Source organism: Papaver somniferum, chromosome 10 (genome assembly GCF_003573695.1).
Source record: "Papaver somniferum cultivar HN1 chromosome 10, ASM357369v1, whole genome shotgun sequence".
NCBI lineage: Eukaryota > Viridiplantae > Streptophyta > Magnoliopsida > Ranunculales > Papaveraceae > Papaver > Papaver somniferum.
This window is the reverse complement of record NC_039367.1, coordinates 157,760,714-157,904,892: the sequence shown is the minus strand read 5'-3', so window position 1 is coordinate 157,904,892 and position 144,179 is coordinate 157,760,714. Positions and strand designations below refer to the sequence as shown.

The 144,179-nt window shown below is 38.2% G+C and overlaps 7 protein-coding genes and 3 pseudogenes across 10 annotated transcripts; 3 read left to right on the top strand and 7 right to left on the bottom strand.

Moving 5' to 3' along the window:
- Positions 1-3,080: 3,080 nt before the first annotated feature.
- Positions 3,081-3,784, bottom strand: LOC113316679 (annotated as a pseudogene).
- Positions 3,785-32,942: 29,158 nt separating this feature from the next.
- On the bottom strand, positions 32,943-40,046 carry LOC113318115 (26S proteasome non-ATPase regulatory subunit 10-like). 4 transcript variants are annotated; one of them, XM_026566239.1, is made up of 12 exons: positions 39,860-40,046; positions 39,684-39,758; positions 39,398-39,596; positions 39,097-39,228; positions 38,428-38,567; positions 37,944-38,039; positions 36,520-36,645; positions 35,607-35,759; positions 34,696-34,797; positions 33,765-33,935; positions 33,437-33,516; positions 32,943-33,254 (listed from the first exon to the last, which is right to left on the bottom strand). In XM_026566239.1, the coding sequence occupies exons 4-12, from the start codon at positions 39,200-39,202 to the stop codon at positions 33,227-33,229; spliced, it is 1,002 nt and encodes a 333-aa protein (XP_026422024.1). In that variant the 5' UTR covers positions 39,203-39,228; positions 39,398-39,596; positions 39,684-39,758; positions 39,860-40,046; the 3' UTR covers positions 32,943-33,226. The 4 variants fall into 4 exon arrangements, with proteins under 4 accessions (XP_026422024.1, XP_026422022.1, XP_026422023.1 ...); XM_026566237.1 differs by having other exon boundaries at positions 39,420-39,596; XM_026566238.1 differs by having other exon boundaries at positions 39,420-39,596; positions 39,684-39,752.
- A 3,490-nt stretch (positions 40,047-43,536) lies between these two features.
- Positions 43,537-44,310, top strand: LOC113316678. Its single transcript, XM_026564828.1, has one exon. The coding sequence runs from the start codon at positions 43,537-43,539 to the stop codon at positions 44,308-44,310; it is 774 nt and encodes a 257-aa protein (XP_026420613.1).
- A 6,708-nt stretch (positions 44,311-51,018) lies between these two features.
- Positions 51,019-52,580, bottom strand: LOC113318116 (peroxidase 27-like). The gene is made up of 4 exons (XM_026566241.1): positions 52,271-52,580; positions 51,957-52,145; positions 51,700-51,865; positions 51,019-51,581 (listed from the first exon to the last, which is right to left on the bottom strand). The coding sequence occupies exons 1-4, from the start codon at positions 52,481-52,483 to the stop codon at positions 51,175-51,177; spliced, it is 975 nt and encodes a 324-aa protein (XP_026422026.1). The 5' UTR covers positions 52,484-52,580; the 3' UTR covers positions 51,019-51,174.
- Positions 52,581-72,966: 20,386 nt separating this feature from the next.
- On the top strand, positions 72,967-74,788 carry LOC113316677 (annotated as a pseudogene).
- An 18,460-nt stretch (positions 74,789-93,248) lies between these two features.
- Positions 93,249-94,133, bottom strand: LOC113318117 (cysteine-rich repeat secretory protein 38-like). Its single transcript, XM_026566242.1, has one exon. It carries the CDS (start codon positions 94,082-94,084, stop codon positions 93,314-93,316), a length of 771 nt encoding a protein of 256 aa, XP_026422027.1. The 5' UTR covers positions 94,085-94,133; the 3' UTR covers positions 93,249-93,313.
- Positions 94,134-106,717: 12,584 nt separating this feature from the next.
- LOC113318800 (fatty-acid-binding protein 3, chloroplastic-like) lies at positions 106,718-108,164 on the top strand. Its single transcript, XM_026567049.1, has 5 exons — positions 106,718-107,017; positions 107,101-107,205; positions 107,287-107,442; positions 107,542-107,756; positions 107,879-108,164. The coding sequence occupies exons 1-5, from the start codon at positions 106,804-106,806 to the stop codon at positions 108,035-108,037; spliced, it is 849 nt and encodes a 282-aa protein (XP_026422834.1). The 5' UTR covers positions 106,718-106,803; the 3' UTR covers positions 108,038-108,164.
- A 20,482-nt stretch (positions 108,165-128,646) lies between these two features.
- On the bottom strand, positions 128,647-129,452 carry LOC113317253 (annotated as a pseudogene).
- Positions 129,453-130,643: 1,191 nt separating this feature from the next.
- Positions 130,644-134,229, bottom strand: LOC113315169 (glyoxylate/succinic semialdehyde reductase 2, chloroplastic-like). The gene is made up of 12 exons (XM_026563470.1): positions 133,958-134,229; positions 133,219-133,297; positions 133,021-133,086; positions 132,796-132,871; positions 132,654-132,709; positions 132,378-132,462; positions 132,179-132,239; positions 131,946-131,998; positions 131,753-131,823; positions 131,560-131,632; positions 131,364-131,468; positions 130,644-131,093 (listed from the first exon to the last, which is right to left on the bottom strand). The coding sequence occupies exons 1-12, from the start codon at positions 134,160-134,162 to the stop codon at positions 130,926-130,928; spliced, it is 1,098 nt and encodes a 365-aa protein (XP_026419255.1). The 5' UTR covers positions 134,163-134,229; the 3' UTR covers positions 130,644-130,925.
- Positions 134,230-142,083: 7,854 nt separating this feature from the next.
- Positions 142,084-143,055, bottom strand: LOC113316901 (glutaredoxin-C6-like). Its single transcript, XM_026565056.1, has one exon. It carries the CDS (start codon positions 142,938-142,940, stop codon positions 142,497-142,499), a length of 444 nt encoding a protein of 147 aa, XP_026420841.1. The 5' UTR covers positions 142,941-143,055; the 3' UTR covers positions 142,084-142,496.
- Positions 143,056-144,179: the final 1,124 nt, after the last annotated feature.

Here is a 144,179-nt window from a genome sequence, read left to right as displayed (position 1 = left end):
AACTCATTTTCTATTCTTATTCTCTTTTCTTTTTTCTTCTTTTTCGTTCTTCTTTTCTGCTCTTCTTCAGTTGAAAATCGAGAGGTCAAATTGAGGTATGGCTTGAAGAAATTTATATTGTGAGGATGTATAAAAGAAGCAGGAGTTGGTGTTTCTGCTAATTATGAAGAATAGGATTGAGTCCTGTTATGAATCGAGAACTAGGGTTTTGTCAGTGAATCTGTAATAGAGTTAGAAATTGAGAAATTAAAGTGGGTTTGGTGAACAAAATATGATGAGGAAGAATTAGTGATTGATGTGTGATTTTTAATGAAGATTAGAGAAGCTAAGGTTTCTGTTCTTTCCCAATATAGATACTAGGGTTCTTGGATGTAATTGAATCAAATGACTGAAACTGAAATTGAGGTTTTAGGGGAAAGATTAGAGATGGGAATGTTTGATTTGAAAAATTTGAGGCCTTGGTGGTGGTAGAGGCATAGGAGGCAGCAAAGAAGGAGGTCGTGGTGGAGGTGGAATGAAAGGTGGTAGTAAAGTGATTGAGTACAGAGTATAGAATCCTTTTAGATCAAAGCTTGCTGCTGTTGTACTTGGTGGTGTTGAAATTTTTTGGATTGTAAGTATTATTTGTGTATCATGTTTGGGATTTCAGTTTGTGTTTTTACTTTTTTTTTCTTTGTCATTGTTTTAGCATAATGGTGTTTGATTTGCAATTGCAGGTATCGCCTGAGTTAGACCTAGAGGTGGTGGTAATGGAGAAGGAGGAGGTAGATGGGGTGCTGGTGGTGGTAGTAGTGGTGGAGGTTGCAGCCACAACTACAGATGAGAGATTGCAAGCAGTGTTAATGTCCATAAGGTTAGTCATCCATTTCTTATTAGATTTTGTTATTTTCGATCAATTGAATATAGAGAATTTGATTACAATTTTGAAGGTTTCAGGACAATCAAATTGAACTAAAGAACTTCTAAAGAATCAAAGTAGAAGATGTCATGTACAAATCCGAAAAGGAAGGGTCTGGTAAATATGATTAATCTCTGAAAGCTAAAGTACTGTCAAGAGTGAAGACTATGAAAGAGTGAATTGTGAGCTGATGGATTTGATTTTTCTATTGTAGATGAGGAATTGCAAGAACGGTGTTGATATTCATGGGATTCTGAAGCGGTTTGGTTGAGATGGTGGTACTGAGATAGCAAGATAGGTTTGATTGAAGCAGTTCTATGTGTGATGTTTTTGTGTAGGGTCTGTATCTGGACAACCTTTATGTTGTTTCTCCTTGCAATATTCAATGCTCGTACTATTATCACTATATTTACAAGGATTGCTGGGGAGATTTTCGGGATGTTGATCACTGTTCTTTTCATCCAGAGGCCATTAAAGTAGAAGACTAATAGTAGTTCCCTTTTGTCAAATAAAACATATGGAGATTTTAATGAACAAAATTTGTTAACTTTTTTGCTTCTATTGCAGGGGAAGATTTGTTGTTGATGTTCTGTTCATGGTACTTCTGGTGATGAAGAAATGGATGACATGATGGGTGCTGGTTGTGTATGTTGTAGGCTTTTGCTTTGAGGTTATTGCACTGAATTGCTGAGAGCTTCGCACAGGTGGAATGGCTGAATAAGTTGCATCTAGAGACTCACAACAGAGCAGATGATGGCGTGATGGGCAGCTGAGGATTGTTGGTGCTGATTCTGCAGTAGCTAGGATTGTTGGGTATCTTTGCAACCTAAACTTTGACATCAAAACCAGATCTAGAAAATACGGTATCAGGTCGCAACAATATGAATCTGAGTGAGTTTCAGAAGAAGCATGATGTATCCTTCAAAGCTTTAAGTATTTGGTAAGAAGAAGCATGATATAGCCTTCAAATTTAAAGTATGTTCAAGAGCTTGTAATTTGTTTTTTTTTTTAAGAAATGAGATTGTATTTTTATTTTATTTTTGTAAAATGAGATTGTAATTTTCCTGATTAACAATTGATGTTGTAAATTGAATTTAATGATAATAAATTAAATTAATTTTGCATTTAGTTTGTTGTGTATTTGCTTTTTGTGTTAATTATGATTTAATTGTTTATTCAGCCGAGTCAAAATTGGTCGGAAGCCTTTAAACGAACCGGAGCAACTAACTTTAGACAAACTCAAAAGTTATAACAACTAATTTCAGACAAGTTGAAAGTTTGTACCGACTAAAATCTTGTACATCCAATAGCCTTGAGCAACTTATTATTAGTCAGTTAAGTTGCTCTAAACCTTTTTCAACGTAACATATTACTCGCTAAGATGGTTGAAATAAATTTAGAGCAACTCACTCTAGGATAATTGGAATAAACTGAAAGCAAGCATATTAGTTAATCGCTGATGGTAGTTGAAACATTCTTAGAGCGAGTGCCTAGATGCTCTAGACCTATAGAGATCCCACCTTTTGCAACTCAAGAGCGAGAGCCAAATTAGGTTGCTCTAAGGGTTAGTGCGACTTAATATGGGCTTTTGCAACCAAAACTGCATGGTTGCTTAATCCAGTTTTTCTTGTAGTCATGTATATAAAGTAGCTCTTCTAGAATCCTGGTGGAAGAACCTCATTTTTCTGCCTAATTAAACATAAGAACCTCATGTATATAAAGTAGCTCTTCTTGAATCTCTTGATGTACACACTACTAGAAGAACCTTTAAAATGTTAAACAGCGGTCTGCATTCTTGCCATAGACCCTCACTGTACATCTAAAAAAAAACGCAACAAACATTCATTCAAATCCTTAATAGATTCGTAATATATGTGCCAAGAGTTACAAGCAAACCTGGAATGTAGTTTTCAATAGTGGAAACAGTCTAAATTCGTAATATACGTGCCAAGAGTTACAAGCAAACCTGGAATGTAGTTTTCAATAGTGGAAACATTCTAAAAGAGCTATTATAGTGAATTGTACCCTTAATACTGGGTGAATCATTCCACCATTGCTTCTATTAAGAACTTATTATAGTGATTATTAATAAGAATACATATACAAATACAAATTCATATGTTGAGTTAACTTTTTTTTTTCGTAAATGTGGCTCAAGGTGTGACAATCTGTATGTTATGTTTTAAGGCTTGAAGAAAGGGTACAATTCATATCTAATATTGCAGCTTCCACCAAGAATTCTGCCACCTCTTTTACCGTCACAACAACTTGGTAATTTGCTCACTGCATCATCCAAGCACTTCTTGCAGTTACTAGATGACAAATCTCGGCTACATTGAGCTAACCCATACAACTTCTCATCAGAATATCCTCCCAAGGCCATTTCTCCGGTTGCGAACAGCTTCATCCCAGCAACTACAGCCTTTTCTGATAAATCTGTAATTAACTCTCTTGTTTTCTTATTAAAAACATTAGGATCGTTTACGTTGTTCACATTATTTAAGTAAACTTGGTGACTGTAATCAATCTTACCAAAGAATTTCTCATTCGAGTACTTAACTGTGCAGTTATCATACCATATGACAGCGCCTTTGCTGTAAGTGCAATGTGTACGAATCTTACTTCTTGCACTAACTAAACATATAAAACAATGATAATCACTCATGTCTCCTCGGCAAAGGGCGATTCCATAGACACGATCTTCAGCTTGGCCTCTAGAGCCTAGTTCAAAGCCTGTAGGAGGGTCGATACTGACAAGGAAGTGAGCAAAGCTTGCAAATTTGTACCATATAAACTGGAATAATTTTGTTCGCCGAAACAGAAATGGGAAAGCGGTTCGACTGGTTCAATTATTTTGATCTGGCTAAAGACAGTGTGGGCTGACATAATGAACATGAACAGATAATAGAGTGGGATCAACTTCATTATGAGATATTCCTATGATTCTAATTTGCAATGCTAATAGGTTTCAAGTGTTGCTTCACTTGGGAGTAATGATCTCTTTATATAGCTGCAAGTAGAGTACATATGGCGCTGACTTTATCCGTTTGCGACAAAATTTATGCATGATTTTCTTTTTGAGTGAGTAATCAATCATTTGTTGCGGATTGATCAATTAGACCATGCAACATTGATATCACCTACGAATTTGTCACTTATTAAAATCCAAATAGTTTAAGCTCAAGAAATGCCCGATAGTTTATCCCTTTGTTGGTGTTTCTTTCTGTGTGAACCTAGTACTTGGATCAGGCTCTCTCTGTCATTAAAAAAACGAAAATTCTTATTAATTGGTAGTATATGCTTCAAATTACAAGCAGCCAAAGAAAGGATTTTTCATTACCTGAAACAGTCTAGGCTGGGTAAACAGTCTAGGATCATATTCAACATTTTCTATTTAACTACAAGCTATAGGGTATTATTGTGGATTATTCCTTTGTTTGCTAGAGCAAGTAACTATAGTGTCCCTTTGTTTGCTAGAGCTAGTTAAATGTCAAATGAGCCCTAAATAAAGGCATATGACCATAACCAGGCCATATATATATATTTTTTGTGGCAGATCTATGCGTTGGGGTTAATAAACTGCATCCTCACTATGTATGCAAGTTTTATCTTTTCTCTCTCTTCTCTGCAAATCAGAGAATGTAAGAAACTCAGATTTATTTTTCATTAATGAAGAGATGATGTTCAATGTTACTATGGTATCAGAGCTAGGCTTGTTTCCAAGGGATACCATCAACAGTTTGGAATTGATTTTGCAGAGACCTTTAGCCCTGTAGCTAAACCTACCACCATCAGACTTATTTTATCTCTGCTGTTAATTTTAATTGGCCTATCTCTCAGCTTGATATGTCCAATGCCTTCCTTCATGGAAATTTGGAGGAACCAGTCTACATGGAACAACCACCTGGTTTTAAGGATGAAGAGCATCCTCACTATGTACGCAAGTTACACAAATCCATTTATGGACTGAAACAAGCTCCTAGAGCTTGGTATGCAAAGTTATCAAATATTCTTCTTTCCTTGGGATTTGTCTCTTCATTTGCTGGTACTTCCTTATTTGTTCAGAAAGTGGGTAGAAGAATTACTATAGCACTTGTCTATGTTGATGACATTTTGGTTACTGGAAATGATAATGCTCATATTTCTGCATTTATTTCTGAATTAAACACTCACTTTATTTTCAAAGATCTTGGATCTTCTTGGTATTGAAATACAGAGGAGTTCAACTGGTATTTTCCTTTCTCAGTCCAAGTATATTCTTGATCTTCTCAAAAGGACAAACATGGTTGGTTGCCCTGCACTTCTCCTGCAGCTGCCAATGCTCAACTTACTTCTGAAGGGCCCTTATTACCTGATCCTTCTATATACAGATCTCTTGTTGGTGCTCTTCACTATTTAACTTGGAGCAGACCTGAAATTTCCTTTGCAGTTCAACAAGTTTGTCAATTTATGTCTCAACCAACTACTTTTCATCTTGAAGCTGCTCATAGAATTGTCAGATACCTAAAGGGCACTATTGATCTTGGTATTTTTTTCACAAAAGGCCCTATGACACTTCATGGTTACTCAGATGCTGACTGGGATGGAGCTGTATCTGACAGTAGATCTATTGGGGGTTTCTGCATTTATTTTGGCTCAAATCCAATTTTTTGGTCAGCCAAGAAACAAGCTACTGTTTCTAGATCTTCTACAGAATCAGAGTATAGAGCCTTGGCAATTGCTGCTGCAGAATCAGTTTGGATTTTTCAGTTGTTAAAAGATCTGCACTTTTCTCTCACTGCACCTCCCAGGCTTGGTTGTGACAATGTCAGTGCTATTTTTCTTGCCTCTAATCCAGTGATGAACACAAGAATGAAAAGTTTAAGGATTGATTTTCATTATGTCAGAGAACTTGTCAAACTCAAGACTTTACAGGTTTACTATGTAGCTACATTGGGTCAAACAACTGACATTTTTACCAAGGGTTTCCATGGTCCAAGGTTCAAAATTCTAAGATCCAAGTTGAAGGTTTCATCTCCACTAACGTTACACTTGAGGGGGGTAATGGCATATCTACTATGACATCAGAAGACTCTACACAAGAGTGTGCAAAGCCTGACAATTCAAATGATGGTGGTAATGAGTAACTCACTCAGGGTGCTTCAAAACAAATTCAGCTTGTGTGAAACACTTGTGGTGGCATCTTTAAAGTTTAAATATATGTCTTTGTTAGTTGTATTGTGTAACTTTAATTTGAATTTTAGTTTTTCAGTTTTATCTTTTCTCTCTCATCTCTGCAAATCAGAGAATGTAAGAAACTCAGATTTATTTTTCATTATTGAAGAGCTGATGTTCAATGTTACTATGGAGCCAGGTTTGTAGGAATGGGTGAGAAAAAAGCTTGTAGCTGGGAAGGCTGCAAAATGGGCTTACAAAGGTTAGTGTAGATGTGGAAAATCCTACAACTACATCCAAAGAAACACATACACACACCTAATGAAGTGAACAAGCAAGAGAGGCACAAGAACACAAGAGATACGTGGTTCGGTATGATTACCTACGTCCACGGGGGTAAGGGATGATCTTTATTACTTGATTAAAGGTTACAAAGGATGTCTCTTCTTACAAGCTCACAAGTCTCACTCTCAAGCTCTTGGTATTCTCTCTTCCATCACTAATTACTTGTCCCTCAACTCTCTACATAGCCCTCTATTTATAGCCGTAAGTGATGATACACTCAAGTTACCGTGTAAATTATGGTGCATATTTCTTGATGTCCTTCTCGACTTAGGAATAGAGTTTGGCCCGAGATTCTGGGTCGAGCCTAGAATACCTTCTCCTGATGTTCCTTTGCCCGATATCGTCTACTTAATGAATGCTGCTGATGTCTCCCTTGATATATTTAGCTGAGTCTCACTTTGACCAGATTCTTCTTATCTCTTCCACTACTTCGTCAGTGCATTTATTGCTCTTGTACTCGATGTCCGCGAAAAAGCGGGGGTCTAACAACACCACCCAATATTTCGCTTAGTAATCTGTATGGACTAACTCCGAAATACTTTGGTAGAGAATCAACTAGACAGTCAGAATCAATCTAGATTAAAGTATCTCAAGGAGTTAATATCTTTCTCTTGATTTGATTTTTACTCAAGATAAAAACAATAGCGAGTCTTTATCAAATACAAGGAATAACTTGGACGGTACCAAAGACCAATATCCAAGGATCAATCAATATCAATCAACTACCAAAGGTTAGATTTACAATTGATGATCTTAACGCACAACCTGTATTATTTCAATTATATAAAAAATATAATGCGGAAAAGAAATAACACAGAAACCAGAAGTTTTGTTAACGAGGAAACCGCAAATGCATAAAAACCCGGGACTTAGTCCAGATTGAATACACACTGTATTAATCCGCTACAGACACTAGCCTACTACAAGCTAACTTCGGACTGGACTATAGTTGAACCCCAATCAGTCTCCCACCGATTCAATGTATAGTTGTACTCCTACACCTCTGATCCCAGCAGGATACTGTGCACTTGATTCCCTTAGCTGATCTCACGCACAACCAAGAGTTGTTGCAACCCAAAATCGCAGACTTGATAATAAACAAATCTGTCTCACACACAAAAGTCTATCAAAGGATAAATCTGTCTCCCACAAAAAACCCTAGGTTTTTATTCCGTCTTAAGATATAAAATCAAGGTGAACGGGAACCAATTGATAATCCAGTCTTATATTCCCAAAGAACATCCTAGATTAATCAATCACCTCTCAGCAATCCTTCTTGACTATACAAGCGGTTTGTCGAGGAATCACAAACAGTGAGACGAAGATGTTTGTGACTTCTTTATCTTGCCTATCGGAGAACTCTCACGATCTCAAGCCAATCAATAGATTGTACTCGTACGATAGAATATGCAAGATCAGATCACACAACTATGATAAAAGTAGTATCGTTCTGGCTTCACAATCCCAATGAAGTCTTTAAGTCGTTAACCTGGTTTTAGAGAAGAAAACCAAAGGTTAAAGGAGAATCGACTCTAGCGAGCGCACTAGTATCACACAGACGTGTGGGGATTAGTTTTTCACAATGCTAGATGTCTCCTTTATATAGCCTTCAAATCAGGGTTTTGCCTTAGTTACAAAGCAATCCATATTCACCGTTAGATGAAAACCTGATTTAGATTCAAGCAAATATTTTCACCGTTAGATGAAAACCTGATTTAGATTCAAGCAAATATTTCTCAACCGTTATATAGAAAACTTAGCTTGTCACACACACTAGGGTAGACGTTTACTGGGTTTGTGAAAACCATGCCCAAACGTGTACGTGTATGTTGGTTCAACATAGTAACCCAAAAAGTTAACCATATGAGAAATTCATATCAACCTAGTTCTTATTCACCATAACTAGTTCAATTTACTCAAATGAACTAGTAAGAGAGTTGTTCAATTGCTATGAGATCTTATGTAACTACACAAGACACAATTGAAACAAAGATGATTCGATTCGATTGAATCGGCTCATGAACTTTATAGCCATGGTTTGCATAAAGCATTCCTTAGTAATTTAAGTTTCATGTTCAGAGCACATCTTTAGATCATAACCACTTAATCTCACAAACAAGTTCGCGGACTTAAGGCAACCGACAGAGTTTTCCAAACTCAGCAGAAAATCTCGGCAAAGAGACTTCCGCCAGTTCGCGGACTTGAACTTCACGAACGAATTTGGAATCCCAGAAGAAATTCTCGGTACAAGAACTTCCGACAGTTCGCGGACTGAGTTCGCAAACTGGGTTCGCGGACTTTGAAAAGCCAATTCCTCTCAATCAACAAAGTTCGAAAACTTCGGATTAAGGAATACATGGTTATGTAATCTAAACTCTCATTCCAATCATTGAGACATTCTCAGAGGATGTTATATAGCCGTTATTCACAGACTGTTTCTCGTCAGAGCAATTCTCAAAGTAATTGAAACTTTTCATGACTTTCGTCACTAGGTTAAGATAAACTTGATCAAAGCAAAACTGTTTACAAACACACGGTTTCGAGAAAAAGATAAGTAGTGAATAGTCAGCTCGACATGTCAAATGTGTATGATCCAGTATATATAGCATACGACTTTTTGTCTCATAAGAAGTAGGAGATAGAATAGATAGACTTTTGAGTGATAGATAAGTTCAAGTCTCCACATACATTTTTGTTTATGAAGTTCCACGGTTCCCTGAGTAGATCTTCGTCGTTGTATGATGAATCACCTTGAAGTCCTTGAGCTCAACTACACTTTTCTATCCTAGTCTGAGACTTAGCTATAATAGACTAGAAATCAAGACTAATAGTTTTGATCACTAACATTGACAAACATGCTTGATATTGCAACGCATGCGAGGTCGACCGAGCTATGCTCTAACAATCTCCCCCTTTGTCAATTTTAGTGACAAAACTATTAATACATATGGAATACAAAAAATATAAACTTTAGTGGCTCATATTCCATAGTCTAATCTTCAACGTTCCTTGAAATCTTCGTCCTTCCAAGTACTCCAATGATCCCAAAGGTTGTAAGTTTAGCACCACCGTTGTTGAAGATCCGTATCTATAACAATGAGAGAAATCGAGATTCTCGATCATTATTATTCAGTGTCATAGTATCATTATGTAACATCAAATTCCAATTGCATCACGACTTTAACAACAATACTATGGTGATATATATCACTCCCCCTTAGTCAATACTCCATCTCGATCATGGAAACCGCTCCTCCTTACACAATGATCCGAAAACCATATGTATTTATAGTGTGAACTACATTATTTCTCCCCCTTTTTGTCAATAAAATTGGCAAAGGTAAAAGAACGGGATCATAATGAAATTTCCACAAGAGATATTTCATAGACTAAAAGAAAAAATACATACCAACTTAATTTAGATGCAATCACAAAGCCGAAGCTAAATGCATTCATCAAGGAGTTTTAAGATACAAGATAACCCCTATAAAATTCCACAGTCGCACACCCCGCAAGATATTACCATTAAGCACAAGTTCAAAAGAACCCTCCCCCATTTGATGTCATTCCCGAAAGAACAACAAGAGCGAACTTAATTTCGAAAGAAAAGAAGGATTTTTTTTAATTGAACACCAAAAACCATAGGAAACTGATTTTCAATATCCAAAACTCAATCAAATTAATCACAAGTGAACCCATGATTAATTTAATTGGAATACGCAACTAAATCTAACCACAAAGGTGATGAATTTAATTGATTGTGCTCAACATAAGTAAACTTACGGAGCTACGACTAAGATAACCACACGGAGATGACTACCTTAATCGTTCAAATACTCAACATAAGGAAAACCTTACGGAATATACGACTACATCAACCAATATAACATGATTAGTATAGCCGTTCATATACTCAACACAAGAACTTGTGGAATATATGAAAAACTCAACCAGATTAATTACACGAGAACCTATAATTGATCTAATTGGAATACACAACCAAACTAATTACCGAAGCAATCAATTTAATTGTCAAAAGATGTTGCTCGACAAAAGAAGACTTTCTGAGCAAATAACTAAATAACCAATCCAGATGATTAATTTAGTTCAAGAATACTCAACATATAACATCTCATGGAACAACCAACAAGGCCAATATTAATCGACATAGTTGTAAGGTGCTCAACATAAGATACACAATGGAGCCTTCACGGTAAAACATAGCAAAACGGATCGATGAAGATCAATACCGTGTATAACATACAAGGATCTATTCTATTTTCCATCACTATTTGCATAACGACATAATAGACTTTATCCTTGTCAAACAAAAGATTTCATCCTATTTTCCATCAAATAAATGACTGCATAGGCATAAATTTTGTAATTGTCAAAAGTCCATTCGTCCTTTCATAAATACGAATATCAATTTATGAACGACTTTACTTTTGACACAATATGGGACCTCCAAGTTCACGGACGCAAACAATACATATCCCATAAAAATATTTCAATACTTCAAAATAGATTAATACTGCAATATCATCCTCCAAATATTTTTAGAATTTAAAAAAAATAAACCTAAAAAATAGCATAAGAAGATGAAAACAAAAATAGGTATGTGCGGTCACAATCTTCGCTATTTAAAGCTCTAGTTATTCTTCCATCTAATCCAAAAAGAAGACATACTAGGCAACAAAATTACAAGCTAGAGAGAATCAGACTCCATCGTTTTCTTGACAGCGAATAGGGATATGGGCAGTACAGGATCCTCACAAGACATGGAGTCTTCGGGCTTGTGAACGCCAGCCTTATCTGCTTCATCAGAGAGATGATTCTCTTTACGAAGATCATTGATTTGAGATTTTATGAGACCAAGGCCAGACACAACCTTTTCCAACTCAGTTTTCACCTTATCAAGACCTTTTAAAGTATCAACAAGCTGTTGTTTTGCTTCTCCAAAGTACTTAAGAAAGTCATGAACGACTTCAGCAGAGATCATATCATCCTTCTCAACATCTTCATGAGAATAAGAAAAGAAGCATGAAGCATTGGGATGATCTTCATATACAAGTGTTCTCTTCCTCCTGGAATCAACCTCAACACTTTTGTCAAGAAATCCTTTTCCGGAACCACCATAGCAAGAAGAGGAGGAAGACATTCTCTGAAAATCCAAAAACCACCAGAGATACACGTACGTGACTTATAACCCTAAGAGGTTGGATATTTTATCCTTGGGGACAACAATTTAGGGTTTCAAATAAACTGCTGACTCGGGCCAGAACGGAATCCGTTCGAGTACAACAAATACCCAAGAAATAAAGTCCTTCAAACATCTAAAAACAAATTTTAAGACAATATGCAACAAAATCTTTTGACTTAACCAATACTTGTTATTGGCGGATCTGTCAACATAAGTTTTGCTATGGACGATAAGAAAATAACCTAACTTATCAGATGCAAGCAACAAGTATACCTGTTTAACACAAACTTACTCAACAAGGTTTTTTATGAGTAAGCTCTAAACCTTGTGATTAATTAACACAAGTACGAGCCATAGGATCATTAAGAGTTTTGTGTTTTTGGTTAAGTTTGTTTTTCCTCTTAGTCTTAGAGAGAGATCTTGTCTGACATGAGAAATTATCATAAAATTTACTATTATCTAAATAAGAGACATAGTTAGAATTCTTACCAGAAGTGTCTTGACATGAGGAAGAAGATAATTTGTTGACAAGCTCTTTGTATCTTACAATTCTCTCTTTAATATCCTCTCTTATCTTATCAATTTTCCTTTCTTCTAGAATGATCTTCTCAACAGGAACAATGTTGCATTTAGAGACAAAGCGTTGAACTTCCTTAAGACGATGTTTATTAAGACGTCTATTTTGACTTTGAACATTGGAGGAACTCACTGTACTGACTTTACTGGTTGCATACACAGGATAGGTAAGAAAACCAATTGGTTCAATCATACGGATATCAGTCACACCTTTGAGAATCAAATCTAGGGTGTGTTGAAGTTGAACTAAGGAGTCTTTATTCAACTTGGAGTTTCTCTTCTGTCTAACATAACACTTGGTCTCACAGACAAGACATACCTTTTGATCATAGGAATGATTGGAGGATTTAGTCTTAATATTACTGTCAAAAGAGTTGTCTCTTTTACAGAATGTCCCAAGTTCATGATTGGAAGAAACATTAGGAATATCTGTATTTAGTTCTGAATGTAAAGCATCAGAAGTTCTTGGTACATTAGATTGCTTTGAACATCCTGGAACGGATATTTTACTCAAGCGGCGTTCAATATCCAAGGCATCCTTTTCGAGGCTGGCCTCAAAAGTCAAGCATGAAGACTGATCTTCAGCGTTTCCATGGAATTTGCAATCTCTTTAAATACCAAGAAGAGCATTGATATGGTGTTTTAACTGATTCATTCTAACAACTTGAATTCTAACAAGATTTAGAATCAATTTACTCTCTTCAGCTGTTTCCCATTCATTAGAAGAGAAGGTCTCTTTCGAAGGGTAATCATGAACACTCATACCATTATTTGTCTGTCTCGTCGAACCACAAGGTTTCTCTATATTCGAGATTGAACTTTTCTCTTTAATAGATTTAGACGAGAGAGAATCTTTATTACTGGTGACGCGTTTATCAGAGATAATACTCTTGTCCATAGAGTCAGATCGCTACAAACACAGACTGATGAGGTCTTTAATGTATTTGCCTACTCTGATACCAATTGAAAAAAGAGGGGGTCTAACAACACCACCCAATATTTCGCTTAGCAATCTGTATGGACTAACTACGAAATACTTTGCCAGAGAATCAACTAGATAGTCAGACTCAATCTAGATTAAAGTATCTCAAGGAGTTAATATCTCTCTCTTGATTTGATTTTTACTCAAGCTAAAAACAATAGCGAGTCTTTATCAAATACAAGGAATAACTTGGACGGTACCAAAGACCAATATCCAAGGATCAATCAATATCAATCAACAACCAAAGGTTGGATTTCCAATTGATGATCTTAACGGACAACCTGTATTATTTCAATTATCTAAAAAATATAATGCGAAAAAAAAAATAACACAGACACCAGAAGTTTTGTTAACGAGGAAACCGCAAATGCATAAAAACCCCGGGACCTAGTCCAGATTGAATACACACTGTATTAAGCCGCTACAGATACTAGCCTACTACAACCTAACTTCGAACTGGACTATAGTTAACCCCAATCAGTCTCCCACCGATTCAAGGTACAGTTGTACTCCTACGCCTCTGATCCCAACAGGATATTGCGCACTTGATTCCCTTAGCTGATCTCACCCACAACCAAGAGTTGCTGCAACCCAAAATCGCAGACTTGATAATAAACAAATCTGTCTCACACAGAAAAGTCTATCAAAGGATAAATCTGTCTCCCACAGAAAAACCCTAGGTTTTTGTTCCGTCTTAAGATATAAAATCAAGGTGAACATGAACCAATTGATAATCCGGTCTTATATTCCCGAAGAATAACCTAGATTAATCAATCACCTCTCAACAATCCTTCTTGACTACACAAGCGGTTTTTCGAGGAATCACAAACTGTGAGAAAAATATGTTTGTGACTTCTTTATCTTTCCCATCGGAGAACTCACACGATCTCAAGCCAATCGATAGATTGTACTCATACGATAGAAGATGCAAGATCAGATCACACAACTACGATAAAAGTAGTATCAGTCTGGCTTCACAATCCCAATGAAGTATTTAAGTCGTTAACCTGGTTTTAGAGAAGAAAACCAAAGGTTAAAGGAGAATCGACTCTAGAGAGCGCACTAGTATCACACAGACGTGTGGGGATTAGTTTTGCACAATGCTAGATGTCTCCTTTATATAGCCTTCAAATCAGGGATTAGTTTTGCACACTTGGGTAGACGATTACTGGGTTTGTGAAAACCATGCCCAAATGTGTACGTGTATGTTGGTTCAACATAGTAACCCAAAAGGTTAACCATATGAGTAATTCATATTAACCTAGTTCTTATTCACCATAACTATTTCAATTGACTCAAATGAACGAGTTAGAGAGTTGTTAAATTGCTATGAGATATTATGTAACTACACAAGACACAATTGAAACAAAGATGATTCGATTGAATCGTCTCATGAACATTATAGCCACGGTTTGCATAAAGCATTCCTTAGTAATTTAAGTTTCATGTTCAGAGCACATCTTTAGATCATAACCACTTAAGCTCGCAAACAAGTTCCCGGACTTAAGGTAACCGACAGAGTTTTCCAAACTCAGCAGAAAATCTCGGCAAAGAGACTTCCGCCAGTTCGCGGACTTGAACTTCACGAACGAATTTGGAATCCCAACAAAAATTCTCGGTACAAGAAATTCCGACAGTTCGCGGACTGAGTTCGCAAACTGGGTTCGCGAACTTGGCAAAGCCAATTCCTCCAGTTTATCTCAATCAACAAAGTTCGAAAACTTCAGATTAAGGAATACATGGTTATGTAATCTAAACTCTCATTCCAATCATTGAGACATTCTCATAGGACGTTATATAGCCGTTATTCACAGACTGTTTCACGTCACAGCAATTCTCAAAGTAATTGAAACTTTTCATGACTTTCGTCACTAGGTGAAGATAAACTTGATCAAAGAGAAACGCTTTACCAACACACGATTTCGAGAAAAAGATAAGTAGTGAATAGTCAGCTCGAAATGTCAAATGTGTATGATCCAGTCTATATAGCATACGACTTTTTATCTCATAAGAAGTAGGAGATAGATTAGATAGACTTTTGAGTGATAGATAAGTTCTAGTCTCCACATACCTTTTTGTTGATGAAGTTCCACGGTTCCTTGAGTAGATCTTCGTCATTGTATGACGAAGCGCCATGAAATCCTTGAGCTCAAGTACAGTTTTCTATCCTAGTACGAGACTTAGCTATAATAGACTAGAAATCAAGACTAATAGTTTTGATCACTAACATTGACAAACATGCTTGATATAGCAACGCATGCGAGGTCGACCGAGCTTTGCTCTAACAGGCCGTCTCTTCAGTCACCTCCGAACTTTACACGTATTGTCTTCACGGGTTCCTTTGGTATCTCTTTTCTCGCTCCAAGGCCAAGTAAGGTGATTTGGTGCTTCGCGGTTCATCTGTTATCGATGTTTCATTACCTAGGATTGTCCAACCTGGATTTGTGGATTATTTACACCTACATTTATGCCCCTTCTTTTACTCTTGTGACCGACACGAGGGGAAGAAACTGCTTCGTCTTTCACGTCTGCTCCCATGTCGCGTTTCATGCCATGTTGTTCCCCACTATCGTCGTCTTTGTGACCTGTTTGACCTTCTCCATCGGTAACCAATGCTGAGGGTATAAATCCGTCCCTTAAACCCTTAGTCCTTCACTTTACCTTATTCATAGAACCACATTTTCTTTCTTCCCTCAACTGCAGCTCCATTGTTTCTTTATTTTCTGATTTCCATGAGAAACTGAATCATCCTTCGTTCATCTCGCGACTCCCCTTATTGCTGCTGCTGTGTCTTCGCTGATTGTCTTCATATTTTTCAGTCCAAGTTTTGTTGTTTCTGCTCTTCAAAGGCTTCTTCAACCCCTTCCATGACAGAAAAGAGGTGTATGAGTTATACCTTTTCTGATGACGATGACGCTCCTCTTGATTCTTTGTTTCTTATTGACAGTCCTTCTAATCATGATTCCCATGCCCTTAATTCTATCCTCTCTGATGGTTCTCCTTCATTTTTATGTAGGAATGACAAGAAACTTGCAAAGGACTTGACTGATGATCAGTTCATCAAGCAGCTGAAGAATGATTTTGATCTTCACGGTTATGACATCAGGCTCTTGTCGGGCCAAAAAGGCGTTCTGAAGAAAAGTGATGTTATGAATTTCCCTCACTGGGCCGAGGCGACCGTCATCACCAAAGGTCAATTGGAGCTCGGGCTACGCTTCCCTCTATACAACCCTAGTCGTCCGTTTATGTATGAGGCTCTTTCGAAGCTTCGTCCTCATCGTGCCTTAGCTCAGTGGAATGTCAATACTTTCCGCCTTATAAACGAGTGGGAGAGACGAAGCCGGGGTGAGTGTACTCCTACCGCCTAGTCAACCTATGATCCGTCTGCTGCAGGCGACTATACTCCCGCCAGTTTTGCTACCAATTACCGGAGTGGGACTTCCACTAATGGTGACCTCGCCGGTTTTGATGCTAGTCCTCACCGTAATAAGACTATCCCTGAGGGTTTAAAGAAGCTTCTTTTGGACGAGGACCCTGAGGGTAAGACGACTAACAAGCATGCCTTGGGACCGAGTTCCACTTGTTATTCACGGTCCTCTTCTTAATGGAAAGTATCCTTCTTCGGCCGAGTCCTACCCGTTCTGGGTAATCAATATTGATCGAGTAATTTGCCTTGTCTGTTTTGACTTTTTCGGCCCGAGTATCCCGATGGGCTATGTTTTGATTCATTGTTGTTTTGCAGTCTCAATCTCAAAGTAGTCAATTTAAGGCTTCGGTTTCCAAGAAGAGGGATAGGGGTCCTAGAACAGGAGTCGAGGGAGAGACATAGAAGGTAACAAATATACTTCTCTACCTACAGTACATGTACTTTCCCCTATTTGTTTCCTTGAATGGATCCAACGATGACTCATGTGCAGAAATCGAAAGCTGATCAGGGAGATGTGGAGAGTACTTCAGCGAATGAGGGTGAGGACCCCGACGAGCGGCTTCCCTTGTCTCATTTTCTGAGGAAGTTGTCTCAGAAATCTTCTGATGTTTCTTCTACCGTTGTAGGTGGAAATCCTAGTGGAAGGGGAAAAGAATCAAAAGGTGATGAATGTGCCCCAGGGGAAGTTATGCCCCAGCAATCTGCTGGTAGGAGTGTCACCCTCGCCGATGGTGTTGTGTTCCTTGTTTCTGATGGTGAGGATGATAAATATCTTTTTGAAGAGGAGAACAATACTGGTGGTGTGGGCGAAAAAGAGTATCCGACGCTGGAAGAAGAGTCTGGTGTCGGTGAATAAAATCTTTTTCCTGAGGGCGTGTTGTTGGAAAATGTGTCTCCTGTTATTTCTGCCCCGAGCTCGGGTGGGACTACCTTCTTTACTGTCTCGGGTCCGATGTGCAATTCTCTAGGGGCTCTTACTTCTCCCAATTTTGCCTCTTTGTCTGATGATCAGATGATCAGTGCTGCATCTTTTTACTCTGCCGGTCTGAAGGGCACTTTTGATCAGATGGTGAGTTGTGTTTCTTTATTCGTACATTTATAACGTGGGGTGGTTGATAACGCTCATAATGTCTTCGGCGAAGGGAGCGGGAAGAGAAGGAGAGTCTTCTTCTTCAATTAAAGCAAGAGAAGGATCGAGCCCGAGAGTTAGAGAAACGATTGGCCGAGACTCAAGATATTTGTTCAAAACTTAGGTAGCTATGATTGATTCCGTAGTGCCAATATCCTGAACTTAGTACTATCTTGTTACCCGATATGTCTAGTATAGATGTCGATGCAGCTTCTGAATATCGTTTGTTAAAGAGAAAACTGGATATATGAGCTGAGCCATGTTGAGAATCTCCGCCAAAGAATCGTTAACAAGGATGAAAAAATTGATCGTGAAGAAGCCGAACTTGAGGAGATCCGAGATAAACTATACCGCTATGAGACCTTTGAATATGTGCCCGAGGAGTTAGATAATATGCGGGCGAGTCTTTCCCGAGCCCAAGGTATTGCCGCCGATAGGGCTATGTTGGTCGATAACTTGGAAGGCCAGTGTGAACGTTTAAGGCGTCAGAACATGGACTTGCATGCTGGTCGTCAGCGCATTCTAGAGGAAAAACACGTTGCTGATAGGTCCAATCAAGAGTTACAAGGGCGACTTCAAAACTTTATCCAAGTATCCGAGGAGTTAGAATGGGTTCGGGCTCAGTTGTTGGGTCTGCAGATGGCACATGATCGACAAAAGGCCTATTGGAATGATGATAAAAAATATTGCCCCACAAACGAGTTTAATGAACAACGTTATCATGAGTTAACTTCCAAGATTTCATCTCTTGAGTGTAGTCTGCTTAAGTCTGAGGAAACCATTAAAGTAGTTTTTCCCTTGCTTGAAGGTGTTGTAGCCCTCATGATGTTGTTCTTGCTCATGTTTTAATGTTATGATGCTGGTGCCCCTGTTACTAATCATCTTTTCTCATTTGCAGTTGAACAAGGAAAAGTGAAGTCGTTAGAGGAAGAAGCTGCTCGGCTAAAGGCGAGGGAGACCCAACTACTCGGGCAGGTAGCCATTGCCGAGGCTGCATCGTTTCAATTGACTCATGATCTTGCGGCCGAGAAAGAGAATTCAACACCGAGCTTATCGCCAAGGTCAAAGATGGTGTGAAGGCGGTCATGGATAAGAAGCGAGCCGATGCTGCTGCTAAGAAAGCTGGTTCGGGATTAGTTCCGCCAAAGGCCTAAGTAGATCTTTTGTAGTGCTGCGCCACTATTATGCTCCTTATGTCGGGCTGTAAATCTTTTGAACATCCTTATTTTTTCTAACATCTTCTTTCAAGGGGTGATGCGTCGCCAACCGGTTTGTTTGATCAGTTTCTGACATGTTTATGCTTGTTGCTACAATTATCTTTCGTTTTTTTGTTATGATATGTCGACGTTTTCCTGCATGACAATGGTTTTAACTAGTTAGTATAAAGTTTATTTCTGTCGAGCACTCTCAACAGGGAGGGTCATCGGGCCCAATGCAATGTCCCGATTGAGGTATCTCATCACCGTCATTTTGATCTAGTGGTAGGGTATTCGGTCATTCCTAGGTTTTATTGGCTCGATATCCCAAGATGTTATCAATTAACTAGCTTGGTCAAAAGATTTTCGGACGCTTGAGATGGGAGCAATGTTGTATGCTCGACTATCGGGTATTCGAGCCCCGATAATCGTCCACTGGTTTCCAACCACCAGGGCCCTTAGACTACCTTGGCACTTGCACACTGTCACTGCCCCGAGTTCGAATAGCCCGTCGAGTGTAAGACACCTCGGCACTTGCATACTGTCGTCGCCCCGAGTATGAATGTCCATTCGAGTGTAAGTCACCTCGGCATTCGCACACTGCCGTCGCCCCGAGTACGAATGACCATTAGACGCAATTGTTATATTCCCTACCCCACGTGGATTTTTAAGGAAATAAATGACAAAATATCATACCTTCTTATGCACCTCTCATGGTGATATAGCTTCAGATGTTGAGTGTTCCAAGGTCTCGGTTCGTGTGTTCCGTCTGGTTTCAATATCTTATACGCCCCTTCGCCGACTTTCTCCACTATAGTGTAGGGTCCGCCCCATCTTTCCGCCAGTTTCCCACCCTTCTTGTCACGTTCGTAACTGGGTAGCTCCTTCAATACCAATTGTCTAGGTTGAAATTCTCTCGGTCGAACTCGTCTGTTGTACTCGCGTTGTAATCTCCTTTGGTAGTTCTCCATTTTTTGTAGGGCCATTTCTCTAGTTTCTTCTAAATCATCGAGCTTAGCCAAAATGAGGTCTGCCGAGATGTTCCTTCTCCATGCCTCGGTCCTTGTAGTGGGTATCATTGCCTCAGTTGGCAGAATGGATTCAGTCCCATATGTTAGCATGAAAGATAATAATCCGGTTGCGTCTCTACGGGTGGTTCTATATGCCCATAGGACATTGTATATCTCCTCGCACCACTCGCCATATTCTCCATGGTTTTGTTTGTAATCTCAGCTTGCCCATTATTTGTTGGTAAATAGGCGTAGCCTTGCTTTTGCGGATGTTATAGTTGTTAAATAACAGGTCAATGTTCTTTCCTTGGAGTTTTTGTCCATTTTCCGAGATAATTGCCGCCGGCACGCCAAAACGAAAGATAATGTGCTCCCAGATGAAACGAAAGACGTCTTTATCTAGAATGTGCCTTAGTGGTGCCTCTTCCACCCATTTGGTGAAGTAGTCAGTAGCCACGATCAAGTATTTTCTCTGCCCCGACCCGACGTATAAGGGCCCCACGATATCGATCCCCCACTTAGCAAAGGCTCATGGGCTGATTACTGAGTTCAAAGTTACTGCAGGTGCATGTATCTTTTTTCCAAATTTTTGACATTCATCGCAGATTAATGCCATGTGTTTTGCGTCGTCATTCATGTATGGCCAGAAATATCCAATGGTCTTAGCTCGGGCTGCCAGGCTTCGACCCGAGTTGTGATTGCCCGCAGCCCCATAATGAAATTCATTCAAGATTGAGTGTCCTTCTTCTTTTCTTAGGCACCTCAATAGTGGTCCTAGGTAGGATTTCCTATACAGAACGCCGTCTCGTAATTCGTATGCGGCCACTTTGCTTTTAGTTTTATTGATCTCGGGTCGTCCCTTGGGTAATTCTCCCGTCTCCAAATATTGGTGAATGGGTTTGCGCCAATCGCCGTTCTCGTATTTATTAGCTGTAGTTACCGCTACGTATGCTTTTGTGTCTACTGGCTCAAGGACAGATGGCATCATGATTCTCATGACTCTGATTCCTTCAATGCTTGAGTCTGTTAGCATGGAGGCGATATACGCCAGTGCATCTGAATGTCGATTGTCTTTCCTAAAAATATGTCGGAATTTGATGTTTGGTATCTGGCCGATATAGAATTGGGCGATCTCCCAATACTTCTGCAATACTGGATCATGTATAGCATACTTCCCAGTGATCTTCCTAATGACTAGATGGTAGTCGCTGGTCAGTCTTACGTCGTGGATCCCTATTTCCACTATCATTCGTAAAACATGTATCACGGCCTCGTACTCGGTGACATTGTTTGTTGCCTTAAACTCTAGACTGAAAGAATGAACCATCTTCTTCCCCTTTGGTGTTGTGAAGACTATCCCTAGGCCTGACCCATATTTTTTGGACGACCCGTCGCCGAAGACTTCCCATCGCATCGGGCTGCAAGTTTCAAGGTGGTCGGAGGGGTCTTCTCGGTCTTCTTCCATTCCCTGGATATCTTCAACTCCTTCCTCATAGTCTAAAGGGAAATCTTCCAGGAAGTCGTCCACTGACTGTGCCTTTACTGCTGTTCTCATCTCATAGAAGATATCGAACTGCTTGATTTGAGCACTCCATTTAGAAATCGTCCTGACCTCGCTGCATTGTCGATCACTGACTCTATGGAAGACTTCGTAAGCACTCGAATTCTGTGGGTCTGGAAGTATGTTCGAAGTTTTTGTGTTGCAAATACCAAGGATAGTATTAACTGCTCAATTCCAGTATAATTTTTATCTGCCGGGTTCATGGTTTTCCTTATGAAGTACACAGGCTTCTCCTCGGTCCCCAAACTCTTGACTAAAACTGCGCTTATGGCATAACCTGTTGCCCCGAGATATAGGGTAAGCATTTCATCGGGCTCGGGTCTTTGAAAAACTGGTAGGCTTGCGAGATGTTGCTTAATCTTTTGGAAGGCATCCTCACATTCCTCGCTCCATTTGATTTTTTCTCCTTTCTTTAACGTCCCGAAGAAATCTTTACATTTATCTGAGGATCGTGAGATGAATCGCCCTAGTGCCGCCAAGTTTCCGTTTAGCCGTTGTACATCTTTGATCGTCACCGGGGACTAATCTTCTCTGGATCGGCTTCTATACCTTTATCAGTGATTATGTATCCCAGAAACTTACTCGAGGTAACCCAAAAGGTGCATTTGGATGGGTTTACTCGCATCTTATATTTTCTCATGGTTCGAAATATTTTCCTAAGATCATCAATATGATTATCTTCCACCTTGCTTTTTACTAACATATCGTCCACATACACTTCAATAGTGTCGTGTATTTTGTCCTCAAAAATGTCCTCCACCAACCTTTGATAAGTGGCACCGGCGTTCCTCAATCCGAGCGGAATTTTTGTGTAGCAATATAGCCCTCTAGGTGTGAAGAAAGACGTATGTTCTTGATCCTCGGGAGCTAGGGGAATTTGATTATATCCCGAATACCCGTCCATCAGTGTTATCGCCTTGTACCCAACTCTGGACTCTACCAATTGATCAATGCTGGGGAGGGGAAAACTATCCTTCGGGAAGGCCTTATTCAAGTCGCTGAAGTCGATACATATTCTGACCCCTCAATTCCTTTTAGGGACTACCACCATATTAGATATATACTGGGGGTATTGAGCCTTCCGAATGATCCCCGCTATCTGTAGCTTTTTTAACTCGGCCTCTACCGCTGCCTGCAACTCGGGTGCAATCCTCCGTATTTTTTGTCGGATCGGTTTGAATTTAGGATCTATTCTTAAGTGGTGTGAGCATACTTCTGTATCGATTCCCTCCGTATCATGCATCTGCCAGGCGAACACATCCAGGTGTTCCTTTAACAAGGTTATTAGTTGTTCTGTTTGTTCGTCTGATAGTAAGGTTCCAATTTTTACTATCTTAGGTTCCTCCCCGGTCCCTAAGTTGATTTATCGGGTAGCCTCTAAGGCCGAGAAGTTAGGCTTTGATTCCTCGACCGACGTTGCCTCCTTTGATTGCTACAAAATTTCTTGCTCGCCTATTTCGTAGGCCGCAATAGCTTGTGAGAGTACCTTCTATAAATCTTCCGCTGCTTTAGCCTCCTTAGCTTTGTTCTTTTCTCGACGCTGTCTTGACCACCTTTCCTCATTTTGTTGAATATCCAGCTGCATACATTTTCTTGTAGCATGTGGATCGCCTAGTACCTCCACAACCTCTCGTTAAGATGGGAACCTTAATTTCTGATGGTATGCCGATGCCACACCTTTGATACCCGCGATCTAAGGTCTGCCAAGGATATCATCATAGGGCGATATGGCATCCACTACACAAAAGGTGGTAAGTGTGTCCAAGTATCCCTGTCCGTCCGATACTCTGAGAGTGACCTCCCCCTTTGGCACGAACATTGTACCGTAGATCCGATAAGTTGAAGGGATCAAAACGTCATCTGATAACTCCATCCTATTGAACATGTCGTAAAATAGGACCTCGACTGAGCTCCCACTATCCATCAGTATCCTTTTCACCCCCCACTCCTCGATGAGTAAGGTAACTACTAAGGGATCTCCATGTGCTTGGCCATTCGATTGGACGTCCTTTGCTGAGAAGGTGATCGACTGCATCATCCATGGTTCCATAGGCAAAGTTTTAGCTACACAAAGGATCTCTTTTCCCGCCCGATCCCTCTTGCAGATTCTAGAAGTGATACTGCCCCCTAAGTCGAATATTTGGGTCGCGGAGTGTGAAATTGTGTTGCAGGTGAACTGAGTTCCTCGGTCGATCCTCACTTGATGCACGGGAGCATTGGGCTGTTGGGTCGATGTCGGCGCTGTCTTAATAAAATGTCGTAAGTAGCCATATCGGATTAAATGTTGAACAATGTCTTTTACCTCTCGGCAGTTGTTAGTCGAGTGGCCTCGGTACTGGTGGTAACGACAAAACTCGGGATGGTTTCTTGTCTCGTCAAACTGGATTCCCCTTGTCTTTGGGTATCTGATGTCGTTTCGCTTTTCTACTTCCTTGAATATTTCCTCTAATAGTGCATTCAGAGGTTTCTTTCCTTTCTCAACCCATTCCTTCTTGCCCGAGCCATGTTGTGGTGCCATCGGCCTTTTCTCTGATCGTTTTGGGTCTTCTCGAGGAACAGGTTCCACCGACGCACTGGATTCTTGTACTCCTCTATCCTGCACTCCCTCTTGTATCTCCCCTAAGACGATGTAATGCTATTGCATCTTCCTCATCTCCCTTAATTAATGTATACGGTTTCTCAGTATACATAGATATCCAAATAGGGTCGGATTTTCCTAATGAATTTTCGAATCCGAAAATCTGTTGGTCGATTGGTACTTTTCCGATATCGGTGCACAGCTTCCTCCATCTGTCCATTAGAGATCTTAAAGGTTCCCTGAACCTTCGTGCCAGTGTGAACAGTTTGTTCACCCTTGGGCGAGAAATGTTGTTATGCATGTATGTTTCGAGAAATGTTTCCACTAGGACGCCATAATTTCCAATGGACTCATCGGGCAAAGTGTAGAACCAGTTCTTAGCCTCGCCTTCTAGGCTTTCTGGGAAAAACTTACACATAACCACGTCATAGTCCTTCCATTGTAGTAGGTACATGCTGTAATCTTGATGTGCTCTCCTGCGTCGCCGGTGCCGTCAAACCTGGATGGAAAGGATGGAAGTGTACATTTTGGGGGTAACGTTGCTCGTTCAAAGGAGTCTTTTGTGCTTCGCTAATCACCTCTGCCAACTTGTCGTCCTCGCCGTCTCCCGCCAATTTCTTAACCATCTCCTCAAGTTGCTTGAGCTTAGCCTCCGTCGCCGCCTCAGATCTCCCATTATGCACTTCTTCGTCGGTCGAAGAATTCTCGGGTGGACCATACGCTCTTCTCATTCGGTTGGGGTCGGGTGCACGTCCTCGGGCCAAAGGCGGTGTTTGAGTTCGTCCTGATCGGGTGTGGCTGCTGGAAGCTCCTCGGATCGATGACCCTTGTGACCCAGATCTCTGATTTCGAAGTTGATAGTTTTCATGCTCCAACGCCAGGTTCCTTCTCTGTAATTCCCTCATCATATCCTCCTGTCTCCTCTGATTGTCCAGAATTGCCAGCAGTGTCGGGTCGGTGCTCTCGTGACTGGAATGACCATTTCCTTGGTTCCCTACCATATTGGGTGGTGGAACTGGTGGTACCACAGGAGGAGCTACGGGGGAATCGTTTGCAATTGGTGGGATGTCTCGGGTGGTGTTACCCAATTCTAGGTGCACTTGCCTAAGCCTCTCGCCTTCTTGTTCCAAATCCCTCTGATAATCTGCACGTTGCCGAGCTTGTCTACGGTCCTATCGCATTATTCGTGCTTCCTCGTCTTCCTCTGTGTCCGATGCAGTCATTCCGTATATCATCTCCCCTCGTATCATTTGACTCGGGTCAATTATTAGTTCTCTCGGGGTGAGTTCATCGTCTTGGACTAAGTCGACTTCCTCATTAACAGTTGTCATGCCTCCACCCGGTGCCCGGGACTCTCCTTGTTGATGTTGTCGACTGTTTTTGTCGAGAGTCCGTTACTCCCTCCTTCTCGCTAGTTCCTGTTACAGTTCGATTCCTCAGAATCCTGCCCGCCCGGAAGTACTTTCCATCGGCTCAGGTCTGATTGATACTCTTCAACTCGCCCTTCCCTACCTACGTTAGAAAAATAGACAACGCCTCACTTTGGACTGTTTTTGAAAAAGTTAAGGATGAAGTACAACAACTCTGAATTTCAGAAAAAGAAAAAGTTCAACCATGTACGATTCCTTTTTGCTTCATCTTGCTGAACTCAGCAAAAAATGTCGTTTTGACAAATAAGACAATCTTTGGAAATGTTGTTTTGTTATGTCTCTTTCGGTACTTTTATTATGCATTAGTCATCGTTTGTCCTAACATTCTTTATGCCAGAAATCATTAATTATTCGTATGTTCGGTCGGAAAATTTCTTTCTTGACTAAGATTTGTGGTGACGACCTCCGTCAATCGATCTGTCGGTGTCTCAACAACAGAAGTTGTCCAAACGAGTTTTCTCTTCCTTTTGGCTTTGTGATGATGTTGTAGGGCTCTTGTGACAGGGTTAAGATGAGACTATTGTCAAAGTACTCATCGCACCCTTTCTAGCCATAGCTTTTGGAAAACCCTAACTCAACGATTTCGAGCTGATTTTACCACTGCTACTGTTGTGATTAAGTTACCCACGACCAGCGAGGTGGTGTTTTTTCTATCTTCTACCAAACATAAAAGAGAATTTTTTTGGGATTTTCAAATCCTTCTGATCACTCGTTTCAGTCACAAAAGAAAATACAACCGATCAAAACTTAAACCTGACTTCTTAATGAGAACTATTTCAAGGGTTTTGACGTAAAGAGAAAGTTTTCAAAAACATACCTCACAAGCTTGTTTTATAAGAGAATCTTGTAAGATAAAGAAAATTTTGATTAATATGCAACGAGAATATTGTTTTACAAGAGCATAACAACTCTGACTGTTGACACGAGTCTAAATCAGAACTTTGCAAACTCGACGAAAGTTAAATGAAAATGAAAGTAACACACCGAGTTTCAAAAAGGAAAGAAAGACAAGAAAAAAGCTTTTAAAGACTCATCTATCAACTCATATTTCTCAACCATAAGAGTCTTTCACTTAGCGTCAACTAACATCAAAAGATGTATTTAGGAGGTTGTGAATCTCTCTTTGATGGCTTTGATGCAAGTATAAAAAGAAACACATACACACACACCTAATGAAGTAAATAAGCAAGAGAGGCACAAGAACACAATATATACGTGGTTCGGTATGATTACCTACGTCCACGGGGGTAAGGGATGATCTTTTTTACTTGATTCAAGGTTACAAAGGATGTCTCTTCTTACAAGATCACAAGTCTCACTCTCAAGATCTTGGTATTCTCTCTTCCCTCACTGATTACCTGTCCCTCAACTCTCTACATAGCCCTTTATTTAAAGTCGTAAGTGATGATACACTCAAGTTACAGTGTAAATTATGGTGCATCTTTCTTGATGTCCTTCTCGAGTGAGGAATAGAGTTTGGCCCGAGATTCTGGGATGAGCCTAGAATACCTTCTCCTGATGTTCCTTTGCCCGATATCGTCTACTTAATGAATGTTTTCGATGTTCCCTTGATATATTTAGCTGAGTCTCACTTTGACCAGATTCTTCTTATCTCTTCAACTACTTCGTCAATGCATTTATTGCTCTTGTACTCGATGGTCGTCTCTTCAGTCACCTCCGACCTTTACACGTATTGTCTTCACGGGTTCCTTTGGTATCTCTTTTCTCGCGCCAAGGCCAAGTAAGGTGATTTGGTGCTTCGCGGTTCATATGTTATCGATGCTTCATTACCTAGGATTGTCCCACCTGGATTTGTGGATTATTTAAACCTACAGTAAGAATTAGTCTTGGGTACCGGGTGGGTGGCTATTGCACACTCTTGCTATGGGCTGGCTCCCATAAATGCACACGCATGCAAAATTCAACTATAGTGCAACACACTCACAAGGGAAACTTTGTTGTACGTAAGAAGGAGATCGACATGGATTACAATATGAAGTGATTCTACTCTTTTGTTATAGTTTGCAAGTTTGCACCCTTACTTTCAATGGGAAATTCAGGATGAGTTATGTTTGATTTCGTTTGTTTCCATAATCCTAGTTGGTTTAGAGTTTATCAGTTCCTTGTTAGTTTCGAAGTTTAATTAATTTTGAGCCTATATATATAAAGAACCGATCACAGCCCTATAACCACCACAAACAATCTGCTATTAAATTGTACTTTCCGTCCCAAATCCAACTAGCTAGCCAACTCTCTCACGCTCTTGTTAATTATTATTTTTTCATCAAAACCATGAAGTTTCCACAGGTAATCCTGATCACCTTATCCTTATTACATCTTGTTGCATTACTAGTTGTTGAATCCTCTTCTTCGTCGGATAATAATTTGGTCAGTAACATAACAAGAGGATCATCTCTATCTTCTAATGACACTAATCCATATTGGCTTTCTCCTTCAGGCAACCTCGCTTTTGGCTTTTACCTGTTACCATGCACACGTTCTTCTTCACCCAATTGTCCTGATCGATATGTTGGGAAAATTGGCACCCTGAGCGCAGCGGAAATCAGGATCACAAAGGGCAATTGGTTATATGAACCAAATATGGAAGAAATAATAAGAAAGGGACAGAAGATAAAGAAGCACACAACCACAACACAGATATATGTGGTTCACCTTTACAGGCTACATCCACGGCCAACACCACCAGAAAAACTTCCATTAAATCAAAGATCATTACATGCTCTTTCCGCAACCCAAGACAAGAACAAAAGAGTTAACAAGACATACACGAGAACACCAACGAAGAAACCATAGAAATCAATTCTCTAACCATTCTTAGAACCAGCCTCATGTCTTCTCTTCTACATCGTCTTCACAGTTGCTAGTAACAGAGGAGAATCATGGAAAACACTAGAAACTTGGTTTAGGGAAAAGATATCTCTATATACCCTTAGAATTACTTTGAAGCTCAGACCTGAACTTCCGTCTTCATAGAACCATCTCTTTGACCAAAACACCATGACATTGCTGGAAGTCTTCAAACCATCTTCTTCATGAAGAACACTTGTGAAACTGGCCACGTTTCACAAACACCATGAAAATATTCTACCACCATCAACGAATCCTTGCACAGACTCCACCATTGATCAACAAGAGAACCATCCATAAGAATCACCATTAGCTCCACCTAACCAGTAAGCTAACAGCATATTAATCACTAATCCAGAAAGGAAGAATCAGCTTCAATATCATAATCCAGAACATGTCATGATTACCGTGTATCTGAAAAAAACCATCATACATCTCCACTAGGATTAACATGCTTAATTCTTTGAACGATTCCCAAATCCATCACCAATCTGACATACTTTTTACCACCATCACACCTAACATACTCGCTTAGAATATATACCGTGTGAATGCCCATATATTACCGTGGTACATGCTTCCGATATCGGGCACATCCTTGATATTACGTGCAAGCCATCAATAATACTTTAACATAGACTTAAGAACATAAATCTATAACATCTCGTGCATAGATTTGAAAAATTGCTGGTCCTTTTTCTACATGAGACTTCACAGACCCATCCTTTCTTTAAACTCTGTAACCCATTCTTTATAGTGTATGATTACTAACACTCTTCAAGAAGTATATATGTATTCCACCTCATTCAGTCTTATTATGCATCCCATACTACATCATAAAACAAAACAAAGAACATACACTTCTACCAAGTTGAACCTCCCCGATTTGTAAAATCACATCACAAACCCATCTTTGTGTAAACACCGTTGAAAAATTATCTTCAAAAAATATTTCTCCACCTGAAAAATAAACTATCGTCCAATTCCAGGTTCAATCACACCAGCCCATCCTTGGCTCTGATACCAATTGTTGGGAAAATTGGCACCCTGAGCGCAGCGGAAATCAGGATCACAAAGGGCAATTGGTGATATGAACCAAACATGGAAGAAATAATAAGAGAGGGAAAGAAGATAAATAAGCACATAACCACAACACAAGATATACGTGGTTCACCTTTACAGGCTACATCCATGGCCAACACCACCAGAAAAACTTCCATTAAATCAAAGACCATTACATGCTCTTTTCGCAACCCAAGACAAGAACCAAAGAGTTAACAAGACATACCCGAGAACACCAACGAAGAAACCATAGACATCAATTCTCTAACCATTCTTCGAACCAGCCTCATGTCTTCTCTTCTACACCGTCTTCACAGTTGCTAGTAACAGAGGAGAAACACGGAAAACACTAGAAACTTGTTTTAGGGCAAAGACATCTCTATATACACTTAGAATTACTTTGAAGCTCAGACCTGAACTTCCGTCTTCATAGAACCATCTCTTTGACCAAAACACCATGACATTGCTGGAAGTCTTCAAATCATCTTCTTCATGAAGAACACTTGTGAAACTGGCTACGTTTCACAAACACCATGAAAATATTCTACCACCATCAACGAATCCTTGCACAGACTCCACCATTGATAAACAAGAGAACCATCCATAAGAATCACCATTAGCTCCACCTAACCAGTAAGCTAACAACATATTGATCTCTAATCCAGAAAGGAAGAATCAGCTTCAATATCATACTCCAGAACATGTCATGATTACCGTGTATCTGAAAAAAAACCATCATACATCTCCACCGTGATTAACAGGATTAATTCTTTGAACGATTCCCAAATCCATCACCAATCTGACATACTTTTTACCACCATCACACCTAACATACTCGCTCAGAATATATACCGTGTGAATGCCCATATATTACCGTGGTACATGCTTCCGAGATCGGGCACATCCTTGATATTACGTGCAAGCCATCAATAATACTTTAACATAGACTTAAGAACATAAATCTATAACATCTCGTGCATATATTCGAAGAATTGCTGGTACTTTTTCTACATGAGACTTCACAGACCCATCCTTTCTTTAAACTTTGTAACCCATTCTTTATAGTGTATGATTACTAACACTCTTCAATAAGTATATATGTATTCCATCTCATTCAGTCTTATTATGCATCCCATACTACATCATAAAACAAAACAAAGAACATACACTTCTACCAAGTTGAACCTCCCCGATTTGTAAAATCACATCACAAACCCATCTTTGTGTAAACACCGGTTGAAAAATTATCTTCAAAAAATATTTCTCCACCTGAAAAATAAACTATCGTCCAATTCCAGGTTCAATCACACCAGCCCATCCTTGGCTCTGATACCAATTGTTGGGAAAATTGGCACCCTGAGCGCAGCGGAAATCAGGATCACAAAGGGCAATTGGTGATATGAACCAAACATGGAAGAAATAATAAGAGAGGGACAGAAGATAAAGAAGCACATAACCACAACACAAGATATACGTGGTTCACCTTTACAGGCTACATCCATGGCCAACACCACCAGAAAAACTTCCATTAAATAAAAGACCATTACATGCTCTTTCCGCAACCCAAGACAAGAACCAAAGAGTTAACAAGACATACCCGAGAACACCAACGAAGAAACCATAGACATCAATTCTCTAACCATTCTTTGAACCAGCCTCATGTCTTCTCTTCTACACCGTCTTCACAGTTGCTAGTAGAAGAGGAGAAACATGAAAAACACTAGAAACTTGGTTTAGGGTAAAGCCCTAAACACTAGAACACCAAAATCCTCTCTCTACAAATTTTTCTCTCACACCGATATTGACCTTCACGGTAGCACACGATCCTCCCAATAAAGAGACCAAAAACCTAAGCACAAGGTTTTACCACTCTTCTAGGTTGGATCGTCTCTACACCTTTAATTTTAATTCTACGTATAGAGAAACTAACTTGGCCCTTAAGAAGCTCTAACTTTGGGAACAAGTTTTCCTAACTTAGCTCTTAAGTTCCTAAACTTTAGGAACAAGCTTTGCACAAGTTAGAGTTCGACTTTTGGTCAAACTTTCCACCGGTAAAATCCCACACGATATGTAGTAGGTATATGGTTTGCTAAATCGCCACAACAAACTTTAGTTTGGACAGCTAACCCGAACGATCTTCCATTACACAAACCCTCTTCAATTCTGTTCCCCAACGATGGAAAGTTGATGCAGCGGATAATACCAGATAACAAAGAAAAACCCTTAATACCCGACATACAAGAACCAGTGTCATATGCGGAGATGCATGATGATGGCAACTTTATTCTATATGGTTCAGATTCTCAAATTGTTTGGGAGAGTTTTGATTACCCTACTGATACCATTCTCGGGGGTCAAAAGTTAAAAGCTGGAATTGATCGTCTCAGGTAATCACCAGTTTTCAGTTAGACAGACTGATGGTTTAGTTGTCATATCGTTTGCGGGGTATGGAGCTGGTGTGAATTCAATGGTAGTGTCAGATGAGATTGGGGGTGGTTCGGTAAGTGCTCCAGTGACATTGAACTTAGACACTACTGGTAACTTATATCTTGTTGGTTCTCATGATGTAGTACTTAAATATCTTTACCGAAACAAGAATCAAGAAGGAAAGCAACAACAAGAAAATGGAAGTATTGTGGAAGAGCTGGATGGATATGTATATAGAGCAAGATTGGATTCAGAAGGGGACTTTAAACTGTTCAAGGAAAGAATTGATGGAAATATTAGTACTAGTACTAATTATGATGAAGAAAAATCTTCTTCTACTCTTGTATTACTATGGAAGGCTGAGCAGGTTGATCATTTATTAGAAGGGTTCTTACGATTTTTTTGTGTTATCGGTGCCATTTTCGTAGTTTTGGCATGCGGAGTAACAGTGTCAAAACGTGACGATGATGACGAAAAGAGAAGCCGAGGTGGAGATTTAGAATTAGGAAAAATACTTGATTCATCTGACTAGGTGGAAAACAGATAAATATAGGTACAGATTTTATTTATTTTTTTCGTTTTTCCTTTTATGCATCGGTTCGCGAGTTATAACCCGAAAGGTGTCATCATCCTTCCACAAAAAATCCATCAAAACAAAAATAACACAAAAACCCCATCAAAATAAAATTAACACAAAAACCCCAAATTTTATTTTGGTTTCATCAAATTTTATGATTAAACCAACATTTAAATTTGGGGTATTTGTATCAATTTTTAAAAATTTAGGATTTTTGTATCCATTTTGTTTACGATGGAATTTTAATGGATCCCAACATTTGAGTGGGATTTTCGTACCACAAGTTTGGTCATCTTGGGTTTTTATGACTAGTTTTGTTTATGTATTAATTTAAAAAAAAAAATCCTAATATGATTTGTATTCAACTTTCAAAGAATTTGGACTTTCGTAAAATTCAAAATATGATAAGTTAGGTTTCCTTTTGAGTTTGTAATTTTCAATGTCCTCAATAAAACTCCCTTCAACGTGGGAACTTTATTATATAGTCTGGGCCCACCATTCAACGTGAGAGGAGCTATATTTGTCCGAGCCTTTTTAAGTCTTTAGATTCATGAAACTACTTGTTTCCAGATAATAGGTCTTGCATCTTGAAGTTAGATATATACAGATTTAAGCCCTCCGACTCATGTCCTTGGTTCATTAAGCAAAACAACTTAATGTTCCAAGCATCAAAACAGGTACAGCTATTGAAAAAATTCAGAAAGGTGCTAATCTAAAAAAAACACTGTACATATTTTGAAGTTAATTCCATTCAGAAAGTTGTCTAAAATCCCACAGATATACTCTTTCAGAAAAGATATTGTTCACTTGATGGAATTTGCAATAGCTTCCCTGTAGCCAAGCAAGAAGTTAGATTAAAAAACAACCGGATATAATATAACCACAAAAAGAGATTTCAGGAAATCCAACGAGAAGACGTAACTTGATACTTCAAAACATGAATTCCCCAAGAAAGTTAAAACAGATCAATGAATTACTAGTATTATTTTTAAAAGAGGGTGGTAGAACTGAACCTGTATGCATCTTTAAGCTCTTGACTATCAGGACTCAACTTCAAACCACGGAGGAAGGCTCCTCGTGCATCAGTGTACTTCTGCAATAAAGAATGCAAAGAAATAAACTTAAAAAGAGAGTTCATCTTTTTTAGATTTTCTGCTTGGTAAAAAATAAAAACTTTGTTCTAGAAAGTGCTCATTAAAGATGAACCAATCACAAGATTAAAGATAGCTGCGAAAAAACCTAGTAAACAGCAAGCAAGATAAACAGCGGAACCAAAAAATGATAACTAACATTTGCTTTCTTTTTCTTTTGAAGGAGAAGTAAAGAAAAAAAAACACTTACGTTTAGTAAGTTGTACGCTACACCTTCCCTGTAGTATGCCTTAGGCCAATCTGGCCTTAGCGATATGCATGCATTGGCATCTTCTAAAGCCTCCTCGCCTTCTTTCAAGCGGGCCCAGCACATACTCCGGTTAGAAAGTATAGTTGCGTCATATGGATCAATTTCATTTGCCTATATTCATGTCATAAAACAAAGTACATTAGTTATGTAATGAAAGAAAGTATGGGGAGAAAAAAGAGAAAGCAACAACCACTAAAAGCGACCCAGTAGGGATTAATATAGAAGTTATCATCGAATATAAGGAAGTTTCAGGTAAAAACTGGTGAGAAAAAAAAATAGTCAAGCTTTCAACTAAGTTTCGGAAATAAGCAGATCTTGAATGAACACCAAAACTGAAATCTGTTGTGTCAGGGGCAATAGAACAGTGAGAACAACCTCACACTGGACTAAAATACGACTTCGTATTTTCTAAGAGCTTCGGCGAATACCACCATAGATTTTAATCGACAAAATGGTGGAGATATTTTCCAACATTATTAGATTAAACAGCCATTAGAAAGAAATTGTACGTAAGCTTTACAAAAATGTTCCATCCATAGAGTCATAGACCAATGTATCAGCAACTAAATAGTTAAGACTACACTAGGCTGCTAGGTTATGCAGGAGTATCTACCCCTCTAGGATGAAGAAATTGGGACAAAGAAACAGAATTTTTCAAGGATTTAAGATAGAACACACTGAACATATATTACTAGTCCATTGAACTACAAAGAACTCAAATTGGCCCTGAACCTACAACAATGACAACAAAACTTACATATGTTAACACAAGTTCACTGAAGTTAACAAAAATTCAACTAAAAGCATCAATATTATGTAATTCAGGGTTCGCTTCCATCTAATACTATAGTCATTTAAAAAGAAAAGGTACCTGTGAGTAGCGAACCATTGCCTCAAAATAGTCCTGTTTCTTAAATGCATCTGCGCCGCTTAACTTTGCCTCGTCAAACTTCTCCCTGACTTTCAGTTTCCTCTTCAAAGTGAGGGACGTCACAGTTAATACAAATTTTATATATGTACCACAACATAGGTTAAAAACACAGCAACTATGACATGATAGAAATCACATTTTGTTGTACATTATACGAACTGGATATATATGTAAAAAAAAGTGAAAAAGATCACAAGCTAAGGTGCAGCTTGATAAAATTGGTGTAAAGTGTAAACTTGGTTTGCTACTTTAAAGAAATGATGTTATTTTCTCAAAATGAAGAAGATCGCATTTTTCGAAACGCCTCATCTATATCATCACAGAATGAAAAACTGAATTTTATAGTTGCCAGGGTTATACCAAACTAGATGCATCAAGCTAAGCGACATTACTGAAAGAACAAACTGCCATTTTCTAAAAGTTTATCAATCCGTGGAAAAGAAGAAAGTTACAAAGGTACAGCAAAGGTCTACCAGTGATGCAAGTTAGTTATTTATACATATTGCACTTGCTTACATACAACTCATTACTCATTGCTTATGTTGGGGAGCCAGCCTATTGTTTTGCACTCTATATGCATTCATACAAAATTGATTCGTTTAGATTTAATTGTAAGAAACATGGGGTGAAAATGATGCAACATGGACAGTAGATTATATCAAGTACCAAGTCAAGAAAAAAGAATTTGTTAACATTTAATATGCGAACTACCTACTAAAGTTTCTGTCTATTTTTCAGCAATAGCTTGAGGCACACACTAGAAGCTCGTCCTAATATTTAAGCAACAGTAATAGAAGAATGGCCTCCCATATTTGGTTTCAAACTACAGAAGTAAGTTATATGTTGAATACCTGTTCCTTAGCTTGATCAGACTGTACATGTCTAATTACTCCACCAATGTTCCAATCGACACATTCCGGTAAACGAGAAGTAACGGGGAAAAGAATCTCAACATCATTATAACAACGATTAAGTGCGGCAATTTCTAGTGGTGTGAGTCCATACTGCAATAAAAAACTAAAGTTAGACTTTCATAAGCCAAATTATATTTCGGGCAACAACCTTCTTTGTTGAGTGTGACCTTACTTGCGCAGGATCTGTTTTATAAGCTCATAGCTGTGTATCCTTAAATTCTCATGTCTTAGACTAAGACTCTTAGTGGTGAGGACAAAGCAGTCCAACAAATCCGATAACTATTGTTCTTCTTCTAATCTTTTATGTACTTTCTCCTAATTTAGGATCTATTGTCAGTTTATGTACAATGCCAAAAAAAGATGTCAAACACAATGTCCAGCAAACCCGACCGTTTAAAAATGCAAGATGTAGGCCTAACTAAAAGTTGTACTTATTTGGAGCCATTTTATACATCCAGAAAGCTGTGCTCTAGAGAAGCATTAATAAAAGGTTGCTTACTTGCTGCTTATGAGATAAGGTCGCATCGATGTTCAAAAGGGTACCTTAATCAATATTATCATACAGCGGTGTATTAGTATACTAATGTTAAATTTGGTAGACCAAATGATGGATGATCAGTCTGGACACTTTCTAACTCTGCATTAGAAAATGACTTGATCCTTTTCATGGATCACCTAGATGGTGAGGAAATTTTCCTCGAGTATCTGTACATGTTACATCGGGAATAAATGCAACAAAGCATGTCATCCGGATGAATTGAGGTTGCGTGTAGAGAGCAAAAATGGGTCGACTACATCGATATAGTGAAGATAGAGATAAATGAAATATGTGAAGGTCAGATAACATTACACGATTTGTAACATCTGGATTAGCACCAGCTTGAATTAAGCGCTTGATGATTTCTGTTAACCCATCACTTGCAGCAGCTATCAGACGTGTTACTCCGTACGATCCACCATCCGGGTTGGCACCAGCCTAAAAAATTAAAGGAGGTAGAATGTTTATATATTAACATATTACGCAAGCATCAAAAAACACTTAAGTACTCAGTAGGATCATACCGAGTGGTGAGTACTTAATTTATCAATACTACACCAATTTGCTAAACAGTAAAGCAACTTATTCATTCAAAACGTATTGAACCACTACTAGAACCTGCTAAGAGAAATTTTTGACAAATCTGGGGAGCAACTTCTACAGAAAACAGAATCACCATCTCTGAAATCTCAAATCTGTTTTTTACTCTGCTTCTTTGGTTTAAGGAACTCTGGGATCTCCTATACTGCGTATATACATCTACACCTACAATCTATTTGCTCTTGGTTGTATGTTCGGCAGGGACGGGCCTAGCAAGGGGCTAACCCGGGCTATAGCCCGTCCCTTAATTTGGTAAGAAAAAAATCCAGTGCATATAGTTTGTTTATTTTTCCCTGTTAGCCCAGTAATTTGACAGTAACAGGGAGACTGCACTCCAAAACAGACTCTAATCTAAGAGTTGATGCAACGATAATAAACAGAAATTCAAGATACGGAATCAATAATAAAAAGGTTTACGAACCAAAGAAAACTTACTTTGACTGTAAACATTAGTCGAGCTAATCCAAGCTGTTTCCCAACACAGAAACGACGACTATTTAAACTATTAGATAGTATATGTGTAGTTTATCCTAACAATCTAAACTCCTAAATATCCTCTTGGTAATTCCTTTCGATTATCAGCAGAGTTCCTTCCAACTAATTAGACCCAACAAACTAACAATCTAACAGAATTAAGGTAATCCTAACAGACTCAATTAAGAATATGGACCAGTATCAAGACTCGCGTAATAAGACCTAAATACGTCCCGGATCAGGTATTGATTGGATTTGATATATCGATCTAAAGCTTGTGAAGATTAAAGAAGATTGTCACAACGTTGACCTTGAAGGTCATTATGTTAAGGGATTTAATTTGCTCATGCATTCTACCAGTCATATAGACAGCTTGAAAAAAAAAAACGGCGGCCTTCGTCCGCCTAACGGTGAACCTGATATTATAGCCCTACCCAGGAGAAAAACTTGGGTCCGTCCCTGATGTTCGGTATCAAATCGATTACACATTCACATCTTAATTCTGCATCAAAGAAAACTCCAGCTAAAATGTGAAATTGACTAAATTTATTAGATATGTGATGAAAGAGAAGTAATAAGTGCTGACATTAAAAACGCAATTGCAGCTAGTGCTATGAAAACTCCCAGGGACAAGCTTGTAGCAGGGTGATTGGATTTGCTACCTCAAGTAAAAGCTCGACGCATCGCAATGATTGGGGTAGACCAGATACAATGGACCCCGTCAGTGGTGTAAACGAACGGCCAGAAGATAAATCAGGCTGCATTGACAAAAAAAAAAAAAAAAAGCTAGATTATTTAGCTATGCACAGTGGGAAAAGAAATAACAAAAAGAAGAGGTTACTTTAGCTATCCACTTCATGGTTGACTAACCAAATTAAGAACCAATGAGTATTCAGCCTTAAATTTAATCTCAAGTTACTTTCGGTCAAGTGAAAGGATAATTAGAACCCTCACTAGAGTATGACGTTGAATGAAACTCCTGTATCCTCTGTTCACTAAATTAGAATAGTTGTTCTAGAGATAAAACGAACAAAACATATCCTAATACATAGTGTCAAACTCTGGGTAAATAAGAGACAAGGGTTTGATATGTAGATAATTCACAACTGCGCACGTTTTCATGAAGAACGGGTAGCACTAACTCACATTTGCATTATTATCCAACAAAATCTGTATCGCCTCGAGTTTCCCGTGAGCAGCAGCATTAGCTAGGGGTGTGCCATTTTCACAAGCAGCATTTACATCAACACCTTTTGAGAGTAATTTGGTAAGTATATCCTTGTATCCTGCATGTGACCTCGCATTAGATTCCATGCACAGAAAAGAAAAAAGATGCAGAACAGTTAAAACAATCATCCTATAATTCTTCTTCTTCCTCTAAGCCTTTAGTCTCAAACAAGTTGGGGTAGGCTAGAAAGCCAAGGAAATACGAGGACTTCCCAAGCAGTCACCCGTCTTGGTACTGCTCCCGCCCTTTCTTAAGGAAATGGCTGGTTTAAGTTTTTAACCAAACAAAGGTACAAGAGGACTTCTCAAGCGATCACCCAACTTGGTACTGCTCTCGCCTTCTATTGGTCTATCGCTGGCTCGCCACGCCTATCGTGACCCTATTTTTTCACAGGGAATGGCTGGTACCTTAGAGTTATTTAGAGCATTCAAGCAAGAACAAACTCGTTACACAATAGAGTTCTCTTTTGTGGTTATGAAAGAAACATCTAAAGAAACCATGCAACACAAGAGAAAATTCAAAAACAATGCACCAAAATTTGAAATCCAAAGAATAATTGTATGTTACTTTTAAGAAATGTAGTATACCTTTTTCAGCAGCGCAATGCCAAGGACTATAACCTTTGGGGTCTGATGTCTTAGGATCAGCACCCTTTCCAAGCAGATATTCAACAATGTTCATATGCCCAGCCATTGTTGCATGCAACAACGGAGATCTCCCTGTCAACAACAACATTAGCATTAAGACACAACACAATAATTCCCCATTCTTAAACTAAGCCCTAAAAAAACTACCTCCTTTTCAGGAAAAGTGATACTTTCAATTTTTGCCTGAAAATTTCAATTCATACCTTTAGAACAATTTTTGCCTGAAAATTTCAATTCATACCTTTCAATTCATACCTTCATACCTTTAGAACATTTAAATTTCATATTGACATCAAGTTTCAATTCCTCAATCAAGTATTTGAGAACATTTAACTTCCCTTCTACAGCAGCAAAATGAATAACTCCTATTCCATTATCATCTTTCACACTCATCACAGTCTTTCCTAACCCACTTCCATCATCATATTTTGCAATCAAATCTGATTTTTAACAAAAAAAAAATGTAAAAAAATCTGACAGTAAAAATTAAAAGATGTTCTTGATTTTTTTCTTTCAATTAATCTTACTTTTGAGTTGGTTTAGTTTGCCACTAATAGCCGCAGTGAGAACAGCGGTACGTTTTGTTGAATCAATAACTGCAACTGAAAAAAGAAACGATAAAGAAAAATGGGTGAAGAGAAAGACTGAAAAATCAGGAAATTTGAATTAGTTTTAGGGTTTTATTGAAGAGGAGAATACATACCTACCACGGAGATCGATTTTCAGAGAGTTTTGATTCGTCTTCAGGAAATTTGACTGGACATTGATCGGAAAATCTAAATTTTATCGAAAAACCAAACTGAATACTGAGGGTTTTCGGGCTTCACGGAGGGGGTGATATAGAAGGCGCCGATTAAGGTTTTTCTTTCTTTCCACTGACGGACCCCTTATGGGAGGCTAAAGCCTGTTAGTCGTTGAATCCACGAGCCTATTTTACAAGAACGTTTTTTTGGGATCATGGTTTTTTCGGTGGGATCATGATTTTATTTTGGGTAAAGACATTAGAAGTAAATCTAGGTCACCCCTTATGTAGATATTTATATTAATACCTAAATTACCCTCCTGATTAATTTTGGGTGATGATTAGTTAGTGTTAATAATAGTTAGTGTAATGATTAGTGAGATGATTAAGTTAAAGATAATTAGTAAGATTAAAAAATCAGATGGTTTTTTTTTTAAGAAGTAGAATTATTGAGAGAGTAAAGTTAGAGAAGACGAAGAAGGAAAACATGAAAAACGATGGATTTTACCAACCATAACCGGGGGAAGGGTATTTGAGTACCCAGGTATGCTTCAAACTTAGATAATGTTGGTTGAATTGCTCCAAACTTTCAAAAAAAAATGAAATTTTTTATGTAGATTTGGGACAGTTCGGTTACCATATGTCAAGAACCTGTAACCGAACACACCTGAAAGTGTAGTTCGGTTACGTTTTCCAAACACGCAGGTTACCGAACTCGCTCGTTAATGGAGGTTTTGGTCGTACAGTGTAATGTTCGGTTACCTAGGATAAAATGGTAGGTAACCGAACTTTGAACTTAACAATTTATTTTGGTACATCTTGTGTGTTCGGTTAGTTCGCAAACTTCAATCCAACCAAGTTCCCAACCGAACTGCAGTTTAAAAGTAACCTAGTGTTAGAAGTTCGGTTGGTTCGCAAACTTCAACATATTTTGCGAATCAACCGAACTGGACTTATATATGCATATATGCAATTAGGCAAACGTACGGTTACTACGAAATTTATTTCTTGGCGAATTAGGTAGAGTTCGGTTACGAAGTTTCAAAGGTAGAGTTCGGTTACAAAGAAAACTTAACATTTTTGCGAACGAACCGAACTTGTGGACTTCTCATTATTTTCGTAAACTAAAGTTCGGTGATATCCTTATTTTGCGAAGGAACTGAACTTATGGACTTCTGTTGTTTTAATACAAGGAGTTCGGTTAAAGGTATTTTTTGCGAATCAACCGAACTCTGAGTTCGGTTAAGAAAAAATTAATTCGTGATAACCGAACTTTTCTCTGAAAAAAAACCCTCCATTAAACCTCTCCGCAACTTCCATTTTCAACTCATTTTAATGATTACTTCTCATTTATTCAACCAAAAACGAATGACAAGTAATGGGTTTGTGAGAATATCTTTGTTAATGTTTTAAATTAAGCTATATATATATAGTGGTGGTGGTGGTAATCGGAGGTGGTGGTGGTAATCGGTGGTTGGTGGTGGTGATAATCGGAGGAGGAGGTGGTGGTAACGGCGGTGGTGGGAGGTGGTGGTGGTGGTAATCGGTGGTTGGTGGTGGTGATAATCGGAGGTGGTGGTGGTGGTAACCGGCGATGGTGGGAGATGGTGGTAATCGGTGGTTGGTGGTGGTGATAATTGGAGGTGGTGGTGGTGGTAATCGGTGGTTGGTGGTGGTGATAATCGGAGGTGGTGGTGGTGGTGGTAATCGGCGGTGGTGGGCGGTGGTGGTGGTGGTCATAATCGGCGATGCTGGGAGGTGGTGGTGGTTATATATATATAGGTGGTCATTGGGTTGGTTTTAAATTAAATTAGGTTAAGGGTAGGTTAGTCATTTCAATGCTTTAGGACACCCCTTATAACTATAGGGAAGGTGGCCTAATAAAACCATGGTCCCCTCAAAAAAACCATGGTCCCTAAAAAGTCGTTCTTTTACAACTTTCACCTTCTTTGCTTGGGCCTGTCTCGCAATCTGAATCAAACTTGGCATCTGGTGGTTAGGGTGTGCAACGGGCGGACGGATGCGGATTAGGGTCACCCGCGTCCAAACCGTCAAAGTTGCGGATTTGGAAAATCCAACCGTGTCCGACCCAATCACCTGCGGATTTGACATCCGCGGATCAACGGGTGATACGGACCGGATGCGGATTAACCGCGGAATTAGTTAGAAAAGAAATAATACTCCCTCCGTTCCGATTTAGTTGCTGTTTTAGGAGTTTTCACGTATATTAAGAAATAACAAAAAGAGGAAAATCTTTCCTAAAATACCCATATTAATTCCTAATTAAACAATTAAATGACCTAGGTTTGTGTTTCTTGAAAATATGAAATCTCTCGATCCCGTAAGACCAGCTTGGTTGTTCCTAATTTATTTATTGCTCCTGGAAAATCTGTAACGGAGAGATCAACAGCGTATGCACCAAGACAATGTTGCGAGGCTAATTTTTCGCTTTTTTAATCTTGAATAAACCTTAGCCAACGTGCATAATCTTGGATAAACCTTAATCTTGGGATGTACAACTGAGTATGTATCCAAATCTTTGGTTTTGATTTAACCAAAAATTCCCTCCAATTCTAGAATCAATCAAATGAAAGTGGATAAGCCAAATACTCTCTCCTGATTAGAGAAAAATATTCCCTCAAAAGATTTTGATTGGACCAAATATTCCTACAAGGATTTTGATTGGACCAAATATTCCCTCCAAATCCAATTCCTAAAATTACACAGGTGAAGAATGAAGCGTCACTTGAAAACCTATTCAAAATTTAAATTTTCTTAACAAAAATTATTTCGCTCCTGTTCTTTTCAATTTGTTTATAAACCCCAATTATTCTTTCATCTCTTTCAATTCCTTATGTTCATTTTTTCCTCTTCCCTTTAGAATGGATACTTCCATGGAAAATACTCAAGCTTACATTTCTTTATCAAATTCTGATGTTGAAGAAACGAGTGATGAAGAAGTAGCATCCAATACTAGTGATGAAGAGGCAGTACCAAGATATGACGACATGGTTCTTAATAATCCAATAATAAGAGCATCAAGAGAACTCAAAAATGATGAACGTTTAGGTATCTATCAATATCTGTTAACCCATAGCAATAATGGAAGAGTTAAAAGAGGTTCCATACCAAGAGTTGCTGGTATATTCAAGACGTCTGTTTCAACTGTTTCTCGTATTTGGAATCGATCAAAAGAAAATCATAACTCAAACATGTCTGCTGATGTATCTTCTAGGAAGCCAACAAGAGTTGGTCGCAAACGTGTGGAAATCGATAGAGACAGGGTACTGGCAGTTCCATTGAATCGCCGTACTTGTATTCGCACATTAGCGGCAGAGATAGAGATGTCAACAACAACATTGCATAGGAGGATAAAAGAAGGCAAAGTCAAGCCACACACAAGTGCAGTAAGACCAGCTTTGAATGACGATGGAAAAATAAAGAGGTTAAACTATTGTATTGACATGCTTGATACAAGTACTTTTAATTCTAAACCAATGTTTAAGGATATGTTCGATTATGTACATATTGATGAAAAGTGGTTTAACATGACAAAAATATAGCAGAGATATTATCTTCTTCCCGATGAACCCAAACCTCATCGTGAGTGTCAAAGCAAGAGATTTATTCCTAAGATTATGTTTACAGCTGTAGTTGCACGTCTGCAATATGATTCCTCAGGGAATCTAATTTTTGATGGAAAAATTGGCATATGGGAAATGGTTAAAAAAGTGCCGGCAGCAAGAAACAGTAAGAATAGGAAAGCCGGTACACTTGAAACCAAACCGATTGATCCAGTTGATAAAAAGGTTTCAATGGAGTTTTTAATCGACAAAGTCCTACCGGCAATTCGTGCTAAATGGCCTACCGGGAATACACGTACCATTTATATTCAACAAGATAACGCGAAGCCTCATATTTCGAAGGATGACGAAAAATTTAGGAATGCGGCATCAATCGACGGGTTCGATATTCAACTGAAGAATCAACCTCCAAATAGTCCAGATATGAATACTTTGGAACTCGGCTACTTCAATACACTTCAGAGCATACAACATTGTCAGAGAATGAATAACATTGATGAGCTTATTGTCGCGGTAGAAAAGGCTTACAACGATATGGAACCACGCATTATCAATAAGGTCTTCTTGACCCACCAATTATGCATGTTGGAGGTTATGAAAGCTCGTGGAGAAATCCGTTATGTTTTGCCGCAAATCGGGAAGGACAAGTTAGAGCGTGAAGGTAATCTTCCAATGAGAATTGAAGCGGATAGTGCTTTGCTTCACGACGTATTGGTGGAACTTAACAGGATGCCTGAATTCTGGTCCACTCTTGAACGAAACATGGTGGGCTCAAGTTTGGAATCCAGAAGTGAAAATCTTAATGAAAATCTTAATCCAGAAGTATGATGGGTTCAAGTTTAGTGTCAGGTTATGAGTGCAGTAGTTTTATTTTGATCCTTAGTGTGTTAGAGTTGCCGGATTTGTTTTCATTAATTTGCAGTAATGTAATCGAGTCAGGAAATATTGTACTCAAAATGTGGTTGAAGTAAGGTTTAATGGGTTATTTATGTACTGCAATAACCTGTTTTTTCCTCTGCTAATTCTCTGCTACATAAATAGTGCAAATACTGTAGAACACGTAGTTGTTGTTCTGACAAAAATGAAGAAAAGAATGAGCTAGATTTGTTGATTGCTTACTGCAGTGCACAAAACATCAATATATTAAATGGGTCCAAATATAGTGAACACAGAAAAAAAATGTGCAGTAGCATTCTCTAGTTTGTGCAGTAGCATTGTCTACTTTGAGAATGTGCAGTAGCATTGCCTACTTTGTCTACTTTGAGAATGTTCAGTAGCATTGTCTACTTTGTCTAATGCAAAGCAGAAGAGAATGTGCAGTAGAAAAAAATGTGCAGTAGCATTTTCTACTTTGAGAATGTGCAGTAGCATTCTCTTCTGCTTTGCAGTATTTATGTCTTTAAATTTCGCGTAGTCTTAGTTTTGGGCCAGTAAATTGCTGTAATGTCAATCAGTCTTAGTGTTTTGGGTTATAGACACTGTCCACTTTGAGAATTTCGTCATGAAGCTCTATGGTTTCGTCTCTGCAGTGAACTGCAGCGTACCTGTGTTGTACTGACAAGAGCAGTGGGAAGAGGAGAGCATTGGGAACAATAGAGCAGTTATCTTAAGAAGAACGGGGCAGGCATTTCTTTTACACTAATAGTAGATGAGGTTCTCAGTCAATTAACAAGACAAAACACACAAGAAGCTTGAGAGAGAAAATATGATATTGCAAATTGCTAGTGGAGGAAGTACCAACGAAGTTGAAACTAGCAGAAGAAAATAAACTAGACATATGCATGTTAAAAATATCATGAACACAAATGAAAAGACCCTGAACCAAAAGGCAGAAGTTATCATTTACATCCAGTGCTCATTTACTCCAAAGAAGAAAAAATAAAAATAAAAATAAAAATAGATGAGAGGATGGCAGAGTCAAAACACAAGCTCCATACTGTAAGAACTAGCAGGCGAGTCTAGTGTACTGGCAAGATTGCGACACTTGAACAAATTGACAAGAGCTTGGTCCAGCTATGGCAGTTTGTCCCGTGTCTTTCTTCTTAGAAATTCAGTTGATGAAGCCCGATTAAATTACTGGGTTTTCATGGATTTTACTATCCTTCAGCTCCCGATGGTGAATGTATTCCACATCTCGGCTAAGAAAGTCAGCTGTGATATTCTCCCTCTAGCGCCAGCATCATATATCATTCCCATTATCACTGCATCAGCAAATCAGTTCAGTGAATAGCCAAGATCTATCATTCAGGACAGAAAAAGACACAAGCAGAAAAATCCCCAAATCAACTACAGGTTCCGTTATTCAACGTTTTCAAAATAACTTAATTGGGTTTGTAAAACAAGATTCGGTGATAGAAAATCTCCCATTAAATCAGAAATCGAGTGAAAGTTTTGAAGGAAAATCCAACTTTTGCTCAAGAACAAGCCCTAGATTTCATAAAATGTCTTTTGAAATTTTTTAACTTGAAACTTTCAAATCTCAATGTTTAAGGACAAGATCAGAGAGGAGATAAGGAAGAAGATTGGTCCTATTTCAATTTGTTCCTCGCTGAAGTTCGATTTTGTTGAAGTTTTCTCCACTCTCGTCTCTGGTTTTGCACACAGAAATCCTTATCTTTTCTCCTCAGTTTTGTCGCCTGTTTGTTGTCTGTGGTTAGCTTTCTTTTAATAAAGTTCCCTGTTTACCCCTCACACTTCAGTCTCTCAAGTCTGTAGATCAGCACTCACTTCACTGGAACTACTTCAAAACCAAAAGTTTTAAAAGACTCTCGGTCCCCTTAGTCGGCCCCAGAATGTAGTTGTGGAAAATCCTACAACCACACCCAATGAGATCTAACAACTACTATGAAGAACTACCAACAGTTGAGAAGCGAAGTGCATCAAAGTAAATATGGAGACAAGGCTTTTTTACGTGGTTCGGCCATTAATGAAGCCTACATCCACGGGTTTCACTATGATCGAAAGTGTTACAAAGTCGGAAGTATTACATACAAACTCCATTAAAATGGATTTGAGTTCTTGTTGAGCTCTAAGTTATGGGAGGAAGAAGAAGGCCCCCTACAAACATATCTCTCTTTCCCTTATAAAGGGTTAGGGATGTACAAGAGTTACAATAATACCCTTAGGGCTGACTAGTTAGGATAAGAGATAGTTAGGATAAGGGCTAGCAAGGTCTTATTTCCTACAAACAATTGTACTCCCTCTGTTTATGAAAGACCGTCCTCTATTCCTTTTCCGTCAGTTTCAAAATTGTGTCCAGCTTCTGTTTATAGACATACTTTTTCAATGAACTCTCTAATATACCCTTCAATTCTTTATAATCATAAATCCATTTTTAGCGTGACCCAATCTAAAATATTAAAGAAATTAGTATAATTGAGGAAACAAATGTATCATTCATTCCTTTTAAGAAAATATACATTTAACTCTAAAAAATAAATTCCTTATAAAGTTTATACTTCATAAATTCGATATCTTTTAAATTTTCCTTTTATATTTCGTATTTATAATTCTCACAATAATTTTGGATAATCTTTATTACTAGCATTTTTATTAAAATAAAATAGGTAAGTAACTAAGGATAGTCAAGTAAAATAGTATGTCTCCTTAATATTCTGAGAAAGTCAAAGCGGACTATGTTTGTGAAACGGAGGAGGTATCTAATTAAGCTACTTCTACCTACATCTCTCGACACGTGTCCGTTACATATTTTTGCTCCTACATCAATATTGTTACTTCTTCTTTTTTTTGGTCAATCAACAATTTCAATTTATTCAAATCAAAATGTGATTACATGATCGCTTACAAGAATAACAAAAACATGAAAATACAAGATAATAAGAACCGTAATACAAATGAAGATATCAATTACAGGTAAATCGCGAAGAGAAAGAAGCCATATACCCTAAAGATACCCAATTTTTGTAAATGTAGTAGGGAAGGATGATGGTATAATCCGGAATCGATTCCGACCATTTAATCTGTTTTTCTTCTTCTTCTTCAATAAGAGATACTCCTATAAGAAAGGAGTTATTTGCCAAAATCTTGTAAATCCAAACGAACCCGGATGCCCTAAATCCCTTGGATTGAATATGGTTTCTAAGCAATACCGTGTTGGATTGTCGATGTTTTTGAATCGAGAATAGCAAGTCACGAACCAGCGATCAAGGTTTGAATAAATTACCCTCAAAGCGAAGAGAAACTCGCCCCAAATGGCGAAGAAAGATCACTCCAAATAGTGAAGAAATATGTCAAATGACATCAAAAACAAAATAAAAATACTTTTATTAGATTAAAACTTAAAAAAGAAAAAAAATCTTGCACAAATCTGGTCCAAAAGGGACCAAATCTGAGCAAGAGATTAATGGAGGCTAAAGGGTTTTTCTTTTTAGAGAGAAGTGGAAAGGAGAAGAGAGAGAAAGAAAGAAGAAGAAAAGTTCTTGGAAACTTACCTGTTCATAAATGGTGAGTAGAAGTCCCACTTCATATGTTACAGTTTGTCGTTCAACAATTAACCTAGAAAAGCTATTCCTAAAAACATTTAACTAAAAACATTTCATCACACTTATGCCTTACATAAACTTTGATGATCGACCAAGGAGAAAGCTATTCCTATTATGAAGCATACACTTTGATCGAAAAAAAAAAGTTTGAGATCCAGCTATAATGATCGACCAAGGATCTTCGAAATGTGATAATATAACCCGGAACAGTTTATCCTAAATTAGTTGGGGTATTTCCTAAGTTACGTGGTTTCCAAGTTTATGGTTTCCTAATTAAGGTATGGGGCTATTCTTAGAAGTTCTCTAAGACTTGAGGAGCAAGGATGTAACTATTATATAAAAGCGTTTATATGGTGAGTAGAAATCATCCTCGGTGATCCTCTTGACAAAGGGTGAGGGTCACAATCATTGTGTCCTACAATGGTTGGTGATGGGATAAAAAAAATAGATGTGCAATATTCTTAACTGTCTGTTCCAATTTTCCCTACCACAGTTTCATTTCCCCAACCTACGGACAATAACGTCTCACCTGGAAAGTAAAAATGAGAAAAGATGTGTCTTCACAAGCTTCTCATGCACCACAAGAAAAGAAGCATTTTGCTTGAAACCGTTTTTACCATGTACAGTACAAAAGAAAATTATGGACATAGAGTTATGAAAAGAAAAACTAGAAAACTGTAAAGTGTCAGGCATTTTTTTTATCAATAAAGAAAGGATACTATTGATAAGATTAGCAACCAAAACAGCAGCTAAACGCCATACAAACAGTCATGGATACAGAGCTATAAGACTTAGCAGGAAGAAAAAACCCAAGCAAAAGGAAAAAACAAAGATCGGGGAGGTATTAGGTGTTTCTTGATAAAAAAAAATTGGGTAAATATATCTTCAACATCTCGTCAGTTACTTGTTGACGAGCCTGTGCCGTATTTTCAAAACCATCTTCTCTTGGCGGCAAATTTACATCAATCTCTCCACTCACTCTTCTTGTTGGTCGACCATATGGAGTAACTTGATAATATCGTAGAAGAGTGTAAGCCAAAGACAGTAGATAATCTAGCATATCCTCATCCATGGTGTTTGAAATGAAGAAGATGAACTTTCTTTTGTTGAAGCAGAAGATGAAGAGATGATAAATGAAGAACCAACCAACATAGAGTATATATTCTCCATGGAGCAGATTACAATGAGAAGTAATTTTTTCTTTGTTGATTACTATGAGAATTAATTCTCTGATGTGATTCCAATGCAGGGGCATATTAGTGAAAATTGGGAAAAAAAACTAAAACTATCATCTAATTTGAAACAAAAAAGAAACCCTAAAACAACAACTAAATCGGAACGGAGGGAGTAACAATTTTTCGTCGTTGGTGCAGAATTTCAAGGATAAACAAGCATTGGAAGTAATTTTGCTGAACAAATCACCATTAACTGTAATCATTATTATCATCATCACCAACAATTTTTACATTTTCCTGAAAAACCCGAAGACGGAGGATGGACGATCGTTCAAATACCATTTCTGAAAACTCGATCCCTGAAATCCTGCAGAATGGTTGTGCTACTACTATTGATGTACTAAACAGAGTTGCAGAATCAATGATTGCTCATATGAAAGCTGGACTTAATATTGATGGTGCACGTGATCTTAGGATGCTTCTCAGTTATGTTAATAACTTGCATACTAAGTATGTTCTTCATTTAATCTTAACTGGACCTATCTGATTAATTCCTTCATTTTTATTGCTTTGTTATTATATGTGGTGTTTAAAATGTATCACTTTGACGTCATGATTAGGCAGGAGAATAAGCTGTTTTATGCTTTGGATATTGGAGGGACGAATTGCCTGTGTGCTGAGGGTTAAGTTAGATGGGGAGGATGTTGACATCCATAACTATTATAAAACTTTACTATTCTACGGTGCGGGTGAATCCGCGAATTTCAAAATCCAACCGCAACCAAACCGTTGAAAGTGCGGATTTGAGAATGTCACCCGTGTCCGATCCATAGAACTTGCGGATTGGGTTTCACCGGTAATTTTACGGACGGATACGGATAAAATCCGCGGTTCCGGACTTTTTGCTCACCCCTACTGGTGGTTCTTTTGTAGAGTGTGTTTGTTTTCTCTTGACTCACCTGACTCATATGAATCTGACTCGTCTGGATCAAACTGAAATCACCTGACTCATCTGGATATGACTCAACATGTTTATTTTTTGAGTCAGATCTGACTCATCTGACACAAAAGTATGAGTAAGTGGTTTGTTCCCATGAGTCAGGGATATTTTATTACCTAACTCAAACGGATCCGAGTCAGGGATTAGGTCTGACTCAGATTTTGAGTCAAATCTGACTCAAAATAAAAAACAAGCGGTCTGACATCTGATTCGGGCCGAGTCAGATCCAGATCCCGAGTTAGTAAAAAACAAACACACTCGTAGATATAAAATCATTTGGTTTTTCATTTTTTATGATGTCTGACTCGAGTTTTGACCCGGCTCGTATATCTGATTCAGGACTATTCAAGTCAAGTATCATTTTGTACCCGACTCTTTTGGTACGTATCTGAGTGAATTTAAAAGATTATAATTATAGTAACCGACCCGAAATGTACCCGGCTCGTATATCGGACATCCAGTTTCCACGGGTATCCGTGATTAACGGATCAGTTTCTGGGTCCACAAATTTAGCAATTGATCCGAAACCGTTAGGAATCGAACCCGACTTTTATAAATAAGGTCCGGGTCCAGTGGTACCCGGGAATACCCGTACCTATTATCACCCTTAGGACTCTACAACTATAAGACATAATGAGTCAGAATCGGATATGATAAGCTAGATCCAGAAGTGTCAGATCCAGGCAAGTCACTTGAGTCGTGCAGCCGGGAAGAATGGTCAGTTTTAAACCAGCAAATGACGTCACGGGACATATGATGTGATGGAAAATATCAAAGTGTCTTTCTTGGTGAGCCAAGCAATTAGAAATGCGATTCCTACGGTCGACAACTTAGATAAAGTGAAGACTACTACTACACATTTCAAATCAAGTTAATGTATTAAGTAACGCAAATTAACATTAAGCAAATACAAAATGATAAACAAACGGAAAAAATTATTACAATCCAAATTACGGCAAATAAATTCAATCATATCACAGAAATGTCATCTCTGGAGCCAAAATTTTGTGGCCTATTAGTTGATAAAAGCACAGTGTTTCCTGATCTCACCAGCATTACCAGTGAGAACTTCAATAGTATTCATTTTCTCCATAGACACTGCAAAGTCCTTGAAGAAAGTTGGTCCATTGTTTGATGCTTGACTCCTAACGTAAGCTTTAGTCTCAGGGTCGTTAAGAAGAGCTGCATCAGATGTAAGTAATCCCCTTCTCTTGGCAACAAGCTTAAAGTAACTTGAGTCGAATGTTTTGAAACTTCCTGGATCCATCTCTGCGTTAGTAACGAAATCATTTGGCTTACATTTGCTCTTCAATCGTGGTACATATTCGCTGTCCAATGTTGGGTCGGTATCTCCTTTGCCGGTGAAGTTGTACAACCTTTGTGAAAATCCGGCGCAATTGGCAATACCAATTGTATGTCCACCTGTTCATAAATGAGGCATAAAAATTAGTAATTGGTTTTCGAACCTCAAACTTGATGGTGATGAATACGGGTTACAGAGTCACCCCACCAACTGATCATAAATTTATGTGTAATGTACCTGATAAAACTGCAAGGTCTTTTGCATTCAACCCCTTGGATGCAAATGATGCCTTCAATTGAGTGACGTTGAAGAATGGCGGTGGTAGATGGATAAAAGCATCTCCAATGGTCGATACTCGCCCATCTCTTCGTCCAGTCGTCACATTCCACCATGGTCCTTTAATCTGTATAGGTAAGTTCAAATAAAAACTATTTAGACATGTATGTGGATCAACTTATCCATTTTTGTTGATCAATTAGTTGATTAGTACTTACCATAGCTACTGAATCTCTTGCAGACAATGCTAGAATGTCTGCACATGAAACAACTCCAGGGCACACTTTTTCAATTGCAGCCTTTGCGGCATCGATAATATTAAAGCCTCTTAGTGATAAATTAGGAATTGCGGCTTTCTCTGTTTGGTTTGTGCTTGTCGAGTTAAGAAGAACCGAACCATCACAACCCTGTATATATATTAACACAAATATAGATACATTAAATATAGACCCATATCATAACTAATTAACTTAGTTTTCATATTATCGAAAGTAGCTACAAATAAATTATCGCGCAAAATATTAAAGCATACCCTGACAAAACAATCATGGAAATGCATCCTCAATAACGCAGCAGGGAAAGTAGGATTAAAGGAAACGTATGAAGCGACTGTTTTGTGAATAATAGACTCTGCCTTGGGGCATGACTTTGCATAGAAACCAAATTTCAGACCTTGCCCATTAGCGGCGTCTACGACAAGGAAAACAAGAACCAAAACTGACAGATACTTTAGAGTACTAGCCATGACTGTTTGATGCTCAAGGAATTAAATAGAAAACTCCTAGTAGATAGAGCAATGCAATGAATTGAAATGATAGTAGTGGTAGTGATGAAGTTGAAAGCTATTCGCCATCTATATATAGTACTTCCATGGGGTTTGAAACCTTAGTAACTCTTTGGATGAGTCTGAATGGAAGTGCTGTCATGAAGTTGATTGAGTATGTTTAACAGCTTCTTATTAGTTAATTTAATGATAGTTGTTTAATTATCGGGGTAGGTAGAGGATAATATTCTACAGTATAAATACTCACCGGACTACAAACATGATTTGACTTTAAACCTATATTGACGGTATTGACATGCAATATTAGGAATTATTGTCTTTTGAAAGATAGTTATCAAAACTATTGACCATGTTGCATTAGAAAATTGTCGATTCACATGTAAGAGGCGTCTAAAAATGTAGATCAATCGTCATTAGCTTGCACTACCAGCAAGCAACACCTGAACTGTCATCAAAAAATGTTTTAATACTGCTACTGTCTCCAAAAATGTAATTTAATTACCAGACCAGGGGGGAGGACCATGATGTATTGGCAAGAGGGAAGTAGCTTGCCAAGCGGCACTAGGGCCATGCATACTTTTAGAACCCCTACATGTTGTTATTTCAATCAGTTTACCCCTATATTACAATTAGATATCTTTTTTTGCTTCTCCTACTTTCTTTTAATTCTGGCTTCGCCATTGTACCAGACTACTAGTGCAACAAAGTTAATTATCTTAAAAACATAATGATGAAACATGGTGTCAAATGGATTGAGCTGAAGTGTGCTTCGTGCTTGCAATAAACTAATAAACAGAATGTAAGACGAGCAGCCAACTCCATATCTAATTATAGCGTGGTAGGTAAGGTAATAGTCAACCAGACATTCTAGGCTCTAGGTAATAGGTTGAAGTTGATCGAATCAAAACTGGTAATCTCCGTATAATTAAGCACAAAAATTTGTTGGGACATGGGGGGAAGTGCTCTTACTATGTAAACTAATGATCGAATAATTGATCTGGTAAGTATAGTTGCAATATGATAAATGAATAAAATTAGTTAACTAGACATTAGCTAGGGAAGTTCTATATGAATCTAGTCATTCTACTTTCTAACCAATAATTGGTTTGTATCTTAGTTGTAGTTGTAGAAAATCCTACAACCACACCCAATGGGATCTAACAACTACTATGAAGAACTACCAACAGTTGAGAAGCGAAGTGCATCAAAGTAAATATGGAGACAAGCCTTTTTTACGTGGTTCGGCCATTAATGAAGCCTACATCCACGGGTTTCACTATGATCAGAAGTGTTACAAAGTCGGAAGTATTACATACAAACTCCATTAAAATGGATTTGAGTTCCTGTTGAACTCTAAGTTGTGGGAGGAAGAAGAAAGCCCATGCCTACAAACATATCTCTCTTTCCCTTATAAAGGGTTAGGGATGTACACGAGTTACAATAATGCCCTTAGGGCTGGCTAGTTAGGATAAGAGCTAGTTAGGATGAGGGCTAGCAAGGTCTTATTTCCTGCAAACAATTGTATCTAATTAAGCTACTTCTACCTACATCTCTCGACACGTGTCCGTTACATATTTTTGCTCTACATTTATGCCCCTTTTCTTGAGGTTTGATCGGAGAGCAATCTTTAAGAAAATCATTCGGATCTTGCGTTTGCGCTGTAATTGATGTTTTGCATTTGATACTTTTGCTCTTGCTTCGGGTCTTGGCTTGATGATGATTCTCTGTGCGTTATCCAGGCAAGTTGATACTGGACTATCAATTTGTAGCCACTTGGGCTTTTCGTTGGGCTGCCAGTTTTCTGAATCAGGGATTCTTAGTAGCATACGTCCCGACTAGGTGTTTCACTGTCCTCGGTTCCGATCTTGTTATACTTCCCGATTGGTTCCTATTTTTCAACTGCACCCGATGTCATGTACTTATTTCCTCTTTACTCGCTCTGGCTTTTCTCGATATTGCAGACGAGTTCAAATCGTGTTGTTATAGATGATCGGCTCGGATTCAAGTGTCTCGTCCTGTAAGAATTATCGCGTCTCTCTTCTAGGTTTTGAATGGCTTCCTTTTCCGATACGAGTTTGGTGGTGTTTTTCTCTTTTGTGTGTTCTTTGTTGGGGAGAGTTGATGACTTGGTGGTGCGTCGGATGTACTTTGTAGTGGGTTTTTCGGATTTACATTTTTGTTGAAGGAACCGAGCAGAAGAATACAAAATGCATCTACAATATGCATACTTTCCCCTATTCTTATGCAAAGTTTCAAAGCAACTCTTGGTTCAAAGGTTGCTGACTATTATCGTCCTGTCATGGCATTCCGGTAGATCTACTATCATCGGGTTGTACTGTCTAGTATTAGCTAACAGTTGTGAACTAGACTGTGACCTCTGCCCCGAACTATCAATCTCCCTTGGATTGCTGCTCGCTTCGAGTTGGATTTCTAGTTTTTTGTCCGAAGTATAGTTAGCATTCCCGAACTGACTAGGCCCCTGAAAATCGTGACATGCACTCATCATGTGCTTCTCCTTGGTGGTCAATGCTCGAGATTTGCCTGGTTCAGTTGGCATCAGTTCTTGACGAGTCGCAGTTGAAGCTCTTTAGACGAATACGAGTACCTACTGCTCATGGAGAGGAGTGGTAATTGCAAAGATTCTCACAAATATTTCAAATTTAAGTACAAGATTCTACCATGTCTTGCAAGTTTAAACATTTCAGAGACTGCCCGATGCCGATTGTAAGGATGTTAAAAGGCAGCCTTAGGTCTGTCACTTAATCTGTGTTATCCGAATTCAATAATCTAGCATGCTTTCACAAAGATAGATCCGGAGAATACATTCAATGGGCAGCACAATTTTGAAAAAATCTATAGTTTTAGCGCCTTGTTAGGGGCTTGCTGGTTTCGACCATTTTGTAGTGAGTTTATGTTATGCCCCTAAAGGTTCACGTTTATTCTTAATACGATAGAGAGGGTCTTCTAGATGAAGCATTTCTATGGTCAAGATCGCTACATGCAACTGTAAGGAAGTAAATGATCATTCCACTTCTTGCAATGTTATTCATTAAGCATGCTCGCGATGATATTTTTGTTCCAAAGTAAAAGGGCATAAGCAAGTTATTCAAGTTATCTACATGGCATGTTAAACTGTTGAATGTCTAGGTTCACCACAGCCATTCTAATTATGCAAATGAATAACCAGTGAAATGCACAATAGGGCAATTTCCCGTGATAAATGGTACTTAGCTGTCTTGCTAATCGGCTGACGGTCTTAGCATCCTCGGCTTGCTTCAAACGATGAGGGTGTTCTCGTGCCATTCCTCCAAGGCATTTTTCTTGCGTCAGTCTTGTAATTGTCTGATTGTTGTTGAAGGGACTGCATAAAGGAATACAATTTTCTTTATCCTAGTGCGCGTGCTTGCCCCTATTTGTTTGTGTAGTCTCGAGACGACAATCATGCCCCAGACATGTGGTATGAGAAACTTAAGCTCTGATACAGTCAGTGAGCTTTTCATGGTTACATTCAAGAGCTACAAGAAACACATGCTAGCTTTCGAAAGGATGATCAGTTAGAGATAAGCGATACTTAGCTTATATTTTCGACGGTAAGTTTTGGCTTTGCAAGGCGCTGAAGTCCAGAAATTTGAGCACACTGTTCCGCCATAGTTTTCAATGTTGTGAAAAGTCTAGCTGTAGGTTGTACTCGTACATTACTCGCCTCCTATATGGATTGTATAGTTATTTGTGACCTTGTTTGCTGCCAGTGATGTCGATACGATACGGTTCGTCGCTGCAACTCTTTGTTTGATTTATGAACTTGGGAGATTCCGTGATATCGTTGCCTCCTTTATTTGGTTTGTGGTCTTGGACCGTAGCTTTTTGCTGTTGGAAATTCTCGACCAAGACAATTATTCTTCCTAGCTTCCGTGCCCCTGTATGTAGCCTCCATACAATATTTAGCTCAGTTTGTGTTATCCTGGCATAGTTTGGATTTCCATCAAACATTCTTGTTAATGCTTACAATTTTTCAAATAAAAAAACGTTATCATTCACATGCTTTTCCGACTTTCAAATATTCATTGCATCAGTTGTACTTTCCCACGAGTTTCTATGGTAAATGCCACTAGACAATGTCTAAAATTGAAGGCGAAGAGGTAATAAAGCTTCCTTTTGAAGTTTCTCTATTGAGGTTGTTTGTTCACGAGCTGAAAGATGTGTACAAAACGTCTGATGATTCGCCCATGTGCTTAGAAGTAGCCGCTGCTACTGAAGACTTGTAAAACCCGTGTACGTTTTATTCAAGTCTCACACGCTGATGACTCGACAGATCCGTCGTCCCCATTGTGTTGCCCCTTTTATGTATAACCGCTCGTAGTCTTAGTATACATATTTTCCTGCAATACTAATCATTTTAGAGTAGGCATTAATTAATATTCCATATCTGTCGAACACACTCAACAGGGAGGGTCATCGGGCCCAATGCCATGTCCTGATTGAGGTATCTCATCACCGTCGTTTTGATCTAGTGGAAGGGATTCGGTCATTCCTAAGTTCTATAGCTCGATATCCTGGGTGCCATCAAACGACTATCCCAGATCGAGTGAGTTACCAAGTACTCATGCCTTGATAATCGATCACACTTGCGATGGGAGCAATGTTGTATGCTCGACTATCAAGTACTCGTACCTTGATAATCGGTTACTGGTTTCCAACCACCAGAACCTTTAGGCTACCTCGGCACTTGCACACTGCCACTGCCCCTAGTATCGAATAGCCAGTCGACTGTAAGTCACCTCGGCACTTCCACACTGGCATTGCCCCGAGTACGAATGACCATTCGAGTGTAAGTCACCTCGGCACTTTCACATGGGCATTGCCCCGGGTTCGAATGACCATTCGAGTGTAAGTCACCTCGACATTTCCACACTGGCGTTGCCCCGAGTACGAATGACCATTAGTCGCTCATGTCATATTTCCTATCCTTCACGGTTTTAAAGAAATAAATGACAAGTTAGATCACCTCGGATCATTCTGTTTGATGACCCGAGTACGAATGACCTGTGTGTTACAATACACTAACAACCCAAGGCGTCCCCCAGGTTATTATTTACCATAGTCTGCGTAGTCTAAGTTGGAGTCAGAAGTCTTAGACCATCCCGGGCCATTCCGTTTGATGGCCCGAGTACGAATGGTATATCGCTGCGTTTGTCATATCATCGCCTTACCGTTGTACGTTTCATGTAATATACAATGTTCCACGGATATTCAATTTCAGTCCCACTTGGTTGCCACAACTTGCAAGTCCTTTCATTTAGTCGGCTGTTTTTGCGAGAGAATCAATTTTGTACCGATGATACCCGAGATGATTCACTATCCACCGATCGACGGTGCGTCCAAGTCATTTCATGTTGGCCCTAATTGAGTCGCTCCCAATTCATCAGAACGGAAAGTAAGTAGTCGCGAGTGGGTTCTGAAATAAACAGATGCCTTATATACACTGGTCTGTGGCGTTTCTGGTCCGAAGTAGCTGAGTACTTATTGGCATAGCCTTGTGGTTCAAGTGATTATCTTCGGAACATCCTTTGCTCCTTGTCCGTTCTGCATCACACGCTAGAGGAATATCTCAGTCATACATTGCTCCAAGTATCACCGAATCTCCCACGCTTGTAGACCAATTGGGAAGAGAAGTGATTGTTGCTATTTCGGTTCACGACCATTCCAATATCGATGTTCACCATCATATCGCCGTCGTATCTCGCCCGATTAACCTCAAAGGTCCCTTTTAATGTGACGTCCACGACTAATTGATACATCTCGGTGAAGTTGGGTTGACTGCTGTGACGAAATTGTTCGAAGCGGTTGTTTCAATCGAGTCTGTTGACCATCATTATTTTGATCGGGTGCTGTGCGATCTGATTTGTTAGGGTTATACAGATCACGTCTCCTGAAACTTCCCCCCATCACATGATACTAAATAACAAGAATCCATTTTATCTGAATATCCAAGCCGGTGCAGAAAATTTTCATATTTCTCATGTGTCATATTTCTCATGTGGGTAGCGGATGTTATTTCTTTCTTCTTGACTTAGACCCCCTTCTTTAGGTGTTGCTCGTAAGTTGATGAGTCTTGCTAGATGGAATAGACGATGTGATCAGTTCGAGTTGGCTGCTATCCCGATGATCATTCGCAACGAGGAAGTGTTCACTGCAAGGACCCGAAACGGATTGGATATGACCCGATACGAACTGAAACGAGCAGGCGCAACAGCTGGTACATTGATTTGTCCCGAGATGACTGATAGTTGTTAATAGTCCGTGTTGGTTTTGGTAAAACACGCCTTAACTTCCTTAGAGGGATGTTAGGCAATATATATTATTATGATTACAGTCCATCAATGAGAATATCCTGTGAGCTGTAAATAAGGGAAAATATATTCTATTACACCCCCTTAGTCTGAGCGGGAGAGGAACAAACGCTAATATTAGAACGAAAACTAAGAAACAACTGACGTGGAAGACCCTTCGTGAAGATATCAGCATACTGATTTTCTGAAGGGATGTGCAATACGCGAATGTCACCAATACGAACTCTTTCACGAACGAAGTGGATATCAATCTCTACATGCTTAGTGTGTTGATGTTGAACCGGATCACCAGACATGTAGATAGCACTCACATTGTCACAATATACCATAGTAGCACGCCGTAATGGTATATGTAACTCAAGAAGTAGATTCCGTAGCCAGGTTGTTTCAGCCACCGCATTAGCGACACCTCTGTATTCTGCTTCGGCACTGGAACGGGACACAGTTGCTTGACGTTTTGAGGACCATGATACAAGATTGTCCCCAAGAAATATGCAGTAACCAGAGGTTGAGCGTCGTGAGTCAGGACAACCCGCCCAATCAGCATCAGAGTAGGCGGTTAGGGCAGAAATATTCGAAACCGATACTGACAAACCGTGATCAATAGTGCCCTGAAGATATCGAATAATGCGCTTGATGGCTTGCATGTGAGGCTCTCGAGGATCGTGCATAAATAAACATACCTGCTGGACTGCATAAGCACTAGTAGAAAATAGAAGCTCTGCGACCGTCAGGACAAGTCATAAATACGTGTTATACGACTACTTTTAACCGTCTCTGTTGGGGTCTATGATAAAGCGTCTCTGTTTCGTACGACCCTAAGCCGTGGGTCTCAAAATAACGACGTATTTTAAGGGTAACGATGTACAGACCCTTAACCGTGGGTCTCAGATTTAAATTATAATATAAAAAAAAATCTAGATTCAGATCTGCTGAAATATCTGAATGGCAAAATCTGAAATAATCTGACTGCGTCAAAGTCAAGTCAAGTCAAATGAAAGTGAAAGTCAAGTCAAAGTCAAATCAAGTGGAAGTCAAATGGAACTCAAAGTCAAGTCAAATGAAACCCAAACTGAAATTCAAATTTAAACTCAAACTTGAGAATTCCACATTCATTCATTTTGTCCATTGGGTTTATAATTACACAAAAAAGATGAAATTTTGGTTCAAGACAATACATGTCCAAACTAGCTAACTAGTAAGTTCTAACAAAAAGATGCTAATAGAAAATAAGATAAAAAAAAACATGTTAAACAACAAAACGATTAGGTCGTCCGATGAAGATGAACTTAGCCAATACTTCATAAATGATATCAAGTAGAGCATCCATGTGTTGTGTCCCTGGTTCACATACGACAAAGAACGTCGTTCCTGCAACATACACCAACCACCAATACCATAAATGTAATATTCAAGGTATAAGGATCATGTAAACAACAGTTGGCTCATTAGTCAAAATTAATATCTGTAGCTGACAGGGAAATCGAAGGCAGATACAAAGAAATGGGTTGAATCCTTTGGAAACTCATGTGTTTTTATTTTTTGTAAGTAACGATATCACAGGGGAACAGATAGATCATTCTAAGGCAACAGATAAAACTCAAAATCAAATCACAAAAGGAGGTTCAAGTTTTGTTGTCAACTCACATGTGTGGGCAGGGGCAGCTACATTCCAATCTACCAGAAAGTAACACCAGCTACATTCCAATCTACCAGCTACATACATGCCGTCAAGATGTTCTTTGTAAATTCCATCATAAAGATGACAAATTTCCATAATCAGGTACAGTTTACCCTGCAAAAAACCACAAGTAGTGGATTAGGCCAAAAGACGACAAATCTCCATAACTGAGTGCATGTTTTCTCATAAGTGCATATTGAAGACTAAAGACAATAGGCTCTGAATTGAAGACTGATTGTCCCTCTGCTCTGTTCCACAACAAACGTGAATGATAATACATGTAAAATTGCTAAAATTAAACAACTTGGGCTGCAGGGTAAAGGAGAATGAAATCAAATTAAAGGAAAAATCTCTTTATTAGTGACCAAACCATTGTCTAATAAAAAGGTCCTCAAATTAAAGGAAAAATCTCTTTCTAGGCCTTTTGTACATTCTATGTTATACCAAATTTCATAGAAACGAAAAACAAGAAATTGGAAATGATGAGTTCAAAGTAAGTTGTTACTACCTTAGCTAAAAGGGAAAATAAACATCAATCAAGTACTACTTGAATATACAACCCATGTGTAGCATGTTTTAGAAAATCAATAGTTACAAATGAAAACAAGAAATTTGTATCCACGAGATCATTCAATAGATCAACCCACTGTAAGATGTAACTCCACCCATATACATCACCGTACACGGACCAACCCCTTCCTTGGAAGTTAAAAATATGTCATTAACAAGACAAAAATCCTTTTATGCAAGTCTTTGCCACATAAATAGTTTAGCACAGAAGTTTAGTCCAAGCTCATGATGACACCTAGGATCATAGTGCTTCTGAACTCTAGATGAGTGAACAGATGAGAACCGATAGTACGAACACAAAAATGCATCTAGTGTCTACTACTGAAAACCATCAGAGCAGTATAAGAGCGTACAAATATCATTGGCAAAAGGCATTTATTGTAATACAGACAAAATAGACAGTTCAAGAGTTTTCGCATTGCCAATCTTTATAAATTGCAACCTAGGTCACATATAACAAACCCCTGATATTAAAAATGTACGTTAATATGAGGATGGTCTAAATCTAGACAACGAGATTTACAAGTTAAATAGAGTATACACAATCAAAAGAATTCCTAGCTTATCATCAGTACCCAATGGAATTTATTTTGTATTTGAAATAAAAACCATCCATCCCAAGCCGTAACAGCCATCATATTCTATGGAGACATTCGCAGTATTCCGCATTTTAAAGACAAACAAGGAACCAATCCACAAGCTACGATACTCCTACCCTACACCACTTGAATATCATTGCAGTAGTTTGCCAAAATAGGACTAATCAATCTACCATATAGAAATTTAAAAGATAATCCTAGCTACCAGTTTGGACTAGCTAGCAATACCACGTTCAATCTGGCACGATATCATTCTCAAATTCTAGTCTTCTAGTCGTTGATTATACATGAATCCCATAAACTAATTAATTCCAATTTATATATAAAAAAAATGCATTTATAAGATATCATGTGGCGGTATAAATATAGACCCAATAGTTGGCATAATACATGTTACCATATCCAGGACCGACATAGCCTTGGTTAGGATACATGTTAGGATCTTGAGCAGCTGAAACATATCCATAGCCTCCATTGTTTTTGTCCACTGTAAACCACAAAAGCACACAGGTTACATCACCAACAATTCCAAACGAAGGCTTAACATGATCAATTAAAAACCCAATTTTCGCATCAACCCCCGACTACTATAACCCAATTTTAGCAACAATACCAAGATGCATGTTCTTGTCAAAAGACAGTTCTAACAACACAAAAGTAATGACAAGAAAACCACACATCAAGGATGTATCAGTACTTTGTATAATATGTAATACTGTTGTTCCTGCTTCCTACTTTTACGAACCAAAACTCAAGAATCGTGACCCATCCCTAAAACCAAAACCGAATGCACTTACGCAAGAAAGAGCATTTGATTACATATATTAAACCAACAGACAAACATTCTTTGTTGAAAGTATACTTGTGCTCTGTTATAAGTATACATTAGACTCCCAAAACACTAGCTATGGCAACTCCTGCAGTACCCTGTAAAAAAAAATATATTACAAAGTCAGATCAAAGATGAATTAAGGATCAAAGATATCAAAGCTAACACGAGGACACCCCCAACAGCTGCAGAACCAAACTATATACAGGTGGTCCCCCAACATACTACTAATCCACTCAGGTTCTTTCCACATTTTGGAGTTTATTAGATGGAATCCCATGATTCACACCATATATACATCAACAAGGTTTATAAAATCTATACCCTGCAAAGTCACTTGCAAACCATAAATATCTGACAAAGCTCAGTAATATCAACAGACCCCAACAGAACCAAAGTGACCAATCACAGTTTGGAACAAGGTGGCCAACAAAAAACCCACCATTAACACTATAAAAAATACTAGAACAAGGTGGAACATGTGTTTCGTAATTATTTACCTTTGTCGTGAGAACAGTTTGGACCATGCATATGCATTATAAAGTTGATAGTTCGAAACCCGGAACATCTCCGTCAGCTTGCCATAATAAATGACCATCACTTATGGCTTGGGAGTTTTTTTACCATATACATCAAACCATGAATGTCTTACACAAAACGAAAAGCTTCTTGCACAAGATCAGATAACAAAATTCAGATAGAGAACCGAGGTAGTTTTTTCCACGCAAATACTTGGACTATGGAACTAATTATTCTCCACATACCTGCCAAAGTTCAATCTCAATTAGTCAGTTATGTCTTTCTGGTCCTTGTATTTGTTAAGATTTGCAAGATGGTTTCTGATTATGTCGCAAAGCCTACAGAATTCAGTTGTTCTCTTGTGCTTCTTACAAAACTGGAAGACTCGGTGTGCAGTCATCATTACAATAGAGAGAAATATTACACTCAAACTCATCAAGACTGAAAAATCAAAAATGCCTAAGAGATAAAAAGCGGTTGAAAGGAGGTAAACCTAATTAAAATATCAGATGGCTTACCGCGTAGAATGCTTCTAGTTTAGTGTTGTTACGGAGAATTTCGAGAACCATTCTGTAGGCCTCTAACCACAGAATAACAAGCTCGCGGTCAGATATATCCTTTCCCTTCTCTCCACCAATATAGATCAGCATCAAGTCTTCAGGCCTCTTATCCGCTTCCAAGTCATCAATGTCTAGAGCTTCTTCTAAAGCCTCTGCCTGGGTCTTTGCATTCTCAACTTTCTCAGTTGAAAGATGCAATAATGGTTTGATCACCTCTTCCAGAGAACCAACATTAACTTGTTGGCATACAATCTGGTACTGAATCAGTCCGTTCTTTGCAAACCGACCTCTCCTCATATCATACTTGTCTACAAGAAAATTACTTTGAAAAATTAACAAAGTAACACAAAAACCTAGTCAAATTGCATTAAAAATCATCATTCTAAGTCATATTGGAACTAAGAATAACATCATACGTAATCAAATACTAATATACGTACAACCACTGAAGTATTCATTTTATAACTATCATGTTGTTAAAACAGAAATCCTGTTACATTTGACATCAACCAAAAGAAAATTACTTCGAAGAAAACAGAACGTGTTTGTACATTAACATCACCAAACCAGTAATCCTTTCACATGAATTGAGACAAAATCAGTTAAAATTAAACACATTACTTCATTACCTAGACCCTAATACATGATAAGTAGACTAAATCTAAACAAACAAAACCCAACTTCAGTATAATGAAAACAACTAACATCACCCACATACCAAAATCAGATAAAACTTTTACCTGATGAAGATGTTCCTATAACTTAAGTTGTCTGACTGAAATCAAACAATAAATACCCGAAATCAAACAAATACAAATAATGGTTAAAACCCAATGAAGACAGCCAACCAAAAAGAAAATCAAGTTGAAAGAAAAGAAAAAAAAATAAAACTCAAATTTTGTACCTGATGAAATTTGTAAAATCAAACCCTAATAACCGCACCAAATTGAGAAACCCACCTGAAATCAACCAATAATCGAAAAAAGCTTAAAACCCAACGAAGAGAATCAACCAAATCAACAAAAAATAAATAAATTAAAAATCAAATTTTGTACCTGTGAAGTTTGCAAAATCAATCCCTAATAATCGCACCAAATTGAGAAATCAACCTGAAATCAATCAATAATCGAAAAATGATTAAAACCCAGTATAGAGAATCAACCAAATCAACAAATAAAGTTATAAGAAAAGAAATAACGAGAACTTGAATTGAAACCTAATTGTACCTGATGTTGTTTGAAAAACCAAACCCTAACTTCACTAATGACCAACGGTCTAACTACAAGATCGATGTTGTTTTTGTGCTGAAGATCGGTGTTGGTGTTGTTCATGGATGTGGTAGATAGATGATTTCTTTGAAGGTAGTTGGCGGTGGTTGAGGGAGAGGGAAAGACAAGCTGAGGAGTGAGGAGTGAGTGTGAAGAGGAGAAAGATGAGGCGTAGATAAAAGGAGAAGATATCTTTATCATCGATAATAACGAGGTCTCTTCTTCCCGATCCAGCCATCCATCTCATCTCAATCAATGGCTCAAATATTAAACATCTACAGCCGTTCATCAGACATCTAAAACAGTAACTGCAGTGTACACCTGCGGGTCTCTGAATTGGAGTTCCAAGAGGGATACAAGGGTAAATAATTTTTGTTATTCTGAGACAGCTTATTAAGCTCTCGGATATGGTCCATTTTCTTATTATATCAGAGATGGTTATCTATGGTCGGCGGTCCAACTACCATTAATGAGTGTCTCGGATGTGGGTAGTTAAACACCCATTTTCCACTAGTGAAGAGATATCCGGTCGAGTGAAAGTAAGGTATTGTAGCGCCCCGGCCAGACTTCTGTATAAAGTATGATCCGAAATTGCTGGACCAGAAGTAGCGCTCAGCTTAGAATTTGTGTCGACCGGAGTTGCTACTGGATTGCAGTTCGTCATGGATGCACGAGCAATAATATCCTTTGTATAGAGCGACTGAGATAAAAACAACCCTGAGGAAGAACGAGTGGAAGTAATACCCAAAAAATGATGCAACGGGCCAAGATCAGTCATAGAAAATTCCCGTTTCATCAGGTCAATAAAACGGGACAGTAGAGCATCAGTAGAGGCAGTGAGTATGATATCATCAACATACAGTAATAAGTATGCAGTATCCTGACCGGACCGGTAAATGAAAAGAGATGGATCACAAACACTACCCCGAAAACCACAACCTGTAATGAAAGTTGCAAACCTCTGAAACCACGCCCGAGGCGCCTGTTTGAGACCATAAAGGGATCGACGAAGACGACAAACATAATCAGGGCGAGTAGGGTCAACAAAACCTGGAGGTTGAAACATATAAACTGTCTCGGAAAAGTCCCCATGAAGAAAGGCATTCTTGACATCCAACTGATGAATCGTCCAGGATCTGGACGTGGCAATGCTGAGAACGGTACGAATAGTGGCTGTCTTAAAAACCGGACTAAAAGTCTCAAAACAATCAAACCCAACCTGTTGTGACTTACCGTTGGCAACAAGACGGGCTTTGTGTCGCTGCAATGTACCATCTGCATTAAACTTGTGACGAAATAACCACATGGAGCGAATAACATGAGCACCAAGAGGTCGTGGTACTAGGTCCCAAGTGTGTGTTTTTAACATAGCAATGAACTCATCTAGCATGGCCTTGGTCCAGTTGGGATCACGAAGAGCAGACAGGTGAGATTTTGGAAGATTGGATATAAGTTGTGGTGTTTGCACATTAAGATTCAGACGATGGGTGGGACGAAATATGCCACGAGAGGCACGGGTGACAGGTCGAGAAGAGGTGACTGAAGTGTCAGGGACAGACGGAGTGGGGGATGATGGTGTATCTGCCCGGGCAGGGCAGGCAGGGGTCGTGGTAGGGACAGACCCTGCTGGATCGCAGTTGTTAGAAACTGCAGGTCTGGAATATGGGTGTGCAGTGGAGTGGAGTCGAGCTGCTGTGGGGAACGACGATGGGGAGGAGTATAGAGTTGCTGTGGAGCGGAATCTGGTGGGGAAATGACGGGATTGTGCTGTGTAGCTGGTAGTTCCTATGAAGCAGGAACTGGTGGGGAAGTGACAGGATTGTGTTGTGTAGCTGGTAGTTGCTGTGCAGTGGAAATAGGTTGTGCAGAAGCGGCGGAAGATGGCAGGGCAGGAGGGAGGTTGGTCTGAGGGTTAAGAGCTGTTGGGTAGAGAAGACGAATGGGAAGAAGAGGGAGAGTTGATGTGGAAGGAGGCTCTGGACTGTGGGATGCGATGGGAAGTTTTTCTTTGAAAGGAAAAACGTTTTCATCAAACGTCACATGTCGAGATAAGATGATCTTGTGAGTGGCTAAGTCGAGACAACGATAGCCACGATGATGTGTTGGGAAACCAAGAAAAACACACCTAGTAGAACGAGGAGAAAGCTTATGAGGAGTGGTGGCGGATAGGTTTGGATAACAAAGACAACCAAAAATACGAATATGAGAGTACGTTGGTTGTCGTTGATAAAGAATTGAAACTGGAGAAGCGTAATCGAGAATTTTGGAAGGGAGTATGTTATGAAGGTAGACGGCCATATGAAGGGAGTCGGCCCAATAGGTGGGAGGGATCGAGGCATGAGACATCGTGTGAGTGATGTCATGACACGACGAATCATTCGCTCAGCCTTGCCGTTTTGAGAGGAGGTATGAGGACATGAGAAACGGAAAACTAACCCATTTTGGTGAGCAAAATCGTGTGAAATGAGGAGTTGTCGAATTCACGACCAATGTCACATTGAAAAGATTTGATTTCGCGTTCAAAACTGTGTTTTAACGAAAGAGGCGAAATTCTAAGAATTGGTATAAAACTTGGGATTTTAATTTGAGAGGGAAAGATCCATAGATAATTTGTGAAGTCATCTAGCAAATAAGATAGTAATTGAAACCAGTCTCGACATGCAATGGAGATCCATAAGTCGCTATGAATTATATCAAATGGGGCAAAAGTGACAGAGTTTGTCAAGAGAAAATGGCAGACGAATATGTTTACTAACTTGACAGGAATGACAAAGTTTAGTAGACTGATTTTTATTACATAGAATTGAAGAGTTGCACGTAAATTATCTAAGTAGCTTTCCCTGGGTGGCCAAGGACGGCTGTGCCAAAATCATAGGAGCACGTGAGAAGGGATATTGGATGAGGCAAGAGCGAAGTTGAAGGTGGCACGACAGAAGGAGTAATAGGGTAGAGCTCCCCGGAACTATTACATCGAAGAAGAATCTTCCTCGATCTCAAATCCTTCACAGAAAAACCAGATGGGTCAAATTCAACAGACACATGATTATCAGTGGTGAATTTACGAATGGAAACCAAATTTTTGATAATGTCAGGAGCAACAAGAGTGTCTTTTAGATTTAGGGTGCGAGATGGAATGTCTATGAACTTGGTACCGGAAGCAATGACTGGAATACTGTTACCATTGCCAACTAAGATGGAACGAACATTGCTAGTATTAAAAACAGTGTTTAGAGTACCTGAGTCTGCGGTGAGATGCGATGTGGCACCGGTATCCATATAAAAAGCGTCGTCAGGAGAGTGTAAACTCATGGAACTGTACGCTTCGGCAATGTCACTGGGATGAAGGTATTCCGTGGATGGAGTGAGATATGCCTGTCCACGTCCAATGCTGGAAGGTCGACCGCGTGACTGTCCACTACGTCCACGGCCTCGGTAGGAGCTGTGACTGAAAGGTTGATGCCATGCTGTTTCCGGAGGTGCTGTGGGATATGGACAAGGTGGCGTTGCCCACTGTGGTGTCCAGTGATTGTTGTAAGCCGGATTTGGTGCACGTTACAGCTGGTAAGGATGTGGTGGAGTTGGCAGCAGTGGTGGAGCCGCAGCTGAGGAGGACGATCGACTGCCACTGCGTTTGGCTGAGCCTGAGCGTTGTGAGCGCTGAGTTCCACGATCTGTGGTCGAAGCTGTAGATGCAAGCGTTGTAGGTGAAGACGTACAGGTCTGTTGAGAGCGGCGGACTCTTGGGTTCGCAGCTGTGAGCGAGCGGCATCAAATGTAGGCATAGCTTGTTGGATAAAGGAGGCCACCTTGTTGTATTCCTCCGGAAGGCCGTTGACGAGTTGAATCACAAGTCGTTTATCATTCATAGGAAAATCAAGATCACGTAATCGATTGGATAGGGATTTAAGTTTATCACAGTAATCATCAATACTAGTGCAATCAACAAACTTAAGGTTGACAAACTGACGTTCAAGAGTCGCAGCGCGGTTACCTTTGTTGTCTTGAAAAAGTTTCTTGAGATGATTCCAAATCTCTTGAGCAGTTTCGCCAGATTTGAGGACGGTGAGCATTAAATCCTTGGTCATGGTGGAGAACATCCATTGACGACAGAGAGCGTCAAGTTGAAGCACGGTGGGAGCGTCGACATCCGGTGGTGGTGTGGATCCATCAATGAGAAAGAGAAGACGATGAGCCTGAAGATGGAGCTCGAACAGAAAAACCCAAGAAGAGTATTCATCCTGTTTGATATCTAGGAGAATAGGGATGAGGGTTTTGATGTTGTTGATGGTAAACGCCGGGTGTAGTGTCTTTTTATCTCCTTCCATGATTGATGTTGTTGAAGAAGAAGAAAAGAAAATGGAAGAGGAAGAAGAGGATCGTGTAGTTAGGATGATACCATGTTGGTTTTGGTAAAACACGCCTTAACTTCCTTAGAGGGATGTTAGGCAATATATATTATTATGATTACAGTCCATCAATGAGAATATCCCGTGACCTGTAAATAAGGGAAAATATATTCTATTAGTCCGACTGGCATACCCGAATGAATTTCACAGACTCAAGAAAACCGGATCATTCTATCGTGCCTCCATTGTGCAGATTCTCTAAGCAATCAGGGTCTCCTCAGTTGGACTTTCGAGCTTCCTGTGGATTCAGAAATGTAAGTAACTGCGGGGAGAATCTAAGAAGGAAGAGTTATATAGTCTGATAGTTCATTTTCATAAAGATAGTTCCATATGTAGATCTGATTTCACAGAACACAACAAGATGTTTCAGTTCACAACCTACAAGTACGAACACGGTTTATGGGATAACTGCTCAGTTCAAACATGATATGGGTATATCTGGGTGTATCGATTGTAGCCAATCTTAGCAGAATTTCATCGTTACGATTTACCTACTAACAATGCAATGTTAAAATTGGTACGGAAAATCATGATGAACCCAGGAATTGCGGGTGCTAGTCTAAAAATGTAATGCACGAAAATCCTCGTAGATGATAGGGATCATAAGGTACCATTTCAAGTGTCAAACGAATCATGTTACGCAGCATTTACGATAACGTGCAAGCGTATGTTAAAAGTAGATATGCCGTGTGTTTCCTATCTCATTTAAACAAGCAGTATGCTAACAGAGTTCTTGAATGCTTAACAATAATATAGTGAGTTTCTTCCAGAATTTTTAAGTTCACTTGAATGAATTCTCATGGCTTGTGCACATTTGTTGAGTATGTCATGTATGCAATAAGCAAGAGGAATAACAAATGAGTCCATTTCATCGCCTGAGGCTCGTGCTCACGCTTCCAGTACCATTTTACTTCTTAGTTGATGCTCGGCATTGAATTTGCGCACCTGCAACTTTCTTATCAGGTAAGCTATGGGTGTAAAGATTGAATGACCCTTTTACATGTCATTGCTATAGGTGCCCTGGTTAAGATATAAATTTCATACAATTGGAATTTCATGATAAGCAGTGCGTTCAAGTAAATTGACACTATAGATAAGAATTAAGCCTTTCGACAATTTAATAGCTATTGTGATAGTCTAAGTATAAATGATTACAATGACAATCCCAAAATTTGTACTGGTCCCATTAAGGAGTCACATGCAATTTCTAATCCGATTATGTCGTAACAAACAATAGTGGACAAACATGGATCTAATAGTATGGATCTTATCAGTAAATGGTCTCTTCCGAAACTATAAGGTGAGACATCACCTTTTCCCCAAAATATCTCCCATATTTCTTATTCAGCACCATTTCACGATGACTAGACATTAAGTCAAGATTAAAAACTTGTAATATACTGCAGGTAGCAAAAATAATTCACATTTGTACCACGGATTCACTTTCTCAAATATTGGAACACGACTATTCATGTTTTCTTAGGTAGGTTGCATTTGGCTAAGCCAGTAGCTCTTTTACCAGACTTATATGAAGAGGATCTTAATAGAATTCATCGTTCGAAATCATAACTTGTAAAATCAGAGATAAGAGATTAAGAATATTCCCTGTTATAGGCGAGTGTCTCGGCAGATTCATCTTGAACGAGCCGAATCCATATTCCTGAGCCGAGTTTCCAAAGCGAGTCAAGTGTAGTCTTCCCGAGTTGGTCTGAAGTGACTGCCTTTTCCGATATGGTTCATCTTTCCCGATGTAAAATGAACTGACCCGAGCTAGGCTTTGCAAACAAATGAAACTGGCCGATGTAGTTAGCTCCGATCTGTTGCCTGGTTTCTGCCCCGATTTGACTTGGCACGAGATGATTTTTGATCCGAGTAAGTTAACTGACTCGCCCCAATATGGAATTCCACGAAGCTTAGTTGGTGTAATTCCACGAAGCTGAGTTGTTGTAATTCCCGTTGATGCCATGAACAGAGACTTGGTTGAGTTGGTCGTTGATTGGAGATTCACTGATGAATTCAGGAACTCAGCAAAAATTGGCTCAAATTACTCTCGTGTTAATGTAAAAGCCGTACTAGTACCCGACACCAAACAATCAAACAGTAGATTGCAAAAGAATATAAAGTGAACCAAGCAAACAAAAGTATATGAAGTTGGTGCAACATAACTAACTAAACTTGGCAAGTTATAACTTATAACCATAAGCAATTAGATTTCATGAAAAACAACAAGTTTATTAAGTTCGCCCCACCCCCCACGATAGAAACACAATAAGAATTCATCAGAATACAGTAGTAACGATTGCTGAAATGAGCATTAGTTAAAGAATTAGGTTTTGTTTTACTCTTTTTTTTAACTAAATCCACTATTAATCCGCATCCGGCCCAAATCATCCGTTGATCCGTGGATGTCAAATTCGCGGGTGGTTGGTCGGGACACGGTTAAATTTTCCAAATCCGCAACTTTGACGAATTGGACGCAGGTGACCCCTAGTTCACATCCGTCCGTCCGTTGTAAACCCCTATCCCAAACAAACATTTGGTATGACTCATTTTTGCTCTTAGCCCATGGATAAACTAGGTAGCCCATTGGATTGTATCTTAATATCTTTTTATATCAAGCCCACTACCAAAGTACCAAGAAACTGAATATTGAAGATTTAACAGCTTTACTCAAGGATGTTCCCATTTTTGGAAAAATTTCGACACCCTTTGGCCTTTGGCCATCGTATCCTGAGTATAGAACATTAGCCCTATCCTAAATAAAATCGTAAGTCCGTCCCTACGCCGAACTCGACATTAAGATGACAAAAAGTCATCCATATTATCAAATTTCCACTAAAAGTAATCAAACGGAAAAATAAAATCCATGAATTTATCAAAAATTACCTACCAAAATATACGAACTAATGTAGATTTAATGGACTGAACCCTAATTAACAATTCGGGGTACGGGTAGTAGTTCAGGACGATATACGTACGAGAATTATATGGATTCGGATATATCGGACTCGGTCAAAAATCCGGTCAACAGTTCGTTGTTCAGACAGTAGTTCGGAACGGCATACGTACGTGCATATTCGTTTTACAAATGTGAGTTCGGCACTTAAAACTCGTCTTACATATATGATAAATTGATAAGTATTATGACCTTATTACGAGACTAATTTTATGTGTATATAATTTATAAGATGGAAAAAAATATTTTAGCGTGATTATTTAACAAGAAGTAAACAATGTAATCGCATAAATATATTTTAAAACGAGTTTATAGACTTTTAAACAAAAATCAACACATATAGCACTGGTTAAACAACTACCAATAGAAAAGTTTATCTGAATAATTATATTTAAATATAAAGTATATAAAAAATCAAACAAAAACCAATCAGCAGAAATCTGGTCGGAGAGTTATCTATGGGAGTTCTAGTTCGAAAATATCATTCGGATTCGGTCAGTTCGCATAGTTCGTGAATCATTCGTGAGGTCCATATGATCCGCGAACTGGGTTCGGAGTTCATGTAGTTCGGAAGTATCATTCGGATTCGGTCAGTTCGGATACATTCGTAAATCATTCAAGAATGATTCGGAGAATTACTAACTAGGGATTGAACCACGATTGAATCATTTAGCCATCGAGAAAAAGGAGGAAGTAACAAAAAAGCATGACTACTAAAGGTGGTATCAGTTTTGTTAGGGATGGTCCAATCCATGTGAAACAACATAATCCTGATCATTGGATTTATAGATTGGTACAAGCCCTATCAAAGCCGGTACCTGCCTTTAGCAATCCTGACAAGATGAGGTAGAACTTGATTTTTAAAATTCTTTTGCATTAAATTAGGTATTTATTTTTTATTTTGAAATGAATTGATTTTTAAAATTCTTTTGAATTAAATTAGGTATTTATTTTTTATTTTGAAATGAATTAAAAGGCAGTTTAGTCATTTACTACCACTGGGACACCGGCCTCAACACGGATAGCCATGGGCCATGGCCTAATCAAAATCAAAAGCACTTCCCCAAAAGTTCTAAGCCAATAAACCAAAACTTAGAGTTGGAACCAGAATGGTATTTGGGTTCGGTTCTAAATTGTATGTTTCTTACATTATTGGACTGAATATTGTAACTATACCACCAATTGAAATCCCAAATGAAATTTCTCATAGCCATGATTTGACGGAAAAAAAAAAGAAGAAAATCTTGCAAAATGGGTGTTGTGGCATCTCCATTTTCATCATCAATCCTACTCAGAAACTCAATATCAACACAGAACACTAAAGTTAAAGCCAAAAGATGTTCAACTGCAACAATTCAATTATCAGCCTTATCCACATTTACTTGCATTCATTCATTTACACCCACATTTCATAAAGTCAAGAGATCTCCTCTTTCAACTAGTTTCTCTCCCAAAGGTTTAGGGTCCGACTTCTGCTTTTCTTACTGTAGTTGGAAGTGTAGAAGAATAGACCGTTGAGCCTACTACTGATGTGAAGTTCCAGAAATCATTAACTCTTCCTGGATGCTCTAATTCATTGTCAGTGCTTGGTTCAGGTTAGTTAGTTCTCTTTTGTTTGCTCATTGTGTTGTTATCTACTCGAATGCGTGATGGAAGGACTCAAAATGCTAATGCAGGCTATAGGGAGAAGAAAATCGCGATAATTGGGGTCAAAGTATATGCTGCTCGTTTCTATGTGAATGAATCTATTAAAGAAACTATGAATGCTTGGAAAGGACGATCAGCTACTGATATTCAAGGAGATTCGTCTTTGTATGACTCGATTTTTCAAGGTATAAAGGATGTTATTAAGTTTGACTTGCAGAAATAAGAAAATGTAGTATGAATCTTCGTTTTTTAAATGCTAATGTGTAGTCCGTTACATGTAAAAAGCTCCATAGGAGAAATCACTGCAGATAGTTCTAGTGAGAGATGTTGATGGTAAGACATTCTGGGATGCCTTAGATGAAGCCATATCTCCTAGAATTAAAGTACCCAAGCCTGCTGATGAGTCTGCACTATCTACGTTCCGTAGCACCTTTGAGGGGCGTCCTCTCAAGAAAGGCACTCTCATCTTCTTAACTTGGTTAGATGCATCAAAGATGATTGTAAGTGAATCACAAATGTGCACGCCGAATCCAGTTTATTCCCATCTTTGTATGGATTTTATCTCTTTTTAACATTTGAGCTTGCTAGCATTTAGTAATGATGGTTTTTGGTGGGTGCTTCCAGGTTTCCATATCATCTGATGGTCTGCCATCAGCTGTGGATGCTACAATCGATTCGACCAATGTAACTTCAGCCCTTTTTGATGTATTTTTTGGGAATTCCCCAGTTTCGCCGACCCTTAAAACATCAGTTTCCAATGGGTTGGCTATGCTTCTCAAGTAAAATTCTTTGCAACTGCTTGCAATTGATGCAGTCTCTCATTTGTATGTGGATTTTTGTTTATCAGTTTCACCACTTCGATTAATTACAATTACTACTATTGCCTAATGGAAATCAAGATATTTGTTCAAGCTAGTTTGATTTTATCTGCTTAAGCACCTTCACAACCTAGCGTGACCTTATTGGGTCTCATGGAAGGCTAGCTCTGATTCAAGGCACATTAAAGGCTGTGATTCGAGAGGCATTATTCAAAACTGATATTCACACATTATATGAGCCATACTCTTAGAATTTAATCACACACTGATAAGTATCACGACCGTATAGATCAACTGAAACAGTTCCGAAACAATCTGCTAACAAAAAATAAAGGTACGAGGTAGATTTTTCTAAGTTCAAAAATGTGAACTTTTAAACGTACGTACTGATTATCTCGATTCTTGCTGTGTGCATCATGTTCTTGTTCTCATACGCACTGGACTTCTGTCGACATAAGCTTCTACATTCCATTTGTTGCGTGCAATGTTCTGGATTTTGCAGGTAACTTTACATTCTTCACGCGATGAGTCGTATAAAACTAATTTACTATAGCTTCCATTTGATTCCCCAGTTACGAATAAAACTTCCCCATTCTTAAATTTCCATAGTAATTTCACATAGTAATTGGGGATTTTAGATTCAACGCTGGGCCAAGCAGTGAACAATTTAGTCCAGGATTCTTCCACATTGTAATTGTTCATCACCCATACTTCAATATTACAGAGAGCATATGGTTGTAGTACTATGCAAAGGCACCCTCCTAAAACACCCAATGTGTGAGTATATAATAAATGGTACTTATTCAAAAATCTGTCGACTTGAGCTACTTCTTTGAAGTTATCGCCATGTATATCTAAAGATATAATGCACGTTTCGGTGGATCCAAGTCGTCTCGCTAACCAGTGAAAAGCTCCATGAACAAATACTACTTCAGGGTTATCGAACTTGCATAGAATTTCATAAGGAAATATGTTGAGTAAGGTTTTCCATGAATTGTGTCAAAAAAAAAAAGGTTTTCCATGGATTCTATTCTGATGTATAAACCTGAACTTCACAACCATGACAAATATTATTACTACAAGAACAGATAGCTACTACAATCGTGGAATCATTGGTATCGATATTATAACCAACCCCATATGTAACACTGGATATGTAGACGTAACTTCCTTTATGGTTTCTTCCATATATAATTTGTGGATTTAATAGGGATTGAAAGAAATAATAGGGATTGAATAAGTTGTACCAGTGTTTGCAAACGCACCTCAATCTACATATTGATTTTGGAGGGAACGTCGATAGTATGCGGAAAACGATATCACCTGGGAGGCCCCGCATGACCAAACTGTGATGCAATACGTGTTGCGCTAAAACCCTGCGGAAGCAATTTGCACAGCTACACAATGGTACTCCAAATATTGCAAAGAACACAAACTAATGAAGATAAAAGAAACAAGAATTTAACGAGGTTGAATCCTCGGGAAAAACAAGATATTTATATATTATCGTTTGGGAGAAAACATATAAACCCTAAGAGAGAAAGAAGAATTTTTTTGGTGTGTCTTTCTAGGTTCTCTACTAGGCTATTTATATACACATATGTAGGGATTAGGGTTCTAACTTAGCTAATAAGTTCCTAGTCTTTAGGATCAAGAAAGCTAATTACGAGTTATCTTAACTCTTAATCCTAATCTAACTTGGTGACCGACTAAAATTTGGTTTATCCCAAATTAGTCTCACCGACTTGGAGAGTTTTAGTTTCTCCAAACTCTTATACACCGACCTATTCAACAATTCTCCACCTCGGATGATGCATTCATGCATGAGACGACCAATAACAAAATCACCTTCGTCTTCCAAAGTCGATTGCGCCATAAGCTGCCTACGTATCCTCTGCAAGGAATCAAACCGACCGTAGCTCACCAAACCGGAAGAATGTGGATCAATTTCGAGCAATGACGAAACTTGACCCCATATACTACTTTCGTTAACATATCAGCTGGATTGTCTTTGGTATCGATCTTCACAAGTAGAATGTCTTCTTCTTCCAGAATTTCTCTAACAAAGTGAAATCGAACATCTATATGTTTGGTTCTGGCATGATGCACTTGATTCTTAGCCAAGTAAATTGCACTAAGACTATCACAATGCACAGGCAGTAGTTCCTGCACAACACCCAAGTCATCTAGCACACCCTGTAACCATATAGCCTCATTAAATGCTTCAGTCACTGCCATATACTCCGCTTCAGTAGTTGAGAGAGCCACAGTAGACTGCAAAATCGATCTCCAACTAACCGGTGCTCCATCCAAGGTAAATACATACCCTGTAGTTGAACGCCTGTTGTCCAAATCACCAGCATAGTCAGAATCCACATAACCAACACACAGCTGATTGTTCCCATCTTCCTTCACAAACTCCAAGCCAACATCAACAGTACCATAAAGATACCTCAAAATCCATTTCACAGCTTGCCAATGTCCTTTACCAGGATTATGCATATAACGGCTGATCATACTTACTGCATGTGAAATATACGGCCTTGTACATACCATCGCATACATCAAGCTACCAACAGCACTAGCATTTGGGACTTGGGCCATATACTCACGCTCTTCTTCAGAAGTGGGAGACATATCAGAACTCAACTTAAAATGAGGACCAAGGGGAGTACTTACATATTTAGTTCCTTCGCAGATACCAAATTTCTGTAACACTTTCTTCAAGTATGCATTTTGAGACAAGCGAACTTTACCCTTCTCTCTGTCACGTTGAATCTCCATGCCAAGAATCTTCTTAGCTTCTCCCAGATCTTTCATCTCGAACTCAGTTGAAAAAATTTTCTTCAAATTATCAATCTCTTTCTTGTTATTCGATGCTATCAGCATATCATCGACATACAAGAGCAAATATATGAAAGACCCATCACTTAGCTTCTTGAAATATACACAATGGTCATAGTGACTTCTTGTGTATGTCTGGCCAATCATAAACTGATCAAATCGCTTATACCACTGTCTTGGAGACTGTTTCAGCCCATACAACGATTTCTTCAGCTTGCATACACAATCTTCTCTTCCAGCAACTTTGAACCCACTCGGCTGAGTCATATAAATCTCCTCTTCTAGATCACCATGTAAGAACGCCGTCTTCACATCTAGATGAACTAGGTATAAATCATACTGTTCTACCAAGGCCAACAAAATTCAGATTGATGAGTGTTTCACAACTGGAGAGAACACCTCATTGTAGTCAATCCCTTCCTTTTAGGCATAACCTTTTGCAACTAACCTTGCCTTGTAGCGTGCTTGATTCATCTGAGATCCTTCTTTCTTAGCATATACCCATTTGCACCCAATGGCCTTCTTACCGTTCGGAAGCTTCGTAAGAATCCATCTGCCATTCTTGTAAATAGACTCCATCTCATCCTGCATAGCAGCTTCCCATTTTTGATGCTCTACACTGTGTATAGCTTCAAAATAGGTATTAGGAATACCTTCTTCGACAACTGGTAATGCATAAGATATAAAATCATTCATCCAACTAGGTTTCCTGATTAATCTTCTCGGTTTGTTGGTTGCTATGGTCTCAGTGACCGTAGCTTTTGTATCTTCCACTGCTTCATGTTCCTCTTCATAAACATCGTCACTATAATTTGGAACTTCAGTAGTTACCTCCCTTGTAGACGTCACGCCTTCCGAAGTAGTCGTAACAGATACATACTTAGCTGGAATTAGTGGAGTTGCATCAATCTCCACCTGCTGCAAAGGCTCACTAGTATTGGTGCTTCTGTTCTCCACCTGCTGAGAACCCCAAGACTTTACCATAGACGCTTCATCAAATGTAACATCTCTACTCATGACTATCTTCTTCTCTACTGGATCCCAAATTTTGAACCCTTTCACTCCTTTCTTCACACCCATAAAGATGCCTTTAACAACACGGCTATCAAGCTTGTTTTCACTAACATGATACCAAGCAGGGAAACCAAATATATGAATTGAGTCAAAGTCATAATCTGGTTTACCATACCACTTCTCCATCGGAGTTTTAACTTCTAATGCAGCTGATGGCAACCTATTAATGAGGAAGCACGCATATGTAACTGCCTCGGCCCAAAACGCTTTACCTAATCCAGCATTAGATAACATACATCATACCTTCTCCAGCAAAGTACAATTCATGCGTTCAGCTACCCCATTTTGTTGCGGTGTCTTCTTAACTATGAAATGCCTCTGTATTCCCTCATCCTGACATACTTGCAAGAATGGATCACTTTTGTACTCTCCACCATTGTCCGAACGTAGTACCTTGATCTTTCTACCAGTTTGAGTCTCAGTTGCCTTTTTCCACCTCACAAAAACTTCTAGGACTTCATACTTATGCCTCATGGTGTACACCCATACTCTCCTAGAATAGTCATCAATGAAAGACACGAACCAATGTTTCCCTCCCAATGATGCATTCTTGGAGGGACCCCAAACATCTGAGTGAACATAATCAACAACTCCACTAGTGTTGTGGATTACTGTGCCAAAGCTTGTTCTTGTTTTCTTGCCTTTCACACAATGTTCACAAAACTCTAATTTGAAGGCAATAACACCTTTCAATAAATCTTGACGAATTAAAGAGTGTAACGACTTATCACTTGGATGTGCAAGTCGCATATGCCATAAATTCGTGGTCTCCATCGCTGCAGTCTCGATGTGTTCAGAAACTGATACATCTCATGTTACTGTACTCCCAGTTAAGTAGTACAAGTTATGATGCCTTGTGCCCTTCATGATTACCAACGATAGAGAGATTATATTTAGAATGCCATTTTCAGCGACTAACGTATAGCCCTTAGATTCCAAAGTTCCGAGCGAAATCAGATTCTTCTTCACAGCAGGTACGAACCTTACTTCCTTCAGTTCCCTAACCATACCATCATGCATCTTGATTCGAACACTACCAATCCCGATCACCCTGCAGGTATGATTATTCCCCATACGTACTTCTCCATCAAACTTCTCGAAGCTTGAGAACCAGTCCCGATGAGGACATATGTGATAAGTAGCACCAGAATCTAGTACCCATGTACCGTCAGTTACGATACAAGCTGATGGTGTCACAGTCAGTGAGAAATCCGAAGCTACATCGGAATCATCACTTGCCTTAGAAATGTTCACCTCGGTCTTGTTGTTATCTCCTTCTCTATCTTTACGCTTGGTATAATCCTTAGCCCAATGTCCAAGGTCATGACACCATGCACATTCATCCTTTTGCAGACGCGCTCTTGACTTTGAACGCCCTTTCACTTTGCCACGATCACCATTCTTCTTTCTCCTGTCTGTTGAACGACCTCTTGCAAGAAGCAAGTCACTGTTAGCTTCACTTGACAGGTCTTCACGGTCCATCTTCCTGAAATCCTCACTACGCAATGTTGTAGTGACCTCAGCGTATGTCATCTTATCCTTGCCATACATTAAATCCTTAATCACGGGTTCATACCTTTCAGGAAGGGAGTTTACCAGACACAAAGCTTGTTCCTCGTCGTTGATCTTCTCATCATAGTTAACTAACTCAACAAGAAGTTTATCATATGAATCCAGGTGCTCTGTTAGAGTTGCACCTTTCTTCATGTTATAGCGATACAAATTTCTCTTAAGATGTATCCTATTAGCCACGTTCTTCACAAGGTACTCCTTCTCTAGCTTTTCCCAGAGATCCTTAGATGAAGTCTCGTGCTGATAATTAACTCTTAATGATGTTGTTAAACACTCACGAATCGAACCCAGACATAATTTATTCATCTTGATCATCTTGTTCCACTGCTTGTCAGACATCTCCGCTGGCCGACCTTCTAGAGCTTCTTCTAGGTCAAGATGAACAAGAGCATCCATTACGTCTGTTCTCCATAAACCAAAGTTATTGGTTCAGGTGAACTTTTCAACCTTCAGTTGTGATCTAAGAGAATGCAGTATTTCTTCTTTTGTTTCTTTATCTTTACTTGTGGACTCCGAATGTTCTCCTAAAGGATCTTTCCCGTCAACCATTGTTCACAAACAACCAAATATAGATAAAAAACTAAACTTTGAGATCAGAATTACCTCAAACAACTTCAGAATAAAATACTCCCGCTGCAATATTATGAATACCGAAAATTCCAAGAACCTAACCCGAGCTCTTGATGCCAATTGTTGCGCTAAAACCATGCGGAAGCGATTTGCACAGCTACACAATGGTACTCCAAATATTGCAAAGAACACAAATTAAAGAAGATAAAAGAGACAAGAATTTAACGAGGTTGAATCCTCGGGAAAAACAATAGATTTATATATTTATCGTTTGGGAGAAAACATATAAACCCTAAAAGAGAGGTGTGTCTTTCTAGGTTCTCTACTAGGCTATTTATATACACATAGGTAGGGATTAGGGTTCCATAACTTAGCTAATAAGTTCCTAGTATTTAGGATCAAGAAAGCTAATTAAGAGTTATCTTAAATCTTAATCCTAATATAACTTGGTGACCGACTAAAATTTGGTTTATCCCAAATTAGTCTCACCGACTTGGAGAGTTTTAGTTTCTCCAAACTCTTATCCACCGACCTATTCAACAATACGCAGAGAAACGGATGGATTTAGGGTTTTGTATCTTGTAGTTAAACAAGACGCGTATAATGAATATATATTCTCCAAATAAGGAAAACAATTGTTTCCTGTTTTAGCCCGTTTCCATACTGAGATGGGCATCATAGGAGACTAATACTTGGTGGCTAAATTTATGTGTTTCCTAATCATAGGAGACTAATGCCATATTGCCATCTCTCCTAGAATTACAGGACCCAAAGCCTGCTGATGAACATAGCAACTTTCAGGGGCGTCCACTCCAGAAATGCACCCTCATATTCTTAACTTGGTTACTTAGATCTTGTAGTTGCAGGAAATCCTACAACCGCACCCTCAGTGAAATCTCAATAACAATTCAAGTGATCATCTTAAAATCCATGTATTCATTCATAAAATCTTCAATATGGTTACCAAAGTTATGAGAAACTTTAACTTGGAGAACAAACAATCTTTCTCTCTCCTAATTTCCAAGTCTAAACTCTCTAAAATATCTCTCTTTACATGGTCACTCGGTCCCTTATATAGGGATTTTTTATAGTGGATGACAGCTAATAAAGCCCTTATTTTCGGATCTGGCGTGCGTCATTAACGCATGCTTACTTTAACTCTTTTCGCACGTACTCTATAACTTTGCACGATCATCACACTTTACTTGTGATTCTTCTGACGTCATCTGATGCGTCATTCTTGATATACTGAACGCGATAATCTTCGCTCATTTATTGAATCATTACTTCGCCTGCTTAGTGGGTGTGCGATATTTTGTATCTATGTTTTGCCTCTTCTCATATCATTCTTTGGAAAAGAGAGCGATATGAGAAACGATCAATTTGTAACACCGTACCCACTCACCTCTTCATATTCTTGTCAACCGACATATCTCCGTGATTTCAGTGTAACCGTCCACACGTGTTAATTTTTTTTCCTTTTTACCGACACGTTCAAATTTAACCGGTCACCTTCTTTATCTATTTATTAACCAAGCTTGAGGAGAGATAACCTTTTCTCCTTTACCTCGTCTTCTCCTCTCCTCTCTGTTAACTTTCTGCAAATCTCCCCAAATTTCTTTATCTTCATCTTTTAAAGTCTCGATTTTAACTTTTGTTACTTTTCCTATGGATCCTGATCAAAGGTTTGTATATTTTGCTGGAACTGATCTGATCTTTCTTTATGTTACCGATTTTTCATCATATTAATCTCCATACTTGTTCTATTTCAGCAAAAATTCTTCTTCTAGGAGTACCAAATTCACAATTCCTAACCCTAATCCTTCTTCAAGTTTGAAAGATAAAGAATCTCTAAAGAGGAAGCTATCGCATAACAAAGGAGTAAGAAATACTTTCTTTTGTATAAACAATATTGTTCCCTTTGTTTCTTATCTTCTTTGTTATTCACAGGAGTCCGAATGCGAGATTGATAATGGTAAGAAACCAAAGGTGAGACGAGTTCGCAAAGCTCCAACACTCAACAAGAGCCTCATAATTTCTGATTTCAATTGCCAGGAGGTTGATGCTACTTCTCGCACCAATACCGACGTTCCTTCACAAGACTTGATTGCTTCCATTTCTTTAGAATCAACTATCTCTCCGAATGAGGCTATCGCTCCTGAGGAGAATGCTCCTACTGATCAAGTAGCGAAGGACATTCCCTTTTCTCCGACAGTAACCGCACCAACAATGGTCCACACTGTTTCTACCTTCATCAATGTTCATTTGTTCGTGAATATCCCCGCACCTATGGAAAATGTTATTGCTCCTGCCTATGCGGATATTCCCGCATCAATAGAGAATGTTATGACGCCTGCCTCTGCGAAGATTACTTCTCCTCCAGTAATGGGAAATGCCCCCTCTACATTAACGGACTCTACCTCCCCTTCCTCTACATTTATTCCTATTTCTTTAGAGTCCTTTTCTATTGGTAAGGAGATTTTGGAAGAGATGAGTTCCACCTCTCAAGTTTATTCTGAGCTTATAGATTCTGCTCTCTCGGCCTCTGATGAACCTTTTAAGCTTCGCATCTATAGCGCTCTGAAGAAATTGGTGTGTGATTCTCCACCAAACAAACCAACCAGGAGCTAAATCTTCTCTGAAATCGATCCAAGCATGCATATCCTTCTGGATGTCCTGGTAAACACTTTTTCGCACATTTTTTTATTCTCATTGTACTAGTTCATACTTACTCTTATTTTTTTTATTCACCTTTTAGGAAGCTCGTCGTCGCATGATTTTAGATGAAGGCTATTTCGAATCTCGTAATTCCACAATGGAACTCTCCCATCAGAACACTATCCTAAGAAATGAAATTAACAAACTGAAAGGAGAGCTCCAGACCGTAACTCTTGAATCTGATGATCTTCGTAAGAGGAATCAAGACCTAAGAGGTTCCCTTCTTTTTACCCTTATACCTTTCTCTTACTGTAATCTGCTATTCATATCCATATTTTTTGAATTTCTTCGCATGCACGTTAAGATTTAAATCATAAACGCGTTATGAAGTTGTATGAGTTTCAATTTGCTGCTGAAGATACTCGCTCTGACAATGAAAAGTTACAGAATCAGATAACTCAACTAAACAATGAACACTCGTATTCGCTTGACCAGATTGAAAATATAACAAATGAGAATGTCTATTTGCCTCAACAATGTGAAATATTGGATTCCCAACTCTCTCATCTATCTTATTTGTTGGGTATTGCTGACTTGAGACATCAAAACTTATCAGATGAAAATCAGGGTCTATCCCAAGAAAAACGTTCTTTTCTGAAGAAGGAAGCGATGTTTTCGCGTAAATATCTTATTCTTCAAAAAGTTTGTGAAGACAAAGAAGAATCTCTTTGCTTATTACAGAAACAATATAATGAATCTTTAAAGAAATTAACCTCTCAGAACGAAAAGATTATTCAGAGTAAGATAAATTTGACGGTGAAGATGAATCAACTTCGAGAAGAGCATACTCAATTGAAAAAATCTCATGATGCTCTTATGAAAGAGAAAACTTCCCTTTCTTTAGATGAAAAAAGAATTCGATCTCATCTTATAGGTCTGGTTGGTGATGATTTTGATAAGGCTATGGAGAATATGAAGAGTAGTGGTCTTGGTTTAGCTCATTTTTCAAAGGGAATGTAGTCACATGGAGCTGAATGCCTTAATTTACTTATCTTTTTTAACTATTACCTAAATTCTATCATTGCGAGAACTTCTCCTCTATTATAACTCTAAATTTCTTCATGCAGATTCTGAAAAATCACACCAGTCTACCATTTCTCAACTAAGATTTGATCTGGCCAAGGTTCGCAAAGAGCGTGCGAAACAAACAAAAATATCCATAGATCTTTCAATTGCACTTAGTTCTTCTCGCGACCGAGCAGAAGGATATTTTATTTTCTTAAATATTTATGGAGGTTGATAGAAGGAATGTTGAGAAAGGTATTGCTCGCCAAGCTTACGTTAAAACTCAAACTCTTGTCAATAATATTATCCTGAGAAAATCACTTCCTCCGGTGATTGTTCCTCCTCTTGAGATAAGCGATGACGAAATACTCCCTCAGCCTGATAGTGACTATGATCATGTAAGCGATGATGAAGAAGATCTTAACATTCCACATCAAGAGAATCAACTTGGGGAGGAAAAATCTGGTGAAGATTTATCCAAAGATCATGAGAGTGAAGTCAACATCGAAGTTTCCACAGCTGTTCAACATTCTCCTTCTAATAATGCTTAGCCTTTTCCTTTTCCTAGTTTCTTGTTTCTTTGAAAATGTATTTTGGGGTACTTCAAACATTCTCTTACTTTAAACACTCGTTTCTTGATAAGGAAGATAATATGCCTTTTCTTTCAATCTCCATACTTGTCTCTTATTATTTTCCTGGAAAGAAACGTGAAGTAATTTTGGATATCTCTTATGTAACCTGAAAAATAATGTTAGCGCGATTTTGTGTTTTCTCATGAGGTCTTATCGTGCCTTCCTAAGTAAAGGTCTTATTTTGCCTAGTATATTATATATTTGTTGTGCGACGAAATCGCAGGACGTCTTTACGCTTTCGCGCAATGACTCATTGATCTCGCCTTATCATTTTCTTGTATTATTGCCTCTTCAGGTTTTATTGTTGCGCAAATATGATAAGTCTTAATGCTCCCGTGAGTAAAAAGTCTTATAATATTTGTGTCTTTTGACACAATTCAGCTCCCTAATGGAGGGTGTCGTCCTTATATTCCCCATGATTGCCCCTTCAAGGAGGTGTACCCCTACCGGGTTAGGGTGGGCTCCTCCCATCCAGTAATCCAACAATCAGTTGTTTTCGCGGCCTCTTATCCCTCCAACGATATAGATTATGGTTACAAGACCGCACTCCAAGTGGGGTTTCTTCGGACCGAGTGCATCATAGTCAAGACTTGTCAAGAGCGGCCAGGTACGCTCTAGACGCCCCAGGCACCCTTGACTCAACCGTGTACCTCGGCTCTTTGATCGAGTTTCTGCACTCCTTAGGAGAGACCTTGTCACCTTAATCTTTCGATATAGGCGCCTCTCCTGGATGGGTTTTTATTTCACCCCAAATCTCCGAGACTCAAGCTCCAGGGTCGGTGTAGCTCTCACTTGAGCCATGCTAACTAGCATCCGAATTATGACGCGCGTTAGGTCTTATTGTTGCCTCTTGCTTTATGCGAACTAGGGTGCACGCTAAAATGAGATAGCTAGGCTCCTTAATTGGAGTCTTTATTTCTGATGCCTTCTATGAAGGTCTTATTATAAGGTCTTAGTTTTGCCTTTTTCTTATATAATATCATTATAACGAAATCTTCAAATTCATTCATTTGAATAGTACATCCTTATTGAATATTTAGGAACTCGCATCTTCATTTTCTCTCTCTTCACTTTCACATACATGTTTCTGCCTCTTATATGTATGCGACCATCATCACATGATTTATGGATAATATTTCTTCAGATATAATCTGTTCCATGGACGTTCCAATTTTCGATCTGTGCTCTTTCCCTCATGATCCATAAATTTATAAGCTCCATTTCCAATTATTCTCTTAATTATGTAGAGTCCATCCCATCTTTTCTCCAGCTTTCCATCACGTCCTCTCTGATAAGGCGGTATTACTCGCAGCACTAATTCTCCTGGCTGAAAGTCTCTTATTTTTACGCACTTGTTATATTCTCGAGCTATCCTATGATGATAATTTTTCATATGTCGCAAAGCAACTTCTCTTCGCTCTTCTAGATCATCCAATTTTGTTAGGATTAAATCCGCACTTAAATTCTTTTCCCAAGCTTCTAGCTTAGTTGTAGGAATTATAACCTCAGTTGGCGATACCGCTTCAACTCCATATGTCAGGCAAAAAGGTGACATTTTTGTAGCCTCCCTTCTAGTTGTTCTGTATGCCCATACTGCATTGTGTACTTGTTCGCACCATCCTTTATTATATCCTTCCAGTTTCTTTTTCAATATATCTGCAATTGTCTTATTGGTTGCTTCAACTTGAAAGTTTCTTTGTGGATACAATGGAGTGGACTTCCCGCTTTGGATTTTAAAAGGATTAAGTAACACTTTTATATTTTCTCCTTCAAATTGTTTTCCATTATCAGAAACCAGTTGCGCTGGGATTCCAAATATGCAAATGATATTCTCAAATATGAATGTGAAAATATCTTTATCACGAATGTGCTGCACCGCTTTTACTTCTGCCCATTTTGTAAAGTAGTCTGTCGCTAATATTAAATATCTTTTTTATCCTGTTCGTGGTATGAATGGGCCCACAATGTCTATCCTCCATTTTCCAAATGGCCATTCACTTGTTGATGAGTTGAGCATCTCCCCGGGTGCATTTATTTTCTTTCCATGACGCTGGCACTCTTCGCACCGCCTTGACACCTCTTTCGCGTCTTCATGCATGTATGGCCAATAATAGCCTTGTATTTTCGCTCTATACGCTAATGACCTTCCTCCACTATGATTTCCTGCATCTCCATAGTGTAATGCTTTCCATTCCTTCTTTTCTTGTTAAACATCTAAGAGATGGTCCTTTTTCTAAGGAATGATCTTCGGTAAAGTACACCATCTATCAACTCATAATTTGTTGCTCTGCTCTTTAACTTGTGTGCCTCCAACCTGTTTCTTGGGACTTATCCTTTTTATAAATACGAAAGGAGATGTGTTCTCCAATCTGCGGCTTTGTTGGCATGCTCTTCTTCTTCATTGTCTACTACAATTACATCTACATCTCCGCATTCTTCTTTATGAATGGAGGGTAAAAAGAGTGTTTGTATCTTTATGTCCCTCACAGTCGGATCTACCATCATAGATGGAACAAAATCAAGCGTGTCTGCTAGCCGATTATGTTTCCTCGAAATGTGCCTCCAATTTATTTTTGGAATTTGTGATGATAACTCTTCTACAAGGTTCTTGTATTTTTTACAAGGATGGATCATTTGTGATATATACCCCTTCTATTTGGCGAATAACCAACTGTGAGTCACAAGTTATTCGCGTATCTTTTATTTTCATTTCAATGGCCAGATGTAACGCGTGCACAACCGCTTCATACTCAGTTTCATTATTGGTGGATGCGAATTCCAATCTGAATGAATATGCCATTCTTGTTCCTGCTGGTGAGATGAAAACTATTCCAATTCCATTACCCTCCCCATTTGATGATCCATCGACCAATATTTCCCATCCAGTGTTATCTATCAACAAGTCTTTAGGGTTCCCACGCTCTTCATCTATATCCATCATCTCTTCCACACTTTCATCGTCTTCTAATGGGAATTCTGCCAAGAAATCTGCGATTACTTGCGACTTTGGGGAAGATAATACTCCATACTTGATATCAAAATTCCCTATTTGTGCATTCCACCTCTCGATCCTTCCTGATCTTTTTGAATTTTTCATTACTGACTCAATTGGTATTTTTGTTAACACTTTGATCTTGTGAACTTGAAAATATATACGAAGCTTTTGTGTTGCATATACCAGTGTGAGTATTAGCTTTTCTATATTTGAATAATTCTTCTCCGCGGCATTGTAAGTTTTGCTTATGCAATATATCAGTTTTTCCACTCCTTCATCCAGACGTAACAGTACGGCACTTAATGCGTGCGGTGTTGATGCTAAATATATCAGTAACTCCTCTTCATTTTCCACCTTTTGCATGATGGACAAATTCATTAGATGGTTCTTTATATTTTGCAGCGCTTTATCGCATTCATCCGTCCACTTGAACTAAGTTCCCTTTTTCAGAATATTAAAGAAATGTTTCCACATGTCTAATGATCGCGAAATAAATCTCCCCAGTGAAGCTAGCAATCCATTTAGTTTTTGTACATCTTTTACAGTCGCGGGTGATGGCATTTCTCGAATCGCTTGTACCTTCTCTGGATCAACTTCTATTCCCTTCTTTAACACAATATAGCCTAAAAACTTTCCCGATGCTACCCCGAAAATGCACTTTTCAGGATTTACCTTAATATTGAATTGTCGCATCTGCTCAAAGATTTCCCTTAAGTTGTCTACATGATCTTCATCTTTCTTACTTTTCACCAGCGTATCATCAACATAGACTTCTAATGTGGTATGTATCCACTGTGCGAACACCTTCTCCACCTTTCTTTGATATGTCGCACCTACGTTTTTCAAACCTAAAGGAATTTTTGTATAACAATATAATCCTCCAGGTGCGAAAAAAGCAGTATGCTCTTGGTCTTCTTCAACTAACGGAATTTGATTGTGGCCCTTGTATCCATCCATCAATGATACTCTGTCATTCCCTGTTGCCGATTCAACCATTTGTGGTATGTCAGGCAATGGATAGTTGTCCTTCGGGCATGCTTTGTTTAAATCACTGAAGTCAATGCAAATCCTTATTCCCTTATTCTTCTTTGGCACCACCACCATGTTTTCTATCCATTCTGGATATTTCGCTGGTCTTATGAGTCCTGCTTCAAGCATCTTCTGTAATTTTTCTTCTATCTGAGGATGGTACATTGTTGTTATCTTCCTTATCCTTTGCTTGAATGGTCTTGCGTTCTTGTTAATATCCAACTTATGACATGCAACGGAAGGATCTATTCCTGACATTTCTTCCATGCTCCATGCGAGGATGTCTTTATATTCTTCTAAGAGGTTTATTGTTTTTTCTTCCTCTTCTTTTCCCATCTTAGTTCCAATTTTTAATATCTTTGGTTCCTCTGTTGTTCCAACATTTATTTCTTTTGTCAATTCTGCTGCGATAAAATCCGCTTTAGGTTCTCCTAGTGGTATTGGCTCTTTTATTATATGCATTGGTTCGCCTTTTTTTTCTGGAACTTTGCTTGATATCCCTCTTCCTTCTTGTGCTCTTATCATGTATATTCGGAATTCTTCTTCTTTCCTTAATTCTCTAGCTTTTCTCCAGCAATCATTTCGCTTCTTTGGGTGACCTTCATAGTTTTTTACATCTATCAGATGGCTGCAGATCTTCGCACTCTCAATATCTCCTTTGATTTCTCCTATTCCACTTGGTATTGGGAATCAGATGCATTGGTGAAGAGTTGATGTTGCGGCTTTTATTGCATGTATCCATGGTCGTCCCAAGAGCATATTGTATGGTGATTCCACATCAACCATGTTAGAGCATTGCTCGGTCGAACTCGCATGCGTTGCTATCTCAAGCATGTTTGTCAATGTTAGTGATCAAAACTATAAGTCTTGATTTCTAGTCTATTATAGCTAAGTCTCGGACTAGGATAGAAAGTGTAGTTGAGCTCAAGGAATTCATGGCGATTCATCATACAAGTAGAAGAACTACTCAAGAAACCGGTGGAACTTCTCGACAAAAATGTATGTGAAGACTTGTACTTATCTGTCACTCAAAAGTCCATCTACTCTATCTCCTACTTCTTGAGACAAAAAGTCGTATGCTATATATATAGACTTAGATTATACACATTTGGTATTCCGAGGCGAGTATACCTCGCCTGTCTATATCTCGAAATATGTGTTGGTAAAGCTTTTCGCTTCAACCAAGTTTATCTTTACCTAGTGACGAAAGTCATGATATGTTTCAATCATCTTGAAAATTGCTATGACGAGAAATGGTTTAACAACTATATAACGTCCTCTAAGAATGTTTCAATGATTGAAATGAGAGTTTAGATTACATAACCAATGATGGACATAAGCATTGTTGTGGAAACACATTTATGCATAAGTCTTATTCCTTGAACCAAAGTTTGCGAACTTTGTTGATCAAGAGAAACCGGAAGAATGGCTTGTTGCCAAGTCCGCGAACTGCCGAACTTCTCATCCCGAGAAATTCAGCTGGAGTTGACAAACTAGTTGTGTGAGTACCAGTCCGCGAACCCAGTCCGAAAATTGACGGAAGGTCTCTTGCCGAGATTTTCTGCTGGAGTTTGTAAACTTTGACGGTTGCTTTAGTCCGCGAACCTAGTGTGCGAACTTAAGAAGGTTATATATCTGAAGATGATTTCTGAACTAAAACTTTAAAAAGACTAAGGAATGCAGTTTGCAAACCGTGGATATAAAAGTTCATGAACCGATTCAAGTGAATCAAATCATCTTTGCTTCAATTGTGTCTTGTGTAGTTACATAAGATTTCCTTGCAATGGAACAACTCTCTAACTAGTTCATTTGAGTCATTTGAACTAGTTATGGTGAAGAAGAACATGGTTGATATGGAATGCTCATATGGCTAACCTTTTGGTTAACTATTGTTGAACCAACAATGTACACGTTTGGGTACGGTTAACAAACCTAGAAGCGTGCAGTTCATTTGTGTATAACAAGATAAGTTTTCGATCTAACGTTTGGGTCGTAGAAACTCTTAGTTGTGGGTGAGATCAGCTAAGGGAATCAAGTGCGCAGTATCCTGCTGGGATCAGAGGCGTAGGGAGTACAACTGTACCTTAGATCAGTGGGAGACTGATTCGGGTTCAACTACAGTCCAGTCCGAAGTTAGCTTGGAGTAGGCTAGTGTCTGTAGCGGCTTAATACAGTGTGTGTTCAATATGGACTAGGTCCCGGGGTTTTTCTGCATTTGCGGTTTCCTCGTTAACAAAATTTCTGGTGTCTGTGTTATTTCAATTTCCGCATTATATTGTTTTATCTTTATAATTGAAATAATACAAGTTGTGCATTAGATCAATCAATTGGAGAATCCGACCTAACGGTTGTTGATTGATATTGATTGACACTTGGATATTGGTCTTTGGTACCATCCAAGTTATTCCTTGTATTTGATTAGTACTTGCAGTTTCTGTTTGAGGAAATCAAATCAAGAGAGAGATACAAACTCGTTGATATACTTTTAATTGATTGAGTCTTGTTGATTCTCTTAAAAGTATATTCGAGTTTTTCCATTCAGATTGCTAAGAGAAATATTGGGTGGTGTTGTTAGACCCCCGCTTTTTCAAACCACGCACAATTTCACTTGTGTTTCTATTTCTCCCAACAGTATTCGAACTGTTACTTCTCCTTTTGGCTTTGTTGTTGCTTTATTTAAACCATGAATATTGTAACTTGAGCGATCCATATATGTATCCTTATATCCCATTCCTTTGAACGTGCGATAAAACAAGATGTCCACCGAACTCCCTGTATCTATTAAGGTTTTATCCATCGCCCATGCATCTTGTACTTTCGCTCCTGCATGTTTTTCTTTGCGTTCTACAGCCACTGTAACCACCAAAGGATCTGTTCGTCTTAAATTCTCTTTTGGTATCTCTTCCGCCGTGTATGTTATACTCTGTTTTTCCCAATCTTTCAGTGGAGAAAGTTTTTCTACCGTCATAATTTTCTTTCCTTAGAAATCACGCTTGTGTATTTTTCCTGTAATTCTTGCATGGAAGTCATCGATAGTAGTTTTGGTTATTAAGTTGCATTGTCATTTCTTACTGCCTTCTTTTGCTTCGATGATTCTTATCATTTTTGTTTTCTTGTTTCAATTAAAAGAAGAACTTCTCTGTTAAGAACTAAAAATTTGAACAATGAGGATGAAATGTCTGAGGTTATTCTTCTGAACTTTTAGGTCCTTTAAACTTTCACCATCACGGTATATCACTCCAAGCTGTTTCCTAGCGCCAAAATGTAGTTGCAGGAAATCCTACAACCACACCCTCAATGAAATCTCAATAACAATTCAAGTGATCATCTTAAAATCCATGTATTCATTCATAAAATCTTCAATATGGTTACAAAAGTTATGAGAAACTTTAACTTGGAGAACAAACAATTTTTCTCTCTCCTAATTTCCAAGTTTAAACTCTCTAAAAGATCTCTCTTTACATGGTCGCTCGGTCCCTTATATAGGGATTTTTTATAGTGGATGACAGCTAATAAAGCCCTTATTTTCGGATCTGGCGTGCGTCATTAACGCACACTTACTTTGACTCTTTTCGCACTTACTCTATAACTTCGCACGATCATCACACTTTACTCGTGATTCTTCTGACGTCATCTGATGCGTCATTCTTGATATACTGAACTCGACAATCTTCGCTCGTTTATTGAATCATCACTTCGCCTTCTTAGTGGGTGTGCAATATTTTGTATCTACAGATCCATCAAAGATGATTGTCAGTCGATCACAAATATGCCTGCAGAATCCAGTTTATTGTCATCTTTGTATAGATTTTAATCCTTTTATCCTGAACATTTGAGCTTGTTGCAGGCGTTTAGTAATATATGTGTTTCCATATCAGCTGATGGTCTGCCGTCAGCCCTTTTTGATGTATTTTTGGAGTTCCCTAGCTATGAACATCTGTTTCCATAGGGTTGGCTATGCTTCTCAAGTATAGCTGATTCGCATTTGTGTGTGGATTTTTTTTTTTTTCACCACTTCAATTAATTACAGTTAAAAGCCACACATCGAAAGCAAATGGTAAAAACTAAATAATTTTGTGTTCAAAATGAGAACTTTATTATAGTGAATGCAAATACAAAATATTGGTATAAAAGCTTAGTAAATGTGACTCAAGGTACGACTGACGATCTGTATGTTATGACTTTAAGCCTGACAAAAGGGTACAATTCATATCGAATGTTGCAGCTTCCACCAATAACTCTGCCACCTCTTTTACCTTCACAACAATTTGGTAACTCATTCAGTGCATCATCTAAACACTTCTTGCAATCACTTGATGACAAATCCCGACTGCATTGAACTAACCCATACAACTTCTCATCAGAATATCCTCCCAACGCCACTTCTCCGGTCGCGAACAGGTTCATGCTGGGAACTACAGCCTTCTCTGATAAACTCGTAATCAAATATCTTACTTTCTTATTAAAAGCATTTGGATCACTTACATTGTTCACATTCAATAAGTAAACCTTGTTTGTACCATCAATCTTACCAAAGAATTTCTCATCTGAGTACTTAACTGCGCAATTATCATACCATATGACAGCTCCTTTGTTGTAAGGACAACGTTTATGAATCTCACTAGTTGCTGTAGCTAAACATGTATTACAATCATGATATTCTACGTCACCTCGGCAAAGTCCGAATCCATTAATACGATCTGCGCCTTCTCCTATAGAGCCAAGACCAAAGCCAGTTGGAGGAACAGTGACAGAGAATGAACTGAATAAAGCCTGCAAATTTGTACCATAAGAACTGGAATAGTTTTGTCCGCCCAAACAGATATGGTATAGTGGATCAGGACTACTTGTGTTTTGGCTAAAGACAATGTGTGCGGAGATAGTGAAAGTGAACAGACAAAAGAGTGGGATTAACTTCATTTTGTGTAAATCGATCTAGTTAATTGGATTCTTGTTTAGAATGTTAATGGTTTTCTGAATGTATTGGTTTAGGAGTTGCTAATGATCATCTTTATATAACTGCAAATAAAAGGAATACTAAATTCATTTGAATGAGTAATCAGCTGCTGCGAATTGACCATCGAGGTCAGTCATGAATTCGTCAACCTTGATTACTCAAGAATTCGTCTATGACGCATTATTAGGTATGGTGAAAACTTCAGATAGTTTATCCATTTTTATGGGTTTCTTTGCCCAATCACTTGATCTTTGCCCAGTTGGTTAAGCAAGCCCGGTATAAGTTGTGAATGCCAGTGACCGACGGTCGGACTCTGGGAATTCAAATTCAAGCCTTGAAAATGCCGTCACGTCTCCGTCCCCACGGTATAATGGTTTATTAAAATTATTATAAGTTGAGAACTTCTTGAATCTTGGTGCAAGAACCTCTTTTCGCATAAAGAACGTTGGAAAAAGTCTTGAGCCTCTAAAAGTATTAAATAGTGGTGCTTAAGTTATCCCGCCATACATTAAAAAAAAAGCAAGGAATATTCATTCAAGCCAACAATGATTTTCAATTGTTGAAACAGTCTTGGGGGTAAAGTAAACACGGCTCCGTGCATTTTGAGGTCTTGCTTCTGATGGATTTGTGTCTGACCAAGAAGATATCAGCTTCCGCCTTAGGATCCAGCTGTATATGAAATGCGAGTTTATGCTGGCTTAGTTTGTTTCAAACTCAGATCATTGTTATCACGAGGTATCACCCAATGACTTTACCATAATATTACAGAAACAACTGCTTATTTTACGGTGTATTGGTATCACATTCACATTGCTTCCCGGAATGTGATTCTGGGCATGGGCGTGTTGAGAGTTTCTCCCATAACTCAGACAGTCGAAAGATAAGTCTCGGGGAAACATAGAATATTTCTTAAATTAATGTCAGGTGGATGGGTTATGGGAGAACAAGTTAAATTAAGAAAATGTTGTCAATTCCATTAAACTACCAATTTCATATTTTAGCATTGAATTGTTCTCTCGTAAGGGAGAACAAGTTAAGTATTAATGTTTTATAGAACTAGTCCTACACGGAGAAGGAAATACATTCGAAACCGGTTTTACAGAACAAAAAAAGGGAAAGGAAATCCATTCCATTAAAATTGATGTTTTAATTACAAGATATGCACCCATATATGCTTTTCTGTGAAATATCGGTTATATGCGTCGAGTTCAAGGAATCCCAATTTATGCATGCGCAATATTTTTTTCCGATAACCATGTAATCCTCATTAGGAAACCATTGTTGTTGAAAGGAGATTGAGTCATCGAGAGGAATTGTAGGTGTGAAATATCGCACAGAGCAAACTCGTAACCTCCCTTCAGCTAAGACAGTCATTAACACGAAGAAGGAAGAAATTAGGCGAAGAATAATAACGCGATAATAAAGAAGAAGGCACGAAGGACAATCACACGACAAGGGCAATGCGACATCAATCAGGAGAAACACGAAGCATCGATGCGACAAGATGTAAGAGGCGACCATAATCCCTAACGCGCGTCACAGCCGGGGTGTCCTGAGAAAGATACTTATATTGGGGTGCAAGAAAATCCAATCCACTCGAGGCCACTGAGAACGAACCACTCAGCGAATAAGTTCTCCGGTAAGCAGGCCAGTGGAGATAGAAGAAGGCCTGGAAACTGTGATACACCCGGTCCAAAGAAACCCCGTTTAGGGTGTGATCTCATGCCTATTAAGCCACATAGGCGAAAAGCATAAGATTGCGACAACACTGGTCGTTGAATAACTGGATGGGAGGAGCCCAACTGAAATGGTTATGGGTGACTTCCTTGAAAGGGCATTTCAGGGGAATATAAATGGATGACACCCTCCACTAGGGAGCTGAATTGTGTCAAAGACGACAATGTGTTGGGGCTTGTTACTCACGGGAGTATCTAAGGCCTGGTATATTATCGCAGAAATAACCTGAGGAGGTAAGAATACTAACACAGTTAAGGCGAGATCGATGGCCAATGACTTGCAAGAGCACATGGAACGGAGATTTCGTCGCCCATTGCTTAAGACCCTACCCAAGGAGACCATAAATCCTTTAAAGTTCTATATGGGGAAGGCGTTAAGACCTTACTTAGGGGGAAATTAAGACCTATAAAGATCGCGGGAATACGAGCAACCAAAGGAGCACGAAAAGAAATCAACGCATGCAAAAGATACGTTGAGGCAATAGAAGGATCGCACCGAGGTAGATGAAATGCGAACCAGTCAAAGCGGGCACATCTCTATCCAGCTAAGCATTAAAATTGAAACAAGTTTTAAGATTCATCATCTAACATGCTAGCATGACTACACTTGCATTCCTTAGAATATCTAATCTGGAAGACAGATCTCCCATATCGGTATTCACATCTATCGCAAAAGATAACTTCGCATTAAAACCCTGGGTTCACGTAAAAAAATATTTACACTCTTTAGCTTCTTAGAATATTTTTCTAATGCACATATAACAATGACATCAACCCCACAGTAGTATTTAAGGCTAAAATCCTCATTCAAAGATGGAAAGCAGAGGCAAGCATGGGGATGTTAAAATTTATATGATTCCCATATTTTGAGTCAGAAACCTTAAATACCATGAGACAAACTTTCTATGAACAACATAAAATGTAGAATAACCTAGTTGCATACATACATTTACTTTGATTTAAAAACTTATAACAACAGGAAAGATACGGACCAAAAGTCATGTTATGCCCCCCAAGCTTGGGAGCGCCCAAACCATCGCACAACATAGGGAAGTGTAGGATCAGAATCTCGCAATGACAATGTTTCAGCGAAATTATCAGTGACACAATACAACAGCGTCGTAGAACAATTTCGGAAATGATAAAATAAATGACGTCAGCTAAGATCACGAGAAAGATATGATAATCCTGCGAAAATTAGAGAGTTTGCGAAATTAATGTCTGTAAGGTTGCGAGAATGTCGCAAACCATACCCGAAAATAAGGGACAGATTAGCTGTCATCCACAATATATTTCCTTATAAATAGTCGTTCGAGTGGTAAAAAGAAAGAGAGATCTTTTTTGAGTAATAAACAAGTAAATAGGAGAGAGAAAGTTTAGAGCAGATATCATTCTTGAGTTCTTTATCTTTTCTTGTAAGAATTTCCAAAAATTAATCAATAAAATTAAGAATACAAACCTAAAATTAGTTGATTAATAATGAAATCATATGAAGAGTGTAGTGTAGGATTTTCTGCAATTACAGGAAGAATGTTTTAAATAGGTCCTTCACGACCCTGACCATCCCTAGATGATTGATGTTCTCCCTCACCACCACCTATAACAGTTGTCCAGTTTTGTCAACTCCATCTTGTCCGACATTCTCAGCAAATTCAGCCTCAATATCAGCATCAGCATCTTCTTCATCGACACCTTCCCCATCAACATCTTCTCCATCAATTTCCTCTTCATCATCAGATTGGTCGCCCTTGATGATATCTTTTTCATCGCTGGATCCGGGTTCCACAAATTCATCTTCGGGCACCGGAACATCAGGAAACTCCCTAGTAGGGAGATCATTCTCGGTAGTAACGCGATCAACAGTATCCTTGGCGACCTAATTGTATACCCTATGCGCCTCGCAACCAACATTGATAAGCTGAGCTTTTTTGCGACGCTTCAACAACGCGTACTTAGCCTCCATAACTTCCTTATATCGCTCAGCTTCAGTTCTTACACGAAGAAGTTCATCATTCTCCAAAGAAATCTGTTGTGAAGAAGAACCATCACCACTTTTGAGCGTCCCAACTCTAGTTGCAACATCTCAAATTTCTCCCTCAGAGAGCTTAGATCGGCATTCAAATTGCTTATGTTCTTATTAAAATTAACAACCTTAATTCTTATTTTCCGTATATAATATTAACAACCTTAATTAAAAGATTCTTAACTTATTTAATTTCGATCCTGGGATTTTCTTCGTGTAGCTATTAAGGAATAACTTTGAAAAATAAAAGATAAACAATATTGCCTATGTTCAAAGTGTGTCGACATCCTTACTTTGTAAGTCCTCTTTCATACTTACACCCTTGAAACCGATTTTCCACACTTCCAAACAAGTTTAGAATTGATTCATATGACTTTCAAGAACTATGCGATTTATTAAGAAACACTCAATCACAAATCATGGGTTTAACGGTTCTACCAAAACAAGTTTCGGTTCTACCTCCATGTGAGTACTGTGCATTGTCACACTAGCTTTCCGAAATTCGGCTGACTAGGTACTAGGATCGGTTCCCCACATATATATATGGTATCTAACTTATATTTGTTGCACATGTCCATAGGATCGGTTCCCCTTTGCCTAAAAACGTGTTGCACATGTTCATAGGATCGGTTCCCCTTTATCCTATAAACCTTGTTGCACCCCATACAAGGATCGATTCCCCTTTGTGATGTACTGCAACTCTTCATAGGATCGGTTCTCCTTTACCCAGATTCGGTCCAGTCAATCACAAACTCGATCATACCTCACAGGTGATTACTTAAGATCGGTTTCACTAATAAAAGTCATACCAATACATAAGTCAGGCCTTTGTGAATAGTTCTACCGAAAACACAAAAAAATCGTGAGCGGTTATACTACACCACACATACTGGATGTTCACAAGATATGCAATAAATAACAATCCCAATAATTCCTGGCAGTTTCCTTTTCGATTCATAAGCAAGTTTATAAACTTACTTCCTTAAAACATATGTAAAAACATTGTTTCCTAGGATGAAATCCTCACCTCATACCCATACATAATCACAGTATCATTTGAACGATTATGTCGATGTCTTATCTACAAAGTTTAATGGTTAAGCAATAAACTTCATATTATATTCCTTAATACTATGTCTATCTAGAGTGTTCATGCTTCGCAGTTTTGTTTTCAATATGCACGACTTGAAAGATATGTTAGGGAATGAAACAGTTCAAGTCAAATATGACTAACCTCAAGTGGAAGGATGATATTGTCGTTGTAGCTTCTTACTTCTTTACTTCTTCAAGTCTTCGCAATACTTGTAATGTCTCATATCCTAATACTTTCAAGCTAACCTATATGAAGTTGACTCTAGTACATAATCAAGCGACTCTTAAATGAGTTTTGATTCACTAAAATATGACAACCAAACTTGACATACCAACGCTTGGTGGGTTCAACCGAGCTATGCTCTAACACAATTGCAAAATGGGACAAGCAATTAAGAACACCATCTTTATGCGCAATCACAAAGTCTAATACTCTTTGGTGTTTCTCTACCCAACTGGCATAATTAGTTGCCGCAACTCTATTCTCCTCAATTTCACCTAAGGCCTTATCAAAATCATCATTGTCCTCAATTCTAAGACGATTCCGAATCTTCTATAGAATAACGCGTAGCTCATGATTCTCCCTTTGACAATCTTGAAGAGCGTTCGCTCCATTATCAATAGCCTCATTCCTTTCATCTATCAGCGTCTCCTTGTCAACATTCAACTGAGTGATAATACCCCGAAGATGTTTTACACAACGCCTGGAAGATCCTAAAACAACAAACAACTTCCTAAGCTCAAGTTTAAGACATCCATATTTTTGCTTGTAATCCTCAGTATCATCTTCTAAGTCATCTTCCTCATTCTCAGCCAACATAAAACTTTGACTAAGAGAGTTAAAATGAACCAGAAGAGCTTCTCTATCTAAATTCGCAACAACAGCAAAATCAGACAGATTGAAAACCTATGCAAAGAAACCTCACAACCCTCAAATAAGAGAGATACCCCTAAAACAACCCCATAAAAATGAAGATGAAAACGAAAGAATGTGAAGACCTACCTATCAGAGTATCATTTCGAATTCGAGAAGCCTTAACCGCACTCGCAATGGAAGATAGTTCTCCATTGAGTCTGTCGCATTCCTTCTGGAGAATGGAGATGTCGCCTTGAAGACTTATAACTTCATCTTTAAGGGAAGAAATATGAGAAAACTCTGCGATAATCCTCAACCTAAGCGATCTCGCGACACACATTCTAAAAAAATGACTAGACAATATCAGAAGGGCAACATAACAAACTAAGAAGTAAAGTTACCAGATAGAGAACTTACCAAATAACCAAACGCAAGATGTTGATCAAGAGAAATTGGAGTGAAATTCCCATTCAGATTGAGAGGCACCAATAGAAGGGAGAGAAGCAAGATTTAATGCTAACTCGCGAACATCAGCAAGGCTAGGGTCAGACATGGAAAACTGATCAATAGAAGCTATCTTAGAAGAAAAATCCACGGAAGCACCCTCAGAGGTAGATTTTGCAGATGATGTCGCACGAGAAGAATGAGTGAAACCGCTTGATCCCATTCCTCTATCAGAATCTGCGATAAAGAACTTATCGAGAGAAGAAAGCTCGATATGAGCATCAATGTTTGCTGAGACAGATGTATTGACAAATCCTGAGGTCAAGGGGTTAACAACATGAACAAGGGGTTTACCTTTTGATGCACCCCTAGACTTCAACCTAGTATGCCCGAACTTACTGAATTTTGCTCTCTTAGGCGAAGCAGGATAATCCTCATGGCATGGATCTTTACCGTCACCCACAAGACCATCTCCCTCTTAAACCTGTTCTTCTTCGCCCTGTTCTTGGCCTTCATATCCCTCATCATCAGGAAGAGACTAAACAAACAAAAATTCAATAAGGAAACGGAAGAAAGAAACTCATATACAAAGCAATAACATACATTACCTTTTGTGGACACGAAGATCTTTTTCCCAACTTCGCCTCAGTCAGTTCCTTCTTCTTCCTTTCAGCAGCAAGCTTCGCCTTATTCTCGAGCGAAGTAATTTCCTTCGCCAACTACAAGCTCAAAAGAGATATTTAAAAAAGAGAAACGAAATGAAATAAAAGCAAAAACTAGGAAAGAAACACATACACAATCTTCTCGGTCATGCGAGCTAAACTTCCAAGGACAGTATGCAAGAGCACCAAGCCCCACAAGTGAAGCGCCAGGAGCAGCACAGAAACACCCATTTGGATTGCGACCCCACTGAAGAGGACCCTCAATAATCAAATAAAACTTCATCCAGCTAGGATCACTTGAATGGCGAAGGAATCTATTAGAATAACTATGTTGATCCACAAGCGCCATAAATCTCTTCATACCATCCTTCAACTTCGCCCGATTCAAGCGAATGCCCCAACACGATCCATCTTTCATAGACCAGTTCACGTTATATCGCTGAAAGAAAGACTCAACAATACAATCTTAGGGATCATAAGGTTCCACTATGTCCGAACAAAAAGATTTCCCTTCACCAGTCGCACGATGTGAAAATTCCCGGATAATGCGAATGGCATCCCCACTCAGCTGATACACGACACGACCAATCCTTGCAAGAATCTGGTAGAATAAAGGAACCTATGGATCAAAAAGAGGAAAAGGAAGACCAACTTTCAGTTGAACAAATGCGACATGTATACGGTTCGCATTCCACGACCCCTCCAAAATCACCTTTTCACTCAAAGAGACAGCAGGGGATGAACCGGGAGGCACAGTAATCGAGAAACTTTATCCTCTAACGCCGTCTGATAATCTTTAAGAATATCAACCCACTTCTTGGCGGGATTGCATTTTGTGCTGCAAAAAAAACACGGAGAAAAGATGGGGATGGCAAAATTCCAAAAAAAAAAGGCCATGATGGAAGGAAAAATAAAGTCATAACCTCAAAATGACAAACTGAGGCAAAATCAACAACATGAGCAGGTACATCATGATCCTCCATAGGTAACCAGAGATATAAAAGCCGGAAGAAAAAACTCAAACAGAGAAGATGAACAGAAGAGAGAGGATAAAAATAAAAACTACCCTCTTTTTACCTCTCTATTAGATATTTATCCGAAAAAAGCAGTAAAGACGTGCCGCTTGAAAAGGAAGGAACCGCTAACACGTATAGCAGTTACGCGGAATTTATGGAGACATGTCGGGTGAAGAAAGAGACAATGAAAAGACAAGTCTGACACGAAGCATTGACTAAGGATTCTAGCATTATTCCATTATAGAAGAACAACGCGAGAAGAGGCAAAATGTAGGGGCGAAATATCGCACAGAGCAAACTCATAACCTCGCTTCAGCTAAGACAGTCATTAACACGAAGAAGGAAGAAATTAGGTGAAGAGTAATCACGCGATAATAAGGAATAAGGCACGAAGGACAATCACACGACAAGTACAATGCGACATCAATCAGGAGAAACACAAAGCATCAATGCGACAAGACAAGGACAACTCTCAAAAGCCTGGAGAGTAAGACAAACTGATACCAAATCCTTCTTTAGAGATCTTACATGTGAACATGGTTGTCTTCTACTGATATATCTGCCTATATATAGATCCACATAGTCAAGAGAGAGGACATGTGAGGAGAGAAAGATAGAAGAGATTTCAGTCAAGTAATAGAGAAAAAAACCACTTCAAAAGAAAAGGAATGAAACCATTAGAGTTGAGCTTTGTATATCATCTCCATTGTTGTTATTTATACCTTTGTGATATTGGTAAGAACATCATATTCTCAATATAGAGTTTGTGTGAAGATTATATTAGCGTCAAGTGGTGTATAATATCATTAATGTTTGAGTTTGTCTTCATGACTTAGACTTAGTGTTCTTATCATCTTATTGGGTGTACTTAGGAATGAATATTTGGTTGTAGTTTGCAGCTTGCTTTCAATGCATCCATACTGCTGAGAAATCTTGATCACTTAAGACCATGAGATTTTGATAATTTATATATTCATTAGCAGCAGCTTTAATTGGAGTAGGTTGGGATATGAATTAGGAATCTGATTACATAATTTCATATTCAACTTCAGATAACACCTCATAGCATTCTTCATAATCCTTTTACTGGTGGTATAAAAGTCTAGGTGCTGACCAGTTGACGGATGTAGTTGCGGAAAATCCCACAACTACACCCGTTAAGATGATAATAACACAAAGCCTAAGTCATGGAAATTAACTCAAACATTAATGATATTATACACCACTTTGACACTAGTATGATCTTCTTCAAACACTTTGTATTGAATGTGTGACGTTCTTATAATGATTACAAGGGTATTTAATACACAACAATGGAAGAAGTAAAGCTTAGAGTGAACTTTAATGGCCTCTTTTTTTTTTCTATGAGTGTTTCTTAGCTTTCTTTTACTTCACTGAATTATCTTCCAACCTCCATATATCTTTACCATTTGAATCCTTATATAGGCAAATATATCAGTAAAAGACAATTGAGGATCACATGTAAAATCTCTGTTTGCTGATCTTATTTCAGTTTGTCTTATTCGCCAGGACTTGGGGAGATGTCGATGTCTCTCGCGTTGTTATTTCGTTTTCTTCTTGATGAATGTCGTGTGGTAGGCATCGTGTAACTGATCCTCGCGCTTCTTTCTTGCTGTCGCACAATTACTCTTCACCTAATCTTCTTTTCCTCGTGTTGGTGGTTGTCTTGGCTAAGGCGGGGCTGTGGATTTGCTCTGTGCGATATTTCGCCCCTACATTTTGCCTCTTCTCGCGTTGTTCTTCTGTAAGTGGAATAATGCGATAACCCTAGATTCCCATTATGACTTTATTTCTTATTTTACCCAACATTTTTTCGGTTTTCCCATATGATTATTTCCACATGCAGTAACTCCTCTTCTTTTCGATTGACACATCTAGGTTTCCATTTTGACCGGTTACTGCTATAGCCGGTTCACATGTGTAGGATCAGAATCTCGCAACAATATTTCAGTGAAATTATCAACAACACAACAGCGTCGCATAACAATTTCAGAAGCGATATAATAAACGACGTTAACCAAAATCATGAGAAAGATATGACGATCCTGCGAAAATTAGATAGTTTGCGAGATTGACATTTGTAAGGTTGCGAGAATGTCGCAAACCATGTCCGAAAATAAAGGACAGATTAGCTGTCATCCACTTTGTATTTTCCTATAAATAGTCGTTCAACTGAGAAGAAAGGAGGGAGATCTTTTTTGAGTGAGAAACAAGTAAATATGAGTGAGAAAGTCTAGAGCAGAGGTCATTCTTGATTCCTTTATCTTTTCTTGTAAGAACATTCAATGATTGATCAATAAAATTAAGAGTGTAAATCTAAAAATGAGTTGAGCAATAATGAAATCATATGAGGGGTGTAGTGTAGGATTTCCTGCAACTACAGCATGTTTCAATAAATACTTTTGGAGAGAGAGAGAGAGAGACTTATCTTCGTCTTTTTCATCTTACATCTCCTTCTTCTCTGCTTAAAGGATCTTCCTCTGTGAAGTTTGTTTGTTTGCAAGATTTGCCACTACGTTGCCACTCCACTGAACTAAAGCTCGAGAAGGCTTGAGCTGAGACAAAACTTCATAAACAAAAGGTCGTCTCGTGTCATATAGTGGAAGACGCAACCCGAGTTCAAGATGGCCTTTGGTGATTATAGTCTCTTCGGGAAAATGAGAAAACTTGTCAACCAACTCATTATTCAATGAACCTTTCTGACCCGATAAAAGCTGAATTTTGAAATCATGAAGATTATAATCCTCCTTTATCTGATCAATGAACTGAGCATCGGTAAGGTTATTGTCGGATCTCTTCTCATCCCTACATGCAAAAGTGGGAGAATAATCGGAATAGATAGAATTAAGGGCGCGATAATCATGATGAGAAGGACTACCAACGGAGAACAAAGAATCGACAGGAACACTATCCTCGTCCAAAAACGTGTAACTTACACACCTTTTCTCTGTCATGGAAGGAGATGAAGAATCCATTTAGAGAACAGTTGCAGAATGAAAGCCGATAACAGAGATGACGAAGAACAGACTCAACAACAACAACAAAACGAAAGAAATGGAATAACTGAAGAAACAATGAAGGGTGAGGGAATGGAAAGAAGATTTCAGAGAATGTTGGGAAGTGAATGAGGAAAGAGGGATGAATCGAGAACAAAGAGAATCATGGTTTATCTCTTGCTTTTATAGCATGAGTAGTTGTAACCGGCGGAGAGGATAACAGGTAATAAAAGGAGAGATAGTGGGGGGACAAGAGGATGGAAAACACGGCTTGGCCAGAGTCGTGGGAGTCGAAGCAGTTTCTCCCCCTCGTGCCAAACACATGAGTGGAAGAATGGGCATAAATGTAGTGGCATATAAATGATCGGCACATGTGGCATGATCCTAAGCAACGACCCACCAAAGAAAATGTAAGAAGAAACACGAAATCATCTCCAAGAAATAACATCTCACCCAAGCTCACGAGAACTAGGCACGTGTAAATGAGGAAATCGTATCTGGAAAAGGTCGGGAATCTAGGCACTAAATGCACTGACAAGACATGGGACAGTTGCAGAAGAGTCAAGTCAAGGTGGGATCCAAGGATAAGGATAAGATATTAGGATCGGGAGGAATCACGACGTTGGATCAAGCTTGTAGAGGACCTTAACATCGGGTAGGGACAACACCAAGGCATGCAAGCTATATCAGAGGACCCATCTCTCGCGAGGAAACGGAAGAAAGGACCAGATGTCGGAAGGAAGCCAAGGAACACACACGCAGAAAAGACCATCAAGAAAGATAAGATGTGACAAACATTGTATTCTTATTGTATAAGCATCTCATCCTATAAATATAAACCCTTGTAGTGAGAGAAGGAAGGCAAGTTGTAAGTAAGTAAGGAGTTAGAGAGAGGTTTATCATTCAATTTTGCCTTGTAATCTTGAGAGAAATAATAAGATCATCCTTTCTCCCCCGTGGACGTAGGTAATCATGCCGAACCACGTATATCTTGTGTTGTTCTAAATCTTTACTTGCTTATATTATCTTCATTTCATGTTGATTGTTGGATGTAGTTGTAGATCTTTTTACACCTACAATAATTAAGGTTTGACTAGTCGGAAAAAAAGTCGAAAGGGAATCCAACGCTAACCTGTTTTTTTCTCCTCGCCGAGCTCGACACCGAGGTGAAAAAAAAATCATCCATATTATTAGATTTCCACTAAATCTAATCAAACAAACAAAAAAAAAAAGACAAATGAATTTACCAAAAATCACCAAAAAAATATATTACTAATATAGATTTAATGGACTCAACGACGATTAAACCATTTAGCCTTCAAGAAAAATGAGGAAGAAACAAAAAAGAAATATTGTTAAAGGCGGGTATCAATTTTGCTAGGGTTTGTTCCAATGCATAAATCCAATAACAAGGATTGTGTTGTTTCACATGGATTGGTACCGCTTTAATTTAGAAATTATGCCAAGAAAAGGTAGAACTTGATTTTTTAATATTCTTTTGAACTTTTTTTTTTTAATTAAATTATGTTTTTTTTTTTTTAAAAGAATTAAAAGGCAGTCTAGTCATTTACTACCACTAGTCACTAGGCCTTTACCCCTCAACATTTGATTGCCATGGGCCATGGGCTAATAAAAAACACTTCCAAAAAGTTCTAAGTCCATAAACCAAAACTTTTAGTTGGACTTGGAACCAGAATGGAATTTGGTTTCGGTTCTAAATTGTATGCTTTTTACATTATGGGACTGAATTTTGTAACTATACCACCAATTGAAATCCCAAATGAAATTTCTCATAGCCATGATTTGACCAAAAAGAAAAAAAGAAAATCTTGCAAAATGGGTGTTGTTGCATCTCCATTTTCATCATCAATCCTACTCGCAAACTCAATTTCAACACAAAACACTAAAGTTAAAGCCAAAAGATGTTCAACTGCAACAATTCAATTATCAGCCTTATCCACATTTACTTGCATTCATTCATTTACACCCACATTTCATAAAGTCAAGAGATCTCTTCTTTCAACTAATTTCTCTCCCAAAGCTTCTTCTGGTAAGTACTAATTGCTCACTCAACAACAAATCCACATTTTCTTTAGGAGTTTAAGGAGTTTGAATTTTGATTTCTTACTGTAGTTGGAAGTGTAGAAGAATACACCGTTGAGCCTACGACTGATGTGAAGTTTCAGAAATCATTAACTCTTCCCGGATGCTCTAATTCACTGTCATTGCTTGGTTCAGGTTAGTTAGTTCTCTTTTTATTGCTCATTGTGTTGTTATCTACTCGAATTCGTGACAGCATGACTCAAAATACTAATGCAGGCTACAGGGAGAAGAAAATCGCGATAATTGGGGTCAAAGTATATGCTGCGGGTTTCTATGCGAATGAATCTATTAAAGAAACTTTGAATGCTTGGAAAGGACGATCGGCTACTGATATTCAAAGAGATTCGTCTTTGTATGACTCTATTTTTCAAGGTATGAGGGATTTTTGTTAAGTTTGTTCGTGTAGAAAATATATGAATTAATCTTCTGCAGATTGTGCTAATCGATGTGTCGTTCGTTTTATGTGATAAGCTCCCCTGGAGAAATCACTGCAGATAGTTCTAGTGAGAGATGTCGATGGTAAGACATTCTGGGATGCCTTAGATGAAGCCATCTCACCCAGAATTAAAGTACCCAAGCCTGTTGATGAATCTGCACTATCTACATTCCGTAGCACCTTTGAGGGGCGTCCTCTCAAGAAAGGCACTCTCATATTCTTAACTTGGTTAGATCCAACAAAGATGATTGTAAGTGAATCACAAATGTGCTCGCAGAATTAGTTACTTTATTTCCATCTTTGTGTGGATTTTATCTTAAAGTTTAAGCTTGTTAACATTTAGTAATGATGGTTTTTGGTGGGTGTTTCCAGGTTTCCATATCATCTGATGGTCTTCCATCAGCTGTGGATGCTACAATCGATTCGACAAATGTAACTTCAGCCCTTTTTGATGTATTTTTTGGGAATTCCCCAGTTTCGCCGACCCTTAAAACATCAGTTTCCAATGGGTTGGCTATCCTACTCAACTAAATTAAATTCTTTGCAACAGCGTGTAATAGATTCAGTCTTCTAATTTGTATGTGGATTTTTGTTTTTCAGTTTCATCACTTCGATTACAATTACTAACTATTTGAAATCAAGATATTTGTTAAAGCTAGTTTGATTGTATCTGCTGAAGCACCTTCACAACCTAGCGTGACCTTAGGGGGTCTCATGGAAGGCTAGCTCTGATTCAAGGCACATTAAAGTCTGTGATTCGAGGTATTATTCAAAACTGATTCACACATTATACGAGCAATACTCTTAGAATTTAATCACACACTGATAAGTATCACGACCGTATAGATCAACTGAAACAGTTCCGAAACATTCTGCTAACAAAAATTAAAGGCACGAGGTAAATTTTTTTAAGTTCAAAAATGTAAAGTTTTGGTTGTGCACGTACTGATTATCTCGATCCTTGCTGTGTGCATCATGTTCTTGTTCTCGTACCTACTAAACTTCTGTCGACATAAGCTTCCATATTCCATTTGTCACTTGCAATGTGCTGGATTCTGGTAACTTTACATTCTCCACGCGACCTGTCATATAAAACTAAATAAAAAATGCTTGCAATTGATTCCCCAGTTACGAATAAAACATCACCATTCTCAAATTCCCATAGTAATTTCACACGGTAAATGAGGGTTTTAGATTCAAACCTTGGGATCCAACTCCCAAGGCGGACAGTGAACAATTTACTCCATGATTCCTGCACATTGTAATTCTTCATCACCCATACTTCAATACTATAGAGAGCATATGCTTGTAGCATTATGCAAAGACACCCTCCTAAAATACCCAATGCCTTGTGAGTATATGCTAAATTGTACTTATTCAAACATCCATCGACCTGTGGGGTGACAGCTATTTCTTTGAATTTCTCGCCACGGATATCTAGAGAAACAATGCATGTTTTCTTGGATCCAAGTTGTTGTTGGAGTTTTGGTTAAACTTAAACTATGGAGTAATGATATTAGTGGGTCATTATTAGTCCTGGTCTTAAGGGACGTTTAAGTTGTTCATGCACACGTCTGTTAGTAGGTGTACGAAGTGGTCTTGTAAACCATAGTGTGTCCTCGTAATTAGGATCGTTGGCTGTTGCGAACGTGGTTTTGTTTGTGGAGTTAGTGCAGGTTAATTGAGTCGTGTTTGTAGGAGTTAAATATCGCACACGATAATAATTACGCGAAGTAAAAAATACAACCTGAGCGAATAGCATTGCACATAGCAAAGTTGAGATGACGCACCAGATGATGTCAGCAAAGTCACGAGTAAAGTGTGAAGAATTATGCGAAGAAGTATGCTATGCGAAGATGAGCGATTGTATATGAGCGAATATGTCGCATAGTGATCCCGAAAATAATGGGATTCTTAGCTGTCATCCACTATGTAAAATCCTATATAAAGGAGAGAGTCATTGTTTCTGGGAGTATTCTAGGACAAGTCTTGGAAAAGAAATAGGAAGAGAGAGAAAGTGATCTTGGGTTTCAAGTAGAATTGTTGTAATACCTGAATCATTCTTGTAAACATTCTTAATCTTTGGTTAATAAAATAAGATTTCATAATGACCACCTAGAGATTGAATCAGTTATTGTGGAGTGTAGTTGCAAGATTTCTTACAACTATATTTTTGGTGCTAGAAAACAGCTCTGGATGTTAATTCCTGTTAATAGATCTGAAATTCATAAGGGATACATGAAGACAACAAGAGTCAAACTAATTCAAGAAAGAGGCAGAGATATACAGTGTAATAACATAACTAAAGCATCAATTTTTGAGGCAGATTTTCAAGCGACGATAACCGGGAGAATTCATAAAAGAAATTACGAAGGCAAGAAGATGGAAATGGTAAAGAAAGAATTACCATTACAAGATTGGGAAAAGGTGAAGATTTCCTTTGCGGCAGATGAAATTCCAGAGGAAAACTTACAGCGAGCAGATTCATTGGGAATTACGGTCACAGTTGAGCGAGAAAACATTATTGCAAACCAGAGGACATTTGAAGGATGGGCGATTGATAAGACATTGATAGATACATGAAGTGCAGTTGATATATTATTTTATCGCACATTCAAAGCAATGGGATATAAAGTTGCAGAAATGACACCTACAGCCTATAATGTTCATGGATTCAATAGAGAAGTTACAAAGCCAAAGGGAGAAATCGTGACGCGAATATTACTGGGAGAGGTTGAAACAAAGATAACACTATGTGTGATTGACATTGAGTCACCATACAACATGTTGTTGGGAAGACCATGGGTACATGGATAAAAGGCGGTAGCATCAACGTTACATCAATGCATCAGGTTTCCAATTCCAAACGGTATAGGTGAAATCAGAGGAGACATTAAGGCTGCGAATATTTGTAATCAATTAGATGTGCGGAATTATGAAGGAGGAGCCAAAAAACGAATGGATCGATGGAGAAAAGCCAAACAACAAAGGAAAGAGGAGGAATTTTGAATATACATGATAAGAGCGAAAGAAGGAAAAGGAATACCATGCGAAGAACCAGCGGAGGAAGGTGGACGAAGTAAAGAAACTAAGGAACCAATACCTATGGGAGAACCGAAAGCGAATTTTACCGCAACAGAACCAACAAAAAAGATAAATATAGAAACTGAAGAAGAACCAAAAATATTAAGAATTGGAAAAAACAATAAGCATTCTGCGAGAATATAATGATATTTTCGCATGGAGTATGGAAGAAATGCCTGGAATAGATCCGTTTGTCGCATGTCATAAATTAGACATTAAGAAGAATGTAAAGTCGTTCAAGCAAATGATAAGGAAAATTGCAACTGATTATCATCCTAAAATAGAAGCAGAACTACAAAAGATGTTAGATGCAGGAATTATAAGGGAGACAAAATATCCAGAATGGATAGCAAATATGGTGGTGGTACCTAAAAAGGAAAAAGGAATTAGGATTTGCATAGATTTTACAGATTTAAACAAAGCATGCCCTAAAGACAGTTTCCCTTTACCCGAAAATGTCGTTTGGGTTGAAGAATGCCGGTGCGACTTATCAAAGAACGATGCAAAAAGTATTCGAAAAATGGATACATAAAACATTGGAGGTCTATGTAGATGATATGCTAATTAAAAGAAAAGAGGCGAAAGATCATGTTGATGATTTGCAAGCAATATTTGAACAGATGTGAACATTCAATATTAAAGTAAACCCAGAAAAATGTATAATTGGTGTATCATCAGGAAAATTATTAGGCTATATTATATCCAAGGAAGGAATACAAGTTGATCCGGAGAAGGTACAAGCGATGAGAGATATGCCACCACCTGCGACAGTCAAAGATGTTCAAAAGTTAAATGGGCTGATAGCATCATTGGGAAGATTCATTGCAAGATCTTCGGACAAATGCAAACACTTTTTCAATATATTAAAGAAGGTAACTAAATTTGAATGGACAATGGAGTGCGACAAAGCATTGCAAAGCATAAAAGATTATTTGGTAAACTTATCCATTATGCAAAAGTCGAAGCAGGGAGAAGAACTGTTATTGTATCTAGCATCAACATCCCATGCATTAAGTGCAGTACTGTTACGATCAGAGGAAGGTGTAGAAAACCGATATATATTACATAAGTAAAACATATAACTCCGCAGAAAAAAATTATTCAAAAATCGAAAAGTTGATTCTCGCACTGGTATATGCATCATTCAAGCTTCGCATCTATTTTCAAGCTCACAAAATTAAAGCATTAACAAGAGTACCAATTGAAAATGCAATGAAGAATTCGAAGAGGTCAGGAAGAATAGAGAGGTGGAATGCACAATTAGGAAATTTTGAGATTGTTTATGCAATCTTATCTTCACCAAAATCTCAAGTTACCGCAGAGTTTCTTGCAGAATTTCCAATAGAAGAAGATGAATATGTAGAAGAAATGATGGAGGTGGATGAAGAACATAGAAATCCTAATGATTTATTAACTGGGCGAAATCCAAACAGATGGGAGATATTGGTGGATAGATCCTCCAATGGAGAAGGAAATGGGATTGGTATTGTAGTCATTTCACCAACGGGAGCGAGAATGGCTTACTCATTCAGATTGGACTGCACATCCACAAATAATGAAACTGAATATGAAGCAGTCGTCCACGCACTAAGATTAGCAATTGAAATGAAGATTGAGGATGCGCGAATAACAAGTGATTCCCAGTTGGTAATTCGTCAGATAAAAGGCACATATAGTACTAATGAACCATTTTTGCAAAAATATAGGAGATTGGTTATGGATTTAGCAATGCAAATACCAAAAATAAGTTGGAGACATATAGAGAGAAAAGATAATAGACTTGCAGATGCATTGGCATTCATACCATCAATGTTAGTAGATCCGGTCGCAAGGAATATAAAAATACAAACACTATTATTACCATCTATAGAAAAGGGTGAAGAAGTGCAAACATATGTGATGATCATAGACGATACACAAGCAGAAAATGTGAGCGATGATAAAGATTGGAGAACTGAGATATACTCTTATTTAGAGAAGGGAATTTCCGAAGAAAAGATTAGAGGCACACAAATTAAAAAGTCGTGCGACAAATTATGAATTAAGGGATGGTGTTCTTTATAGAAGGTCATTCCTTGGACCTTCGCTCATATGTCTTAGGCGAAAGGAAGGAATCGAAATTCTAAAGGCATTACACTACGAACCATAGTGGAGGAAGATCACTCGGATACAGAGCAAAAATACAGGGCTATTACTGGCCATATATATTCATGAAGATGCAAAACAAGTTTCCAGCAGATACATGCACCTGGGGCTATGATTAATACATCAACAAATGTGTGGCCCTTCGGAAAATGGGGAATAGATATTGTTGGACCATTTATACCAGGAACAGGACAAAAAAGATTCCAAATTGTCGCAACAGATTATTTCACTAAATGGGCAGAAGTAAAAGAAGTTCAACATATACCCGATAAAGACATCTTCACATTCATTTTTGAAAATATTATATGCCGATTTGGCATTCCTGCAAAATTGGTGTCTGATAATGGGAAGCAGTTTGAAGGCGAGAATATAACAATGCTGCTCAATGCGTTCAAAATTCAAAGTGGAAAATCTACTCCTTTATATCCTCAAAGTAATGGATAAGTAGAAGCTACAAACAAAACAATCGCAGACAATCTGAAGAAAAAGTTATAAGGGCACAATAAAGGATGGTGCGAACAAGTACATAATGTAGTATGGGCTTACAGAACTACAAGAAGAGAAGCAACTGGAATGTCGCCATTCTGTCTGACATATGGAGTAGAGGCAGTGCTACCAACAGAAGTGATCATCCCTACAACAAAAAGAGAAGCTTGGGAAAAGAATTTAAGTGCGGACTTGATCTTAACAAAGTTAGATGATTTGGAGGAAGTAAGAGAAGTCGCTTTGCAGCACATGGAAAACTGTCAAAAAAGACTAGCTCGAGAATACAACAAGCGGGTTAAAATAAGAGAATGTCAACCAATCGAATTGGCTCTGCGCGAAATTCCAGTATGTCAAAGAGGAAAAGATGGGATATTGGAGAAAAGCTGGGATGGACCTTATATAATAAAAATAATAGTTGGAGAGGGAGCCTATGAATTAATGGATCCTGAAGGACGAAATACAGGTCGTAAACTAGATCGCCCTTGGAATACGCAATTCTTGAAAAAACATTATCCATAGCCACCTGCGAGACAATTCGCATGTATAAACAGTTAATAGCCTGAAAGTTCATATTTTGGAACAAATTTGTAATGCGAATATTTCCCTTTAAAGTTAAGAAATTCTATAAAAAGAAAAGTAAGACCTTGATAAAGGCTACAGAAAATGATATTTATTATCATATTGGCTAGAAATCTGAATGTGGCGTGCACCCTAGTTCGCTCATATGCAAGAGGCAATATAGTAAGACCTATCGCACGTCATAATCGGAAAGACCTAGAAGGAATGACTCAAGGGAAGGCTACACCAACCCCGGAACTTGAGTTGTGGAGATTTGGGGTGAGAATTAAACGATAATTCCCATCCGGGAGAGATACCTTAAAATTTCAGTCTAAGATAGAAATCTTAGATTGAGAGCCTAAGGTGAGAAAGGTTCTCCCAAGGAGTGCGGAAACTCGATCAGGGCGCCGAGGTACACGGTTGAGTCAAGAGTTCCCGGGACATCTGAAGCGTACCTTGCCACTCTTGACAAGTCTTGACTATGATGCACTCGGTCCGAAGATACCCCACTTAGGGTGCGATCTTGCTGCCATAAACCCTATAGGTAGTGTATGTGAGATTGTGAAATCAACTGTTTGTTGAAAAACCAGATGGGAAGAGCCATAATCTTAAACCGATAGAGGTAAGCTTCCTTGAAGTGGAAATCAGAGGGGAAGATAAGGACGGCACCCTCCATTAGGGAGCTGAATTGTGACAAAAGACGTAAATATCATAAGGATTTTACTCATGGGAGTATTAAGACTCGTGATATTTATGCGACAAACCTGAAGAGGAAATAATACAAGCGAAAAAAATAAGACGAGATCAATGGGTCAATGTACTAAAATACAAAGACCTCCTGCGATTTCGTCGCAGAAAAATGAGGCAAGATAAGACCTTTACATAGGAAAAGGCAAAATAAGACCTCCTATTAAACAAACCACTGATAAATTCGCACGATTGTTTCTTACAAGGAACATAATAAGAGGCAAATATGGGAATTAAAACAACAATGTATTATCTTCCTTGCAACAAACAAATATGCGAAGGCTCAAAATACGTTGAAATAAAGAAAGGAAATCAAGAATGCTTAACAGTAGCATCTTATTCAAAATACTTTTCAAACTTTAGCACTGAATCCAAGATTTTCAATCTCAGTGCCGGCTTCATTAGCAGATTTCTCTTCTTCTTGTTGAATTTCTTCATCATCTTGATCTTTTTCATCATCGCTTAAAAAGTCAAAATCACTATCTCGCTTATTTTATTTTCATCCGCACTCACATTGCATACGGGGAGTTTTACTGCTGGAAGAGAGTTGCTTGAGAGAATTCCATCAATAACATATTGGGCAATAAAGTGGTCTTTGCGAATAGCTTTTCTTTCAAGATTTCTAGCATTTATCTCTTGAAAATTCTTCTGAAATGCAAATCTTCTTCGTGCTCTTCTTCGAGACGCAGAGAGAGAGAGCTCAAGGTTCCCACGAGATAATTCCAGATTTGCATATTCTTTGCGAACCTTGGATAATTCAGAATTCAATTGAGCAACAGCAGACTGGTGCGATTTTTCAGAATCTACAAAGAATAATAAATAACCATAAATAGAAATAAAGAATTAATATTGTGCGAAAAAATCCTAAGAAATCATAATAAGGCAGTCAACCCTAGCTGACTTCCTTGGAAGAATTTGGAAAAATCAAGGGTATTGTCCTTCATACTTTCCATAGCCTTATCAAATCCATTACCAACTGAACCACTGAGACGGGAGCGAATTTTCTTTTCTTCAAAAGAAAGATATTTATTCTTTTTCTTAAGAATGTCAAAGGAATTCTTCAATTGACTGTATTGTTCTTGAAACTAATTCCTCTTCAGAGAAAGATTTATATTATTCTGAATTAGTTTCTCATTCCGGGAGCTTAAATCTTTAAGCGAAGTATCGTACTGCTCCTTCAGTATGCGAAGAGTTCGCGCTTGGTTTTCATTAATTTCATGAAGAATTGAATACTGATGTAAAAACATTGCTTCTTTCTTCGAGAAAGATTGTTTCTCCCTAGAAAGGGTATAGTTTTCTTCTGATAAAGATTGATGAAGTAAATCGGCATCGCGTGACAATTTAGAAAAATAAGATATTTGATCACTAAGAAAGTCAATTTTTTGAGTAAGACGGTCATTTTCATGGGAAAGATTGTCAATCTGATCAAGTGAATATGAATATTGATTATTCAATTGATTTAGTTGAGACTGCAACTTCGCGTTATTCGCTTGGGTATCTTCAGCAAGGAATTGAAAGTCATATCTCTCATTCGTTCGCTTCTGGTTTAAAACTTAACAAATGCAAGAAGAAATTTACAAAAATGAATGTACGCGAAGGAATACAGAATACGATTAGTGAGTCAAATATAATAATAAATACCTCTAAGTTTTTGATTTTCGCGGCGAAGATTTTCAACCTAAAAATTTGAAATTTGGAGTTCTCCTCTCAGCCTTTGTGTTTCCTTTTCCAAAGAAACATTTTTCTGCGAAAGTTCCAACTAAGAAAAGCTAGATTCAAAATGTTTTTAAGCAAGCATCACACGACGATGAGAATCCTAAAAAGTAAAAGATGAGGTTAGTATGACATGGAAGTATCATTAAAGAAGATAAAGTTAAAGTGCGAAGGATAATTACCAGAACATCTAGAGAAACATGGAAAGTCGGGTCAATTTGAGAAAGGACCTCATCTCTTGAAGCTTTAACAACGGGAAATTCACATAGAAGCTTGCTTAAGGAAGAACAAGAGCGAAGCTTGCAAGGATCATTAGTTAAAGATTGAGCAGAGTTGATGACATCGGATAGAGTTTGAGAAGAAAGTTTTACACTATCCAAAGCTTTATTATTCAAAGGAAAAGAATTTAGTAAGGAAACAGAAGAAGGAGTAATAAAATTTGTTGGAATGGGGGATTTCTTTTGAGAAAGGTTCGGTTGAGAGATAGAGTTAATAGGGAAGGAAAGACTTGATTTGCATGCGATGGAGTCACAGAGGCAACATGAGGAGTTCTTTTTATTACTTGGCTAAGAGAAAACTCCTTATTCACTGGAGACTCTTTAAAAAGTTCGTCATAAGTAACATAGGCATTCTCATCCATAAGAGGATTTGTCGGTGAAGGAGTAGCGGGAACATTCTTCTCAGAAACCTGTGGAGATATATGGGTGACAGAAACATCTTTTTCAAGAGTTTGAGTTATTATCGGAGTGACAGAAGGACTAGTATGCGAAGGATGAACTGTGGATACAGGAACAACATCTGTAGCGCTAAAATCTAGAATATAAAGATTTGAAGAGAGTGGTATGGGTTTGCGAGACTTTTTAACTTTCTTCTTCTTACCATCAACCATCTCAGCATCGGAAGCCCGCGAAAATAAAGTAGATAAGTAATAGAGGCAACAATAATGTTTTAAGATAATTGGGTATTCCTTACTTCTTTATGCGAAGCCTTCCTCTTGTGATATTCCTTATTTTGAGATTCATTATCAATGCTCGGTTTCTTCTTCTACGATTCCTTATTTTCACGTGAAGAAGACTTGGATTTTTGCATGATTCGAAGAGCGCTAATGGAAGAGCTTTTCCTGCGAAAGTATGGGAATCAATAGTCATCATGAAGAAACGAAACAAACTTTGATTCAGAGTTCATGATGGAAGAAAAATAGCAGATGAAATCAGTGAGAAAGGTTCGGTTGAGATATAGAGTTAATAGGGAAGGAAAGACTTGATTTGCATGCGATGGAGTCGCAGAGGCAACATGAGGAGTTCTTTTTATTACTTGGCTAAGAGAAAACTCCTTATTCACTGGAGACTCTTTAAAAAGTTCGTCATAAGTAACATAGGCATTCTCATCCATAAGAGAATTTGTCGGTGAAAAATGGGGGATTTCTTTTGAGAAAGGTTTGGTTGAGAGATAGAGTTAATGGGGAAGGAAAGACTTGATTTGCATGCGATGGAGTCGCAGAGGCAACATGAGGAGTTCTTTTTATTACTTGGCTAAGAGAAAACTCCTTATTCACTGGAGACTCTTTAAAAAGTTCGTCATAAGTAACATAGGCATTCTCATCCATAAGAGGATTTTTCGGTGAAGGAGTAGCGGGAACATTCTTCTCAGAAACCTGGGGAGATATATGGGTGACAGAAACATCTTTTTCAAGAGTTTGAGTTATTATCGGAGTGATAGAAGGACTAGTATGCGAAGGATGAACTGTGGATACAGGAACAACATCTGTAGCGCTAAAATCTAGAATATAAAGATTTGAAGAGAGTGGTATGGGTTTGCGAGACTTTTTAACTTTCTTCTTCTTACCATCAACCATCTCAGCATCGGAAGCCTGCGAAAATAAAGTAGATAAGTAATAGAGGCAACAATAATGTTTTAAGATAATTGGGTATTCCTTACTTCTTTATGCGAAGCCTTCCTCTTGTGATATTCCTTATTTTGAGATTCATTATCAATGCTCGGTTTCTTCTTCTGCGATTCCTTATTTTCACGTGAAGAAGACTTGGATTTTTGCATGATTCAAAGAGCGCTAATGGAAGAGCTTTTCCTGCGAAAGTATGGGAATCAATAGTCATCATGAAGAAACGAAACAAACTTTGATTCAGAGTTCATGATGGAAGAACAATAGCAGATGAAATCAGTGAGAAAGGTTCGGTTGAGATATAGAGTTAATAGGGAAGGAAAGACTTGATTTGCATGCGATGGAGTCGCAGAGGCAACATGAGGAGTTCTTTTTATTACTTGGCTAAGAGAAAACTCCTTATTCACTGGAGACTCTTTAAAAAGTTCGTCATAAGTAACATAGGCATTCTCATCCATAAGAGAATTTTTCGGTGAAAAATGGGGGATTTCTTTTGAGAAAGGTTCGGTTGAGAGATAGAGTTAATGGGGAAGGAAAGACTTGATTTGCATGCGATGGAGTCGCAGAGGCAACATGAGGAGTTCTTTTTATTACTTGGCTAAAAGAAAACTCCTTATTCACTGGAGACTCTTTAAAAAGTTCGTCATAAGTAACATAGGCATTCTCATCCATAAGAGGATTTGTCGGTGAAGGAGTAGCGGGAACATTCTTCTCAGAAACCTGGGGAGATATATGGGTGACAGAAACATCTTTTTCAAGAGTTTGAGTTATTATCGGAGTGATAGAAGGACTAGTATGCGAAGGATGAACTGTGGATACAGGAACAACATCTGTAGCGCTAAAATCTAGAATATAAAGATTTGAAGAGAGTGGTATGGGTTTGCGAGACTTTTTAACTTTCTTCTTCTTACCATCAACCATCTCAGCATCGGAAGCCTGCGAAAATAAAGTAGATAAGTAATAGAGGCAACAATAATGTTTTAAGATAATTGGGTATTCCTTACTTCTTTATGCGAAGCCTTCCTCTTGTGATATTCCTTATTTTGAGATTCATTATCAATGCTCGGTTTCTTCTTCTGCGATTCCTTATTTTCACGTGAAGAAGACTTGGATTTTTGCATGATTCGAAGAGCGCTAATGGAAGAGCTTTTCCTGCGAAAGTATGGGAATCAATAGTCATCATGAAGAAAGGAAACAAACTTTGATTCAGAGTTCATGGTGGAAGAACAATAGCAGATGAAATCAGTGACAACAGTGGAAATGGGTAATAACAGATGAAGATGAATAAAAACAGGAGAGAGAAGATAAATGAAGAAAAGGGAAGAAATTATTGTGAAAAAAACCTTAAATAGATGAAAAGAAGTAACCGGTTGAAGACGGTTCGAGCCAGTAAAAGGGAAGAAAATCGACACGTGTAAAGAGGAACTTGAAACCCGGATAACTGTCAACAAAGTATAATGGAAAAAGATAGGCATGTGCGATTTTCAAGAGGAGAATTTCTCATATCGCTCACTCTGAAGAATAAGTAATATGAGAAGAGGCAAATATAGGAGTTAAATATCGCACACGATAATAATTACGCGAAGTGAAGAATACAACCTGAGCGAAGAGCATCGCACATACCAAAGTTGAGATGACGCACCAGATGATGTCAGCAAAGTCACGAGTAAAGTGTGAAGAGTTATGCGAAGAAGTATGCTATGCGAAGATGAGCGATTGTATATGAGAGAATATGTGGCATAGTGATCCCGAAAATAATGAGATTCTTAGCTGTCATCCACTATGTAAAATCCTATATAAAGGAGAGAGTCATTGTTTCTGGGAGTATTCTAGGAAAAGTCTTGGAAAAGAAATAGGAAGAGAGAAAGTGAGCTTAGGTTTCAAGTAGAATTGTTGTAATACCTGAATCATTCTTGTAAACATTTTTAATCTTTGGTTGATAAAATAAGAGTTCATAATGATCACCTAGAGATTGAATCAGTTATTGTGGAGTGTAGTTGTAAGATTTCTTACAACTACAGTGTTTGGTAGCCTATAAAGGCAACGTTTTATGTTAGTGAAAAATATGTGAGAATCAAATTAACACAATGTAGACTCTCTCTTTTTGTTCCGCGTTTCTTCCTCTATACTCTCTCTATATACCTTGATTTTCATCAGTTGTCTCACTATCCAGTGAAAAGCTCCGCGAAAAAATACTACTTCAGGCTTATCGTACTTGCCTAAAATTTCATAAGAAAATATGTTGTGCAAGGTTCTCCATGAATTCGATTCTCATGTATAAACCTGAATTTCGCAGCCATGATAACTATTATTACTACCAAAACAGATAGCAAATACAATTGTGTGATCATTGGTATTGGAATTACAAGCAACCCCATATGTAACACTGGATTTGTAGATGTAATTTCTTTGATACTTCCGTCCATATATAATGTCAAAGTCTACGGGCATCCAACTCAAAACCAATTGGCAATGGGTGGAGCGGCCCTTCCATATTATATTTTTAAGTTAATTAAGCGGATTATAGCGATGTGGGACTATTTGTCCTTTCACAAGCCCCCTCACGTGTAAGGCCAGTCACTGGGCCTTACACGTGGAACTACGCACGAGTTACCAGTCCATCGGTAACAAGTGTACACATGTGAGTGACTAAATCAGGGGATAACACCTCGGCCAGTATCGGCACTGGCCTACACCCCGGGTGTACAAGTGACAAAGTAGGTTAAACACTTCGGCCAGTAACTCGGCCTACACCCGGCGTACGCAGTTCTGGGTCTGGGGCTTAGCTCTGATACCATGTTAAAGTCTACGGGCATCCAACTCAAAACCAATTGGCAGTGAGTGGAGCGGCCCTTCCATATTATATTTTTAAGTTAATTAAGCGGATTATAGTGATGTGGGACTATTTTTCCTTTCACATCTGCGGGCATTCAACTCAAAACCAATTGGTTATGATTGGAGCGGCCCTTCCGTATTATATTTTAAGTTAATTAAGCAGATTATAGCAATGTGGGACTATTTGTCCTTTCACACGCCCCTTCACGTGTAAGGCCAGTCACTGGGCCTCACACGTGGACCCACGTACGAGTTTCCAGTCCATCGGTAACAGGTGTACACAGGTGAGTGAATAAATCAGAGGGTAACACCTCGGCCAGTAACTCGGCCTACACCCGGCGTACGCAGGTCTGGATCTGGAGCTTAGCTCTGATACCATGTTAAAGTCTGCAGGCATCCAACTCAAAACTAATTGACAATGAGTGGAGCGGCCCTTCCATATTATATTTTAAGTTAATTAAGCGGATTATAGCGATGTGGGACTATTTTTCCTTTCGCATATAACTTGTGGATTTATTACTTCTTTCAACTTTTTTGTACGTGTATTCCAAAGCCAATGACTTTCCGTCCCATAATCTTCACATTTTTTCTTTGAAAACCAACCATTGCAAGAAACTTTCAACAATATCAAGCCATCACAAGAACCAACAATCTCAATATTTAGTCGATTTGTATCTTTGAATGGAGAAATCAACTTAACAGACTCATGGTGGCTATTTTCAAATATTGATGATGACTTTGTTATGCTATGTTTAATACAAATTTCCATAAAATAATGGGGATCGAATGAGTTGTACCAGTGTTTGCAAACACACCTCAACCTACATATTGATTTTGGAGGGAACGTCGACAGTATGCGGAAAACGATATCACCTGGGAGGTTCCGCATGACCAAACTGTGAGAGAAACGGATGGGTTTAGGGTTTTGTATCTTGTAGTTAAACAGAACGTGAATATATATTCTGCAAATAAGGAAAACTATGATTTCCTGTTTTAGCCCGTTTCCATACTGAGATGGGCTTCGGAAAAGTAAACACCGATAAAAGAAATTTATCTCTCTTATTTTTGCTCTCCAACTCTATCTCAAAACAAGCAGATATCTTTATCCATAAACGGTTATTTCCATCAGTTGTATTCATTTTCTCCATTGTTGCCTTAAGATCTATTGATTTTCTGTTCAGATTTTAATTGATTTAAGATCCGGTAGAGTAACATGGGTTATGTATATATATTTAAATAAAAAAAAATTGCATTATTAGCGATTGATGGCAGGTTTTCTCCTGTATTTTTATTTTGTATTAGATATGGTATATCATTGCCATTATCGTTTCTTATGCACTCTTCAGAGTGGTTTATATTAGCCTTTTTGGTGGCTCTTCATCATCGGGCACATTACAAGGACGATCAATTTTCGACAACATATTGATCAAACCAGAAAGATGAATAGAATTCGAAATCCATCTGAGCAATTCGGGCATATCACTTCTTCATGGAAGTATTTAAGTTCTACGGTTAACTCTTCTACGGTGGTTTCATACCATCAAGACATCAAATTCCTTTTCGGATTATTGATATTCAGTAGTTTTTACATTCTTCGTTTCTTTAAGTTTCGAATCATGTAAATCTTGTACTTTGTATCTTAATTCGTTTTGTTGATGTAATCGATACGATTGTAAACAAATTTTCATATTAATTGTTAGAATGCGTGCATCCAACTCAAAATCAATTGGCCATGAATGGAGAGGTCCTAAGGATTATAAACCGCAGGATCTTAGATTTCTCAGATAATGTGGGACTAATAATCTCAACACGCCCCCTCACGTGTAGCCTCGTTGGGTCTAACACGTGGACAATTAAATCGGGTGACGCTGAGGAAAGGCGCGGTCAATGACTCAACCCAAATAGCTGGCTCTGATATCATGTTAGAATGCGGGCATACAACTCAAAACCAATTGGCCATGAGTGGAGAGACCCTAAGGATTATAACCGTAGGATCTTAGATTGCCCAGATAATGTGGGACTAATAATCTCAACATTAATGAAAATTCTAGGAAATAGCCTTTTTCATAAAAAAAATAAAAAAATATTGAGATGGGCTTCCTAATTATTGGAGACTAATACTTGGCGGCCAAGTTTATGTGTTTCCTAGTCATAAAAGACTATATTTGGTGGCCAATGCCATCTCTCCTAGAATTACAGGACCCAAGCCTGCTGATGAACGTAACAACTTTCAGGGGAGTCCCTCGAGAAAGGCACCTGTTGGAACAAAGGAGAATATTTGGTTTCTCTATTTATGATTGGCTCACACTGCAAGAAAATATTCTCTAGATATGTTGCCATCTATACGAATATGTGGCATGTATAGGTTATATATATACACGTCTTGTAAAACCTCCATTGATAATAAGAAACCCTAATCATTCTTCTCCCGTGGACGTAGGCTATAGCCGAACCACGTTAAACTGTGTTTCTTCTTTAATCAGTTTTAGTTTACTGCATAACATCTTATGCAGATCCAATATTGACTGCATAACATCTTATGCATACTGCATAACTTCTTATACCTACTGCATAACTTCTTATACATACTGCATAACACCTTATGCATACCAACATGGTATCAGGGGATTGTTAACGATCCTGGTCATTTCTTTGTAATCAAGTTTTTTGTTTCTCTGTGTGTTTGCTATGGCACAATCAGATCATAATACTAGTTTGAGTTTAACCTCTGTCTTGCTGAATGATGTCAATTATGTAAGCTGGTCTAGGGCTGCTGCTCTTGCTCTTGGGGGTAAAAGAAAATCTGGGTATATTGGTGAGAATAGTACCTGTACAGATGCTAAGGATCCAAAGTATGAAGATTGGATTGTTGATGATCAACTTGTTCGCACGTGGCTTCTTCAGTCGATGGAACCATATATTTCGGAAATCTTCTCGTTCTCAGAATCTGCAAAGGATTTGCGGAAGTCTGTTGCTAGTCTGTATGGCTTACGGAATAATGTTGCTCGGGTGTTTGAGCTGAAACGTGAGATTGCTGAGGCTGAACAAGGTACGAAAAGTTTTACTGAGCATTTTGGTTATTTAAAAAATAAGTGGGATGAACTGGATACCTATCGTCCTCATACAACTGATGCCAAAATTCTCTCGAAGAGGGTTGAGGAGGATAAAATCTTTGATGTGCTCAGTAGCCTCAAACTAGAGTATGAATCTCTTAGAAGCACTATTCTCATGAGTGATGAACTGACAAGCCTTTCTAATGTTTGTGCGACTGTGCAACGTGAAGAGACGCGTAAGAAAGTTATGAATCCTAATTCTAAAAGCATGGTAGACCTGGATGCATCTGAATCAAGTGCTCTTATGAGCTCCAAAGATGATAAACGACGCACCATGCCATTTGATAAGGACAAGAATTCTCGTGCTAAGGGTAAGAGAGAAGTTTTTCATTGTGATCATTGTAATAAAACTGGTCACACCAAGGATCGCTGTTGGGATATTTATCCTCATCTTAAAGCTACTTTTGACAAAAATAATCTTGCTCGAGCTGCTGTAGCTGACAATTCATCCTTTACCATAGACCAATTGAAGGATTTCTTTAACCAGTTGGGTAATAAGACTGAGCGCAAGGCCAACCATACTTCAGGTAACCTACTAGCCTTTCTTACTACGCCTGTTTCCAACCGCCGAGTTTGGATTATTGATTCAGGAGCTACAGATCATATGGCAAATGATCCTACGTCAGTTCATGCATTTATTCGCAGCTCTCATAAAGATGTGTCAGTTGCTAATGGCTCTACTGCTCCTGTGATGGGCAGTGGGAAAGTGCATTTTTTTCCAGATTGTACGCCCTCTAATGCACTTGTTGTTCCATCGTTTCCTACTCAGTTATTATCTGTTGGTCAAATCACTAATTCTCTGAATTGTGATGTTACATTTACCCCTACCTCGGTCATCTTTCAGGATCGAAAGACGAAGAAGACGATTGGTAGAGGCATCTTTTCTCATGGATTGTACCTGTTACGTTCTAGTGACATGGCATGTCTTACTCAAAGATCTACTCCGCAGTTCCTTTATCATCAACGACTTGGACATCCTTCTAGTCGTGTTTTGTCTATGATTTTTCCCACTTTTTCTGTCCAGACTCAAGTCTGTGATGTTTGTCAGTTTTCTAAACAATCTCGTTTTCCATTTCCTAATTCTGTGACTCGTGCTACAATGCCTTTTGAATTAATTCATTCTGATTTATGGGGCCCTGCTCCAATTGATGCTTATGATGGGTATAAGTATTTTGTTATCTTTATAGATGATTGGTCACGTGCTACATGGATATATTTACTCAAATCCAAAACTGAAGTTTCATCTGTATTGCGGTTTTTCATTGTATGATACGCAACCAATTTGATGCACAAGTTAAAATCTTTAGATCAGATAATGGAACTGAGTTTGTCAAAGGCACTCTTCCAGGTTATTTGCGTAGTCATGGTATTATCCATCAAACTAGTTGTGTTGGTACTTCACAGCAAAATGGTGTTGCTGAACGGAGACTACATAATATTCTGGAAACTACTCGTGCTCTTATGATTCAGATGCATGTTCCAAAGAAATGCTGGTCTCATGGTTCTCTGACGGCCACTTATTTGATCAATCGTCTGCCTAGTCGTGTGCTTGAGTTCAAATCTTCATTAGAGGTGTTGAAACGTCATCAGCCTGACCTTTCTCATCTCAGAGTTTTCGGTTGTGTCTGTTATGTACATTTACAGGCAAAGCATCGTGATAAACTGGATTCACGGGCAACTAAATGTGTGTTCTTTGGTTATTCATCTACAAAGAAAGGTTATATTTGTTATCATCCACCAACTAGAAAGCTACAGATTTCTCGTGATGTTGTATTTGATGAAGCAGTGGCTTACTTTCAGTGTGATTCTGGCAGTCGGTCTCAGGGGGAGTGTTACACAGATTTGGCACCACTTCCAGTTGTTACTGAGATACCTACTGCAACAGATTCCCACAGAGATAATGGTGGTGGGGTAGAGTTGGTGGACTTACCTAATGCAGTGTTGGATGTGCATAATGAAGCAGTTCATGAAGAAGCTTCAGACAATAATGTTAGTGTTACTGATGATAATACAGGATGACAAGATGTGCCGCATCAAGTTCCAGAATCTGAGGTTATGATTCCACAAGATCATCAACCAGTGGTACCAATTGTCAGAACCTTAAGTCGTCAGAAGAAGGCTCCAGATAAATACAAAGACTTCTTTACATATCATTCCGCTGCGTATCCTATACAAGCACATTTAACTTATGATCATGTAGGTTCTTCACACTCTGCATTTCTAAGTGTTATATCTAGTCATCAAGAACCTAGAAACTACAATGAAGAAAAGTCTAATCCAAAATCGAAGGCACCAATGGAGAATGAGTTACGTGCCTTAGATGTAAATAATACATACAGTATTGTCAAGTTGCCTCCCGGGAAGAAGACTGTTGGATGTAGATGGGTGTACAAAATTAAATACAGAAGTGATGGAACTGTTGAGCGTTATAAGGCAAGATTAGTGGCAAGAGGTTTTACTCAGAGATATGGAGAAGACTACACAGAAACTTTTGCACCAGTTGCAAAGATGAATACTTTTCGTGTTCTTATGTCTCTTGCAGTTAAATAAAGATTGGAAATTGTTTCAAATGGATGTGAAGAATGCATTCTTACAAGGTGATCTAGAAGAAGAGGTGTATATGAGTATACCACCTGGACACCCTCGAGAAGGAGAGAGAAATATGGTTTGCAAGCTGAAGAAGGCAATATATGGTTTAAAGCAATCACCACGTGCATGGTATGCAAAGCTAAGTTCAGTACTCATCCAGAATAAGTTCAAAAGGAGCTCTGCTGATTCTTCCTTGTTTATTAAAAGAAGTAATCTTGGTATAACTATAGTTCTACTGTATGTTGATGACCTTGTGATTACAGGAGACAATCAACAAGAAATTAGAAATCTTAAAGCAATGCTTCATTCCAGATTTGACATCAAGGATTTAGGAATACTGAAGTATTTCCTGGGATTAGAAGTTGCGTACTCAAAGAAGGGTATTTTTCTGAATCAAAGAAAATATGTGTTGGACCTGCTGAAGGCTACAGGAAAAATGGGAGTAAAGCCTTGTGATACTCCTACAGAAATTGGCAACAAACTTGATAATGATGGTGATGTGTTAAGTGATATTGGGTCATATCAAAGGTTAGTAGGCAAGTTAATTTATCTCACTGTTACCAGACCTGACATAGCACATGCAGTAAGCTTAGTCAGTCGTTATATGCATACACCTCGTGTTAAACATCTAAATGAAGTAACTAGGATTCTACAGTATTTAAAAGGATCACCAGGAAGAGGAGTTTTGATGACAAAGAATGAAGCCTATTCAATTTCTAGCTACTGTATAACAGCATATTCAGATGCTGATTATGCTGGATGTCCAGTTGATCGTAAATCAACAACAGGTTACTGCATATTCTTTGGTGGTAATCTGGTTACATGGAGAAGCAAGAAACAAAATGTTGTTTCTCGATCAAGTGCTGAAGCAGAATACAGAGCCATGGCTTCAACAACTTGTGAGATTGTTTGGATGCGAGCATTACTTAAAGATTTGGGTTTTCTGTCACCTCAGTCAGCTAAGATGTTTTGTGACAATCAAGCAGCGATACAAATCGCATCAAATCTCACCTTTCATGAGCGTACAAAGCACATAGAAGTGGATTGTCATTTTGTTAGAGAGAAGGTATTGGCCAAAGTAATATGCACTCCCTTCGTTCGTAGTCATCAACAACTGGCAGATGTTTTTACTAAGGGTTTACCTGTCAAGCAATTCAATGGAATTCTATCCAAGTTGGGCTCCATTGATATCTTCGCACCAACTTGAGGGGGAGTGTTGGAACAAAGGAGAATATTTGGTTTCTCTATTTATGATTGGCTCACACTGCAAGAAAATATTCTCTAGATATGTTGCTATCTATACGAATATGTGGCATGTATAAGATATATATACACGTCTTGTAAAACCTCCATTGATAATAAGAAACCCTAATCATTCTTCTCCCATGGACGTAGGCTATAGCCGAACCACGTTAAATTGTGTTTCTTCTTTAATCGGTTTTAGTTTACTGCATAACATCTTATGCAGATCCAATATTGACTGCATAACATCTTATGCATACTGCATAACTTCTTATACATACCAACAGCATCCTCATATTCTTAACTTGGTTAGACCCATCAAAGATGATTGTTAGTCGATCACAAATATGCCTGCAGAATCCAGTTTATTGCCATCTTTGTATAGATTTTAATCCTTTTATCCTGAACATTTGAGCTTGTTGCAGGCGTTCAGTAATTTATGTGTTTCCATATCATCTGATGGCCTGCCGTCAGCCCTTTTTGATGTATTTTTGGAGTTCCCTATAAACATCAGTTTGCATAGGGTTGGCTATGCTTCTCAAGTATAGTTTTTTTTTTTTTTTTCTGAGTTTCACCACTTCAATTAATTACAGTTAAAAGGCACACATCGAAAGCAAATGGTAAAAACTTATTAATTTTGTGTTTAAATGAGAACTTATTATAATGAATAAACTTATTATAGTGAATACAAATATTGGTATAAGAGCTTAGTAAATGTGTGGCTCAAGGTACGACTGACGATCTGTATGTTATGAATTTAAGCCTTGACAAAAGGGTACAATTCATATCGAATGTTGCAGCTTCCACCAATAACTCTGCCACCTCTTTTACCTTCACAACAATTTGGTAACTCATTCACTGCATCATCTAAACACTTCTTGCAATCATTTGATGACAAATCCCGACTGCATTGAACTAACCCATACAACTTCTCATCAGAATATCCTCCCAGTGAAATTTCTCCAGTCGCGAACAGCTTCATGCTAGGAACTACAGCCTTCTCTGATAAACTTGTAAGGAAGTCTCTTGTTTTCTTATTAAAAACACTAGGATCACTTACGTTGTTCAAATTCCACATGTAAACTTTGTTTGTTACATCAATCTTACCAAGGAATTTCTCATCTGAGTACTTAACTTAACAATTATCATACCATATGATACCCCCTTTGTTGTAAGGACAACGTTTGTGAATCTCACTTGTTGCCATAACTAAGCATGTATTACAATCATGATATTCCGTGTCACCTCGACAAAGTGCGAATCCATTAACACGGTCTTCAGCTTGTCCCATAGAGCCAAGACCAAATCCAGTAGGAGGAACAGTAACGGAGAATGAACTGAGCAAAGCTTGCAAATTTTTACCATAAGAACTGGAATAGTTTTGTTCTCCGAAACAGATATGGTATAGTGGATCAGGACTACTTGTGTTTTGGCTAAAGACAATTTGGGCAGAGAAAGTGAAAGTGAGCAGATAATAGAGTGGGATTAACTTCATTTTGAGGAATTCAGATGATCTAGTTAAGTTGATTCTTGTTTGGAATGCTAATGGTCTTCTGAATGTATTGGTTTAGGAGTTGCTAATGATTATCTTTATATAGCTGCGAATAGAGGAAACAGTAAATGTATTGTTGAATGAGCAATCAGCTGCTGCGTATTGACCATCGAGGTCAGTTACGAATTCGTCAAACTTAATTACTCAAGAAGTCGTCGTTGGTGACGCATTAGTACATATATTGAAAACTTCCATTTTCATGTGTTTCTTTGAGTTACTTATTAGATTTTCATGGAACCAGACATAAGCACATTGATTTGAAATACTGAGCTTAAATATGAGAGGCAGTCCCTAATCAACTGAGCTATGCCCATTCGGTTAAACACATTCTACTTAATGAAGGACCCTGCATTTTTTCTTGTGTAATCCCTTTTAAGGAAGCCTTGAATATAAGGTGTGAATGTCGATGACTGACGGTTACTGTCGGAATTCAAATTCAAGCCTTGAAAATGCCGTCACCTCTCCTGCGCCCGCGGTATGACTCACTGTTTGTTTAAATTATTATTTTAAGTTAAACCCTTCTAGAATCCTGTGGAAGAACCTCTTTTTTTGCATAAAGAACGTTTGAAAAGGTCTCGAGCCTTTAAAAAATAGTGGTTTGTTATGTTATCCCGCCATATATAAAGAAAACGCAACCATTGAATTCCTTTTTACAAGCAATCATACAATGTGATCTTTAATATCAGCTGCCGTGCAAGACGGATTTTGGTCTTGCCAAAATATCAGCTCCCGTCTTGGGCATCTAGCGACAAATGAAATTCGAGTTTATGCTCAAGGCTTAATTTCTTTCAAACTCAGGTTGTTGGCATCATCTGGCAGCGACTTCACCACTATATTACAGAAGCATTTGCTTGTTCTACAGTGGATTGTATCACATTTCTTGCCTGGGAATTTGAATACTGAATACAAACATGGAGTTATTTTGGTTGTGTAATTAACTAAAACCTCGCTTTGCAGGTGAGGTGCGTCGAAAGGTTCTTCCATACTCAGACAGTCAAAACATAAGCCTCAGGGAAACGTATAGAATATTTCTTAAATGTCAAGTGGATGTGTTTATGGGCAAACCAAAATTTAGATAATTTTTATTTTCCATTAAACTACTAATTGTATATACTAGTACCGAATTGTTCCTTTGTAAGCAAGAACAAGTTAAATTTTGTAGAATGAGTCCTATAAGGAGAAGGAAATATGAAATTTCAAAACCAATTTTATCGAACAACCAATACACAGAAGAAAAAAAACGCGAAAGTACATCCAATTCGTTAAATTGATGTTTTAGTTACAAGACATACAGCAATATGTGCTTCTTTTTCTATTTTTGTGAAAGCTCGGTTATATGCATTGAATTCAAGGAATCCCTATAGACATCAAAAAAAAATCCATAACAATGTAACACTGACTAGAAAAATTTTGTTATAGAAAGGCGATCGAGATGAATTACCATCTGAAGTGATTTTACTCTTTTGTTGTTTGCAACCTTGGTTTCAATGCTTCCATTACTGCCGAAAAATCTTGATCACTAAGACCATGAGATTTTGCTACTTTGTACAGTTCATTAGCAGCAGCTGCAATTGGAGTAGGTTGAGATACGGATTCAGCTAACCCTAAAGCAAGCCTCATGTCCTGCCATCATCAGAAGATCCAACTTCCAGTTAATTCGTGTATACAAGATTCATTTAGTTCACATATTTATTAGCATAAAAACTTTAACGAAACATGTCATCAGTAGAAACTTGCAAATGGAATATTTAGAGGTTCAGCTACGTTTTCATATTCTAAAGCGGAATAGTCTGTGTAGTTCGGGCAAGGGGAATAGGTTGCATCCATCAGATGAAATGTTGTGTATTTCCTGCAAGGGGAAGGCTAAGTTTGTTGTAAAACACCACTACAAACCTTTTGCTGATGCTTCAAAGGAAACGCCGTTGGATAAACAGATTTGATCATCGAAGGACCTTTCATTGAAAACATTGGTGCACTTATAGCACCTTGGGACACTACCTGCAAAACATAAAGATTGAAGTTTAATGCATTGAAAGAAAAAATACGTTAAAATCCAAAGAGGGGAGAGTTGTTGGGATCTGGTAGATACCTCAACCAGAACATTTGGGTCCAGCCCTACTTTTTCACTAAGAAGCAATCCTTCGGAAAATGATGCCATCATACTGGTGTAGGGAAACAATCACAGAAGCATCAGAAACAATATATTTGGTCAATGCCAACTCTTACACAATCTCTATCTAACATGATATTTGATGTTGTTACACAAAGAATCATTTCAGTACCTTCCCATGATCATGTTAACAACAAGTTTCATTGCTGCACCGTTTCCAACATCTCCAAGGTAAAACCTTGACTGGTTAGAATAATCAAAGAGCAGAACCAGAAGAATGTAAGTTCCCATGTTTAAACACAAAAAAATCTCTCTTTTCGGTTGCTGTCTTTTTTTCTTAAAGAGGTAAAGAATTGTAGATGTACCTTCCCCATGATATCTAAGAACGGAGCAGCAATGTCGTATAAAGCTTTATCTCCTGTGAGATTACAGATAAAGCTTTAGTTTGTGTTCCTCGATAAGCATGAAGAATATGAATCAAGCTCGATGAATGTACACCACTACAAATCTAAGAAACCTGCTGAATATGTTCAGCATATTGCATTGAATCCAGTAATAAGTTCAATAACATACTCGTTAATCCAAAAATACTAGTTACCTGCAGTTAGAAATATTAGCTGACCATCCTCAGCAGGCTTTTTCGAGCCTGAAACTGGAGCCTATTAAGAAACAAAATATCTAAAAGAAAATCCTTTAAAACAAATTACTACCACATCGCGGAAGAGAAACACGATGAGAACATGATATGAATCTCACAACTGCAGATACCGAATGGAAAAAATAGAATTCCCACTCACCTCTAAAAATAATGCTCCGGTGGCTCTGATTTGGTCGTTAATAAGTTTAGAAGTAACACCATCAACAGTAGAAACATCGACATACCTGAAAAATTTCCTCGGTAGTCAAACATTTAGAAATCAAAGACACTGAGCAGAACAGGCTTCTAGCATGTGAAACATTAACAGGTAGCAATGCTTATACTCCTCAAAGCATTACGCTTTCACACATTTCGTAACTTAATCAGCAAAATTGATATTTCTAACGTTTTCATGACTGGGAACGGAAAGACATACCCTTTCCCTTGGGTCATTCCATTTACAGCTCCATATTTTCCACATGCAACATCATACTGAAAAGAGTAGCTTGAGTAAGTCATTAAGTCATACCACATAAATTTCTAAAGGGACCTAAGTCAAGTAAATTATACACACTCACCGCACTTTCAGGATCAGCAAGCATGGCGAATGTGACATCACAAGTTGAGGCAACTTCCTCAGGGGTTGTTTGATATCTGCACATGAAAAAACTTAGTCGAAAACTAAAAAATTACTGAATTTGGAAAGAAAATACCTGAACGTTGATCCAGGAGCACTAGATTGCACTCATAACAGATTTCATTCATATTAAGTTCACAAATAATGCATTTATCAAAATACTTACTTTGCTCCCAAATTTATAAGAGAGTCGCACTTGCTTTTAGTTCTATTCCAAACAGTCACGTCGCATCTAGATAAAAAGAAAAATAGGGCAAAACATGACGTGTAAGTATTGCCTGACAGTGAAAAATTAATCATCAAGTGGAGATACCCTTTAATTATGTACATAATTTTGATAAGTAAAACAATCTTGAGTGCATACCCAGCTTGTAAAAGATTTTGCGTCATTGGAGAACCCATAATTCCAAGACCCAGAAAACCGATACAGGGTAGAGATTCATCTGACAAAAACCACAAACAAGAATCATTTACTAACACCCAAATTGGGATTGAGCAAAACCATAAATCACCACTTAGGTAAGAACCGTAATTTCGGACCACGTCGAGCTAGGTCATACAAAATCAAAGTATACAGTAAAGTGGTATTCCTTGGCAAAGCTACTGCCAATCAAGCCAATGCTTGAACAAGCCAGGAATTGCTTCTTTGAGATTGAGACCAAGTCAATGGTTTACCATGAAAACTGAACACAACTAGTAGATACCAATACTCCTTATGTACTCAATTGTGTCAATATAAACATGAGTTAGTTTCCCTACTTATGAACTTGTCCAATTACAATCACATTCTGAAAGGCTAAAATGTCCAATGTCCAATTTTAGGTTAATAACAAAAATTCCAATTCAAACAGAACCCATAAACTAAATTCTTCAAACTCCATTGCAGTTGTAGATAAAAAAAACATACACATTATGATATGCTACAGAATTCGGCAACAATGACAAATCAAAATTAATCTAAAAATTGTAGAATTTTTACTTCACATTTAGTAGAATACTTAATCCAATATGCAATATCACAAACCATGTGTTCAAAACAAAAATCAAGAACAACCCTTTATGGAATTGATAACATTAGGGAAGAATTAGGAAAAAGATCGAACCTTTTGCAGCTGAATTGGAGATTTTTGAAGAGAAAGCTCTTGCACCCACAAGTGGTTTGACAGGAAATGAAGAAAAGGGGCTTCTTTTCAAGCTATTATGATGTTGAACAACAAAGGTTGATGATGAACAAACTTGAGTTGCCATTGTTGTGGAACTGGCTCTGCTGATAGGATTTGAAGATGATAAAATTCTTGATATTATCATCACAGCCTTTTTTTTTATCCAGTGGCACAGATTTTGATGCGCATGAGCTAACTAGATAGCAGTTGTAAGCGTGTGTTTGGTTGTTAGGATAAGTACATTCTAGTTTAGAATCAAACTGGCTCTAGACCACATTAAAACCTATTTTGTCGGCCTCGTTTTACCAAGGTGAGGTTATCAAATTATACAAAAATTCATTTATCATTTAATGAATTCAGATTAAAAACTTTCAGAGATGGAAATCATTTTGTTTACATGCATTTGATGATCCCCACGAATTTGATAATCCCCAGTAACATCCTTGTATTTAACTATGAAAAGTTTTACAATATCATACTAAACAGGAACAAACTATGAATGAAATGGCAGTTGTGAATGGATGTCAACTATGTCATACCATGTTCTGCTCGCTCCTTAACTCATTCACTGCCCTTGCAGACTTAACTTTCTCGTACCTGGTTCTGCGCACGATCCTTACGGTTGATTTTAAACCATATTTAGTGCAGGGACGGGTCTAGCAAGGGGTTAAAGTAGGGTATAGTTCGTCCCTAATTTTTGGGTAAAAAATTTTAGTATAGAAACTTAGGTTAAATTTTATGTTTAGTCCACACATTAGTTGTATTTAGCTAACTGTATGTATTTTTAGCCCACACTATGAGGTGATCAAAATTTAAGTCATGTTTAAAGTAAATAATCTACTTCCATTCACTCCCTTTCTACTCCTATTTTCTTCCCTTTTGGTAATCACTTTGTTTTTGTCAAGGATCGAATAAGAGAGAGGAGAGCATAAACGCGGAAGCAATAGACTACATTGATAATAATCTTGGTATGTCAACTTTCATGGCTCAACAGCCTATTTATATTGTTCACAAACTTGACGACCACTCAAGGTACTTTTCTAACTAAGATCAAACTCTAAACATAGACACTTTCCTAATATAACTCTCAAAACTTAATGTGCATATCTCCCAAATATAGACTCTCATATATTATTTCCTAATACCCTCCCTCAAGATGGAGCATGTAGATCACGAATGCCCATCTTGGACAAAAGAAATTTAACTTCAGTTTTCTTCTTTTTTTTTCAACACTTTTGTGAAAAAAAAATCTTCAGATCGTAGTTTAAGGACGTTTCGGTCCCCTTCGTAGTTTAAGGACATTACGGTCCCAATCATAATTTTAGGACATTACGGTCCTCTTCGGAAGTTTAAGGACATTTCGGTCCCGGTCGTAGTTTTTGGACATTGCGGTCCCATCTTCGTAGTTTAGGGACGTTTCGGTCCTCTTTGTAGTTTAAGGACATTTCGGTTACCTTCATTTCTTCGGTAGAATACTTCTTGTACTCTTGGTTTCTTGGTTTCTTCGATAGAATACTTTGTGTACTCTCTCGACAACTCATAGGATTTTAACCTACTATTGTTGTTCTTTTTCTCATCACCTCTTGGTGATTGTTTTTTTTTTTTTTTTTTTAAGATTCTCTCACAATCTTTCTCTTGTTATGCTTCTGCCACAAGCAATAACTAACACAAAGTCTGCCACACTTTGTAGGATTTCCAAATTTCTGCCACAAACTCTTCAATCACCATGTTTCTGCCACAAATTTTAACTGTTCTTCTCTTTATTTTCTGTTACAAATTTGTCACGCTATTCAGATGTCATACTTCTGAATTTGTGATAGATTTGCAACACTGAGACATAATTGTCACATTTGTGTTTCTCTGATCAATTTTGCATTTGAACAGACATCTTCTCTTCTTCTCACTTGTTCTTCTCGGTCTCAAGGTTATTGTCATAATGGCAACAACGGTTTTTGTTTTTACTTTTCCCGTCAACCAGCAGAACCCATCAATCCTCAATCAAGAATCTTAACCTAAATTCCATCAATAACTGGATACCGATGCCAGTGACAGCACCATTGGTTGTTTGTCGAACATCTCTTTAATCTCCATATCTCCATTAACATCATCTCTTAATCCTCTTCTTCGTTTTCAATTCGAACATCAGCAGTAAACCTTCTTCGTGTTGTTTTCTTACTCATAAAACTCTGGTACTAAATTGCATCTCTATATCCAATGCGAACTCCCTATTAAATACCACTTCACTCTCCTTCTTTTGCTGTTGATTTTTTTGATTTTTTTTTTTTAAATTATCTCGACCATCCTAGGTTTAATCGGTCGTGAATGGAGCAACAAACTCTTGAGCCAAAACATCACCCCACGATTAACCTCATCACCGACAGTCATGATCTCTTCCGATCACGAGGAACAACATCACCTCCTCCATGGAAAAACATTCTTCTCCTTCAGCTATCCGTCAACCCATCTCCAGCTTTACATGGTAATAGAAGTAACCTCCATCATGAGCTCCGGAATCTCTCTGAATCTCAGTTTTCGTTAAACCCATCTTTTCTTCACATACTTCAGGTCCTAACCGATGGCAGACAACACCCTTTTATCTCGTGTTTATAGTTCGCCTGAACCTGGCAGACAACTTGGTTTCAGAAACCCTTATTAGTCATCACCAGTTTGTTCTAAACTTAAGAACCACATTCACCTTCTTTTCTCCGAACCCTTACCAAAAACAGATTGCATCCATCATTGTCTAACAACGACCAAACCTTGGCTTCCAATCCAACACGTCACGGACTGAGACCTAAGACTTGCGCCTTCTTTACATCACACCATCAGAACTGCGACCTTATATTCTCTTCTAACATCAGCAAACATGTCTCCCTGTGTTGTCTCTGGACATCAAACAGTACTCAACAGCCTTTACCCAAGCCAACCATCTGCATTCTTCAACACCGCAGCAGCAGACCTTTTTTTTTTTTACTCTCAAACCAGTTAACATACCAAGATTATTATCAATGTAGTATATTGCTTCCGCGTTTATGCTCTCCTCTCTCTTGCTCTGATACCATGTTAAGGATCGAGCAAGAGAGAGGAGAGCATAAACGCGGAAGCAATAGACTACATTGATAATAATCTTGGTATGCCAACTTTCATGGCTCAACAGCCTATTTATATTGTTCACAAACTTGACGACCACTCAAGGTACTTTCCTAACTAAGATCAAACTCTAAACATAGACACTTTCCTAATATAACTCTCACAACTTAATGTGCATATCTCCCAAATATAGACTCTCATATATTATTTCCTAATAGTTTTTCTGTTATTTGTGTTCGTTTTAACTTTTATTTCCCTACATATTTAGTATTGTACGGGTGAATCATTATTTGGCCACTAATTATGTGACGTATTCCAAAAAAAATTTGTCGTGACCTTCGCCCACATTATCGACTGTTACAATCCAGCCCTACCCAAGAAAGAATCTTGGGTCCGTCGCTGATTTAGTGTATGCATGCTATTTATTTATAATGGCCACTTTTCTAGTTCCACTGAGGTGAGTTACCTTTCTTTAAGATTTCAGAAAGTAAGTACAAGAAATGTAAAGAATTATCCATCCTTTCCTCTTTCGAATCCAAAGAATCTTGAATAACTTGTTCAAATTATTTAGGACCAATGTTTTGAATAACATTGGGGGATCTTTATTTGGATGATTTAAGCACATGGAAACAAAAATCCCGCCGCTCTATACTAATCTACCAATTAGTCGGCGCTAATCGAGGTTAAAATTAATAGAAAATGAGGTAATGCAATGACGAATTCCTTTGAATTTCTATTAAAGATTCTCTTCTTCTTCAATATAAATGATTCTCTCTTGGCCGACCCCAAAAATGTTGGAATAAAGCATCAAAGTTGAGAGTAAAAACAAAGGAAATGAGTTGGAACCAACCATAGTGACTAGTGATGCAATTCCTGTTCTTCACTTTTGGCCAAAAATAATTTTCAAAAAAAAAATCTTCATCATTTTTCTGAAATTTTCAGTAAACTTAATAAAATTAAATGGAGTAAAAGTCAAAAAATGAATAAGAAAATTAAGAAACATGACCTATGAAAAGGGAGATACTGAGAATCTTATTTGGAATTTTGGTAGTATTATTATATTTTATGGAGAAATAAAGTGTACCACCATTATATATAATAGTGAGTTGAGTTGTACTTTTTGAGAAGTTGGGTCATTCTCCAACTTTTATTATTTCTTTTTATGTATTTTAAGTTGATCATTGTAATTTGCCTAATTTAATAGAGTGATGTAAGCTAATTGAAGTTGATTAATTTTTTTTTTTGATTAAGAGTATATAAGTGACATTTGTAATCTACTAACGTTCAATCAAATGACTAATGATTTTATTCTGTAAAATTAGTATTCGGCTAGAAAAATAGATTGAGTAATATTTAAGTTTTTAAAAAAAGAAATTCAAACATAGTAGATGTTGATACTCATAACCCGAATTTCATTTTAATAATTTGTTATTGTTGTTATATTATTTAATGATTGATAATAAAATAATACCATGATAAGTCTAAATACTTTGTTTCCCTTAAAACTATATTTTGATCAAGTAATAAATGCTTGTGCTATCATATCAGCTCATCATAAATTATTTTTAAATAAAAATCAGTCACATTTTATAAAACAAGTTTGCTACTTACTAGACGAAGAAATAAAAGAAAAATCCCTCGAAAACATCTAAGTCGTAGACCTATTGGTGCAACTAACAAATATATGACTAATTCTACTGTTATCAACTAATTTCACCGATACACAAAAGGGCGAGTCAGGTCATAGCTAGAGTAGAAAGTTGCTTACCCTATTAGGCTAGCTCCTAAGCCTAATTATTTTTATGTTCTGAACTCTAAAGTTCATTTTGACATACTTCTTGCCTACTCTAGTAGTTGGATTCCTAATTCAGTCCCTAAAATACTTTGTTTTAGGTTCTGAATATTATGGATTACTGGGATCCATATTATTTTTGTGGGTGTGAATGTCATGGAAATAAATATCTTGCAATTGAGATTCCGCTTCATGTTAGATTTTTCTTCATCATCATATATTCGGAGTCAATCAGTTGATTTGAGGTAAACAACTTGCACTCTCACCATTAAAACCACATGGGCTGATACTTGAAATTGAGTGTCTAAAACAGTACCAACTTGCATTGCCACCATTAGTCATGGATGTGACTTTATGGTACAACAAAATTCTGTTTTCGAAAATGACTAGGAGATCAATTTCTATCGTACGAATTTCGATCTATCTATCAGAAACTTAAAGCAACTATGTATTTAGGCACTTGAGATAAAGAAGTGGAGTTCACGATAAAGAGTTTGGCAAAATGCGAAAGTGATTGGCATGATGTCCCAACGGTATGTTGATGAGGTGTGTTTCTGTTGCGTATATAAAGATGACATGGCCACTGAGAACGTCCACAATGGTGGCACCTAGATATGCCAAATATGCTAAGCTGTATTTAGCTTTAGTTTTGGTTTTTCGGCAAAACCGACAGCGGAAAAAAAAATCAAGTATAACCAAGCATGTCTATATTAATGATTGCTTGAATTTGGACATTGTTTTGTAAGTGCTCTTGGTAAGTGAAAGGTGATTAAAAGTTAAAACTATGGTTGATAAAAACTATATACAATCATGTGGTGATTGTGCCTCCTAAGTGTATGGGATTTATATTCGCATCTCACTTGGTAAAGATTAGGGGAACTTATAGGCGAGCATATCGTTAGGCTCAGTTTTAAACTGCAATGGGTGACAGGGCCGCCCCTGAGATTTCTATGCCCCTGCACGAAGTGTCCAAATGAACGATGGCTTCTTATGTATTGTGGTAAACAAAATATGAATTATGACTATTTGTTGATTTTATACTATATGTTCCTAAAATTCTTATCAGGTTTAAGAAATCATGATCCCCATTACATGAGAAATTTTTATGTATTTAAAGTTATAACAAAAAATAAAAAAACCTCAATACAATAGCGAAACCCGTCATATGAGTTTTTGGCTTTGATGTCAATAATAATACCAAATCATGATTTTATACTCCATCTATGCTCCAAATAAAACTTATATTTAGAATTAGCTTTCATGTTCCACATTGCGGACACTTTAGGAAGGTATATGAGTGTAATTGGCTAAAAAACTTATATATTTCTCACAAAATCGTGCGGTGATAGAAATCTTGAATTCTTTCTCTTTTCTCCATATAAATACTCAGGCGAAACCGCTTTATTTTTCCGGCAAGCTTCAACTGCTCAGATTCGCTCTTTCTGGAGTAGATCTGAGCAGTAACCTTCTTTATTTCAGTTTATAATTAGATTTTCTTAGATTAGCTAGTGTTTTTTCGGTGCTTTTTAAGCTTAGTTTTGGGTTTCATCCCTTCTTGCCGGTGGCAAGTTTTCAACGTCTTCATGGTGGATGTTTATGTGCTCCTGTAGCATCTTTGCTCGACTTCAATGGTCGTTTTATGTTGGGTTTACTAAGTTTCAATCACATCGGTGGTGACCTGCGACGGCCGGAATCTTCACCGCAATTTTCAAGATCTAAAGCAAATCACTCCGATCTTGGAGTATCTCTTTCTCAAGAAGAAGAAAATCATCAAAAATTGTGGATTTATGATCTGAAAACCATTTCTCTCCCGGTTCAATCGATTCTCCATAAAAAAAATTGGTTGTGTATTAGTATTGTATTGTGCTTCATTATGGTTCTTGTATCTTGATGTATTGAAACCTTTGTAACCTAACTTTCCCATCAATGAAGTTGAGGTATTTATCAAAAAAAATAAAATAATAAATAAATAATAGAAATCCTCAATTTTATCACAAGTCCTTCTTTTTGGTCCATTAAGATAATTTTATAGTCTCATACCTTTTAATCAAGGCTGTTTAAAATGGGTACCAAACTACAACTCTAGTGGTTACAGAAATCTATGTAGAACAAAATATAATTTGGTATCTTTGTGAAAGCCATGAATTTTACGGGCAATTATGTTTTTAAGTAGTTGACATGTATGCTTAGAATTGTACAACTTACAAGGCCTTGTCACTTGAAAAGATTCACACTTCAACATAACAGTTCAATGTTTAAATTTGCACCTATATTGAACACCCACAATTTTGTAAAACAGAAATTATTCGGTTGGATTACTAATTGAGAATTATGCTCCGTAAGAGCGACTGCAATGGTACGATTAAACTCAAAGATCAAAGACCAAAAAAAAAAGACTAAATATGAGTTTAATCTGTACTGTGACGTTATGGGGAGAAGACCAAATTTGGTCGCGCGTAAAATTAATCACCGCACGAAAACGGGCGTAAATTTGGTGTACGCTTGAATGGGGCGTAAAATTGGTTTACGCCCGAAATTTGAATGGGGCGGATGGTTTGGTGTCCGCCTGATGAGTAAGTGAACGGGCGGATGGTTGGGTGTCCGCCTGATGAATTTCATTTTGAATGGGGCGGATGGTTTGGTGTCCGCCTGACGAAATGTGAACGGACGGATGATTGGGTGTCCGCCTGATGAATTTCATTTTGAATGGGGCGGATGGTTTGGTGCCCGCCTGATGAGTAAGTGAACGGGCGGATGGTTGGATGTCCGCCCAGCAACAAGCGTACTTTAAATTTACGCCCGACTATATTAGGATTTGGTATTTGGTCGTGACCAAATATGATCTGGGATTTGATCTTTGGCTGGGATTTAATCTTTACTCCGTCCCACTGCGTTACGATCTCATCCCAAATTTTTGGTTATACTCGCCCACTGTGGATGCTCTAAGGTGTTCTATATATGATGCAAGCTTTATAGTTGTAGCATAACAAGACCAAAATCAAACATGCCATTCAAAGCATGTCAAAGATACTCTCTTTTAGCTAGAAAGCAATACTAATTCTCCTATAACACAATTATGCCAAATCATTTATTTATTTTATCAAATAGAACTTACACATCCAAAGAAATGATTATGAGACCCACTTACTGGTACTCTTGTGACTTGTCTATTTTAGTTTCTTCATGCTGAAGGAACCTTTCGCCCATGCTTGATTGTAATTTGTAAACTTAATCTTTTTACAAGAAAGTAAAATAATGAAACGAAACATCCAGTACATTACAATAATTTTTTTTTTCATCTTTCATTTTCTTATAATTTTGGTACACAAAAGAGATACCCATTAATGGAAACAAACCTAGGATTATATAGATCTATACAAACCCTTGTCTAAACTAACTAATACAATACCAAAAACAAATCACAAAAGGCTATTTGCCGATCGACAAATATTTTCAATCCTTCTTCGACCAGCGATCCATGAACTGAGAAATTTATAGCGGCGCACAGACTCATATATTTAGAATCTCGGCGCTTTAATAGATTAATTTTTTCTGATTTTTGAATTCGACAACGACATTGATAAACAAAGCTCTTAATTAAAATTTATACAAAAAATTTCTAGCACCAACTTGAGCAAGTTTAAGAACAAGATTACCACTAAGATGAAGAGCCATTAAACTCTCCAATCCACCAATACACTCCCCACCTATAAAAACAGCCGGTGCCGCGCCACCGGGAACAACATCCTCCATTGGAAGTGCAGAAATCTCATCATCTTCTAATTCAATCACAGTAGGTGTACACCCCAAGTTTGATAACAACCTCTTCATGACGTGACACATACAACAAGATGATTTACTAAAGATAATCACTGGATTCTCTTGTATCAACCGTTGAATCTTGTTTTCAACCGTCTCTGCTACATCTATAGTTAAAGCCGTTGGAGGAGGGACAATTCCGGTACCGTTATTAAACGGTATTGATAATTCAAACCTTAAACCTCCTCCTCCTAGGCAGCTTTCCCTTACTCCTTGGATCATTTCTGTGGAGCTAAGAGAATTTTAGGTGGAGAAAGTATGATGAAGAACGCAAGAGAGAAAGAGAGGAAAAGAAGGATGTTTTGGTTTGTTAACGGAGAAAATGGGTTCCTCGAGTTGGGGATTTATATAGAAGAAATATGGAAAAGAAAAAGAGAAAGAAAAAAGAGTATTGTTAAGGTACATACTTAAATATATTATTTTGATGTTATTGTTGAACAAACTTAATCAATGATTAAGAATTTTACATGTATAATGTATTATTATTATTAATATTTTGTTGCAAACACCATTATTTAGTTATAGATCCAGATGAGGTCATATGGTAGCGGGTGATTCAGAAAATTTCAACTCCAACCGAAAGTAAATTTGAATTATTTTGAATCAGTCTGGTCATGAATTAGACATCACAAACCTTATTTGCTCTCTTCCAAGGTTAGCTTTCATTATATATTTGCGAATAAAATTTTCGTTTTCTACCTCCACAACGTGTTTTACCAGTGTCAGTGGTTTAAACCGTTAAGTACACTAGAGCAATGGTTAAGGATTAATATCGAAAAGTCCATGTTCATAAAACTTCTAAAATTCAACTTTTTATTTGACGTTACCTCCGGCACAAAATAAGTCGATTTTACCATGTATTACCTTTTATCTGGGTTCCGACCCTAGTTAGTAAGTTCGCGAATGATTCGCGAATCATTCGCGAATTTTTCCGTATCACGAATTTTACCGTCTTATTCGCGTACGTTTGCAACTCCGAACCCAAGTCGCGTATTATGTGGCATTCCCGGATTATTCGCGAACCGTTCACGAATTTTACGTATTCCGAATGATACGTCCGCTTAATTCGCCATAAATTCTTTAGCTTTTACTTTTCAAAGACTCCACTTTTTGGGCTTTACTGTCTTCCGAGCATACACGACCGAATATTAGACGTGTTGTAATTTTTATGAAACAAAAACGACTGAAGAGATTTGAAGGTGAAGGCGAGAGAGATCTCAAACTCACTAACCAAGCATCTAAACCACCATACGACGTCCTCTTGGATAACTAATGTTGTATATATTATTAATATCATCATATTAAGTTTATTTTTTCTTTAAATAACTCACACATATACATAAAAATTGGTGTATGACCTTATAAATACAAATTATTTGTTATATATAGATACCGAATTTTCAGAGCCGAACTCACATTTATAAATCGAATTATACACGTACGTATGTCGTTCCGAATTAC

Coding starts and splice junctions, on each gene's coding strand:
- LOC113318800 (XM_026567049.1), top strand. CDS start 106,804: ATGGGTGTTGTTGCATCTCCATTTTCATCATCAATCCTACTCGCAAAC. Junction 107,018..107,100: donor CTCTCCCAAAGCTTCTTCTG/GTAAGTACTAAT, acceptor TTCTTACTGTAG/TTGGAAGTGTAGAAGAATAC. Junction 107,757..107,878: donor TAGATCCAACAAAGATGATT/GTAAGTGAATCA, acceptor GGGTGTTTCCAG/GTTTCCATATCATCTGATGG.
- LOC113318116 (XM_026566241.1), bottom strand. CDS start 52,483: ATGGCTAGTACTCTAAAGTATCTGTCAGTTTTGGTTCTTGTTTTCCTT. Junction 51,866..51,956: donor CAAGAGATTCAGTAGCTATG/GTAAGTACTAAT, acceptor TTACCTATACAG/ATTAAAGGACCATGGTGGAA. Junction 51,582..51,699: donor AGACCTTGCAGTTTTATCAG/GTACATTACACA, acceptor ATTTATGAACAG/GTGGACATACAATTGGTATT.
- LOC113316901 (XM_026565056.1), bottom strand. CDS start 142,940: ATGATCCAAGGAGTAAGGGAAAGCTGCCTAGGAGGAGGAGGTTTAAGG.
- LOC113318117 (XM_026566242.1), bottom strand. CDS start 94,084: ATGAAGTTAATCCCACTCTTTTGTCTGTTCACTTTCACTATCTCCGCA.
- LOC113318115 (XM_026566237.1), bottom strand. CDS start 39,549: ATGAGTGTGAAAGATGATAATGGAATAGGAGTTATTCATTTTGCTGCT. Junction 39,229..39,419: donor GAAATTTAAATGTTCTAAAG/GTATGAAGGTAT, acceptor TGTTGTTGACAG/GGAGATCTCCGTTGTTGCAT. Junction 35,760..36,519: donor ATCCAGATGTTACAAATCGT/GTAATGTTATCT, acceptor TTTTTATTGCAG/TATGGACTCACACCACTAGA.
- LOC113315169 (XM_026563470.1), bottom strand. CDS start 134,162: ATGATAATATCAAGAATTTTATCATCTTCAAATCCTATCAGCAGAGCC. Junction 132,872..133,020: donor CTTATAAATTTGGGAGCAAA/GTAAGTATTTTG, acceptor TTTCATGTGCAG/ATATCAAACAACCCCTGAGG. Junction 132,240..132,377: donor CCGGAGCATTATTTTTAGAG/GTGAGTGGGAAT, acceptor GTTTCTTAATAG/GCTCCAGTTTCAGGCTCGAA.
- LOC113316678 (XM_026564828.1), top strand. CDS start 43,537: ATGTTTACAGCTGTAGTTGCACGTCTGCAATATGATTCCTCAGGGAAT.